We start from the raw sequence: 144,179 nt of genomic DNA, 5'->3' as shown, positions 1-144,179 counted from the left end.
TGGAGCACTCCAAACCCATTCTTTCCCCTCCCTCTTGACCGCTAGTTTGCTGGCCTTCATGGCTATCACAGTTGCAAGGTTGTTGGTTTCGAAGGCTACCTAAAGAGGTGGGGTGAGAGGGATGGGAACAGGGATGGGAACAAGTTAAAATGTCATGATCTCACTGTGCTTAACGAGATTTAGCCATTTTTCTTAGACAAATGCTCCTCGAATTGCTGCAAGTTTTGGCGATTTCTAGAGTCCTGAAAAAGTTGACTTTGTTTTTGCTTATCACTTTTCTAGAGGAGGGGGTTTTTCAGAGGTCCTTGCTCCACCATTTTGTAAGTGTGTCTCTCAAAGAAACATGTATAAATATCTTTTTGATTCAAGTCTACATTTTTTGTTTTCCTTCTACTCACACAATAGAATACATCTTTCCTCTTCTCTCCTTCAGTGAGTGAATTAAAATCAGAGAAGAGAGATGAAAAAACATATTTTCCGATTTTCTTCAGTAGTTTCCTTGTGTTATAGAGGAAAGTGTTAGGTAGGAGAAAGGTGTTTCTTTCCAAAGAAACAAATATAAATCCATAAGTACAGGCTTTCCAGTTCTGTGATAGTCACAAAATGAACTGGGACAGGAAGATGTGTTCGATTAAGGAGTATTGGAAAGGGTATGTAATATTCTATTAAAAAAAAAAAAAGTGCTTTAATGCCTGAGTTTCCTACACAGAGAAGAATGTAGTTTCTACACAGGCCAGGTAGGTTATGATTACTCAACTCCGAATCTCACTTTGCCAGTATTAACTCCTTCCCATAGCTTCCTTCACATATCAGAGGCTGAGGTGAATGAGATGCAAAATAAACCATGATCAGTACATTCCCCTTCTTGAGTGAAACTGGAACTGGTAAAGGGTCACAGAAACTGGGAGAGATTCGTTCCTGGTGATATCTTGGGCCAAATTCCAGAAGCCCAAGGGAGGAGTGGGCAGGACATTTGCATGTATGACATCGCCCGGAAGATCCAGCCCCAGAGCATATAAACAGGTGAGTTGTCGCTTTTACCCAGTTCCGGGCTCAGCAGTTTGCAAGCAGATTGAAACCATGGCAATCCTGAGGTCCCTGCTGCTGCCACTGGGGTTGCTTCTATGCCTCTGGCTTCTGTGTTCTCCGGCCAGCTGTACAAATTCCACTACCAATTGCAAGCCGTTCTTGTCGGTCACCACCAAGAAATCCTCACTAATCCACATCAGCCCAGATATCTATAAGAGCAACACACTCTACACAGGTAAGTAGAAGTCGTTCTCTCTGCTTTCCTTTGTTCTCTGAAGGGAGATCAAGCCAGAATTGCAGGACATACCCCTCCATCCCTGCTCTCAATGACACACACAAAGTGTGTGTCTTTGACCTGGCTGGGACATTGACTGCAGAAGGGAGAATGAGAATGTGGGAATGGGTGGATTGGGTGGGACGCTTCCTGCATGTCCCCTCTGTGAAGCTGAGCCACGAGAGTCAAGACGCCCCAACACTCAGGTTAAGCAAGTCGCGGCAAGAGCACAACTGTGGCAAGTTCTCTCACTTAAAGTGGACTTAAACTGTCTGTATTTGGGAGGGGGGAGGCATTTTTATTATTTTAAGAAGCAATAATTGCACCTCAGTTTGTGGTCTTTTCCCATCCACTTGATAAAACGATGCCACCATGGATGACTGTGTACTGTGCAACTCCAGGAAACACTGCTCACATTCAGTCTATGGGCAGAACATCCAGTGAGTGAGACATGGGCAGAACATCCAGTGAGTGAGACAGGGAAATCGTTACGCCCCACCCGGTAAATGAGGAGTGTGAAGCTGAGAGAAGTTAAATGACTTGCTCAGGGTCTCACAGCTAGTAAGTGGCAGAAGTGCCTCTTGAATCTTAGTCTTTTCATTCTGAATCCAGTGCTTTTCCTTGATGTGCCTAGAACTATTATATAAACATCCCTTTGGGGATCAGTCAGACCTGCAAGTCAAGGCAAGTGCTCTCTAATACAACGTTCATAATAACAATAAATTTAATATGGTTGTTTACATGTACCAATACATTTAGCCCTCACAGTGACCTGCTGGGTAGATGCTGTTGTCATCCCCTGTTTGTAAATGAGAAAACAGGCAGAGATGCCAGGGAATCGCTCAGGTCACAGATCCACTTAAATGATGGATCTGGGATCTGAACTTGAGCTTTCTAGCTTCAGAGACCCTTCTCTTAATCACAACACTGTACAGCTCTCAATTACAGGAGTGAGAGCTGAGACATCTTCCTGTGTTCTGAGTGCTGATCTAAGGGGAAACGCTAGTATCATCTGCATTTTACAGATGAGAACTGAGGCACCGGGGAGTTACAGTTTTGTCCAAGGTCACTAGTAGAGTGTACCGCTAATATTTGAACCTAAATCATAGCCACGAGTTGTCCAGCTTTGTCCAGTCAGGCCGTCCAGCTTCAGGGTCTGCCTCCTCATCTACCATGTTACCCTGCCTCTGTTAGAACTCTCACCAGATTTTGCAGAGAACACTGGAGTGGTCCCCACACCCACGGTCCACAGATTCCAGGCTTGAGCAGGAGAATGACTGTCGCCTGCCTCCACACACTCATTCTGGCTAGTCCTTTTTCCTGTTTTTTTCCCCCCTTGGGGACTGTCACTAGGTGCCTCGGCTGTGGCAAGGCTCCCTATGTCTGACTCCCTCAGGCAGCAGATCTTGTTCTAACCAAGGCAGGGAGGATGATCTTGTGATCCAAGATGAGGCCCAGGAGGTGTGGGCTTGTGTACAGGGAAGAGTGGGAGCTTGCATACAGGGAAGGATCTGGGTGGTCAGAGATCTCAGATGTGTGACTTAAGATAACAAACACATCATGAGGTGAGGAATTTTGCTGTTGAAATGGAAGAGAAAGAAACCTATCTTGTGAAGATGCAAAGGGTGTGGGTGGGGCAGTTAGAGGTGGTGGTGGCAGAGAAACCTTCTGAAAGTAGGAACACAGGAGAAAGAAGAATCAAAAGACGATCCGTAAGACGACCCATAAGGGAACGTGTCGGATGAGACGGACATGGCATTTACCGAGGCATCAGGTACCAGAAGCAGAAACTAAGACTCATGAACATCTGCTATGCATCATGCATGTCTCTAAACTTCATCTGATTTCCTCTCTGTCCAGAAATGTGCTAAAGCTTTGTGATAAACTGACTCACTGTAGGAATGATTTAAGTTGAGAGTCAAAATCCTATGCCCTTGGATATGTGATGTATCAGATTCCACACCTGGAATTACACAACAGGCTCCATGATTTCCTTGTGTCATTACAAGATCTCATGGGATTCCCAGGACTTCTGGGAAGACCAAGTGAATGTCCACACAGGCCAACTGCTTCTCCTTATTTTAATATTGATTTTTTTTTTAATTTCAGGGTTTGTGTTAAATGGTTTGGCAGGTTTCAAGGTACAGTTGCAGCTCATGCAACATCATAGAACAGGTTCCCTGGGTCTGCCTTAATATCAGTCAAAGAAATTCGTAAGGCAGTAGCATTTATAATACATTATAATGTGCGGGGTAAGCATCTGCCTCTGTTTTTACTTTGACAGGCAAGAGAAATTTAACTTGCTTGCCTTTTTTCCTGAACCTTCAGCTTTAAGGTACTGTGCAACTCTGGATGCATAACTTTTTAAAAAATCAGTGAGCAGCTACTTCGTGCTTTCCAGGTACCCAGCACTGGATTGCCCAGATCCACAGGAGAAACTACAGTTCTGGTACAAGTCAGAATGTAATTAAGTCCTCAACTCTATAGTTAAAAGCGTACATGATTCAGGAATGAGAGGAAAAGAGAGCAGGATCTTGGAGAGTAAGTGGGGGTAAGATGTGAGGCAAGAAGGAAAATTCCAGGCAGGCACCAGATATGAACAAGGGTGAGCGGCCGGCAAGCCAGGTGCGTCTGCAGAATAGAGGAAGCTTCGCTATCCTAGAGGAGGGGTACAATCCGCAGAGTGAGTGGGGTTACGACAGTCACGAGAGCTGTGTGCTGTGTGTTGGGAACAACAGAACAGAAGCAGAAATACAAAACCAAAAATGTTTAGAGGCTCTAGAAAGAAAAGCACTTTGAAGATTTTGGACAGGTGTGGGTCCTCAGGTGGCAGTCTGAAGGGAGGGGGCCATGGAGGTCAGGAATCTAAATAATACAGAAAACTAGGAGGGATGAAAGGAGGATGTAAGCCAGAGAGAGAGAGAAAGCAGAAGGGCAAAGGCAAGCTCAGAGCCCCCCTCCCTTCCCTCACCCTCCACAACAGGACCAAGACAGGCTTGATGATGACTGGATGACACTGTTGCTCATTAGCATCCACCACCATGCATAGGTATTAAGGACAAATATCAGGTTCTGGCTGAGCAAGTCAGAGCCAGGGGATCTGGCTCAGCAACCTTAACTGGCAAAAACAAACAGAACAGAGAACTGTTTCATGCTAAGAATAAAAATGACAACTTAGCCAACACCCACCAGTACTAAAGTTTTTACATTCCTCTCTTCACTATCCCAAGAACCTTTCAAGATAAAGTATCATGATCTCCACGCAATGAAAGATAATGTCATTGTCCTCATACCTAGAACCAAGCCTAATGCAAAGCATAAATATTTGTGGAGTGAATGATGGACAGAAAAGAAACCAAGGATCAGAGGTGAAGTGACTTGGTCCTAAATGCTAGGGCTAGGATTCAGATCCAGGACTGTCTGCTTTTATCATGCTACATGATCAGTTTTCTTTATTTTGTAAAGGAGAGGCTGTTGAAGGAATTTGGGGTGGTTGGGAGGGCCCTAGAGAATAATACCCTTAGGATTGAGAAACTTGTTCAGAAGGGATCTTCTAAGGGAGGAAATGGACAAACTGAAATATTCTCTTGAAATTCCCTCCCTAATACACTTTGGAATGCTGAAAATAGCATGTGGAATTCACAAGTATCAGTAGCCCACGCCACTGTGGGCACACGCTGGGCTAAGTCAATAGGTAAGATTCACTGAGTAGAGGGGAACAGGGAACCCTGAGTGGTTATTTGATATTAGGTGCTTGGATTAGGGCCTCTGGGTCTCAGAGCCCCACCTCCCTTCCCTCACCCTCCACAGCAGAGACCAAGAACATCAGCATTTCTGGAGCCAGCAAATAGATTTTGTTTGACTAGGCAGTAACAGACCCTTATTTCCTGAAGCACTTCCCAGGAGGCCCACTTGAGCTTTTCAGATACATCTACAGCTTCAATCCCCTCACTTCACTATCGTGCCACCCACCCACCCACAAAGGACAGAACTCTCATCTCGCAGATAGGAACAGGACTCAAGAGGTTAAAAGTCAGCCAGGATCTCATCCCTGGTATGTAGCAAAGCCAGGACCAGAGCACAGGTCTTCTTTTGTCCACCTTTTCCTGTAGAAAACTTGGAAAACACAAAAAAAAGAACTAGGAAGAAAATAAAAATCATCTATAATTGCACAATCAGGAAATCCTCATAGCTAATATTGATGTACTTCCTTCCAGATTTTTTTCAACTTATTTTATATTTGATAAAAATGGGACCATACTTTATTTACATACTAATTGTAACTTTCTTTTTTCATATTTAATTTTGATTTTATGACCCCATCTCTCGTCTCACTGCACAGACAGCTGACTGTTTCCTTAATTCCTTCTAGTGTCAACTCAAGTGAGTCATGGTATTATCTCTGTGGTCTTGGAAGCACGGGACCAGAACAAGTCAGTCATTGGCTCCTGGGAAAACCCCAGCGACCATTGTGAAGGCAGAGCTGAGTACTACTTGAAGGGTAATTTCAGCACGCTCTTCAAGGCAAAATGGATGTCTCCTAATTCCACGGACATAACTACAGTCAAGATAAAGTAAGAAATGATCCATAAATGATTTTCTCTGGGGCTTTTACAATTTCATACTGGGTTTGTACAGTTTTATACTGACCTTGGAGGATTCAAAATACAATCCAGATATGATGTGAAGAATTCAGTAGCTGCACGCCTTTTCTGCCTCACCGTTCTTTGTCCTACGTTTTATCTGCAAAAGTTTATACATCACACATACACACACACACACACACACAAACACACAAGGTATGCTCAACAAACAGAAAAAAATTGGTGTTAAAGACAAACCCAGAGCTGGAGAGTAGTTAAAGCAAAATGAATGAATGAATGAATGGATAAACACAGATTTTATTTGGGACTATTGCAATAAGAGAAAAGAGAACTCAGTATAGAACCAGTCTCCGTTCTGAATACAACATGGGCAAGTGTGAGTTTATAGCCAAGAAACAGGGTAGAGGGTGAGCGGATGGAAAATCTGTAAGAGGAAACATCAAAACCTGTCAGAGGGACCCTGGCTAAACTGACCTAAAAGGGTTCCTGCTGAAGGCAGGCCAAGGTGATCAGATATCACCTGGGGATAGTAGAGGATGAGGAATTCAATCAGATAATAAGGGTGATCAGATATCAAGGGTGGGAGGTTCTTGCTAAATTGACTTATGAGGAGTCTGGTTAAAGCTGGATTTTACAAGGAAGTGCACAGATGGGTAGGAGAAGGTTCTAGAACCTGACTTAAGTTTGGATTGAGAAAGAACTCATGTCATTGGCACCCAATTTGCTTCAAATTCTCTATATTCCCCTGCTACTTCCACCCAATGCACTCCTATTAGTCTGGGGCTGACAGAACTCCAGAGCCAGGCAGGGTTGGGGGCAGCAGTAGCAAACGGTTAAAAATAAAGACACTCATCCTGAAATCATCTGGCTACCTTAGCACTGCCCTCTCTGCCAAGCCCTGTGCAGTTGAAGGAGACTTGCTAAACTGAGGATGCAGAGAAGCTGCCTGTAGCCAAGAGCCTGCAGGACGGGTGCTCTTAGCCCCCACTGTTATTGAACCAAACCCTCCACTTGCCTGCTGCAAAATGCAGCCAATGTACTGACACTGGGTGGTGATGAAAGAAAGGATAGTGTTTACTGCAGGCACCGAGGGAGGAAAATGGGTGGCTCAGGCACGAAAGACCTGGTCTGATGGCCCTCAGGGAAGGTCCTTCAAAGGCCATATCTGGGGTGAAGTTTGCAAGGGGCATGACTTTCTTCTGATTCACCAGTGGTAGTGAGGTGACAGAGTGATGTTTCAGAAGTCCTAATCATCAGCCTTCTGATTCCAGACAGTCTGGGGTCTGTGTGCCTGTGGTCAGCATGTAGTTGGCATCCTCCACCTGGGCAGGCGGTGGTCTTAATTTCTGAAGAACAATGCAAAAATACGTGTGATATTGTTATGTATATCCCTTGAAGAGAACTAGGAGTCTGTTTTGTCACTGAAGTATGGTTTCTTGACTGTCTTTCCCTTGTTTCTACCTTTCTTCACTTCCCTAATTAGTAACTGATGGTTCTGCTCTCTGGAACTCAAGGAGGGTCTAGGAAACTAAAGCCTTATTCGACAAACAAGAAGTGGAGGAGTATGGAGGGGGTTTTGTACCAGAGTGGGCCTCCAGGTCCTGCTTGGTTTTAGTCCCCCCTTTTCTTTGATACTACTCAATCCTAAGGGGAATAGGAATAGGGAGAAGTGTCGGCATAAGAAAGAGAATAGAGTTTTGGATAGAGAGGTTAGTCATAAACTCAGCAGGGGATCTCAGGTTTAGCGGGACTCAGTTTCACCACTACACAGAGAATCATTTTTTAAAACATAGATGCATTTTGGAAATGGCTTGCTAGCAGAACGTGTGATGACTGTACAATAAAATTGGCTTCCTAGTGTCCTGCAAAATGAACACAGATTCTGAGGTGAGGCCACCGGGGACTCGCATTACAGTTTAAGAGAAAATTTCTCTCACTCCCAGTAAGGGATTTGTTTTCAGGTTCTCATCAAGGACCAAATGTTGTGAGGTCCCTATACTTTCAGACTGCCCTTTTGTACTGAAAGGGCAAGTCTGACCATCAGGCCATGTCCACTATGTCCAGGCCTTTGTAGACAGTGAGGATGGTCATGTTATCAGGCTTCTCTACCCTCTCCTGCCACACCCTGGGCCTGGTCAAACCTAGCTGTCTCTGGAGCTCTGGAGGGGGTACTGTTATGTCCACAGAGTGACTTGCAAGGGTAGAATCCAAAGGAAGCTGCTACCACCCAGCCTCACAATGACAGCAGCCTTTTAGAAGCCAGCCAGCACCAATGAGGGCAATGAATTTCCTTTCATCCCACCTCCTTAAGTCCTCCACACTTCCTGCAACAATAGATGGTTTGCGAAGTGCACATGCGACGTTGTCTGACAATGCCTTACTGTGCAGCGAGGCTGACGAGGGAAGGGAGGTAGCACCGGGGCTAGAGGAAGCCCACTGTGCTGGGTAGCGCACAAAGGGCAACAGGAGGGAGTTCCTGCGCAGAATGTTACAGTGAGGACTGGGGAGGCAGGGCCTATGCAACAGTAATGACTGAGCTTATACATCACTTCCTCAGAAAGCATTCCCCGAAGCCCCACATCAAGTCCTGCTCCCAGTTTACTTACTCTCATCACTGCCACTGCTTCATCCAAACACGTGTCACAACGGTGACCAATTTACTCGTCAGTCGATTATTTGTTTCAAGTCTTTCTCTCTGAAGGGACTCGAAGTGCCACCAGGGTAAGAACCAGGTTTGCACTGTTCACCACTGTCCCCATAGCATCAAGCATAGGGGTTGGCATGTAGTGCACTCTCTTTAACTGTTAATGCCTGGACAAGATTGTTGTTGTTCAGTCACCAAGTCGTGTCTCACTCTTTGTGACCCCATGCACTGCAGCACGCCAGGCTTCCCTGTCCTTCACTATCTCACCGAATTTGCTCAAACTCATGTCCATCGAGTGGGTGATGCTCTCCAACCATCTCATGGACAAGAGCCTGATATAATAACAGACCCACTGATACTAGAACAACAGACCAAGCTGTACAGATCATTTAACAAACTCTGAGCACCACCTATGATGCTAAGTGTCAGGCGTTGTCGATGACAGAACTGGCCCTTGAGGAGCTGGCCCTCCAGTGTGAGGAGAGGCACACAGCTAGGCTGTGCAGTCTCCCTGCTGCAGACCTATCTGGGTTCATGACAACAGGGAAAAGCAATGTCATAGAGGCTACCGTTGAGTCTGTGGGCAGATGTGCCTGGGACTAGTATTACAAGCAGAAAGACTGGCCTGAACAAAGACTGCACTGTACACCAGCCTGTGCGGAGTACAGGGCGGTGGAGTAGATGGGGGAGAGGAGTGGACATGAGCTCGTCTGGAGTAAGAGGTTCTTAGTCAAGCCAATATAGAGAAGATCACTACTGAATGATCTGCTAGATGTGCTGTAAACTTGTTGTTCAGTCACTAAGTCCTGTATGACTCTTTGCAACCCCATGGATTACAGCATGTCAGGCTTCCCTGTCCCTCACTATCTCCCTGAGTTTGCTCAAACTCATGTCCATTGAGTCAGTAATGCTATCCAACCATCCCATCCTGTCACCCCGTTCTCCTCTTGCCCTTAATCTTTCCCAGCATCAGGGTCTTTTCCAAGGAGTCAGTTCTTTACATCAGGTGGCCAGAGTATTGGAGTTTCAGCTTTAGCACCAGTCCCTCCAATGAATATTCAGGAATGATCTCCTATTTAGCATTGACTGGCTTGATCTCCTTGCTGTTCAAGGGACTCTCAACAGTCTTCTCCAACACCATGGTTCAAAAGCATCCATTTGTCAGTGCTCAGCTTTCTTTATGGCCCAACTCTCACATCCATATGTGACTACTGGAAAAACCATAGCTTTGACTAGACGGACCTTTGTTGGCAAAGTGATGTAAATAAAGTGGTATGCTTATAAAGTATGTAAGCACAAAAGGAACTAAGAGGTTGAGGTCCCCTAGGAAGGCAGCCATATGAGCTGAGCTTGTGAATTCCTCACCATTAACTCTCCTCGGTTTGCCCTCCACAGCATCTACACTGTCAATTCCCTGAGAAATGCTGAACTTGATTCCATAACACTGCCGGAAGTTGGTAAGTTCCTCTGCAGCCTATTTACATATCTGGCAGTGAAATCCATCAGCCTGGAAAACAATCTTGTGGGTGCCCTAGAAAAAAAAAAGAGTCTACTTGTGCATTACCCAGATACCAGCTGAGTCTTTCAGCACCTTGAGATCTCATAAGATAAACTCAACCCTGTGCCCTGTGGGAAACGACAGCCAGTTCCAGCGGGCCTTTTATTCTCATGGTCACTTGTGGCTCCAGACTCCAGCTTCCTCAGGAGCTCTTTCCATATCTGCAGGGATATGTTCCTTCCTCAATTTCCGTAATAATCGCCCCTCGCACAAAGCCTTCATAGGTATAGCAGACCCTACTGAAGAGTTTAAGGGAAGAGAAGAGGGATTTGTACAAAGAAGGGCTGATAACAATGAAAACCAATAATGCCACTAGTTCTCAAGGTGGCCTCTGGCCTCCAACACAACCAGGGATTTCCACTTACCTTTACCAGGCTGTCGTCCTCGACTTCAAACCATCGCGAGGCTCCTTGCCCTCTTTCTCTCCTTTCTCTGCCCCGTTCCTTCTCTCTTATCTCTCTCTGGGAAGCTAAAATGAATTCAAGAAACAGGTTCAGAAAAGATAGGTAGCTTGCCAAAGGCTGCACAGAAACTAACGACAAAACCAGGACTCAAATTCCACATCTTGTACTTCTCTCCACTTTTCTTGAACTTACATTAAAACTATAAATACAATCTTTTTTTTTAATTAAGTTTTAAAACACAAGCTTCAGCCAAGAACAGGAAACATTAGTCTTTCTCAATGCCCAGACAACAGGTCTTCCTCGTGAGCCCTCAAACACTGAAATACATCTAGTATGCTGCCCATTTTCCTGTCAGTCAAGCATTGCAAATGTGGTCAAAGACATATCTGTTTTCCACAACAGATGTTAAAGTGATCATGCCAAATCAAGCTATTTTACAAAAACATTAACTGTTTCTTTGGTGGCTTCCCTTTGTGAAAAGATTGGGATATTATTCTCTTTCCAGGACATTTTCAAAATGAACACTCATATACATACAAGGAAAAGAAAATAAAGTTTGTTTCTAGTCAGGACCCCTTGGTGCTCAGTTCCTCAGTCGTGTCCGACTCTTTGTGACCCTATGGGCTATAGCCCGCCAGGCTCGTCTGTGCATAGAGTTTTTCAGGCAAGAATACTGGAGTGGGTTGCCATTTCCTACTCCAGGGGATCTTCCTGACCCAGAGATTGAACCCATGTCTCATGCGTCTCCTGAACTGGCAGGCTGATTATCACTGAGCCACCTGGAAAGCCCCCCAGAACTCCTTAGCTCCACACTAATAAAATCAAGATTTTAAAAAAATAAGGAAAAGAAAGCATTTGTGTTCAGACTTTTGGCTCAGTGGTGTGCTAGAGAAACATTTGCCCTGAGGAAATGCTAAATGAGATAGACAATGCTACAAAGCTGGAAGGCACTTCCAGGTGAGCAGAATGCAGACAGGTCTGAGCAAATTACTGGGCATTTCCCTCCTCCTTCTTTATAGTCCCTTCCATGGTTCACTCAGACCATTGGAGGTGTCATTGCCAAGCTCCAGCTTTCCAGGAGCAGACAGCCTCCCAGGGATATAGGCCTAGCTTTCTCTGCTTCTTTGCAAGGCAACCTCAGAGAAGCAACATGTGGTCAGATCACCGTGAGAATGACCAGTGCCTCAGACACCACGAAAATGGATTCATGGGTTTGGACAGGACTTGTTTACACTTCCTTGAAAGCAGAGTTAGGCATCCTCAGGTCTGGATGGTGTCTAGCTCTTACAACCTTTGAAATTAGCAAAAATTAAATATTTGTACTGATTGATCAAATATAATACTAAGGACATGAGGACATTTGAGGGCAGACTACTTTCTCAATAGCAAATTCGGTAGTTATATAAGTTCAGTATAAATTCGGTAGTTATATAAGTTCAGTATAAAGTCCTTCTTCCATAGACCTTAAGGTCAGAGTGTTTATTTTTTGATCCTTGACATTCTGTACCCCCTGGCTTCCCTCTCCTCTACACACACTCAACCCTTGAGAAAGGGCCACTGAATTGTGCCTATGAACTCTGGTCCCAGCACTCTCTCACAGTAGCCTCCCTTCTGTAGTGCCCACTCACCACCAAAAAGAGGTTCTGATGCCAGTGTTGTTTTTTTTTCCCCCAGGGACTGTGACCGTCAAGCACGTCTCAACCAAGCAGGTCATAACGACCCCAACCCACAAACCAACCCCGGCCCCGCCAAAACCAACCACAAACCCACAGAAAACAACCACAAACCACTCCATACCAACCACTAGCCTCCCCAAGCCAACCACAAGCCTCTACACATCCCACCCCAAACTAACCACAACCCACAAAAGCTCAGCCAACAGAGCCTTCCTCTGCCCCGTGAGAGAGGCCATCCAGATCCTGTTCATCTTTCTCATCGGCACACTCCTCTTCTAGAAGGAAGCGGAGGGAATGACTGCTCCTGGCTCTGCTGCATCCTTCTGTGTTCAGTCCCAACCCAGGGCTCTGACCTGTGTGAATGACCTCTGTGAATGATTTGCGCTCTCAGACGTTAAACACTACTGCCACTGCTTCAGATCCAAATGGAGACCTGAGGGCCACCTAGACCCGATCTAGGTGTGACCTGGAATTCTGGCTCCTAACCGAACGTGCTGGCAGCCAGTTCCCTAGCCAATCTAAACTTCTATTTAGATGTGAAACCAGTAGCATCTAAAGGGCAAGAAAATAACAATGTACCGTGTCTGAGTAGCCAAGGATAGTAGAAAGGCATTATTTTCTGTCATACCAAATAGACTGTACCTCAAGCAAGAATAATGAATGTGTTAAATTCAAATATGTCTTTAACGAGTGATTAACTGAAAATACAGAAAATGTCATCTAATCTTATTCACTTATGTGAGCATTAAAAAGAAATCAATGGGTTTAAAATAGATAATTAATAAAGACCAATTGTATAGCACAGGTAGCTCGACTCAATATACCATAGTGACCTATAAGGGAAAAGAATCTTAAAAAGAGTGGATACATGTATATGTAAAACTGATTCACTTTGCTATACACCTGAAACTAACACATTTTAAATCAACTATATGCCAATAAAAATTTTTTTAAAAAAAACCAATGGAATGGTGAGAGTACGTGTTTTTAAGGCCAGATATAAGAGTAAAATTTTAATTTTTCTCAGGTGCAATTTGGTCATTTTTCCCCTCCTGGTAATTTCCACTAAACAAAAGGGCAGAATATTTATAATACTCATAATGTAATATAAAGCCAAAAGAAAGCATGGCATTTCCAATAAAAAGCAACCCCATTTTCTTTTAAAAGTCATGCTAAATTCCAGGATGCCAACATTCAGTGACTGGGTGCCAGCTTCCAGCTGGCCTTTCTCAGGGACCGCTTCTGTCAGTCTCTTCTTTTCCCTGTGAATAGGGCATACTTTCCCATTTTGTATGTCTTTAATTTTTGTCAAAAACAACATTTTGAATATTACAACGTGGTAACTCTGGAAACCAGATTCTGCCTTCCCATCAGGGAATGTTGTTAAGGGCTGCAATTATCCATTTGTCTAGTAACTTTTCTACACTGATTTTGCAAAGACCGTGTTCCTTGTTGAATGTGGTCCCTGAAGTCTCTTTTCTGTTATCTCAGTGGCCAGCCAATGACCTGACAGATTTTCATATATGTCAAAATCTAGCAGCCTCTTTCCTCATTAAGCATTCCCCTAACAACTGGAGTTCAGAACAAGTTGACCCTGACAGATTTTGCTAGCTTAAGGAAGGTCTCTCAGTGGAGGGACAAATTCTGTGAGGTCCTTACTCTACCATTTCCTGTGACATCACTTGGTAGCCACTATGAGTATTTGCCAGGCACTGTACTATGCGTTTTATGTGGCATCATCTCTCTTAACCCTCACAACAACCCAAAAGATAGAGCCATTTTACAGAGGAGGACACTCAGGCAGAGAGAGAAAGAAATAACTTTCCCAAAGTCACTCAGTGAACAGGTAGTGAAGCTGGGTTTTGAAGAGTGGGCTACACCACTTCAGAGCCTGCACCTTTACCTAGAACACCTTCAGGGCTCCCTGAGCAGCTCCTACATCACCTGGGATCCCCCAGAATAACTAGCTTCACAGGGTCAAATGACAGGGAGAGGGTGTGGGTGTGTCTCGCTATCATGACAAGCAGGCTGCATGGTCCAGCGATGCTCCTCCAGCCTCCACTTCTCTGCCACCATCTCCAAGATAAGTTGCAGTGAGTGAACCCTAACCCAACAAGCTAGGAATGAATTTCATATTTGTCATTCATCGCCCAACCTGATGCCTCAGCTCAGATTCATTGTGGAAGGTGACAAATACTGGAGCCTCGGCAAAGACACTATCTGAAACTGGAAAATGTTTAGACTCAAAGAAATCTGGTGTAGATGAATTCAGACAAGCAGTACACTGGATTAGGAGACAAGAAACCTATTAATTTCCACTTCTGCCACTAAGTAGAAATGTGACCTTAAAGAAATCACTTTACCTTCTTCTGCCTCAGATTTTTTATCTGTTAGATACAAGGCTGGCCCCCAGGTGATATCTCAGTCCTCCTCCAAGCGTCAATTTTGATTTCTTGGTCACACCCAGACTAGTTCTAAGGGTCTAGTCAGAGATGCCAAGTAGGTGTACCTTATGTCATACCTGACTGATTGGCAGGGGCTTCTGGGAACACTGTTGAGGATTCCAAAGCAAAACCTAGCATCAAAAATTCTTCATATTCAACTAGTGATATCTTCCTGGGGCTCAGGAGGCAGGAAGTGAAGCAGAACCTGCTCCTAGTATTTGCCATTCTTGGTCACTCCTTAAGTGAATCCAGTAAGTGGCAAGCACGTCGCGAGCAGCAGAAGAGTAAAGGAGTATGTACACTCACGGTCTCAGGAATAGCTACTCCTGATCCTCACTAATGGGAAAGTGATACACCAAAAAGAAAAAAAAAAAAAAAAACACAACACAGGCAATGACAAGGAAGCCCACAGTTTGCACTTAATGCACAGAAAGAGATGGACAGTTTATCGCTCCCACCCTCCCTTGCCCAACCTTGCTCTTCCATGTGTGTGCTTTGTTTGCAGCTTCATGGTTTGTAAATTCAATGCATTCTCATCCTGTGTCAGAAACAGTAACTGCCTCCCCATTTAAGGGAAGTGATTATTCATTCTGAGAAAGTAGTAGAAAGAAAATTGTGCTGTGCTGCGCTCAGTCGTGTCTGACTCTTTGCAGCCCTATGGACTTCAGCCTGCCAGGCTTCTCCATCCACGGAATTTTCCAGGCAAGAATACTGGTGTGGGTTGCCATTCCCTACTCCAGGGGATCTTTCTGGACTAGGGATTGAACCTGCATCTCCTGCGTCTCCTGCACTGGCAGTGGATTCTTTATCACTGAGCCACCTGGAAAGCCCAGGAAAGAAAATGAATGTCTTTCAAAGCCCATTACCTCTGAGACCTTCACATCTTCCTAGTTAACAGTCCAACTAGAATATCAACCATCAAGCAAGAAAAAGGTTACAACAGTGAGGACATTTAGACCAAATCTTACTATCAACCCCCACATTATTTTTTAAAGTAAATGTTGAAAATATTATTAAGTAAAATTATATTATTTCATAAGAGAGGTTGTTTTGGCAATTGTCTTAAAGGATAAATTCTGAAGCCAGACTGCATGGCTCAATTTCATTTTATCACTTATTAGTTGTGGGACTTCATATAAGTTACTTTTCTGTACCTTGGTTTCTTCATTTCTAAAATATAGAGAAAAATAGTAGCTGCCTACTGGTTGTTATGGAGATTAAATCAGTTAATATATATAAAGCAGCCAGAATAGCATCTGGCACAAAGCAAGTACTATATAATAATTTAATGCCACAAAGGGTATCACAAATAGTACACTGATGTACAAGAAAGCCAAGTATTATAACAATATGATATGTGAAAATGGTGCCCATAACAAGGACTAAAATTTCTAATTTGTAACTGTTAAAAGACATGGCTTATGTCTGACTTTTCACCATCTTTCTTCCTCCAGCCTCATCTTCACCTCCACCCCCCAGGCTTCTAAGTAGAATGTCTTCTAGCTTTCTGGATCAGCTCCTAGGCTCTCTCTTCTTGTAAAGAATCCAAATAATGGCTAAAAGAGTTAAATTATCCTAAATAATAGAAATCTGGATAAAGGGAGAGGGTGGGGGAAGAGAAAGCAAAGACAAAGTTTGGGTCAAGTATTGTAGGGCCTGAGACAGAAAGCTTTGGAGCCTCTATGGACTAAAAGTAGAGGCTAGGGGATATGCCCCTGGCATCACGCTCTTGGTTACAAAGTGGTTCTAGTAATGTCCTTCAAGAGATACAAGTGAAAATCAGAAATACTTTACTTCTGATTGCTGGACTGTTTGTTTAAATGTGGCACAGCACTGAAATCAGGACATAAGGACCACCGCCCACCCTGCTTTTATGTAAGTTACATCCATATATATAGATAAAGTTAAATGTATATACCTGATATAACTGGGAAGTAATTTAACATATGCAAAAATATCTGCATATTTATCGATGCATACATATATATAACCTATATGTAAAAATAACTTTAGATTCAGATGCTTGAGTCCAACAAACTCAAAAAGTCTTTGGCTAAAATAAAATGTGTAGATAAAGCACATGCAAAGAGTTTGGGATTCTTTTTGAAAGTTGTTGAATCAGTTTTTCCTTTTTTTTTTTTCAATCCAAACCAATCTAGGTTCAAATTCCAGCTCTTCTACTCACTAAGTCACTTTGAACAAGACTCGATCTATTTAAACCTCAGATTCCTCACGGTAAATTGGGGCTGACTCCTACCTTACAGGGCCTGATGAGTGAGACACTGGACACATTGTGGCTGACATAATGCTAATTCACAATAAATCAATCAACACAAAAAACCTGTTAGTTAACTACACAGACACCAACACAACCTCAACTGAACGGATGGACGATGTTATACCCCACAATCTGGTTAGGTTGCATTTTTCCTTTTCTAAACATAGTTTTCTCCTTCACGAGAGGAGCCTTGATGTTCCCCCAGTACTGCTTTTAGGGAATTACTGAAAGTTATTATGGCAACAAATTGAGCCTGTTTGCCAAAAAACACATATTGCCTCAGTGTTGCCATGGATCTGTTAGCTCTATACTCCACAAGGAACCCTGTTCCTAGGGGCTAAACAGATGAAATGATAAAAGGCATTCTTTGCAAAACCAGCTAAACCTCACTGCCTAGAGTAAACCCACTCCCCACTAGCCAGGACAATAACTACCCACCAATCTTCACTGTCTATCCTACCATAAAGGGAATACCCTAGTGATCCCGAGTGAGGGTGCTAAGCAATTTACTAAAAGACCCTTGATTCAGAATTCTAGCTTCTCTGTACTTAAATCAGTAGCTGAGGACTAAAACAAATGTTAAACCACAAATGGAAATGGAAAATCCCCAAGAAGACAAAGTTAGCCATATAAACAAGTTTGGAGGAAGAGAGGGGACTCTGAAGGAGAAATTAAAAATTCACTTTTGGAAATGTAAGTTTGAGATGTCCACAAGACATCCAACTACCCATATGTGGTTCTATCTGTGGAAATAAAAACTTTAATAAGTAAAAGCCCTCACTAGCTCTATTTCTTCAGGTTGTCCCCAGGACAGTGCTCACATTCATTAAGACATTTGTGAAAAGTGAAAAAGGGGTTTTTAATTTAATTCTTTTTTTTGGCCTGTACTGCACCGCTATGGAGAAGGCAATGGCACCCCACTCCAGTACTCTTGCCTGGAAAATCCCATGGATGGAGGAGCCTGGTAGGCTGCAGTCCATGGGGTCGCTGAGGATCAGACACAACTGAGTGACTTCACTTTCACTTTTCACTTTTATGCATTGGAGAAGGAAATGGCAACCCACTCCAGTGTTCTTGCCTGGAGAATCCCAGGGACGGGGGAGCCTGGTGGGCTGCTGTCTGTGGGGTTGTACAGAGTCGGACACGACTGAGGTGACTGAGCAGCAGCAGCAGCACAGCTATAGCACCTTAGTTCCCTGAACAGGGATCAAATCTGTGTCCCCTACAATGGACGTGTGGAGTCTAACCACTGGACCACCAGAGAAATCTCCATACTTATTATCGTACAAAATTGGGAATTTTCACTGACTAGTAAATAGTTGTATGAGGGTGAACTTGGGCTTCAGTACTGAGGACTTGTTTCTTGAGTATCTTTAAGAATACATGCCTGACTGATTCTTGTTGATATTTGACAGAAAACCACAAAACTCTGTAAAGCAATTATTCGTCAATTAAAAAAATAAAGTGGCAAAAAAAAAAAAATCACAATACATGCCTGAAGATGTCATTTCTTTAGCCAACAACCAGGAAAGGAAAAAGAAGGGGAAAGGAATTCTAATTCTCTTTTCCAATGATTAATACTTCTGTCTAGATGATGACAGAATATTGGGAGCAGCAAGTGGGTGGATTTTGAAGGAAGCAAAGCTAACTGATGAAAGCATAACTGCTGCTTTGAAAAATCTTCCAGTGAAAGAATCACTTTACCCTACTTTTGTGGTGAAAGCAGTTCTCTCCAGAGAGATAAGTGTTTATGTGGGGCATTTTCCAAAATGTCTGTCTTGCAACAGAATCTTGTTATATAGTTAAATTGTGTGAAAGTAACAAGGATTTTTCTATATGCAAGGGAGACTAGGAATATCCCAGACGTAACAAAAGCAAAATGAGCACAGTCTGCTTCCCATCTTTAAGACAATTCCATTTCCAGGAAGAATGTAAAAGGTTGCGGTTTAAAAAATAAAAAGGACACTTATCACAGATTTTTTTTCACTCTTGTGAAGTGAAATATACTTTATTCCCCTGGGATCAAACAGGGCATGATACGCACTCTGTGCCGACCTGCTCAGCCTCACCTCCTGCTAGTCTTGGTAACACTTACACACTAGACGTTGTTTAATACCCTCCTCCCCATGAGTGTGACGTGGATCTGGGGACTTGCTTCTAAGGAGCAAAAACACATAAAAGTGATTAGGTTACAAGACACTGGCGTCCATCCTGCTGGTGCTCACTCTCTCACTCACACTCCCCCACTTGGCTCCATCCCTGATTCGCTCCTCACCCTCGCTGGTACTCTCCCTTGCCTTCTCACTCACTCATCCTGATGAAGCAAGGTGCTCTATGAAGAGGCCTACAGGGCAAGAAAGGGAGGGAGGAATGGAGACCTGAGTCCAGAGGAACTGAATCCTGCCAACAACACTTGAGTGAGCAAGGAGGCTGATCGTTCCCAGTCAAGCTTTGAAATGCCTGCAGCCTTATGAGTGACTCTGAGCGAGGGGTCCTAGCTAAGCCACATCCAGGTTTCTGGCACGTGAACAATGTGAGATAATAAATGTGTGCTGGTAAGCTCCTATGTTTGGAGTAATGTGTTATGTGGCAGTTGATAACTAGTATGGTCACCCCACAGGGTGGTTATAAGGGGAAACAGAGGTAATGTAAGAAGTATTAGCAAAATGCCTGACACCACAGTAAGCACATACATCAGTTCCAAACTTCTCCAGCCACTCCATTTCCATGGCCACCATCACACTCATGACACTGTCACCTTATAACCAAAATAGCCTGTTTGTGGCTTCTCATATATATATTGTACATCTGCTTTAATTGTTAAAGAAAAGGGTGTAGTGATCACAAGAATATCCATATTAAAAATAAAGATTAAATACCTCTCTTCCTGGGACACCAATGCTGATCCTTCTTCAATGATAAGATCCCTTCCCGGGTGCCTAGGTCATACTGACTCGCTGTGTATGTGCTGATCTGGTTTTTTTGAAACCAGTAAGGAATGTACCCCTGACTTGTTTGGTGTTCTTTATTCTGACAAGACATAAAACTGTGCTGAAAACCGTGCTTCTCTGGAACAGTTCCTCAGAGTTATCTAGAGGCAGTCTTCTGGACTATGGTCCTCAGTTTGGCTCAAATGAAACTTTTTCATATTCCTATTATGGATTGTCTATTGACTATTTTCATCAATGCCCTTAAAGAATAAAAATCAAACTGATATTCAAGGATCCTCCAGTTGCCCCCATTCTGTATCTCCAAGCTGACTTCCCAATGACCCTCTCACACTGCATCACCATTCAATCAAGATTAACCTATTTGGAGACAAACTTAAGATATCAGAGGAGTAAGATGGGGAGAGCAACTTCCCCTCCACAGATACATCAAGAATTCCTCAGCATGTGGAACAGCTTCTACAGAATACCACCTGAACACGGACAGAAGATCCCAGACTTCCAAAAAGGCAAGCCAATCTCCTCAAAATGAAGTAGGGCAAAAGATAAAGATTAAAAAGAGAGAGAGAGAAAGGATTTCGGGATGGGGACCTGTGCCTCGGGGACAGAGACGTGAAGGAGGAAAAGTTTCTGCACACTCGGGAACTCCCTCACAGGCAGGGACAGGGGAGAGAGAGCTTCAGAACCTCAGAGGGGAATGCAACAACAGATGCTCAGAAAGCAGAACGGAGAGAATTCAGCCCTGAGATTGCTGCCGAGCAGCACATCCCAGCTGAGAAGCGGCTTACAGGGCCTCGCGGCAGAGAGAAAGGGCTGGGTACTCAGGCTCAGGCTTCAAGGGTCGGACCCCCGGGAGAGGACCAGGGTTGGCTGCTGTGAAGATCTTCTCAAAGGGCTGGTACAACACAGCTGGGGGAGTCCAGGAGAAAGCCCGGGCCTCCCAGAGAGGCATATGCATCACTGCTGTGGGAACGCTCTAGCTCTGCGCGGGTGCAGGACGCAGGACCCTTGCCCTCGGGAGAGCCATCGGGGGACAAGCCGGCTGCGGCCTGTAGCTCCAGAGGTAGAAAAGCCGCCGCCAGTGCCAGAGGTCAGGAGGACCCTGCAGTCTCCACCACCGAGCTGTGAGCTGGCACAGGGGTCACTGCCCACATCTTCCTGAGCAGCCTGGAGCTGCCCAGAGGCCCACAACCCGACACCACCGCCCTGGGGAAGTGCACATCTGCCCCTGCCTGGGACAACCTCCCAGGTCCAGGCCCCGCGACACTCCCTACACACCCTAGCTGTGTCCTGAGGGCCACCTACAGGCAGAGGCAGACCCCAAACCAAAACTGAACACCAGGAGCAGCGTGAGCCAGAGAGAAGGGAAAAGCGCCCCTGCAGCCACAGGTGCAGGGGATGATATCCCCACGATCAGCCTGAGACTGTGGGCTTCAGGGGCAACTGTGGACCTTAGGAGCAAGTACAAGCTGGAGTGGGGGCTTCCCTGGTGGCTCAGTGGTAAAGAATCTGCTGCTAATGCAGGAGACTCTGGGTTTCGGAAGATCCCTAGGTTGGGAAGATCCCCCAGAGGAGGAAATGGCAACCCACTCCACTATTCTTGCCTGGAAAATCCCAAGGACAGAGGAGCCTGGTGGGCTACAGTCCATGGGGTTGCAAAGAGTTAGACACAACTTAGAGACTAAAGATCACCACCACCATAAGCTGGAGTAAGGCAAGATCTGGAAAAGTTGGCTTAAAGCTCAACATTCAGAAAACGAAGATCATGGCATCTGGTCCCATCACTTCATGGGAAATAGATGGGGAAACAGTGGAAACAGTGTCAGACTTTATTTTTCTGGGCTCCAAAATCACTGCAGATGTTGACTGCAGCCATGAAATTCAAAGATGCTTACTCCTTGGAAGGAAAGTTATGACCAACCTAGATAGCATATTCAAAAGCAGAGACATTACTTTGCCAACAAAGCTTCATCTAGTCAAGGCTATGGTTTTTCCTGTGGTCATGTATGGATGTGACAGTTGGATTGTGAAGAAGGCTGAGCACCGAAGAATTGATGCTTTTGAACTGTGGTGTTGGAGAAGACTCTTGAGAGTCCCTTGGACTGCAAGGAGATCCAACCAGTCAATTCTGAAGGAGATCAGCCCTGGGATTTCTTTAGAAGGAATGATGCTAAAGCTGAAACTCCAGTACTTTGGCCACCTCATGTGAAGAGTTGACTCACTGGAAAAGACTCTGATGCTGGGAGGGATTGGGGGCAGGAGGAGAAGGGGACGACAGAGGATGAGATGGCTGGATGGCATCACTGACTCCATGGACATGAGTCTGAGTGAACTCCGGGAGTTGGTGACGGACAGGGAGGGCTGGCGTGCTGCGATTCATGGGGTCGCAAAGAGTCGGACACGACTGAGCAACTGATCTGATCTGATCTGATTTGAGTCTGAGCTGATTCCACACTGCCAACAACAGGACCAGAGACCTTCCTAGAAATATTGGAGGACTTTTTGAGTAGGCAGAGGGACTGCAGAAACCTGTGTGGAGAGGAAATGAAAGAATCACAAGGTCATTATTTCACTACCACTCTCTCTATATATATATTCCTATTTCTTCTTTTTTCTTTTTCATATTCTCATTTTATTCTCTCTATATTATTCCTTTATTTTTCATAACCTACTTTTCCCATTTTTAAAGCATCTTCTTTTTAAATTCATTTTTTCCTTCTTTTACAGTACCACTTAGTTATATTGCATTTTTAAATGTTTTTGATTTTGTATATTTGCTAGTCTAGTTTTTAAGTATTCATTTTCACTTAGGGATTTGTTTATTGACTTGATTCCTCTCTTTTTTTTTTTTTTGACTCCTGTTTTTATTCTTTTTTTTCCCTCTTTTTTCTTTATAAGTGTCTGAGTTTCTTTAGGTGTTCTTGGCTGTTGGGTGTTGCTCTCTCCATCAGTCTTGGAGTTTTTTCTTCTGTGCTGTGTGGCTTGTGAAGTCCTGTTGCTACAGTAAGGGGTCAGGCCTGAACCCCAAGGTAAGAGACCCAAGTCCAGAACTTTGGACCACCAGGGAAGTCCCAATTCCATTGGGAGAGAGCTCTCCCAAAGGCCTCCATTTCAAAACTAAGACCAAGCCCCACCCAAAGGCCAACAAGCTCCAGGGCCAGATGCCTCATGCCAAATCTTTAGCAAAACAGTAACCCAACCCTGCCCATTATCAGAAAAGCTGCCCAAAGCCACATCAAGTCCAGATAACCCAAAACATACTACTGGACACAGCACTGCCCTTCAGAGAGACACATCCGACTCCATTCATCAGATCACAGGTACAAGTCCCCCAAACAAGGAAACTTTCACAAGGCATTTGTCCAAGCCCACTCATGGGGGGCAGACTCCACATTTGAGAGGAACTAAAACCTTCCAGCCTGCAGAAGGGAGACACCAAATACAGTAAATTAAACAAAATGAAAAAACAGACAAACATGCAGCAGATGAAGGAACATAGTAAAAATCCATACGATAAAACAAATGAAGAGGAAATAAGCATTCTACCTGAAAAAGAATTCTAAGTAATGATAGTAAAGATGATCCAAAGTCTTGGAAATACAACAGAGGCACAGATAAATAGACTGGAGGCAGGGATCGAGGAGATACAAGAAATGTTTAACAAGAACCTAAATGAATTAAAGACTAAACAATCAGCAATGAACAACACAATAGCTGAGATTAAAAATACACTAGAGGGAACCAACAGCAGAATAACTGAGGCAGAAGAGTGGATAAATGAGCTGGAAAATTGAATGCTGGAAGTAACTGAAGCAGAGGAGAATAAAGAAAAAAGAATAAAAAGAAATGAGGACGGTCTCAGAGACCTCTGGAATAATACCAACATTCCAATTATAGGAGTCCCAGAAGGAGAAGAAAAAAAAGGTATGAGAAAATATTTGAGGCATTATAGTCTAAGACTTCCCTAACAAGGGAAAGGAATAGCCACCTAAATCCAAGAAACCCAGAGAATCCCATATAAGATAAACCCAAAGAGAAGCACACCAAGGCACATATTAAACAAACTAATGAAAATTAAACACAAAGAACAAATACTAAAAGCAGCAAGGGGAAAGCAACAAATAAGATACAAGGGGATGTCCATAAGGCTAACACCTAATCTTTCAAAAGAAACTCTTTAGGCCAGAAGGAAGTGACAGGATATAATTTATTTTTTAATATAAATTTATTTTTTAATTGGAGGCTAATTACTTTACAATATTGTATTGGTTTTGCCATACATTGACATGAATCCACCACAGGTGTACATATATTCCCCATCCTGAACCCCCCTCCCACCTCCCTCCCCATACCATCCCTCTGGGTCATCCCAGTGCACCAGCCCTGAGCACCCCATCTCATGCATCAAACCTGGACTGGCAATTCGTTTCACATATGATAATATACATGTTTCAATGCCATTCTCCCAAATCATCCCACCCTTGCCCTCTCCCACAGAGTCCAAAGGACTGTTCTATACATCTGGGTCTCTTTTGCTGTCTCACATATAGGGTTATCATTACCATCTTTCTAAATTCCATATATATGCGTTAGTATGCTGTATTGGTGTTATCCTTTCTGGCTTACTTCACTCTGTATAATAGGCTCCAGTTTCATCCACTGTCAGGGGATGTTCAACTTTAAGGAATCCAATATGTCTCACTTTTCTTCCTTTGTGTGCCATTTCTCAAGGATTCTCTGTTCCTTATCGGTTCCTATTCTGGGAACAAGTAGAGCTACATACAGTTCTCAGGACTGAGATCATGGGAAAGGGTACCTGCTTGGATTCCTTTCAGTAACTCCCTTCAGTGACTCTTTTCAGCGACAGCGACCTTGTATGTATTAGACTATCCATTTTGTTGCAACTGATGGAATTTCATTCTTTCTAATAGCTGAGGAATCATTTTACTAAAGATATATAAGCTCACATTTCTGCTAATAAAACACCCTTGCTCCACTAGAGACCTGGGTCCCCCGCATCCTTCTTTCTGTCTTCATTCTCTCTGGAGTGTGGAAGCCTGCTTAGCTCACTTTCTTGCCGGGGCTTTCAAGACCTCCTTGAGAGGACACCCTGTGCCTTCATGAGCGGTACGAGTCCTGTGCATGGGCTTTATTGGTTTTCCACGTAACCCGAGAGATACTGCTCTCTCTCTCTCCTTTTCCCTCTTTCTTTTCATCAACTCCGGTCCACCAGGCCCTGGTCTGTAAAGAAGACCACAAGTGGTGCCCAAACAAGGACCTGGAATTCACGGTATTCAGGAAAGAGTGACTGGGACCTATTGAGGTCAGGTAAGTGCAGGGTTATGGGACAAACGGCTGGAAAGCCCCACCATTTTTCTACTTTACTTCATCATATATTTAAAGTTCAAAGATTTTCAGTTTCACGTCAGCAAATAGAGGCTTATCTCCAAATGGTGGAAAACTATCTTGACTGTAATCATTGTAATCATCTTATTCTTGCTGTTTGCTTTTTATATCTGTAACTGTCTAATGAATTTTATATCTAAGAGGTTTGAGGCATTTAAGTTACAAATGATTATTCAAGCTCCTATGATTGCCACAGGCTCTTCCAACTATTACTTGGGGCCCCTAGATCAAAGATCCTCAATATGAGGATAAAGAAAATATATTGTCTCAACAAGTTAGGGTCTACACCCCTTTCCAACAGGAAAAAGTTACAGAATGATTTCTCCACCCCTTTCCCTAACAAGCATATTCTCCTAAAAGCAGGAGGAAATGAAAGAGTTAAAGCTTAAACAGACAGTCCAGGGCTCTATGAAGAGGAAGCAAACATTTTCACTCATGCTTTCCTTAAGCCTTGTGCAACAATGTATCTTGCCAGAAAACTGACCTTTCTTTAGGCCCAGAATTAATACACAGCACAATGTCTTACTCATGGAAATGCTTTATTTAGGCTCTATGTTAATAATTATAATTGTAACAAATCTTGCCTGGGAACTTGTATCTCATGACTTGTACCACGGATTACACAGCAACAGTATATCTTGCCCAGAGATGTTGTCTGGAACCTGTTCTCCCTGGCTAATCTTATGCCAAAGTTATCTCAAAATAGTGTCTTGAGAAAGGGCCTAATGAAGCCTATGCTGATTTTTTAGCTAGGCTAGAAACTGCTATTTCCCATAATGTTATCAAAAAAGAGGTCAAAATACAAAAAAAAAAAAAAACTACTTACTTATGAAAATACAAATCAGGAATATCAAAGAGCTATCACTTCAATTTATGAGACTGGGACTATTGTTGATTATTTGAAGGCTTATCACCATTTAGGATTAAAAAAAAAAACAAAAACAAAAGCTCAAAAAATACAGATGTTAACTAAAACAATGGCTACTACTTTAAAAAAAAATTGAAACTATTAAAAAACCTCCAAATTTCTGCCCTCATTGCCATAAAGAGATATATTGGGCCAAAAACTATCAATCTAAATATGATGTTTAAAAAATGCCTATTTCAAAAAACTGCAAGCTGGGGACTCCACCAGGTCCCCATCAACAAAAAACAGAGACAAACTCCATCTTTTCCTTCAAACCCTTAACATCCAGCAATGCTCCCATCGATACACCAGCCCTAAATGATTTTCTTCTTTTTCCTTAAACAGTCCCTTCTAAAATACCTACCAGACTTTTTAGACCCCTACCTCCACAAACCTTCGGCCTTTTACTTGGCCGATTTAGCTTGACTTCTAAAAAAATTACTGTTCACCCTGAAATAATTGATTCAGATTATAAAAAAAAATTCAAATTATGATGTCATCTCAGATACTATGACAATTCAAAAAAAGAGAGGCAAAATTTCCCAATTACTTCTTTTACCTTACCTTTCTATTAACTCCTCTAATGACATACAGACAAATGAATTAAAAAATACAGATCAAAAACAATCCTTATGGATATCATTGATATCTAAATATGCCTGACCAAATATAAATATCAAAATTAATGATAAAAGATTTTCTGGTCTCCTTGATACTAGATCCAATATCACTATTATTTCTAAACACTTATGGCTTAAATCTTAGCCTATACAGAAAATTTCTTACCAAATTACAGAAATTTCTCAAACCAAAATACAAGAGTCTATCGAAACATTCAAATTTATTCTGGTGAAGGACCAAAAGGCCAGCCTGCAACATTACAGCCTTATGTGATAAATGCACCCCTTAATCGAATAAAAAAAGATTTACTTATGCTATGACAAATTCAAATATACATTCCACATTTTTCCTAAGGGCCACTGCTCATTTAACAAACAATACAATTATTAAAATAACTTGGAAAAACGACAAACCTATTTGGACAGAGCAATGGCCACTTACAAAAGAGAAATTGGAAACTACAAAGAAACTCATAATAACACAATTGAAATTAAAACATATTGAGGAATCTTATTCCCCTTGGAACTCTCCCATTTTTGTTATAAAAAAGAAATCTAACAAATGACATCTCTTAACAGACCTTAAAAAAGTTAGTGCATCTATGAAACCTATAAATGCATTGCAACAAGGAATTCCATCACCTACCACTGTTCCTCCAAGCTGGCATATTATTATTATAAATTTATGGGATTGCATTTTTAATATACCTTTACACCCTCTAGACCAAGAGAAATTTGCTTTCTCTCTTCCTTATCCTTAATCACACCGGACCTCATAAATGATACCAATGAATTATACTACCTCAAGGAATGATGAATTCTCCTACCATATGTCAATATTATGTAGCCAAACCCTTAAACCTATAAGAAAACAATTTCATGACTTTCTTGTTATTCATTATATAGATGATGTATTGTTTTCAGCTTCATCTGTTTTAAAAACTCAACATATGTTTAATATAACTCAACAATGCTTGAAAGACTCTGGATTAATTATTGCACCTGAAAAAATCTAAACCTCTGTACCTTACCATTACTTAGGGTTTGTTATTAATAGACAACACACTACTCCTCAACTAACACAGATTCATACTGATAAATTATCAACCTTAAATAATTTTCAAAAACTTTTAGATTATATGAATTGGATTAGATCCACCTTGCTGCTGCTTCTAAGTCGCTTCTGTCGTGTCTGGCTCTGTGCAACCCCATAGACGGCAGCCCACCAGGCTCCCCAATCCCTGGAATTCTCCAGGCAAAAACACTAGAGTGGGTTGCCATTTCCTTCTCCAATGTATGAAAGTGAAAAGTGAAAGTGAAATTGCTCAGTCATGTCGGACTCTTCCCAACCCCATGGACTGCAGCCTACCAGGCTCCTCCGTCCATGGGATTTTCCAGGCAAGAGTACTGGAGTGGGGTGCCATCGCCTTCTCCGAGATTCTCCTTAGGCATTGCTAATTATCAACTGACTAACTCTATTTAATACTTTAAAAGGAGATCCCAGTTTAAATAGCCCTCGTTCACTTTCATGAGAGATACAAGTAGAACTCTATTTAATACAAAATAAATTTCAAAAGCAATTTCTTACACATATTAGACTTGATTTACCTCTAAAATTATTTATACTCCCCTCTCTTCATTCCCCCACAAGACTTCTTTCCCAACTAAAACACCCAGTAGAATGGATCTATACCCATTTTAGAGGAACAAAATCACTTACACCCTATCTTGATTTAATCACTTTAATCATTATCAATGAAAGAAATAAAACTAAGACATTAATTGGCTCCAACTGCATAAAATTGTTGTACCTATTAATAAATCTCAGTTCAAAAACACACTACAAACTTCTGCTGATTTCCAAATAGCTTTCTGGAATATTTTAGAAAAATTTCATTTCATTATCCTTCTAACAAGCTGTAGAATTTCTTCAAAAATACTGAATTTATTATCTCTTACATCGTCAGCTCACAGCCTCATGCTGATATTTTCTATATAGATGGGACTAAAACACCAAAGCCTCATTCTAGTCTTTTAAAGAAAGTAAAGTCTTTTATACTAAATTTCATTCTGCTCAACAAAATAAATTATATGCTCTTATTCACGTTATCCACCTACATCCTTACCCCATTAATATAATCTCTGATTCCTTATATTCAGTTTTTGTATTAAAAAATATAAAAACCTCCACTATAAACTCCAATCAACCTGTTATTCAACAACTTTTTTTCAAACTACAATCTACTATTACAAAACACACTTCTCCCATTTATATTACACATATTCAAAGACATTCTTGCCTCCCTGGCCCTATGACTCATGATAATGAACAAGCTGATAAATTTGTTTCTTTTGCTACTCCCAAAAAACAACATGCTTTTTACACAATAATGCTGGCTCCTTACACCATATATGAAAAATTCCATACCACCAAGTTAAAAAATCATTAATAATTGCTCTACTTGTAAACCCTTATACCTTCAACCCATTACACAAGATACCAATCCTCAAAGATTACAACGTAATGAATTATGACAAATGGATATGACTCATTGCCCTGAACTCTCTCCATCTTCTTTCTTACATTTCTATATCGACACAAACTTTTCTTTTACCTGGGCCACACCTCTTCAAGGTGAAACTACACAACACGTTATAATTCATTTATTAACCTGTTTTGCTATAATGAAAACTCCTAATTCTATAAAAACAGACAATGGCCCTGTCTATATTTCTAAACACTTCAAACGATTTTTACAGTCATTTTCTAGTAAACATATTACAGGTATTCCTTATAACCCACAAACATGAGATGTAGTCAAACGACCACATCATACACTAAAACTACAAAATATTTAAAAAGGGAGAATACACAGGAACACTACTATCTTCCTTATCTAAAACAGACTTTACTAGATTCCAACATAAGCTATTCTCTAAACCTATAACTGGTTCCAAATAGGAAAAGGAGTACATCAAGGCTGTATATTGTCACCCTGCTTATTTAACTTATATGCAGAATACATCATGAGAAACGCTGGACTGGAAGAAACACAAGCTGGAATCAAGATTGCCAGGAGAAATATCAATAACCTCAGATATGCAGATGACACCACCCTTATGGCAGAAAGTGAAGAGGAACTAAAAAGCCTCTTGATGAAAGTGAAAATGGAGAGTGGGAAAGTTGGCTTAAAGCTCAACATTCAGAAAACGAAGATCATGGCATCTGGTCCCATCACTTCATGGGAAATAGATGGGGAAACAGTGGAAACAGTATCAGACTTTATTTTTCTGGGCTCCAAAATCACTGCAGATGGTGATTGCAGCCATGAAATTAAATAGTTCCTTGGAAGGAGCCATTTAATTACTCCTTGGAAGGAAAGCTATGACCAACCTAGATAGCATATTCAAAAGCAGAGACATTACTTTGCCAGCAAAGGTCCGTCTAGTCAAGGCTATGGTTTTTCCAGTAGTCATGTATGGATGTGAGAGTTGGACTGTGAAGAAGCCTGAGCGCCAAAGAATTGATGCTTTTGAACTGTGGTGTTGGAGAAGACTCTTGAGAGTCCCTTGGACTGCAAGGAGATCCAACCAGTCCATTCTAAAGGAGTCCACTCCTGGGTGTTCTTTGGAAGGAATGATGCTGAAGCTGAAGCTCCAGTACTTTGGCCACCTCATGCGAAGAGTTGACTCGTTGGAAAAGACCCTGAGGCTGGGAGGGATTGGGGGCAGGAGGAAAGGGGGACGATAGAGGATGCGATGTCTGGATGGCATCGCCGACTTGATGGACGTGAGTTTGAGTGAACTCCGGGAGTTGGTGATGGACAGGGAGGCCTGGTGTGCTGTGATTCATGGGGTTGCAAAGAGTTGGACACGACTGAGCGACTGAACTGAACTGAACTGAAACCTATAACTGTTGTTAATACAGCTTTATTTGTTTTAATTTTTTTTTAATTTGCCACAAGGAAATATCTTAACAAGAGCAGAACATTTTGAGGGATCACAGGATGCCTCTCTTCCTCTGCCCATTTGGTATCAAAATGGGCTAACCAAACAATGGAAGTCTAGGAAACTAATCTTACAGGGAAAGGGGTATACTTGCATTTCTCCAGATGGATCCTACGGAGTCAGTTGGCTCCTTCTTTGGAAGATCCGTGCCCCCCGCCCGGGGAACCACTGGCATTCAAGATAGAGAGGAAAAGGTGAAATTCCTGGAAAGAGGAAGTTCCATTACAAGCCATGGCAGCTTTAGAGATTTCCAAATAGAGCCACGCTCGACGTCATCAACCTCATGATCTCCCTACTTGGGGACAGATTAAAAACTCTTATTAATCAAGCTGAAAATCTGGTTTCTCAACAGGAAATGCCTCGGAATCCAGAGAATATTTTTGTCGCTATGCTTGCTCTGCTTGCTTTTGCTTCCCCCTCTCAGGCTGACTTGATTAATTATACTTATTGGGCTTATATACCTAACCCCCCTTTTATTGCAGATTATAATACGGACAGACATAAGACCAGTCATATCCACTAATGACTCACTACATATGCCTCCTCCTTAGAGCCTGGAGGGCCCCTAATGCCCTGAGGAAGAAGGGAGACTAATTAATATTTCTCTGGGTTATGAAATCTTCCCTTTATGCATGGGCCCAGCAGAATTATGCATAAACATTAGCCAACAAACTTGGGCCTTCATCCTGTCTCCAAATAAGACTTTTGGACATTGCTTGGATTATTTACTGCCCTTTCTTTTTATGAGAACCATATCAACACTACTAAAACTCTAGGAAAAGGACAAGAAACATTATGCAAAGGGTTTATTTATAAGAATTTTAAATATATTCCTGTTCGTTGAGACAGATGTCAAGCCAAATCAGGAAAATTAATGTTTGTGGCCAATTATACCATTGTTGATTGGGGACCCCATGGTATATGGTTATCTGACTGTTCAGATGATATTAATAGTACTGTATGTGATTATACTACTCAAGTAACATGGAAGACTATCAATACTATGATGGAACATTACCATGACAAAGGACTTCTTGGCTGGCTTGATGATGGAATGTCACCTCCTCGCCCTCGAATTGTCCTCAATAAATGGATTGGACCTGAACAATGGGACATTTGGAAATTTGCCATGAACACCAAAGAACTTGTAACTTGGACTGGATATTTCACAGAGACCAGTCATGGTTCTAGTCATTATTCCTTTCATTATAATCATTCATATTACATACAAGCTTGTGTTCCCTTTCCTTTTGTTATAGCTATAGGGAACTTTGATTTAATAAGACTTTATGTTCTGAGACTTATATAGATTGCAAATTGTATACCTGTCTTAATTCCCCTTTTCTTTGAAAAACGAATCCCTTTTGATTCTTCGATATCGATATAGTCTATGACTGCCAATATATCTTCAACGACGCTGAGAAGAGAGTCCCCTGGCAGGACTTGCCTCCCGGTTACTTACTAAATTACTTCAGCGATCTAAACAATTCATTGGATGTCAAATTCTTGGGATTGTGGGATTAATCGCCATTTACACCACTGCTGCTGTTGCCAGCACTGCTCTACAAACCTCAATTCAAATACAAAATTTTACCCAAAATTGGACCAAAGATGCTCATACTATGTGGACCACTCAGGCTCAGATAAATGAGAAAGCTCTAGATAAAATACAGGAAATAAAAATAGCCATCCAATGGGTTGGAGATCAATTAATAGATTTTTAAAAACAGGCTTTGCTAAATGTGATTGGAATTCTACTCAATTTTATATTACCCCTGTTCAGTTCAACTATAGTGCCTATAATTGGGAACAAATCAAATTTCATTTACAACACTTACATTATAATGCTTCCTAAATGTACAATCAGCCTTCTCTAAGAGTTTACCTTCTTCCAACTATCTGAAAACCTTAGCTGAACAGCTAGCTGATAAATTATCTGGGATAGATCCTCAAAGATGGTTTCAAAACATTATCAGTTCAGTTCAGTTCAGTTCAGTCGCTCAGTCGTGTCCGACTCTTTGTGATCCCATGAATTGCAGTGCGCCAAGCCTCCCTGTCCATCACCAACTCCCGGAGTTCACCCAGACTCATGTCCATCGAGTCAGTGATGCCATCCAGCCATCTCATCCTCTGTCATCCCCTTCTCCTCCTGCCCCCAATCTTTGCCAGCATCAGAGTCTTTTCCAATGAGTCAACTCTTCACATGAGGTGGCCAAAGTACTGGAGTTTCAGCTTTAACATCATTCCTTCCAAAGAAATCCCAGGGCTGATCTCCTTCAGAATGGACTGGTTGGATCTCCTTGCAGTCCAAGGGACTCTCAAGAGTCTTCTCCAACACCACAGTTCAAAAGCATCAATTCTTTGGCGCTCAGCCTTCTTCACAGTCCAACTCTCACATCCATACATGACCACAGGAAAAACCATAGCCTTGACTAGATGGACCTTTGTTGGCAAAGTAATGTCTCTGCTTTTCAATATGCTATCTAGGTTGGACATAACTTTCCTTCCAAGGAGTAAGCGTCTTTTAATTTCATGACTGCAGTCACCATCTGCAGTGATTTTGAAGCCCCCCAAAAAATCAAGTCTGACACTGTGTCCACTGTTTCCCCATCTATTTCCCATGAAGTGATGGGGCCAGATGCCATGATCCTCGTTTTCTGAACGTTGAGCTTTAAGCCAACTTTTTCACTCTCCACTTTCACTTTCATCAAGAGGCTTTTTAGTTCCTCTTCACTTTCTGCCATAAGGGTGGTGTCATCTGCATATCTGAGGTGATTGATATTTCTCCCAGCAATCTTGATTCCAGCTTGTGTTCCTTCCAGTCCAGTGTTTCTCATGATGTACTCTGCATATAAGTTAAATAGGCAGGGTGACAATATACAGCCTTGACATATTCCTTTTCCTATTTGGAACCAGTCAGTTGTTCCATGTCCAGTTCTAACTGTTGCTTCCTGACCTGTATATAGGTTTCTCAAGAGGCAGGTCAGGTGGTCTGGTATTCCCATCTCTTTCAGAATTTTCCACAGTTTATTGTGATCCACACAGTCAAAGGCTTTGGCATAGTCAATAAAGCAGAAATAGATGTTTTTCTGGAACTCTCTTGCTTTTTTGATGATTCAGCAGATGTTGGCAATTTGATCTCTGGTTCCTCTACCCTTTCTAAAACCAGCTTGAACATCAGGAAGTTCACAGCTCACGTATTGCTGAAGCCTGGCTTGGAGAATTTTGAGCATACTTTACTAGCATGTGAGATGAGTGCAATTGTATGGTAGTTTGAGCATTCTTTGGCATTGCCTTTCTTTGGGATTGGGATGAAAACTGACCTTTTCCAGTCCTGTGGCCACTGCTGAGTTTCCCAAATTTGCTGGCATACATAATATTGGATCTGGAGCTGTAACACTGATAATTATCCTGGTGGTTATATTTTCAGTATACCATACCTTTCAACTAAAATTGTTCAAACTAAACAAACTCATTGGGTCAAGACCTTTTTCACTAAAGTATCTACAGTCACCCCCAATTATGAAAAAATTAAAAGGGGTAATTGTCAAGGAATGTTCAACACTAAGGAATCCAATTATGTTGCACTTTTCTTCCTTTGTCTGCCATTTCTCAAGGATTCTCTATTCCTTATCAGTTCCTATTCCAGGAACAAGTAGAGCTGCACGCAGTTCTCAGGACTGAGATCATGGGAAAGGGTACCTGCTTGGATTCCTTTCACTAACCTCCTTCAGTGACATTGCATGTATTAGACTATCCATTTTGTTGCAACTGATGGAATTTCATTCTTTGTAATAGCTGAGGAATCATTTTACTAAAGATATATAAGCCCACATTTCTGCTAATAAAATACCGTTGCACCACTAGAGACCTAGGTCCCCCACGTCCTTCTTTCTGTCTCATTCTCTTCAGAGCGTGGAAGCCTGCCGAACTCACTTTCTCACCCAGGCTTTCAAGACCTCCTTGAGAGGATGCCCTGTGTGTTCGTGAGCAGTAAAACTCCTGTGCATGGGCTTTATTGGTTTTCCACGTAACCCAAGAGATACTGCTCTCTCTCTCTCTCCTTTTCCCTCTTTCTTTTCGTCAATTATGGTCCACCAGGCCTCGGTCTGTAAAGAAGACCACAATCCATCTCACTAGAAGTAATTCAAATGTATTCTTTTTAATGGCTGAGTGATATTCCATTGTGTATATGTATCACAGCTTTCTTATCCATTCATCTGCTGATGGACATATAGGTTGCTTCCATGTCCTGGCTATTATAAACAGTGCTGAGATGAATACTGGGGTACATGTATCTCTTTTGATTCTGGTTTCCTCGGTGTGTATGCCCAGCAGCAGGACTACTGGTTCAAATGGCAGTTCTATTTCCAGTTTTTTAAGGAATCTCCACACTGTTCTCCATAGTAGCTGTACTAGTTTGCATTCCCACCAACAGTGTAAGAGGATTCCCTTTTCTCCACGCCCTCTCCAGCATTTATTGCTTGTAGACTTTTGGATCACAGCCATTCTGACTGGCACGAAATGGTACCTCATTGTGGTTTTGATTTGCATTTCTCTGATAATGAGTGATGTTGAGCATCTTTTCATGTGTTTGTTAGCCATCTGTATGTCTTCTTTGGAGAAATGTCTGTTTAGTTCTTTGGCCCACTTTTTGATCGGGTCATTTATTTTTCTGGAATTGAGCTGCAGGAGTTGCTTGTATATTTTTGAGATTATTTCTTTGTCCATTGCTTCATTTGCTATTATTTTCTCCCATTCTGAAGGCTGTCTTTTCACCTTACTTCTAGTTTCCTTTGTTGTGCAGAAGCTTTTAATTTTAATTAGGTCTCATTTGTTTATTTATGCTTTTATTTCCAATACTCTGGGAGGTGGGTCATAGAGGATCCTGCTGTGATTTATGTCGGAGAGTGTTTTGCCTATGTTTTCCTCTAGGAGTTTTATAGTTTCTGGTCTTACATTTAGATCTTTAATCCATTTTGAGTTTATTTTTGTGTATGGTGTTAGAAAGTGTTCTAGTTTCATTCTTTTACAAGTGGTTGACCAGTTTTCCCAGCACCACTTGTTAAAGAGATTGCCTTTTCTTCATTGTATACTCTTGCCTCCTTTGTCAAAGATAAGGTGTCCATAGGTGCGTGGGTTTATCTCTGGGCTTTCTATTTTGTTCCATTGATCTATATTTCTGTCTTTGTGCCAGTACCATACTGTCTTGATGACTGTGGCTTTGTAGTACAGCCTAAAGTCAGGCAGGTTGATTCCTCCAGTTCCATTCTTCTTTCTCAAGATTGCTTTGGCTATTTGAGGTTTTTTGTATTTCCATACAAATTGTGAAATTATTTGTTCTAGTTCTGGGAAAAATACCATTGCTAGCTTCATAGGGATTGCATTGAATCTATAGATGGCTTTGGGTAGTATACTCATTTTCACTATGTTGATTCTTCCAATCCATGAACACGGTATATTTCTCCATCTGTGTCCTCTTTGATTTCTTTCACCAGTGTTTTATAGTTTTCTATATACAGGTCTTTTGTTTCTTTAGGTAGATATATTCCTAAGTATTTAATTCTTTTCATTGCAGTGGTGAATGGAATTGTTTCCTTAATTTATCTTTCTGTTTTCTCATTGTTAGTGTATAGGAATGCAAGGGATTTCTGTGTGTTAATTTTATATCCTACAACTTTACTGTATTCATTGATTAGCTCTAGTAATTTTCTGGTGGAGTCTTCAGGGTTTTCTATATAGAGGATCATGTCATCTGCAAACGGTGAGAGTTTTATGTCTTCTTTTCCAATTTGGATTCCTTTTCTTTCTTTTTCTGCTCTGATTGCTGTGGCCAAAACTTCCAAAACTATGTTGAATAGTAGTGGTGAGAGTGGGCACCCTTGTCTTGTTCCTGACTTCAGGGGAAATGCTTTCAGTTTTTCACCATGGAGGATGATGTTTGCTGTGGGTTTGTCATATATAGCTTTTACTATGTTGAGTTATGTTCCTTCTATTCCTGCTTTCTGGAAGCTTTTTATCATAAATGGATGTTGAATTTTGTCAAAGGCTTTCTCTGCATCTATTGAGATAATCATATGGTTTATCTTTCAATTTGTTAATGTGGTGTATTACATTGATTGATTTGCGGATATTGAAGAATCCTTGCATGCCTGGGATAAAGCCCACTTGGTCATGATGTATGATCTTTTGAATATGTTGTTAGATTCTGTTTCCTAGAATTTTGTGAAGGATTTTTGCATCTATATTCATCAGTGATATTGGCCTGTAGTTTTCTTTTTTTGTGGCATCTTTGTCAGGTTTTGGTATTAGGGTGATGGTGGACTCATAGAATGAGTTTGGCAGTTTACCTTCCTCTGCAATTTTCTGGAGGAGTTTGAGTAGGATAGGTGTTAGCTCTTCTCTGAGTTTTTGATAGAATTCAGCTGTGAAGCCATCTGGTCCTGGGCTTTTGTTTGCTGGAAGATTTCTGATTACAGTTTCAATTTCCGTGCTTGTGATGGGTCTGTTAAGATTTTCTATTTCTTCCTGGTTCAGTTTTGGAAAGTTGTACTTTTCTAAGAATTTGTCCATGTCTTCCAAGTTGCCCATTTTATTGGCATATAGTTGCTGATAGTAGTCTCTTATGATCCTTTGTATTTCTGTGTTGTCTGTTGTGATTTCTCCATTTTCATTTCTAATTTTGTTGACTTGATTCTTCTCCCTTTGTTTCTTGATGAGTCTGGCTAATGGTTTGTCAATTTTATTTATCTTCTCAAAGACACAGCTTTAAGCTTTGTTGATTTTTGCTATGGTCTCTTTTGTTACTTTTGCATTGATTTCTGCCTTAATTTTTAAGATTTCTTTCCTTCTACTAACCCTGGGGTTCTTCATTTCTTCCTTTTCTAGTTGCTTTATGTGTAGAGTTAGGTTATTTATTTGGCTTTTTTTAGGGTGGCAGCTGGGAGGAACTACCCACACCCGAGGCCAGGAGTAGCGGCTGGGAGGAGCAACCCCATGTCTAAGGAGAGGTGGCTGCGTTGGTGCAGGAGGGCCGAGAGGAGCTACTCCACGTTCAAGGTCAGGAGGGGCGGCACTGAGGAGATACCCCTCGTCCAAGGTAAAGAAAGAGCAACAGCTGCACTTTGCTGGAGCAGCCATGAAGAGATACCCCATGTCTAAGGTAAGAGAAACCCAAGTAAGACAGTAGGTGTTGCGAGAGGCATCAGAAGGCAGACACACTGAAACCATAATCACAGAAAACTAGTCAATCTAATCACATGGACCACAGCCTTGTCTAACTCAATGAAAGTAAGCCATGCCCTGTGGGGCCACGCAAGACGGGCGGGTCATGGTGGAGAGGTCTGACAGAATGTGGTCCACTGGAGAAGGGAATGGCAAACCACTTCAGTATTCTTGCCTTGAGAACCCCATGAACAGTATGAAAAGGCAAAATGATAGGATACTGAAAGAGGAACTCCCCAGGTCGGTAGATGCCCAATAGGCTACTGGAGATCAGTGGAGAAATAACTCCAGAAAGAATGAAGGGATGGAGCCAAAGCAAAAACAATACCCAGCTGTGAATGTGACTGGTGATAGAAGTAAGGTCCGATGCTGTAAAAAGCAATATTGCATAGGAACCTGGAATGTGAGGTCCATGAATCAAGGCAAATTGGAAGTGGTCAAACAGGAGACAGCAAGAGTGAACATCGACATTCTAGGAATCAGCGAACTAAAATGGACTGGAATGGGTGAATTTAACTCAGATGACCATTATATCTACTATTGTGGGCAAGAATCCCTTAGAAGAAATGGAGTAGCCATGATGGTCAACAAAAGACTCCAAAATTCAGTACTTGGATGCAATCTCAAAAACGACAGAATGATCTCTGTTCGTTTCCAAGGCAAACCATTCAATATCACAGTAATCCAAGTCTTTGCCCCAACCAGTAACACTGAAGAAGCTGAAGTTGAATGCTTATAAGAAGACCTACAAGACCTTTTAGAACTAACACCCAAAAAAGATGTCCTTTTCATTATAGGGGACTGGAATGCAAAAGTAGGAAGTCAAGAAACACCTGGAGTAACACGCAAATTTGGCCTTGGTATATGAAATAAAGCAGGGAAAAGGCTAATAGAATTTTGCCAAGAGAATGCACTGATCATAGCAAACACCCTCTTCCAACAACACAAGAGAAGACTACACATGGACATCACCAGATGGTCAACACCGAAATCAGACTGATTATATTCTTTGCAGCCAAAGATGGAGAAGCTCTATACAGTCAGCAAAAACAAGACCAGGAGCTGACTGTGGCTCTGGTCATGAACTCCTTATTGCCAAATTCAGACTGAAATTGAAGAAAGTAGGGAAAACCACTAGACCATTCAGGTATGACCTAAATCAAATCCCTTATGATTATACAGTGGAAGTGAGAAATAGATTTAAGGGCCTAGATCTGATAGATAGAGTGCCTGATGAACTATGGACAGAGGTTCATGACATTGTACAGGAGACAGGGATCAAGACCATCTCCGTGGAAAAGAAATGCAAAAAAGCAAAATGGTTGTCTGGGGAGGCCTTACAAATATAGCTGTGAAAAGAAGAGAAGCGAAAAGCAAAGGAGAAAAGGAAAGATATAAGCATCTGAATGCAGAGTTCCAAAGAATAGCAAGGAGAGATAAGAAAGCCTTCCTCAGTGATCAATGCAAAGAAATAGAGGAAAACAACAGAATGGGAAAGACTAGCGATCTCTTCAAGAAAATTAGAGATACCAAGGGAACATTTCATGCAAAGATGGGCTCGATAAAGGACAGAAATGGTACGGACCTAAAAGAAGCAGAAGATATTAAGAAAAGGTGGCAAGAACACACAGAAGAACTGTACAAAAGAGATCTTCATGACCCAGATAACCACCATGGTGTGATCACTGACCTAGAGCCAGACATCCTGGAATGTAAAGTCAAGTGGGCCTTAGAAAGCATCACTACAAACAAAGCTAGTGGAGGTGATGGAATTCCAGTTGGGGTATTTCAAATCCTGGAAGATGATGCTGTGAAAGTGCTGCACTCTATATGCTAGCAAATTTGGAAAACTTAGCAGTGGCCACAGGACTGGAAAAGGTCAGTTTTCATTCCAATCCCAAAGAAAGGCAATCTAAAAGAAGGCTCAAACTACCATACAATTGCACTCATCTCACATGCTAGTAAAGTAATGCTCAAAATTCTCCAAGCCAGGCTTCAGCAATACATGAACTGTGAACTTCCAGATGTCAGGCTGGCTTTAGGAAAGGCAGAGGAACCAGAGATCAAATTGCCAACATCTGCTGCATCATCAAAAAAGCAAGAGAGTTCCAGAAAAACATCTATTTCTGCTTTATTAACTATGCCAAAGCCTTTGACTGTGTGGATCACAATAAACTGTGGAAAATTCTGAAAGAGATGGGAATACCAGACCACCTTACTGGCTCTTGAGAAACCTATATGCAGGTCAGAAAGCAACAGTTAGAACTGGACATGGAGCAACAGACTGGTTCCAAATTGGGAAAGGAGTACGTCAAGGCTGTATATTGTCACCCTGCTTATTTAACTTATATGCAGAATACATCATGAGAAACGCTGGGCTGGGAGAAGCACAAGCTGGAATCAAGATTGCTGGGAGAAGAAATATCAATAACCTCAGATATGCAGATGACACCACCCTTATGGCAGAAAGTGAAGAGGAACTAAAAAACCTCTTGGTGAAAGTGAAAGAGGAGAGTGAAAAAGTTGGCTTAAAGCTCAACATTCAGAAAATGAAGATCATGGCATCTGGTTCCATCACTTCCTGGGAAATAGATGGGGAAACCGTGGAAACAGTTTATTTTTTTGAGCTCCAAAATCATTGCAGATGGTGATTGCACCCATGAAATTAAAAGACGCTTACTCCTTGGAAGGGAAGTTTGACCAACCTAGATAGCATATTCAAAAGCAGAGACATTACTTTGCCAACAAAGGTCCGTCTAGTCAAGGCTATGGTTTTCCCAGTGGTCATGTATGGATGTGAGAGTTGGACTGTGAAGAAAGCTGAGCACCGAAGAATTGATGCTTTTGAACTGTGGTGTTGGAGAAGACTCTTGAGAGTCCCTTGGACTGCAAGATCCAATCAGTCCATTCTGAAGCAGATCAGTCCTGGGATTTCTTTGGAAGGAATGATGCTAAAGCTGAAACTCCAGTACTTTGGCGCCTCATGTGAAGAGTTCACTCATTGGAAATGACTCTGATGTTGCGAGGGATTGGGGGCAGGAGGAGAAGGGGACGACAGAGGATGAGATGGCTGGATGGCATCACCGACTCGATGGACGTGAGTTTGAGTGAATTCCGGGAGTTGGTGATGGACAGGGAGGCCTGGCGTGCTGCAATTCATGGGGTCACAGTCGGACATGACTGAGTGACTGAACTGAACTTGTTTCTTGAAGTAAGCCTGTATTGCTATGAACCTTCCCCTTAGCACTGCTTTTACAGTGTGCCATAGGTTTGGAGTTGTTGTGTTTTCATGTTCATTCCTCCATCCATAGTTCATCAGGCACTCTATCAGATCTAGTCCCTTAAATTATTTCTCACTTCCACTGTATAATCATAAGGAATTTGAACCTCATTCCAGAAGTTTTCCTCTTATCAATCACTAACTACCCATTGGGGAGTTTTAAAACACTGATACCCAATTCTGATATAAGTGATCTGGGGTTGGCCTTGGCCGTTGAGATTTTTTAAAGTTCTCCAGATGATTCATTATCCAGCCTAGCTTGAGAATAACTGCTCTGTGTTTTCCCTAGTTTAGTGACTAGGGTCTAGCCACCTTCTGAGGCAGTGGCTCTCAAACTCGAATGTACATAAGAATCACCTGTGAATATTGTTCAGTGTGGGATTCTGATTCAGGTGGTCTGGGGTTCTGTATTTCTAACAGTCTTCCAGGAGATGCTGCTGGCCCTGAAACCACTTTGAATAGCAAGGGAATCTGACCAGCATTCCTCCCACGTGGTGCTGAGTGTCCTTCGACCCAGGTTCCCTCACTGTGCTCAGGCAGCCAGGCAGACTCGCTGCCCACCCCACCCCTCCAACCAAGCTGGTGTGTGACTCCATCAGCTTGTGTGATACCTGAGAACCTGAACCTGAGTGACTTAGACCTGGGAAGTGCATACAACCCAGGGCCCACCTCGGACAGTTCCCAGCAGAGCAACCTAGAGCCTGAGAAATGTAGACCATGAAAGCACACACACCGTGAGTGGGGGCAAACCCAGTGCAGCTGAAACACTGCAACCCTCCCGGTGGATGTCAACCATCAAGAATCCCAAGAAGTCTTGGTTAGCAACGAAGCCTGCTTGCAGTTTGGTAGAGGATGCCTCTCTGGGACCACGATTGCCCTCTTCCGGCTCTGGCTGCCCCTGCCTGCCTGTCTCCAGCGAGGGATGGGCCTGTCCACAGTCAGCTAGCTCTGCTCAGTCCTTTGTTCTGTGAGCGGGCCTGGCAGTGTCTTAGGTTAGGGATTTTCACGGGATAGTTCTCTCTTTTTCTCTGTCTCTCTGGCTATCCCACAGTCTGGGTTGCTATTTCAGGTTAGTTCCCTCAGACTGCCCTCAAGGCATTCAGGCCCAGTCGTCCTAAGCAACAAAGCCTGCGCCTCCCCATCCAGCCCCTACTTGCTAGTGGCGGATGCGAGCATCTAGGCTGCTTCTCCGCTTTGAGAAGGCACATAATCTGTGAGATTTATTTATTTATTTATTTACTTTTCCTCCTGGTTATGTTGCCCTCTGAGATTCCAAGACTTGCCACAGACCTGCTGGTGAGATTGATTCCTGGTGTTTGGAAACCTTTTTTAAGACTCCCTTTGCAGGACGGATATCCATCCCTACCTCCTTTGTCTCTCTTTTTATCTTTTATATTTTGTCCTACCTCCTTTCGAAAACAATGGGCTGCCTTTCTGGGTGCCTGATGTCCTCTGCCAGCATTCAGAAGTTGTTTCGTGGAATTTGCTCAGCATTCAAATGTTCTTTTGATGAATTTTTAGGAAAGAAAGTGGTCTCCTTATTCTATTCCTCTGCCATCCTAGGACCACCCTTCACAGGATATAATTTAAAGGACAAAGGAAAAAACCCACAACCAAGATTACTCCATCCAGCAACATTCTCATTCAGATTGAAAGGAAAAATTAAAAGCTTTACAGGCAAGCAAAGCTAAAAAGAATCCAGCACTACTAAACCAGCTTTACAAAAAATACTAAAGGAAATTCTCTAGACAAGAAATGCAAGAGAACAAAAAGGCCTACAAAAACAAGTTGAAAACAATAAAGTAAATGAACAAACCAATCACAAGCACAGTAATCAAAACTGCGGTAAAAAATCTCCCAACAAACAAAAGCCCAGGGCCAGATGGCTTCACAGGCAAATTTTACCAAAAGTTTAGAGGAGAGCTAACACCTACCTTACTCAAACTCTTTCAGAAAAGTGCAGGGGAAGGAAAACTCCCAAATGCATTCTATGTGGCTACCATCACCCTGATACCAAATCCAGACAAAGATGCCACAAAAAAATAAAATTACACACCAATATCACTGATGGAGAAGGAAATGGCAACCTACTCCAGTATTCTTGCCTGGAGAATCCTGTGGACAGAGGAGCCTGGTGGGCTGCTGTCCATGGGGTTGCACAGAGTCAAACACGACTGAAGCAACTTCGCATGCATGCATGCATTGGAGAAGGAAATGGCAACCTACTCCAGTATTCTTGCCTGGAGAATTCCGGGGACAGAGGAGCCTGGTGGGCTGCCGTCTATGGGGTCACACAGAGTCAAACACGACTGAAGCGACTTAGCAGCAGCATCACTGATGAATACAGATGCAAAAATCTTCAAAAAAATTCTAGAAAACAGAATCCAACTACACATTAAAAGGATCATACAGAGGCAGTCCTAAGATGGCTGAGGACTAGGATGGGGAGACCACTTTCTCCCCCACAAATTCATCAAAAGAACATTTGAACACCAAGCAAATTCCACAAAACAACTTCTGAATGCTGGCAGAGGACATCAGGCACCCAGAAAGGCAGCCCATTGTCTTCGAAAGGAGGTAGGACAAAATATAAAAGATAAAAAGAGAGACAAAAGAGCTAGGAACAGAGATCCGCCCCGGGAAGGGAGTCTTAAAAAAGAGAGAAATTTCCAAACACCAGGAAACACTCTCTCCAGCGGGTCTGTGGCAAGCTTTGGAATCTCAGAGGGCAAAATAACCGGGAGGAAAAAATAAATAATTAAAACCCACAGATTACGTGCCTAACAGCAACTCCCAGCAGAGCAGCAGCCCAGACGCTCACATCCCCCACTAGCAAGCAGGGGCAGGACAGGGAGGCGTGGGCTGCATTGCTTAGGGTAAGGACTGGGCCTGAATGCCCCGAGGGCAATCTGAGGGAACTAGCTTGAGATAGCAACACAGACTGTGGGATAGCTATCCCGGGAGAAGCCCTAACCTAAGACACCACCAGGCCTGCTCACAGAACAAAGGGCTGAGCAGAGCTACCCGGCTGCAGACCAGCCCATCCCCTGCTGGAGACAGGCAGGCGAGGGAAGCCAGAGCCAGAAGGGGGCAATCACGGCCCCAGAGAGGCATCCTACACCAAACTGCAAGCAGACTTTGTTGCTAACCAAGACTTCTTGGGATTCTGGATGGTCAACATCCACCGGAAGGGTCGCAGCCAGAGATCAGCTCCCCAGAAGAGACACAGGCACACCTGAGAAGGCGTGTCTGTTGTACACCCAGAAAACCGAGCAGCTTGGATGGGGGAGGCAATCAGTCGCAGACTTCAACTGTGGGCAACTGTGCTCCGACCTGGGACAGGCACAAAATGCAGGCCCAACCGAGTCTGTGCCTTTGTGGAGTACCTGAGAACCTGAACCTGAGCAACTTAGACCTGGGAAGTGCATACAACCCAGGGCCCGCCTCAAACAATTCCCAGCAGAGCAACCTAGAGCCTGGGAAGTATAGACCATGAAAGCACACACACCGCGGGGGCAAACCCATTGTGGCTGAAACACTGCGAGCACTCCTCACACACGCCAGTGATATTTGTTTGCAGTCCCTCCCCACAGCACGACTGAACAAGTGAGCCTTAAAAAGTGACGACCATTGCCCCCTTGTGTCAGGGCAGAAGTTAGACACTGAAGAGACCAGCAAACAGAAGGAGCTAAGATAAACAAGAGGGAACCGCTTTGGAAGTGACAGGTGCAACAGATGAAAACCCTGTAGTTAGTACCGACTACATAGGAAGGGGCCTATAGATCTTGAGATGTACAAGCCAGATCAAGAACTATCTATAAATGAACTGACCTCACACTGTCTGCAACAGATCCAGAGAAAGTCCTAGATATATTTTTACTATTATCATTTTTTAAATTAAAAAAAAAAAATTAAGTCCTCTATTACTCCTTTAATTTTCATTTTTATAACCTACTATTAACTTGCAAAAAAAAAAGACCCTATTTTTAAAGCAAACTTCATATATATATATATATATATATATTAAAATTTGTGAGACTTAGTTTTTTTTTTTTTAATATTGTATTTTTGAGAATCTAACATCTACTCTAGATTTTTAATCTTTGCTTTTTGGTATTTGTTATCAACTTTGTACCTTTAAGAACCCAATCTTCAGTACCCATTTTTACTTGGGAGTGAGATCACTGGCCTGATTGGTCTCTCCCCCTTTTGACTCTTCTTTTTCTCTACCAGGTGGCCTCTATCTCCCCCTACCCCCTTTTCTTCTCTACCCAAATCTATGAATCTCTTTGTGTGTTCCAGACTGTGGAGAACACTTAGGGAACTGATTACTGGCTGGATCTGTCTCTCTCCTTTTGATTCCCCCCTTAATCCTCCTGGCCACCTCTGTCTCCTTCCTCCTCTTCTCTTCTCTGTGTAACTCTGTGAACATCTCTGAGGGATGCAAAGTGTGGAGAGCACATAGGGAAGTGATTACTAGCTAGCTTGCTCTCTCCCCTTTTGATCCCCCCTCTTCTCCTCCTGGTCACCTCTATTTCCCTCCTCCCTCTACTCTTCTCCATGTAACTCTGTGAACCTCTCTGGGTGTCCCTCGCTGTGGAGAAACTTTCCGTCATTAACCTAGATGTTTTATCATCAGTGCTGTATAGATGGAGAAGTCTTGAGGCTACTGTAAGAATAAGACTGAAAACCAGAAGCAGGAGGATTAAGTCTAAATCCTGAGAACACCAGAGAACTCCTGACTCCAGGGAACATTAATCGATAAGAGCTCATGAAAAGCCTCCATACCTACACTGAAACCAAGTACCACCCAAGAGCCAACAAGTTCTGGAACAAGACATACCATGCAAATTCTCCAGCAACACAGGAACACAGCCCTGAGCTTCAATATACAGTCTGCCCAAAGTCACACCAAACCCACTGACATTTCAAAACTCACTACTGAACACTTCATTGCACTTCAGAGAGAAGAAATCGAGCTCCACCCACGAGAACACAGACACAAGCTTCCCTAACCAGGAAACCTTGACAAATCGCCTGTCCAGCCCCACCCACAGCAAGGAACCTCCACAATAAAGAGGAACCACAAACTGCCAGAATATGGAAAGGCTACCTCAAACACAGCAATATAAACAAGATGAAAAGGCAGAGAAATACTCAGCAGGTAAAGAAACAGGATAAATGCCCACCAAACCAAACAAAAGAGGAAGAGATAGGGAATCTACCTGATAAAGAATTCTGAATAATGATAGTGAAATGATCCAAAATCTTAAAAACAAATTGGAGTTACAGATAAATAGCCTGGAGACAAGGATTGAGATGATGCAAGAAAGGTTTAACAAGGACTTGGAAGAAATAAAAAAGAGTCAATATATAATGAATAATTCAATAAATGAGATTGAAAACACTCTGGAGGGAACCAACAGTAGACTAATGGAAGCACAAGATAGGATAAGTGAGGTAGAAGATTAAATGGTAGATAAATGAAACAGAGAGGAAAAAAGAAAAAAAGAATGAGGACAACATCAGAGACCCCTAGGACACTGTTAAACACCCCAGCATTCGAATAATAGAGGAGTCCCAGAAGAAGAAGACAAAAAGAAAGACCATGAGAAAATACTTGAGGAGATAATAGTTGAAAATTTACCTAAAATGGGGAAGGAAATAATCACCAAGTCCAAGAAACCCAGAGAGTCCCAAACAGGATAAACCCAAGGCAAAACACCCCAAGACACATATTAATCAAATTAACAAAGATCAAACACAAAGAACAAATTAAAAGCAGCAAGGGAAAAACAACAAATAACACACAAAGGGATTCCCATAAAGATAACAGCTGATCTTTCAATAGAAACTCTTCAGGCCAGAAGGGAATGGCAGGACATACTTAAAGTGATGAATGAGAAAAACCTACAGCCCAGATTACTGTACCCAGCAAGGATCTCATTCAAATATGAAGGAGAAATCAAAAGCTTTACAGACAAGCAAAAGCTGAGAGAATTCAGCACCACCAAACCATCTCTCCAACAAATACTAAAGGATATTCTTTAGACAGGAAATACAGAAAGGGTGTATAAACTCAAACCCAAAACAATAAAGTAAATGGCAATGGGATCATACTTATCAATAATTACCTTAAATGTAAATGGGTTGAATGCCCCAACCAAAAGACAAAGACTGGCTGAATGGATACAAAAACAAGATCCCTATATATGTTGTCTACAAGAGATCCACCTCAAAACAAGGGACACATACAGACTGAAAATGAAGGGCTGGAAAAAGATATTCCATGCAAATAGAGACCAAAAGAAAGCAGGAGTAGCAATACTCATATCAGATAAAATAGACTTTAAAACAAAGGCTGTGAAAAGAGACAAAGAAGGTCACTACATAATGATCAAAGGATCAATCCAAGAAGAAGGTGCAACAATTATAAATATATACACACACAACATAGGAGCACTGCAATATGTAAGGCAAATGCTAACAACTTATATGCAGAGTACATCATGAGAAACACTGGAATGGAAGAAACACAAGCTGGAATCAAGATTGCCGGGAGAAATATCAATAACCTCAGATATGCAGATGACACCACCCTAATGGCAGAAAGTGAAGAGGAACTAAAAATCATCTTGATGAAAGTGAAAGTGGAGAGTGGAAAAGTTGGCTTAAAGCTCAACATTCAGAAAATGAAGATCATGGCATCCGGTCCCATCACTTCCTGGGAAATAGATGGGGAAACAGTGGAAACAGTGTCAGACTTTATTTTTGGGGGGCTCCCAAATCACTGCAGATGGTGACTGCAGCCATGAAATTAAAAGACGCTTACTCTTTGGAAGGAAAGTTATGACCAACCTAGATAGCATATTCAAAAGCAGAGACATTACTTTGCCAACGAAGGTCCGTCTAGTCAAGGCTATGGTTTTTCCAGTGGTCACGTATGGATGTGAGAGTTGGACTGTGAACAAGGCTGAGTGCCAAAGGATGGATGCTTTTGAAGTGTGGTGTTGGAGAAGACTCTTGAGAGTCCCTTGGACTGCAAGGAGATCCAACCAGTCCATTCTGAAGGAGATCAGCCCTGGGATTTCTTTGGAGGGAATGCTGCTGAAGCTGAATCTCCAGTACTTTGGCCACCTCATGCGAAGAGCTGACTCATTGGAAAAGACTCTGATGCTGGGAGGGATTGGGGGCAGGAGGTAAGGGGGACGATACAGAATGAGATGGCTGGATGGCATCACTGACTTGATGGACATGAGTCTGAGTGAACTCTGGGAGTTTGTGATGGACAGGGAGGCCTGGCGTGCTGCAGTTCATGGGGTCGCAAAGAGTCGGACACGACTGAGCGACTGAACTGAACTGAACTGAACAAGTATGAAAGGGGAAATTAACAATAACACAGTAATAGTGGGAGACTTTACTACCCTATTCACACCTATGGATAGATCAACTAAACAGAAAATTAACAAGGAAACACAAACTTTAAATGATACAGTTAGACCTAATTGATATCTATAGGACACTTCACCCCAAAACAGTGAATTTCACCTTCTTCTCAAGCGCACACGAAACCTTCTCCAGGATAGATCACAGCCTCGGCCATAAATCTAGCCTTCGTAAATTCAAAAAAACTGAAATTATTCCAAGAATCTTTTCTGACCACAATGCAGTAAGATTAGATGTGAATTACAGGAGAAAAACTATTAAAAATTCCAACATATGGAGGCTGAACAACACGCTGCTGAATAACCAACAAACCACAGAAGAAATCTAAAAAGAAATCAAAATATGCACAGAAACAAATGAACATGAAAACACAACAATCCCAAACCTATGGCACACTGTAAAAGCAGTGCTGAGGGGAAGGTTCATAGCAATACAGGCTTACCTCAAGAAACAAGAAAAAAGGCCAAATAAATAACCTAACTCTATACCTAAAGCAACTAAAAAAGGAAGAAATGAAAAACCCCAGGGTTAGTAGAAGGAAAGAAATCTTAAAAATTAAGGCAGAAATCAATGCAAAAGTAACAAAAGAGACCATAGCAAAAATCAACAAAGCCAAAAGCTGGTTCTTTGAGAAGATAAATAAAATTGACAAACCATTAGCCAGACTCATCAAGAAACAAAGGGAGAAGAATCAAGTCAACAAAATTAGAAATGAAAATGGAGAAATCACAACAGACAACACAGAAATACAAAGGATCATAAGAGACTACTATCAGCAACTATATGCCAATAAAACGGGCAACTTGGAAGACATGGACAAATTCTTAGAAAAGTACAACTTTCCAAAACTGAACCAGGAAGAAATAGAAAATCTTAACAGACCCATCACAAGCACGGAAATTGAAACTGTAATCAGAAATCTTCCAGCAAACAAAAGCCCAGGACCAGATGGCTTCACAGCTGAATTCTACCAAAAACTCAGAGAAGAGCTAACACCTATTCTACTCAAACTCTTCCAGAAAATTTCAGAAGAATGTAAACTTCCAAACGCATTCTATGAGGCCACTATCACCCTAATACCCAAACCTGACAAAGATGCCACAAAAAAAGAAAACTACAGGCCAATATCACTGACCAATATAGATGCAAAAATCCTTCACAAAATTCTAGCAAACAGAATCCAATAACATATTCAAAAGATCATACATCATGACCAAGTGGGCTTTATCCGAGGCATGCAAGGATTCTTCAATGTCCGCAGAAAGATAAAAACCATATGATTATCTCAATAGATGCAGAGAAAGCCTTTGACAAAATTCAACATTCAATATGATAAAAACCCTCCAGAAAGCAGGAATAGAAGGAACATACCTCAACATAATAAAAGCTATATATGACAAACCCACAGCAAACATCATCCTCCATGGTGAAAAACTGAAAGCATTTCCCCTGAAGTCAGGAACAAGACAAGGGTGCCCACTCTCACCACTACTATTCAACATAGTTTTGGAAGTTTTGGCCACAGCAATCAGAGCAGAAAAAGAAAGAAAAGGAATCCAGATTGGAAAAGAAGAAGTAAAACTGTCACTGTTTGCAGATGACATGATTCTCTACATAGAAAACCCTAAAGACTCCACCAGAAAATTACTAGAGCTAATCAATGAATATAGTAAAGTTGCAGGATATAAAATCAACACACAGAAATCCCTTGCATTCCTATACACAAACAATGAGAAAACAAAGAGAAAGTAAGGAAACAATTCCATTCACCATTGCAATGGAAGGAATAAAATACTTAGGAATATATCTACCTAAAGAAACAAAAGACCTGTATATAGAAAACTATAAAACACTGGTGAAAGAAATCAAAGAGGACATAAATAGATGGAGAAATATACCATGTTCATAGATTGGAAGAATCAATATAATGAAAATGAGTATCCTACTCAAAGCAATCTATAGATTCAATGCAATACCTATCAAGCTACCAGCAATATTTTTCAGAGATCTAGAACAAATAATTTCACAATTTGTATGGAAATACAAAAAACCTTGAATAGCTAAAGCAATCTTGAGAAAGAAGAATGGAACTGGAGGAATCAACCTGCCTGACTTCAGGCACTACTACAAAGCCATAGTCATCAAGACAGTATGGTACTGGCACAAAGACAGAAATATAGATCAATGGAACAAAATAGAAAGCCCAGAGATAAACCCACGCACCTATGGACACCTTATCTTTGACAAAGGAGGCAAGAATATACAATGAAGAAAAGGCAATCTCTTTAACAAGTGGTGCTGGGAAAACTGGTCAACCACTTGTAAAAGAATGAAACTAGAACACTTTCTAACACCATACACAAAAGTAAACTCAAAATGGATTAAAGATCTAAATGTAAGACCAGAAACTATAAAACTCCTAGAGGAAAACATAGGCAAAACACTCTCCGATATAAATCACAGCAGGATCCTCTATGACCCATCTCCCAGAGTATTGGAAATAAAAGCATAAATAAACAAATGAGACCTAATTAAAATTAAAAGCTTCTGCACAACAAAGGAAACTACAAGCAAGGTGAAAAGACAACCTTCAGAATGGGAGAAAATAATAGCAAATGAAGCAATGGACAAAGAAATAATCTCAAAAATATACAAGCAACTCCTGCAGCTCAATTCCAGAAAAATAAATGACCCGATCAAAAAGTGGGCCAAAGAACTAAACAGACATTTCTCCAAAGAAGACATACAGATGGCTAACAAACACATGAAAAGATGTTCACCGTCACTCATTATCAGAGAAATGCAAATCAAAACCACAATGAGGTACCATTTCACATCAGTCAGAAGGGCTGCTATCCAAAAGTCTACAAGCAATAAATGCTGGAGAGGGTGTGGAAAAAAGGGAATCCTCTTACACTGTTGGTGGGAATGCAAACTAGTACAGCTACTATGGAGAACAGTGTGGAGATTCCTTTAAAAACTGGAAATAGAACTGCTTTATGACCCAGCAATCCCACTGCTGGGCATACACACTGAGGAAACCAGAATTGAAAGAGACACGTGTACCCCAATATTCATCTCAGCACTGTTTATAATAGCCAGGACATGGAAGCCAACTAGATGTCCATCAGCAGACGAATGGATAAGAAAGCTGTGGTACATATACACAATGGAGTATTACTCAGCCATTAAAAAGAATACATTTGAATCAGTTCTAATGAGGTGAATGAAACTGGAGCCTATTATACAGAGTGAAGTAAGTCAGAAAGAAAAACATCAATACAGTATACTAATGCATATATATGGAATTTATATATATTCCATATATATATGAATGGTAATGATAACCCTGTATGCAAGACAGCAAAAGAGACACAGATGTATAGAACAGTCTTTTGGACTCTGTAGGAGAGGGAGAGGGTGGGATGATTTGGGAGAATGGCATTGAAACATGTATAATATCATACATGAAACAAATCACCAGTCCAGGTTCAATGCATGATACTGGATGCTTGGGGCTGGTGCACTGGGATGACCCAGAGGGATGGTATGGGGAGGGAGGTGGGAGGGGGGTTCAGGATGGGGAACACGTGTACACCCGTGGCAGATTCATGTTGATGTATGGCAAAACCAATACAATATTGTAAAGTAATTAGCCTCCAATTAAAATAAATAAATTTATATTAAAAAAAAAACAACTGGAACTAGAACTGCCATATGACCCAACAATCCCACTGCTGGGCATACACACTGAGGAAACCAGAATTGAAAGAGACACGTGTACCCCAATGTTCATCACAGCACTGTTTATAATAGCCAGGACATGGAAGTAACCTAAATGTCCATCAGCAGACAAATGGATAAGAAAGCTGTGGTATATATACACAATGGAATATTACTAGCCATTAAAAAGAATACATTTGAATCAGTTCTAATGAGGTGGATGAAACTGGAGCGTATTATACAGAGTGAAGTAAGCCAGAAAGAAAAACACCAATATAGTATACTAATGCATATATATGGAATTTAGAAAGATGGTAACGATAACCCTGTATGTGAGACAGCAAGAGACACAGATGTATAGAACAGTCTTTTGGACTCTGTAGGAGAGGGCGTGGGCAGGATGATATGGGAGAATGGCATTGAAACATGTAAATTATCATATATGAAACATATCGCCAGCCCAGGTTTGATGCATGATACAGGGTGCTCAGGGCTGGTGCACTGGGATGACCCAGAGGGATGGGATGAGGAGGGAGGTGGGAAGGGGGTTCAGGATGGGGAACACACGTACACCTGTGGCAGATTCATGTTGATGTATGGCAAAACCAATACAATATTGTAAAGTAAAAATAAATAAATAAAACTGAAAAAAATAAATAAAAGGATCATACATCATGATCAAGTGGGCTTAATCCCAGGCATGCAAGGATTCTTCAATATATGCAAATCAATCAACGTGATATACCATATTAACATATTGAAAGATAAAAATCATATGATCTTCTCAATAGAAGTAGAGAAAGTTTTTGAAAAAAAATGCAACATCCATAAAAACTCTCCAGAAAGTACGCATAAGGCCATATGTGACAAGCGCACAGCAAACACTATTCTCAACTTCGAAAAACTGAAAGCATTTCTCTAAGATCAAGAACAAGGCAAGGATGCCCACTCTTACCACGATTATTTAACGCAGTTTTGGAAGTCCTAGCCACAGCAGCCAAAGAAAAAGAAATAAAAGGAATCCAGATAGGAAAAGAAGTAAAACTCTGTTTGCTGATGATATACGATACATAGAAAACCCTAGAAATGCCATCAGAAAATTACTAGAGCTAATCAATGAATATAGTAAAGTCACAGGATATAAAATTGATACACAGAAATCCATTGTACTTTTATACACTAACAATGAAAAACCAGAAAGAGATATTAAGGAATCAATCCCATTCACCATTGTAACAAAAATAAAATATTTAGGAATAATCCTACCTAAGGAGACATATGGATGTGAGAGTTGGACTGTGAAGAAAGCTGAGCACCAAAGAATTGATGCTTTTGAACTGTGGTGTTGGAGAAGACTCTTGAGAGTCCCTTGGACTGCAAGGAGATCCAACCAGTCCATTCTAAAAGAGATCAGTCCTGGGTGTTCATTGGAAGGACTGATGCTAAAACTGAAACTCCAATACTTTGGCCACCTCATGAGAAGAGTTGATTCACTGGAAAAGACCCTGATGCTGGGAGGGATTGGGGGCAGGAGGAGAAGGGGATGACAGAGGATGAGATGGCTGGATGGCATCACTGACTCGATGGACATGAGTTTGAGTGAACTCTGGGAGTTGGCGATGGACAGGGAGGCCTGGCGTGCTGTGATTCATGGGGTCGCAAAGAGTCGGACATGACTGAGTGACTGAACCGAAGTGAACGGAACTGAAGGAGACAAAAGAGCTGTATATAAAAAACTATAAGACACTAATGAAAGAATTTGAAGATGACATAAACAGATGGAGAGATATATCATGTTCTTGGATAGGAAGAATCAATAATATGCAAGTGACTATACTACCCAAAACAATCTACAGATTCAATGCAATCCCTATCAAATTACCAATGATATTTTTCACAGAACTAGAACAACAACAACAAAATATTCACAATCTGTATGGAAACACAAAAGACACAAAATAGCCAAACTAATCTTGAGAAGGAAGAATGGAGCTGGAGGAATCAACCTTCCTGACTTCAGACTATGATACAAAGCTACAGTCATGAAGACAGCATGGTACTGACACAAAAACAGAAATACAGACCAGTGGAACAAGATAGAAAGCCCAGAGATAAATCCACACACCTATGGGCACCTTATATTTGACACAGGAGGCAAGAATATACAATAGAGAAAAGATAGTCTCTTCAATAAGTAGTGCTGGGAAAACTTTGCAGATATGAGTAAAATAATGAGATTAGAACATTTCCTAACACCATACACAAAAATAAACTCAACTGATTAAAGACCTAAATTGAAGGTCAGAAACTATAATGATCTTAGAGGAAAACATAGAACACTCTTTGACATAAATCACAGGATTCTCTATGACCCAACCCCTAGAGTAACGGAAATAAAAACAAAAATAAACAGATTGGACCTAATGAAACTTAAAAGCTTTTGCACAGCAAAGGAAACTATAAACAAGGTGAAAAGACACCCTCAGAATGGGAGAAAATAATAGAAAATGAAACAACTGTCAAAGGGTTAATCTCCAAAATATACAAACAAGCAGCTCATGCAGCTCAATACCAGAAAAACAAACAATCCAACCAAAGGGTAGGCAGAAGACCTAAACAGACATCTCTCAAGAAAAGACATACAGATGGCTAACAAACACATGAAAAGATGCTCATATCACTTATTAGAGAAATGCAAACCAAAACTTCAATGAGGTATCACCTTATACTGATCAGAATGGCCATTATCAAAAAACTCACAAACAATAAATATTGAAGAGGACATAGAGAAAAGGGAACCCTCCTACACTGTTGGTGGGAATGCAAATTGATAAAGCCACTATGGAGAATAGTATGGAGATTCCTTAAAAAACTAGGAATAAGACTACCATATGACCCAACAATCCCATTACTGGGCATATACCCTGAGGAAACCATAACTGAAAAAGACACATGTACCCCAATGTTCATTGCAGTACTATTTACAATAGCTAGGACATGGAAGCTGTTGGGGATTTTCTCCCCGGGACTTGGAAGCAACGAACCTGAAAGAAGGACACTCGGACAGTCTCTTGCAAGGACTGACAAGTTTATTTCTGCAGTCAAGCCTTTTTATAGAAGTAGGAACAAAGAGCTTATACAGCCAGCAGAGCACGTACGGGGTTAACACCTAATCAGTAAAAATATTTCAAGGACAGCGCGCTCTAAGTGACCCATGTGCTTATCCCATAACCCATTTTCTCAAGCAACATCCTTAATATTTATTATTAAATCTTGGCGCCAGGCATAACCAAAGGCAGGAGATGTTTTTCTGCCCGAGCACACCAAGCCAGGGTATTTCTGGCCCTTTGCCATTTTCCCAAGGACTTCCTCCAACTGGCTATTTTGTACTGGGCTTCCCAACAGAAGCAACCTAGATGTCCATTGACAGATGAATGGATAAAGTTGTGGTACCTATATACAATGGAATATTACTTCACCATAAAAAGGAATGCTTTGGTCATCTGATGCAAAGAACCAACTCACTGGAAAAGACCCTGATGCTAGGAGCTAGAGAGCAGGAAGAGAAGGGGGCAACAGAGGGTGAGATGGTGGATGGCATCACAAACTCAATGGACATGAGTTTGAGCAAACTTTAGGAGATACTGAAGGAAAAGGAAGCCTGGTGGGCTGCAGTCCATGGGGTCACAAAGAGTCAGACATGACTTACTGAACTGAACAATATAAAAAGAAACAAATCTGAGTCAGTTCTAATGAGGTGGATGAACCTAGAGACTATTATACAGAGTGAAATAAGTCAGAAAGAGAAAAACAAACATTGCATATTAAAACATATATATGGAATCTAGAAAGATGGTACTAATGAATCTATTTACAGGGCAGAAATGGAGAAGCATACATACAGAACAGACTTGTGGACACAGTGCGGGAAGGAGAAGGTGTGACAAATTGAGAGTAGCATTGAAATGTACACATTACTATATGTAAAATTAGATAGCCAGTGGGAATTTGCTGAATGACACAGGGAGCTCAAATTCTGTGTTCTGTGACAACATAGAGAGGTGGGATGTGGGAGGGAGGTTTAAGAGGGAGGGGATATACGTATACCTATGGCTGATTCATGTTGACGTATGGCAGAAGCCAACGCAATATCGTAAAACAATTTTCCTCCAATTAAAAATAAAAATTTTTAATTTTATTTAAAATTTGTAAAAATATTTATTAATCTATTCACTATATACCAAATACACTTAGCACATGACCACATTGGTAACCTCACTTACAAAATTTTACCCTTTCAGTGTTTTTCCCCTTTTCTCTTCAAGTCTAAACCATTCCCCCTCCCTGTCTCATCACTTTAAGCACCATTCAGGACTAACCTCCTCCACTAAGCTTTTCCAAACCTCACCACCCCACAATAATCTTTCCCCATCTCTAAATTAATACCCATTTGGTATTTTGAATCATTGAGATATAAAATCTAAGATCAGGCAGGAGAAACTTCAGAAAACATCTGTCTAACATTCATTTTGGAAAACTAAGGCTCTGAGGTGAAAGGGACAAAGCTGTATGGTAACAGCACTCAGACTAGGACTCAAGGCTCAACATTTTCATGTTACTCAATTCTGAAAATATTTACCGTGTGTCCACTATGTATAAGATATTGTAAAATTTCAGCAGTTTCTACCAAACACCATTCGTTTAATCAATGAAAATTATTGTGTACTATTTATGATATTCTGCTTAATTTTGCCAACAAGTTATCAGGGTAGTGAAAAAACAAAACAGTAAAGCTTCCCAGAACACACCTGCAGTGCAGGAGATGGAGACACAGGCTTGAGCCCTAGATTGGGAAGACCCCCTGGAGAAGGAAGTGGCAACCCACTCCAGTATCTTTGCCTGGGAAATACCACGGACAGAGGAGCCTGGAGAGCTACAGGTATGGGGTCACAAAGAGTCGGACATGACTTAGCAACTAGACAACAAAGCAATAATTACAATATACTTTGATAAGGTCTCTGATAGCAGTTCTAGGGAGACAAAAAAAATCTATATCCTATCTTTGAACATTCACTCATCTACTCACTCATTTACTAGACTGATAAACAGTAGGTAAATAGAATTCTCACTTTCCTAAGAAAAGCAAGTAGGAGAAAAATGTTCTCTAGAAGCAACTCATGAACACAATAAACTGGAGTGACACTGCTACCACAAAAAAAAAAAAAAAGTTTTTTTTAACATGATATCAAATCTGCATAATGTGGTATCAAAAAAGTATTAAAATGTATACACTATCTTTTGTTTTAAAGTCTGTGCTTAGGAGTCAGACTGAGCATCAAAGAGTTTACTAATTATTTTGCTGAGTTAGTTTAGGCAAGTAGCTTAAAACTCAACTCAGTCTCAATTTTCTCATCTGTAAAATGGGAATAATGTTCACCTTGAATGGACTTTTTAAAAATTAAAATATAAATTGCCTTACCAAATTATTGTTATCCTGCCTGTCAAGTAATCTAAATGAAACATATGTAAGTAACATAAAAATTGTGCTAACTAAAAGACATTCAAATCTGATCAAGTGGGCATCATATTACTGTCAAAATTTATTGTAAAACTCATGCAGTTAAACTCTCCAAAATAAAAGTATACTCCTTTGAAAATCCTTTTAGTGTACTAATCATGGCACAAGTCCTTTTACTCTTTTTAGGCAGCAACATTCTAAGAATCCATTGTGTACTAGTTGCTATGTGGAGAGAAAAATGAACACTATATTTAAGGAACTTAGTTTTAAAATACAAATGAGAACACAAGTGAGAACTGTTCTTTGTGGGAAGAAAACAAATATATTCTTGCAGATTTTGGCATGAAGAAAGATACCAGAGATGAATGCCACAAAAGCAGCTCAACTTGAAGCAGGTAAATTTAGTGATCAGAACAAAACAAGCTAGGAAAAACTTCCGTAAAGAGATGCTGTACAGAGTAACATATCCTTTTCACACTAATTATCTTAACAAGGTTTAATACATGTGATTATTTTTCAGTCTTCTGAGTTTAAATTGTTCAGGTAGCCATAAGGTCTGAAAACAGACAAATATACATAAGCAGTTTATTTACCTTCTATGATATGTTCACTAGCAGTTCATGGTTCAATAAGCAAATCTGCAATGAACACCATGCACTACCAAAAGGCACTGGCACCAGTCCCTGTACATTCATTTACAATGCATTGTCCCAGATGATTCAGGGCTAATTCTCACTGAAAAAGCTTGCACCTTTTCTCCTTTGCCTTTTGCTTTTCTTCTTTTCTCAGCTATTTGTAAGGCCTCCTCACACAACCATTTTGCCTTCTTCATTCCTTTTCCTTGGGGATGGTTTTGATTATCATCTCCTGTACAACGTCATGAACCTCTGTCCATAGTTCTTCAGGCACTCTATCAGATCTAATCCATCAAATTTATTTGTCACTGCCACTGTATAATCATAAGGGATTTGATTTAGGTCATACCTGAATGGCCTAGTGGTTTTCCCTACTTTCTTTAAGTCTGAATTTTGCAATAAGGAGTTCATGATCTGAGCCACAGTCAGCTCCTAGTCTTGTTTTTGCTGACTGTATAGAGCTTCTCCACCTTCACCTGCAAAAAATATAATCAATCTAATTTCAGTATTGACCATCTGGCCCTATCCATCTGTAGGTTCATCTCTTGTGCTGTTGGAAAAGGGTGTTCACTATAACTGGTGCATTCTCTTGGCAAAACTCTGTTAGCCTTTGCCCTGCTTCATTTTGTATTCCAAAGCCTAACTTGTCTATTACTCCAGGTATCTTGTAACCTCCTACTTTTGCATTCCAGTCCCCTATAATGAAAAGGACATCTTTTTTTGGTGTTAGTTTTGGAAGGTCTTATAGGTCTTCATAGAACCATTCAACTTCAGCTTCTTCAGCATTAGTGATTGGGGCGTATACTTGGATTACTGATATTGTAATGAATTTTGATATGAATGGTTTGCCTTGGAAACAAACAGAGATCATTTTGTCATTTTTGAGATTGCACCCAAGTACTGTATTTCAGGCTCTCTTGTTGACTATAAGAGCTACTTCATTTTTTCTAAGGGATCCTTGTCCACAGAAGTAGATATAATGGTCATCTGAATTAAATTAGCCCACTACAGTCCATTTTACTTCACTGATTCCTAAAATGCGATGTTCATTCTTGTCATCTCCTGTTTGACCACTTCTAATTTACCTTGATTCATGGACCTAACATTCCAGGTTCCTATGCAATACTGTTCTTTACAGCATCAGACTTTACTTTCACCACCAGACACATCCACAGCTGGGTCTTGTTTCTGTTTTGGCTCAGCCTCTTCATTCCTTCTGGAGTTATTTCTCTGCTCTTCTCCAGTAGCATATTGGGCACCTACCGACCTGGGGATTTCATCTTTCTGTGTCATATCTTTTTGCCTTTTCATACTGTTCATAGGGTTCTCAAGGCAAGAATGCTGAAGTGGTTTGCCATTCCCTTTTCCAGTGGAACACGTTTAGCATATCCTAAAAGAAGTAATCAAGGGAGCGCAATCTACTAGAAATACTATGTAGTCTGTTTTCAGACTTTGTGGTCACTGGTATTTTTTATAATTTTCACCTGTCAGTCTTATAAACATTTTTTCCATTTATATTATACCAAGAAAAAAATGAATACTAAAAATGAGATAATGAAAAAAAAAACACACAGATTTCTTTTGCTTCCAAATGATTCTACACCAGAATATTTTGCTGAAGTGATTTTAATCTACAGATGAAAGACTCTTTAAATGATACTCAGAATACATTACAAACTTGGTTTTAAATTAGATTTGAGTCTAGAACAGGACTCATTCACAATGACTCCAGAACACAATGTGGAAGTGCAACAGTAAGGTGATGACTTCTTAATTGTTCAAGGGGATAAAGATCTTCTTCAAATATGGATGGAAATTAATTTCTAAGAGTTATTCTCCTTTATAGACTACAATATTATTGTCAGTTTCATATACTTTTACTTTATAAAGAACTCCCACAGGAAGAAATTTCTGGAGGTTTTCCCAGATATATACGGCTACATTTTCTGTTGTGCTGGAGAAGAAAAGGAAAGAAGGTCAAAAGACAAATAAGCAAAACTTCATGTTTAACATTTACAGAGAATAAAAATTCTAGTTTTAAAAGATATCATTACACTAAAAAAAAGTCACACAATAATTAAGTAAAATGTTAAATTCTTCTATATAAAGTAAAACAGTCACTCACCTTACAATGTCTGCAAAATATGGCACATCTAGATCCAGATTCTTATGATCAAGGGGCTTCATAATTGCCTCCTACAGACAAAACAAAGGAAAATATCACTGATTCCATTTATGAATCATATTTCAAAGTGTCCTACCTTTGCCTCTAAATCTTATCATCTCGTCACTAATTCAGTACTTGCAAGAACTTTGTGTCTTACAAAACAATCTCAGAAAGTTTAAAGTTATAAAATAAAAAAAGGCCTAGCTCTCTATAATGGCTGGATATCCTCATTACTGAATGTAGAGAGGCAAGAAACCAACAGATAGAGAATTCACTGGTTCTTTCTCATAACAAGCCTCTGTGATTCAGAATTTAGTTTAACACTTCTTGAATTCTGTCCAAAATGTTACCACAAATACTTTTCTCTAACAGTCTCACCTTCAGCACAATGCCACAATATAGTTAGGACACACTTTCAATGATTACTATGTTTTATAAAGCAGATTAAGACTGAAATTATGTAAGGTGTTCTGAGTTTCTGCCATAAGGAGTACTTTAACAATGATCCTGGGCTCTTAGAAAGAAAACTAAAAACATGCAAAGACTGGCTTCTTAATACTTATATATATTATACACAGCATTTTTGTCATTGGCAAGAATTGTAATTGCCTTATTCTTTGTAAACTTTCCCTGGTGGCTCAGATGGTAAAAGTGTCTGCTTGCAATGCGGGAGGACCTAGGTTCAATCCCTGAGTCGGGAAGATCTCCTGGAGAAGCAAATGGCAACCCACTCCAGTACTCTTGCCTGGAAAATTCCATGGATGGAGGAGCCTAGTAGGCTACAGTCCATGGGGTCGCAAAGAGTTGGACACGACTGAGTGACTTCTTTCACTTCACTTTTTGTATTACTTTTAGCTATTGTAAAAAACCTAAGCAATCTTAAAAAATTAATAAACTAGTGAATATAACAAAAAAGAAATAGACTCACTAGATGAAGAAAACTAGTGGTTACCAGTGGAGAGAGAGAAGGGAGGAAGGGTATAAAAGGATAGAGGATTAAGAGGTATGAACTATTACATATAAAATAAGCTAAAAGGACATACTGTACAACATGAGGAATACAGCCAATATTTTATAACAACTATAAATGGAGTATAACCTTTAAAAATCGTCAATCACTATACTGTACACCCATAACATATAATATTATACATCAACTATACTTCAATTAAAAAGAAAGAATTTGTGGAACAATCTAAGTTTCCATATGGTATGGTTCTAAGAAGGTACATTAATAATAACAATAACAATCATTTTCTGAGAAAAATCAGAATCATATAAAAAGAGTAAGTCCTAAACCAAACAGACTTTAAAATAAATGATATCCACATGGATATCAAGAAAATAAATCCTTGTTTAATCTTTGTTTTAACTGAAAACTCCTGTTCAGATCCCAACTTTTCCATTGAGACCTCTTCTACGGGGCTCTTTCTAATTTGTCTCTGTATGTCATAAGCCACTTTTAAAGTATGTGGTATGCAGCATCCTTCAAGTACACAAAGATGGGGAAAAAGTGCAGAGAATTTCTCCTCTGGTATTTCGCTGTATGCCTGCCTAGGGTGTTTCTTATAAACCTTCATGTATATATATTTATGTCACTAGTGTTTGCAAGAACTTTGTCTTTATAGCTTTCCTAAAGTACTTTGAGCACAGCACTGTTTGCTCACTCACTCATTCTCCTTTTCATTTATTCAACCAACACTCACTTAACACTGAGTGTTCTTTACCTGCTATAAAGTCATGTGAGCACGCTGTGGCTACGAGTTATGTCTCATTCATCACTGGATTCCTAGTGCTCAGCTCAAAGACTGATGCAAAGCAGGCAAACTTGTTACATATATGTAAGATAAGCAACATGAAAGAAGTAACGATTATTCATAACAACAGTTTTAATTAAACAAATGTCAAATTTTAAAACAAAAGTAAGGAGCAAAGTTGAAGCAAAACAAACAGGTGAAATGATGGCATAATAAAAACAAAGCTGGATGGAAGGAAATCTAATTCCCAACTTTGCAAAGGATTAATTACATGACTGAGGGCAAGTAGGGGAGGTTAACTAGTCAGTATCTCTCAATCTCAGTCAAAGGAAGGAAGAAGCTGGCATGGATGACCTCTACAGTCTCTTACAATCCAAGAATTCTGTAATGATATAAGCAGTAAGTCTTTTACTGAAAACCTTCTTTTTTGTTATCCCTATCATCAACTGCCCCAGTGAGTTTATCGTAAAGCTGGAGTGAATAAAACAGGATAGTATTAAAATCTGTGATTAAAGATGTAAGGAAAATTCACCGATTTCAGGAATAGAAAGCTTCAAGGATAAAGCTGTGTCCTGAAAGAAGGGAAGAATTTGTTAAACAGAGGAAATCAGGATATGTCAACAAAGAAGACAAGATGAGCACACTACATTCATTCCTATCACTGTAATACAACCATGACTAATTTCCATTCAGTCATCCCAACACCTTTAGAGAACACTGAGAGAAGCTCCTCCAACTATTAATACTACCTCATTCCCACACCCAATTCCACTTGCCAGGTCACAGGACCTCTGATGATACCTGGCTGGGAAAGTGAAAAGGGGGCCATCAAATATTATATTCTGAAGACAGCACAAAATAGTATCCAGCATGCCATTACCTCCATATACTTTTTGAGGTCAGTCAAATTCATGACCATTCCTGTAACAGGATCAACCTAAAGAATAAACAAAGGTGAGTTATTACTATAGTATGCTCTTCATATTTTAACCTCTGGTAAATTACTAAAGACTGCAACATGTGCAGAAACTGGTCCCACAATGCCTTCATCCCCAAGACAATCCATCTCAGCATGGAAACACCAAGTACTCGAGGCTCCCTTTCCACTGCACTGCCCTTCTACCTGTCCACATACAGCACATGACAGATGATGCTTTGGGAGAGGAAAGGCCTGAAATGGCAGCAGCTCACCATCCACAAAGACCAACAATGAAGCAACACGAATCTGAACAGAACTTTTCAACACAGAATCCATTACTGTGGCTGAAAGAGGGCCCAGCAATCTGCACAAACCACAGACATGTTCAGCACGTACCTCTCCATGTACTGTCACCACAACTATGGGGAAGAAAACAAAATAACCAAAAAACCAACATGACTTTCTTTTTTTTTTTTTCCAACATGACTTTCAACAGATTAACATCCAAACACAAGTTAGCAACATAAATTAGGTGTTAGATCTCTGTTCTACAAAGCTGCATTCCCCCCACCCCCCAACAATGTCTGTTCTTTCACTTAAGATCTTTTTATCAACTAATGCAGTTCGACCATGGCAGAGGAACGTAAGAGTGCTTAGCCAAGGCCAAAAAGGGTATAAATTCTGCTTATGATGTACTTGGAAGGAATCTCTACTTCAAGATGCTGCTTAATCACTGCCTATAAAAGTAGAAAATGTACAGGAAGAACTCCAGCTACACACTGAGCTGCTCCTACCTTCCTGAACAAGCAAACTATTACCGGGCCTAAAATTCTTGTCCCTTTACTCATAAAAATGTAAACACAGCATATAGCAATGATTTGTAGATTAACAAGTAATTTTGAAGAAATGTATACCTGTGGCCAATTTATATTGATGCAGAGCCAAAACCATCATAACGTTGTAAAACAATTCTTCTCCCATTAAAATTAATTAATTTTTAAAAAGTGAAACTTCTGAAAGATCTTGATGATCAGAGTGCTTTGCAAATTAATGACTTTTACATATTTCTTTCAGCTTCACAGAAACACCATTAGGTATAAGTGAGCAAACAGAATTAGAGATACAGATCAAGTAAGAGACAGTAACTACACGTGAAAGCCCAATATTCTGACATCTTTTCTGGTCTTTTTACTCCATCATATCATTTGCTGTGATACTCTACGGCTTACACACCTATTTTTTTTATATCATCTGTATCTCAATAAACAAGTCTCTTGTCCTTGCATAAAATAATTACCTCCTTAGAATACTGCTGTCAAAGTTTTAGACCCAACTTATTTTCCTGTCATACAGGACATCTTGAGCCAATACTCTCTTTTTGTCAGTCATTACTTACACAGTGAATACAATCTAATTTTAACATTGACCTTAGCAATACCTAATTAGAAGAAAACACAGTGCCAAAGGAATGTCATGTACTCGAAGGTCAAGGAAAAAATTATTTAAACCATTCTGTTTTCAACTATAACTTAAGATACATCCAACTAAGGCAACAGATCTTTTCATTTTGAACTTTCATTTACTTTCTCATTCAAGACTCAAAGCTTTCATGCTCTGTCCATAAAGTTTCTTACTCATTAGGACCCCAGTTGCTCAACAGTCATTCATCATTATTGAAAGGGCTAAAATTTCACCAGTTTTTCTCTCACCTTTGTAATTGTGCCCATGGCCATTTGGGTTGTTGCACTTCCCAAATAATTTCAAGTTTTCTTCATTACTAAGAGATTTGCTGACCAAAAAAAAAAAAAAAAAATCAACATGACACAAGTTCTGATACCTTCTCTGTTCCCTACACTTACTGTTTTCTCTAGCCTTTGAAAAACTTCACAACTTATTAATCTTTAGCTCATCAAATAGAGGCATAAATCCATTTGATTTCATTACTTAATTTTATGTCAGGAACCACAATGTGTCTCCTAATTAGACAAACATACCATACAAATTAGCATAAATAAATTCAACATCCTTGTTCCACAGCAAGATTTCAAAAGCTGATCTGCTGAAGACCCTTCCATTTTTCAACTCAACATTTACTGAATACAGTAAGTCCCCTACATATGAAGAGTACCATTCTGAGAATGTGTTCGTAAGCCCAAAGTTTGCTAAGGTACCCAACTAACATAAATCAGCTATATAGTTCTGTACTCTAATAGGTTTAGAAGACTTTTCATACAAATAATACATAAAAAACAAACACAAAAAATAAAACATTTGTAATCTTACAGTACAATACCTTGAAAAGTACAGTAGTATAGTACAACAGCTGGCATATAGGGCCTAGCATCAAGTGAACAGGCAAAAAGAGCTAGTGACTGGAGGAGGGAGTTCACTTCAGTTGCTCAGTCGTGTCTGACTCTTTGTGACCCCATGGACTGCAGCACACTAGGCCTCCCTGTCCCTCACCAACTCTCAGAGTTTACTCAAACTCATGCCCATTGAGTTGGTGATGCCATCCAAAAACCATCTCATCCTCTGTTGTCCCCTTTTCCTCCCACCTTCAATCTTTCCCAGCATCAGGGTCTTTTCAAATGAGTTAGTTCCTCGCATCAGGTGGCCAAAGTATTGGAGTTTCAGCTTCAGCATCAGTCCTTCCAATGAATATTCAGGACTGATTTCCTTAGAGGAGGTGGAAAATGGTAGAGCTGAAGGATCGTCAACAACAGGAGACAAAGAGCAAGCTGCAACTTCACTCATGCCTGACATTGATGGCACATGTTCTGGTTCCTTGCTGGAACGAGATGTGTGTTCGCATCTTTGAAAAGTACACAACTTGAAGGTTTGTATAATGGGGACTTACTGCACCTACTACATACTAGGCATAGGCTGAATGAAGCAATGGTACACAGTAACTTAAAAAAGAAGATGGTTATCCTCAAGTAGCTTGAAATCTTATTCCTCCTGGTTTGGGGGCGAATGGATACACATGTATGTATGGCTGAATCCCTTCACTGTTCACCTGAAACTACAACATTGTTAATCGACTATAACCCAACAGAAAATAAGTTTTTCAAAAATCTGAATAAAAAACTCATTCCTCTAGAAAATAATTACATGACCTAGTACATCTCTTTAAAATCTTGCTTTATTTCTCCTCAACTATTGCCTACTGATAACCCCACCAATCCATTGAGGGGTATTCAAACCCCGGTAAACTTTAAAATTACAATACTCAGCTATTGTTCCAGGCAGGGAACCATTTTCTTAATAGATTTTTGTGCCTATACCTGTCCAGTCAACCGTGCACGTTCAATGAGGCCTTACCTCTCTCATACGTTGGAGCTTCCTAATAAATAACCCCTTTCTTTTTGAGATTCTATTACTTTCCTTTCTCCTGCTCACCTACCTCTTACATTTAGAGTGCTACTGTTCACAAAGTTTTTGCACAAAATTACCTCACTGTACCTGCCACAAAACTGACCAGTTTGTACATTCCAGACAGAAAACTGTGACAGGTCTTGATCACTGCTGCATCCCTGTTGCCTAGCACCAAGATCCAATAACAAATAGCGGTCCAGTGAATGAATGGATGGGTGAATCCTGTTAGGTAGAAATTATTATCTTCATCCTGCTGCTGCTAAGTCGCTTCAGTCGTGTCCGACTCTGTGCGACCCCATAGACGGCAGCCCACCAGGCTCCCCCGTCCCTGGGATTCTCCAGGCAAGAACACTGGAGTGGGTTGCTATTTCCTTCTCCAACGCATGAAAAGTGAAAAGTGAAAGTGAAGTCGCTCAGTCGTGTCCGACTCTTAGCGACCCCATGGTATAGACCAAGAAACACATGCGCAGACAGCCGAGCTTGCTAATGAGTGGCAACACCCTCCTCAAAATCAACTCTTCAGTGCAATCAAGCAGTCTGAGTACTCTGCGTTCAAAACCCCAACTGTGCTTCTTACTCTCGGGCAAGTGAACATCAAGGTTCATTTTCTGTTCAGTAATAAGTGGACAAAACTCGCCCTGCTGTAGCGATATTAGCGAGGAAAGATGACGCTTTTGATACATTATAGTAGCTAACACGTATTGAGTGTTTCGGGCTTCCCAGGTGGTGCTAGTGGTAAAGAATCTCCTGCCAATGCAGCAGACCCAGGTTCGAGCCCTGGGTCGGGAAGATCCCCTGGAGCCGGGCACCGCAACCCACTCCAGTACTCTTGCCTGGAGAATCCCCATGGACAGAGGAGCCTGGAGGGCTATATAGTCCATAGGGTCGCAGAGTCGGACACGACGGAAGCGACTTAGCACGCTCTGCCTGTTTACTATGTGCCTGGCACTGAGTAACCTGGGCGAATTCAACTGCTTTGAACATCAGGGACCCCAGGTACCGGGTCAACTCCAGTCGCCACTGCTGTGACGCCAACAACAAAGCACAGGGGCCAAAAGAGGCCGCGGCGCGCACCCAGCCTTTCATCCGCCGCAGCCCCGCTCCTCCCACACCCGGGCCCTCACCCCGGGGCTCCACGGCCCTGTCCCCACCACCTGTGGAGGGCGCACCCCACCTGTGGAGGCGGTGGGTCGCGCTGAAGGAGACGAGGCGGGACACTCGCGCCCGCCGGCGAGGGCCCGACCCTGCCCCGTTCATGGCTCTACAAGCCCGCGCCCGCCCGATGTCCTCAACCCTCGGCCAGCCGCCAGCCCGGGATGGGCGGAGCCTCGCTCCGCGGCGGCGCTACGCGGCGGGCGCCCGGCAGACGCTCTCTCTGCCTCTCGCTGAGGCTGGGCTCCCTCTGCCGGCCGGAGGCCGTTAATAGACGTCCCTTGTGCGTGCCAAGTCCCTTCAGGCTGGTCCGACTCTCTGCGACACTGTGGACCTTAGCTTGCCAGGCTCCTCTGTCCATGGGATTCTCCAGGCAAAGATACTGGAGTGGGTTGCCATGCCCTCCTCCAGGGGATCTTCCCCACTCAGGGATCAAACCGGCCTCTTTTATGTCTCCTGCATTGACAAGTGGGTTCTTTACCATTTTACCACTAGCGCCACCTGGGAAGCCCTAACCGAGGTCCCTTACCATCCTCATCTCTTGGAATAGCAAGCACTCAGAGAGGTGGGCGTGCCTCGGAGCGTTAGAATAAGGTGGTTGGGGGCTTAGTGTCTTTCATTGTTACCTCTGCTCAATGAAGTCCTTCCCACTCTCTTCTAGACAGCCCTGGGTTACAGTAGAAACCGCCAGTTGCTGCTTATTCTGAGATGAGTCCCAGGGACAGCCTATATAGTTTAAAGGGAGCAAAATTTGAGGGCACGTGGGGTATCACGCGGCTTTCAGAAATACTACCTTTGGACTATTTGTAATGAGTCATATTAAGGAGACCGCTCAAGCTGTCTTTATCATCCACATGCATGCATGGAGCCATTTATCACTCTGCTGCTACTAAGTCGCTTCAGTCGTGTCCGACTCTGTGCGACCCCATGGACGGCAGTCCACGAGGCTCCCCCGTCCCTGGGATTCTCCAGGCAAGAACACTGGAGTGGGTTGCCATTTCCTTCTCCAATGCATGAAAGTGAAAAGTGAAAGTGAAGTCGCTCAGTCGTGCCCAACTCTTAGCTACCGCATGGACTGCAGCCTACCAGGCTCCTCCGTCCATGGGATTTTCCAGGCAAGAGTACTGGAGTGGGTTGCCAGTGCCTTCTCCGATTTATCACTCTAGGTTGCCACAATGCAAGCACATTCACTTGAGAAACATACACATATTAGCAATTCTCTGTCCATTGTAGACATCTCCAGAGTGAAAAGACCTTGTTTTCTTGCATCTTCTCAAACTACTTACAGTTCCCAGTATGCACCTGGTCATGTCTTTCCTCAATTCATTCTTTCGTTAAATAGTTACCTATTAAATAGTTATCTACTGTGACTGGCACTGTCTCCGGCACTGGAAAGGATGGATAAAATCATGGGCATGGCAGAAATTAAAGCCCCAGTGATGGTTTCTCTCAAATGCCTCCTGACTCCAGCTATATATGCTCTTTGTTCTGCATTGAATTATTAATATGCAGCAAATATTCCTCACGTTTTCAAATATTTTTCTCCTTTCCCCCATTGGGTTGGAAATAAAATAACTTTAAATAATTATAAACCAGAGATTTTTGAGATAGAGATTCACATTCTAGTTCAGTCCTCTCACTTTACAGATAAGAAAACACAGACCCAGATAAGTGAATTATTTATCCAAGATCACTTATAATATAAATGTTTCCCAGGCATTGACTACATGGGAGATAAACACTCTAACCTCTAACACTTCACTTGTTCTGAATACAGTTTAAGGAATCAAAACAAAAGGTAAAATGATAGAAAGAATTTCTGAGAAGCTGCTTTACTTATTTGCTTTAGTAAAATATGTCACGGTATTTGCAGAGTTCTTGCTCTATTTTATTAAAGCTAATTCTATATGAAGACACTCACCAGATTCACCCTCAAATTCACTGGGGCACAAGCCCCTGTGGTGAATTTCTATTGTATTCAAATACAATAATGAATTTGTATTAATCTTGTTACAAATCGAATTGTTTCCTCAAAGTTAAATGTGTTGATGTCTCAACCGTCAGTACCTCAGAATATAGCTTTATTTGAAAATAGTCTGCAGAAGCAGTAAGGTCACTAGGGTCACTAATCCCTTTTCCCTTCACTTGTATACCACATACTTCTTTCCCTGAGTCTTTGGACACTGGCTAGTTACGAGTTGAACTTATGGAAAGGAAGAGGCCCTGCCTAGGCTTTGAGCCTCAGTCATGCTCTGCTGTGCTTAGTCACTGTGGCCCACCAGGCTCCTCTGTCCATGGAATTTTCCAGGCAAGAATACTGGAGTGGGTTGTCATGCCCTCCTCCAGAGGATCTTCCCAACCCAGGGTTAAACCCAGGTCTCCCACACTGCAGGCCAATTCTTTATCATCTGAGACACCAGGGAAGCCCAAGAATACTGGAGTGGGTAGCCTATCCCTTCTCCAGGGGATCTTCCTGACCAAGGAATCAAACCAGGGTCTCCTGCCTTGCAAGTGGATGCTTCACCAGCTGAGCTACCAGGAAAGCCCCAAGACTAAGTCATATGCTCATTCAATTTCCAAAACTTTGTGCACTGGTTTACCAGCCATACACACTTAGATTATAAAATGTGGTTGATCCTGTTTTGTCTTCTCCTTTGAGAACTGTGTTGATGGCAGGGCCAAGGCAGAATCCAGGCATCTTTGGATCAAAATCTTATTTTTATACTGCTAATCTTCCTATGTTTGAGATTCACTCTTTGTGGAGTAGGACAGAGTAAAGGTTTATAAACAGAAGAAAGGCATGATCAGATATATCTATGTACCTCCCAGATGTCACCTGTGGTCTTCTTCACCCTTCAGATCCAAATAAGATCTGGATAAAACTTCCATGTTTTGTCTGGGGGGATACAATGCCTTTTCAAAGACTCCTGTGAATATCAACGGGTTTATGTTCTTACGGTTATCTCGGCCTCTAAGCTCCCACATCTGTTGTATTAAGTTCTGTTTGGGCATCTTCTTGCCATTCTGTACCTACTGCTGCTGTTCTATATCTCACCAACCCAGACACGAAACCCCAACACGTGGCATTTGTATGTATGCAACTCTCTGCTGAAATGAATAGGGTTTGTGATGTTTATAATAACCCTCAAGGAAAACTGAGAAGAAACTATGTTGGTCCAGGACTGTACAGTGAGCCTAATGAGCTCAGATTGCCCCAGACTACATGTTTGCGGGGGAGCAGGGTTTCCTCCAGCAACATTCAGTATGCACAAGGAGCATGCACAGGTTAAGTGGCCTGGGCTTGGCGTATAACTGAAGGGAAAGAGAAGAAGGCATTTGGGCATATGGTTTAAGTGACAGATCTAGACTGATCTGGGCTGTTGGTAAAAACTGATGGGGTTTAGAAATGCAAAGATTATATGGTCTCTAGTGCCACCTGTTGCCCAACTACATGAAGAACTATTCAGTTCAGTTCAGTCGCTCAATCGTGTCCGACTCTTTGCGACCCCATGAATCGCAGCACGCCAGGCCTCCCTGTCCATCACCAACTCCCGGAGTTCACTCAGACTCATGTCCATCGAGTCAGTGATGCCATCTAGCCATCTCATCCTCTGTCGTCCCCTTCTCCTCCTGCCCCCAATCCCTCCCAGCATCAGAGTCTTTTCCAGTGAGTCAACTCTTCACATGAGGTGGCCAAAGTACTGGAGTTTCAGCTTTAGCATCATTCCTTCCAAAGAAATCCCAGGGCTGATCTCTTTCAGAATGGACTGGCTGGATCTCCTTGCAGTCCAAGGGACTCTCAAGAGTCTTCTCCAACACCACAGTTCAAAAGCATCAATTCTTCGGCGCCCAGCTTTCTTCACAGTCCAACTCTCACATCCCTACATGACCACAGGAAAAACCATAGCTGTGACTAGATGGACCGTTGTTGGCAAAGTAATGTCTCTGCTTTTCAATATGCTATCTAGGTTGGTCATAACTTTCCTTCCAAGGAGGAAATCTTTTAATTTCATGGCTGCAGTCACCATCTGCAGTGATTTTGGAGCCCAAAAAAATAAAGTCTGACACTGTTTCCACTGTTTCTCCATCTATTTCCAATGAAGTGATGGGACCAGATGCCATGATCTTCGTTTTCTGAATGTTGAGCTTTAAACCAAATTTTTCACTCTCCACTTTCACTTTCATCAAGAGGCTTTTTAGTTCCTCTTCACTTTCTGCCATAAGGGTGGTGTCATCTGCGTATCTGAGGTTATTGATATTTCTCCCAGCAATCTTGATTCCAGAAGAACTATTAAGTTGGTACAAAAGTAATTGTGGTTTTGCACTGGCTGAACTTTGCCTTTTGATATTGGAATACATTCTTGAATAAATGTGGTCTATGTTATATATCATTTTAACACAATTTCTTGCTTTATTATTTTTGCTAATGACTTATTACTTGTTTACTTTATATTTATTTTAGACTAGGGAAATGATGTTAGAGAAAAAGTAAATTCAAATGAATTTTTTATTCAACTTCAAAATGGGCAGTAAAGCAGCAGAGATAACTTGCAACACCAACAACACATTTGGCCCTGGAACTGCTAACGAACATACAGTGCAGTGGCAGTTCAAGAGGTTTTGCAAAGGAGACAAGAGACTCAAAGATGAGGAGCATAGTAGCTGGCCATCAGAAGTTGACAAGAACAAATTGAGAGCAATCAACAAAGCTGATCCTCTTAAAACTACACGAGAAGTTGCTGAAAACCTCAGTGTCGACCATTCTACAGTTGTTTGGCATTTGAAGCAAATTGGAAAGGTGAAAAAGCTCAATGAGTGGGTGCCTCATGAGCTGACCAGAAATTTTAAAAAATTTCATTTTGAAGTATAGTCTTCTCTGTGTAACAACAAACCATTTCTCAATCAGATCATGACTTGCAACGAAAAGTGGATTTTATATAACAACCCGCGGTGACCAGCTCAGTGGCTGGACCAAGAAGAAACTCCAAAGCACTTCCCAAAGCCAAGTTCAGTCAGTTCAGTTCAGTCACTCAGTCGTGTCCAACTCTTTGCAACCCCATGAACCGCGGCACACCAGGTCTCCCTGTCCGTCACCAACTCCCAGAGTCCACCCAAATCCATGTCCATCTAACTCAAAGCCAAACGTGCACCAAAAGAAGGTCATGATGATCTGCTGCATGTCTGATCCACTACAGTTTTCTGAATCCCAGTGAAACCATTACATCTGAGAGTATGCTCAGCAAATCAATGAGATGCATTGAAAACCGCACGGTCTGAAGCCAGTATTGGTCAACAGAAAGGGCCGAATTCTTCTCCATGACAACGCCAGACCGCAGGTCACACAACCAGTGCTTCAAAAGTTGAATGAATTGGGCTTTGAAGTCTTGCCTCATCCACCATATTCATCCGACCTCTTGCCAATTGACTACCACTTCTTCAAGCATTTCGACAACTTTTTCCAGGGAAAACGCTTCTACAACCAGCAGGAGGCAGAAAATGCTTTCCAAGAATTCATCGAATCCTGAAGCATGGATTTTAACACTTATTTCTCACTGGCAAAAATGTGTTGATTGTAATGGTTCCTATTTTGATTAATAAAGATGTGTTGAGCCTAGTTATAGTGATTTAAAATTTATGGTCTGAAACTGCAATGACTTTTGTACCAATGTAATACCAACTTTTCATGAATCTCTGAATAACCAGACACCTGAAGATTAGGGAAAATGCCTGATTTTAACAACATCTCTCAAAACAACAGCTTCCCAAGCCTGAGCTGGGGGCAGGATAGGAGGTAGTAGTGGGTGGTTCAGCTGCAGTGGCATGTGCTGTGGACAGCAGAAAAGTAGGCATTTTAGAAGGAGCATGCAAGCATGATATCCTCTGTGAGTACTTAGAAGCGACAGGTAGGCTGTGATGGGAAAAAAAAGGGGGGGAGCTTTTTCAGACCTATATTCACATTCTACTAGCTATATTTATTTTTATTTCTTCTTCCAAGTATGAGAACCTCTGTTACCCATCTATCTGGTGGTGACAATTTTTAGTTTTTGACCCAGGTCTAGTTTTTCTTTCGTGTATCTTTATTACCCATAAGATATTTCCAGTAAATATAAATTTAAAACTCTCTTCAAAGTTGTATCAATGCTTAAGGTTTTCAAAGAAGATCCCTTGTTGGGGTCCTTTAATGGACCAGGACCTGGTGGTCCAGAGGCAACCATAAGAAAGTGAAAAAGAGAAAAAGGCTGAAACACCCTGGTTTACGCAGAAAACCAATAAAGTCCTTGACACAGGACTTGCGTCTCTCACGAAGGCACCGGGCACCCTCTCGAGGAGGGGTGAAGGCACAGGGTTCCTTCTCAAGAGAGTCTTAGAAGCCCGGGCAGGAGAGTGAGCAAGATGGGTTTCTGCGCTCCAAGGAGTCAGCCGGAGAGAGAGAGACAGAAAGAAAGACACAGGGACCCAATCTCTGATGGAGCAAAGGTGCTTTAATGATTTTTCTGTGAGTATATATAGTCTGTATATATATTCTTTTGTCAATGATAAATATCAGAAAATCAAACGTACAGTAACCGTTACCAAGAGAACAAGGGATGATGATGGTCACAAGGTCAGGAGACAATCCATATCTCAAGAAAGGGGATCGAGACTAAGCAGTTTTGTCGTAAAGAGAATCTTTACTAAAGATGTAAGCCTGTCTCACACAATGACCCCAATTCCTGGGAGCAGTGTGCTGTTCCGCTTAAAAAGAAACAAAGGACTTGTGAGAAACAGCACTTAGGAATCCTCCTGCTAAACATTCCCTGACAATCCCTAAGAAAATATAACACCATGATTATTTCATGAATTCAATTTTTAACAGAAATTTTAAAAGCAGATGTCTACTGTTTGGAAGGTAAGGTACACTTTTGCTCTCTCTTATGTAGCGAGCACATTCATTCAAACCTAGTTCCCAGAGCTTGTGGCTGTTCCATCAGATGGTCACGAAGGTGCCATGGAACCCATATGGCATTTGCACAGGCACTTCGGCTCGGCCCAGTTCTTCAAAGTTCTTGGCATCCAAGACAAGAAGAAAATTTTTTTTGTTCTAGAAAAAGAAAGACAATACTGAAAATTCTCTTTGTTTCTATCAGAAATCTGTTTCCTCTAGTGGGCTGTAAAATTCCTAAGGGAGAGACCATCTTTCTCATCTTCATATCCATTCTCATCACTGGGCACAGTGGCTTGCTGATTCATTCACTAAGTGCAGAATGATGAACTAAACAAAAAAAAGGAAATTATAGCTGAAGAAGTCCATACCTAGAGCAAAGAAATTACATTTATATCTATCACCTTCATAGAATCTCTTCGGGTTTAAGGATCTTCCTACCTGCTCCTTTTCCATCTCCTACGAGATATAAAAATTCTTTCTCCCAAAATAAAATGCCTCCATTTTGTGTTATTCTGGAGCTGTTCAAAAGGTAGCATTGCAAGGCAGGTTGAGATTTGCCCTGGTCTAATTACAGGGGTAGCAAATATACTGCATGAGGACTAAGTCCTAAGCCCATGGCAGACATTACTGATTACACTTTTCTCACCAAAACTTTAAAAAGTGTCACAGTCCTATACCTAGGCAGCTACTTATAAATGATCAAAGTTGGAACTCAAAGTGCATCTATCAGCCACAAGGCTTCTCTAGACAAGAAATTAGATATCAAGATTATTGAGACACTAGGTCGGAGGCTATCACACTAGATTTTTGGGTCTCTCAATTAAAACTGGCAGCACAGAGGGTGGTATAAAATATTGGACTAGAAGTCAGAAGATTGGGATTTCAATACTGGCTTTACAACTACGAGATCTGATGCAAGTCTCTTTCAACTTCCTTAAGTTACAAATTCAACATGTGTAAAATGATACCCACAAAGCTGTTTTGATGACTAACTAAGATAATATGTATGAAAGTAGTTTGTAAATAAATTCCTATCCAAATGTAAATTATTATGATTCTACAAGTAGAATTTTAAAACTGTAATAAAGTACTAATTATGATAAAAGGGTATCTAAATAATACAGAGAGAAACAAAAGGGAGAAGGTATCAAACTGGAATCAAAATAAACGATCAATAGCATCACTAAATATAACCCTCAAAATGCCCAGTGCTAGTTTTCTTTCTGACTAGTGGTGGAAAAACATTTACCTGGTTAGGGGTGATCACCACAGAAAGAATGACCCCATCATCTTCTTTACTGGCTCCTGGTACCGGAACAAAAACAGGTTCTGAGGGATAAAAGCCATCTTCTCTCCAAACCTGTAAGTCCCCAAAAAAGTATTTGATAGAAGACTGGTTATAAGCTGGAAGTGTTCTATAGCTTTTGTCAGCCCCAGCATGAATTTGGCTGCCAGTACAACAGTCCAACAGTGGAAGAATCAGGCTTACTGAACTGAATATAGGAGAGGGAGCCTTTGCAGTGGTAAATTCCATCATCATCAAACACAAGTTGTAGAGTTATAATTTCCCATCAACCGGAAATAGAGGTGTCCCATGATTCCTCTCAAAATACCATCAAGCATAGAATTATTTTTCTGGGCTTGTGGTTCATTTAGATTCCCTAGAGGGAACATACCCCTAATTCCATGGTTCTCAGATTTAATAGAAGTAAGTGGCTGCCCATTTGAGCAACAGGGATGGACCTAGAGATTGTCATACTGAGCGAAGTAAGTCAGACAGAGGAGAACTATCATTTGACATTCCTTGTATGTGGAATCTAAACAGAAATTATACAAATGAACTTATTTATGAAGCAGAAACAGACTCACAGACTTAGAGAACAAACATGATTGCTAGGAAAGGAATATGGGGAAGGGATAGTTAGGGTGTTTGGGATTGACATGTGCACACTGCTATCATTAAAATGGACAACCAACAAGGTCCTAATGTTACTACAAGAAACTCTGCTCAATGTTAGGTGGCAGGCTGGATGGGAGGGGAACTTGAGAGAGAATGGATACAAGTACATGTATGGCTGAGTCCCCTTGCTGTCCTCCTGAAACTATCACAACATTGTTAATGGGCTATATTCCAATATAAAATAAAAAGTCTTTTTTTTAAAAAAGTAAGTAGCTGCTTATCTATTTTAAAATCTCAAGATCTACCGTAAACAAAACAGTAATTAATTCAAAGGGCAGAACAGGTCTTAAAAGAGTTCAGAAAAGGAAACGGAATTTCATTACCCTCCGTGTCTTGTTCACCACGTCAACCTTGATCAGAGAATCACCCACCAAATGCCGGAAGCCACAGCCATAGAAGAACTGATACTTTTTTCCATTGAATTGGCCATAGTTGATCTGCGGAAATTCAATACTTCCTTCCTCTTTTAGGTCCTCAGGATATAGATTTTCATAAGAGCACCAAATCTAAAAGAGGGCACAAAAGAACTGATTGCTTAATTCTTACTTTCTTCAGGTCAGTGTGGGGGCTAATACCATATAAAAGTTTGTGACAGGGCTTGAGAACTGAGGTTCTACATCATTTTTAAAAATATTGTTTCTCTTTTCATCATACGTAAGAACACATAAAAGATTATTGGGTTTTGTGACTAAGTTGTCTAATGGCATAGGAGGTGGACATGGGCTTTTATTTTACTAGAGCTGAGACGCTGATAGCTATACAGTGATACGTAAGCACAAACCACCTAAAATGTGGGGATGGTCAGCGCCAACCTTAAATACTTAGACAGGGCACGACAGTTTGAAAGCTGTATAAACCTCTTTCAAAACACAAAAGGGATAGATAAACACAGTGCTCACTCCCACCTAGAATTCTGCAACTCTTTTGCAAGCCATGCTCCATGATCCTACCCTGCTCAGCTGAATGTTATAAAACTTACTAGGCACCAAACATTGTGGAGAACAGCCACACTACATAGCCACACTACTTTTCTAGTGAATAAAGAAGCACTGCTGAGGGTCAAAGTCTTAGGCTAATATCCATTCATAGCATACCTTTCCATCAGCCTGTTTCACAGCACTGGCTGAAGAATAGGTCAACGGGCTGAGGTTCTCTCCCTCAGGGGCATTCAAATTGCCAAGTAAGGGCAAAACAAACCTTCGAGGGGAATTTCTGGCTATTAAATTATAGACCTGTTTAGGAGAAAGAAGTAAACAGATGAGACAACTGTCATGCATAGAATAACAGCACATCCCAATAATTGAGATCCAGTCAACATTATTGGCATTTCTAAGTAACTGCATAAACAATCATTTTCATTCATTCATTTACTCATCAAACATCAGTTGAGTACCTTCTCTAGACCAAGCATTGTTTTAGACACTGGGAATACAAAACAGTTTCTGGCCTTATATTCTAGTGGAGGAAGAATGGTAATAGATAAGAAATAAAATATATGCTACTTAAGTAGTACCAAATAAATAATGATTATACAGCTCAAGTCAGATAGTGATAAGTGCCATTAAGAAACACACTTAAAGGTGAGGGACTAGAGAGTAAAATGGGTGCTTCCTTCCTCAGGTTTGGTCTTTCTCTATGGGGCTCTGGAACTTCCGTGATTGAAATTACTCATGTAGAGGCTATATGCTTATGTGCTGATCCCCAACAAACACTCTGGGCAACGAGCTTAGGTGGTCTTCCCTGGCAGGCAGCATTTCACACATGTCACAATCAGTTGCTGGAGCAATTAAGCAAGTCCTAGGAGAGGGCTCTTGGAAGCACACCCCTGGTTTCCTCTAAATTTCATCCCATATATCTTTCCTTTCTGTTGATTTTTCTGAGACCTATGAGCCCTGCTAGTGAATCATCAAAACAAAGAACAGTTTTGGGGGCCCCTCAACACAGCCGCTCTGCAGAGATGATGTTTAAGCAGGAGACCCTAATAAAATAAGTGTCTTTTCTGACAGTAAGAATGGTTTAAGCACATCTTCCTCTCTGGAAATACTCTAAGATGGGGAATAAACTGTATCATTTTGTCTTATATACCTAGTCCATATTATCTCCATAACATGCAGAAATGTTTTCAATACTCCTACCAAGTAAAGATTTAGTGTTGTTTTTAAGCTTCATAAAGAATTAGCTTTGGGAACTCCCCTGGTGGTCCAGTGGCTAATAATCCACGCTCCCAAAGCAAGAGTTCCAGGTTTGATCCCTGGTCAGGGAACTACAGCCCACATGCCACACTAAGCGTTCACATGCCACAACGAAAGATCACGCATGCTACAACGAAGATCAAAGATCCCACGTGCCACAACTAAGACCTAGTGTGGCCAAAAAATAAATAATTTTTAAAAGAATTAGCCTTTAAAAATTTACTTTTAAATTTATTTAAACATGTTTGGTCTTTTGCAAAATCAAAGGTGAACAAAAAGAGAGTTCCAATAGTGGTGAGTTAGGCAGCATGGATCAACCATTTCATTGATAACAGATAGAAAAGCTGGACAAAATGTTTAAAACAGCTGTTTGAAGGCGCTGGTGAGCTAAAAAGCCAACAAAGAACGATAGAGCATAGATTTGGAAAGAAAAGGAAACCCACAGATAGAAACTACATATTGGGGGCAAATTTCCACTAAGGACATCAGCTACTTTTAAGAAGAGGCAGTTGAAAGGCTAAGAAGATAGAAATATTTTATTAAACTTTTTCATTTTGAGATTATTGCAGACCCATATGCAGCTGTAAGAAACAATACAGAAAAACAATTGATCTTAAAATGGGCAAAGGGCATTTCACCTAGACATTTCACCAAGATATACAAAGTGAATAAATATAGGAAAAGATGCTGAACATTATTAGTCATTGGGAAATGCAAATCAAAATGACAATGAGATAATACTTCACACTTATTAGGATGGTTATTATCAAGGCAAAAAAAAAAAAAAAACCAGAAACCACAAGTGTTTGTGGTTTGAGAATGTAAAGAAAGTGGAACCTTTGTACATTGCTGGTGGGAATGGAAAATGGTGCATTTGCTGTTAAAAACAATTTGGCAGTTCCTCAAACAGTTAGATAGAGAATTATCATATGATCCAGCAATTCCCTTCTAGGAATATGCCAAAAAGAATTGAAAACAAGGACTCACACAGATACTTGTACACCAATATTCATAACAGCATTATTCATAATAGCCAAAAGCTGAAAACAACCCACATGTCCCTGAACAGATGAATAAACAAAATGAGTATATACATACAAGGAATATTATTAAACCTTTTAAAGGAATGAGATTCTGATACATGCTACAGCATGAGTGACCCATGAAAAGATTTTGATAAATTAAGTAAGCCAGACACAAAAGAAGAAATATTGTATGATTCCATTTATATGAGGTACATAAAATAGACAAATTTATAGAAACAGAAAGTAGGATAAAGGCTACCACAACCTTGGGAGATGGAGGCTATAGGAAGCTGTTATTTAAAGGGTACAGAGCCTCTTTGTAGGATCAAGAACAAGTTCTGAAAATGAACCGCAGTGCTGGTTGCACAACATTGTCACTATATTTAATGTCACTGAATTATACACATAAAATTGTCTAATGGTAAATTTTGTGTTATGTATATTTTACCACACAAAAAAGAAACAATGAAGAGAGCTCTCATGAGCCTTCATGAAGTCTCAACAACGATCTCTTACATAACTACACTACAATATCACAACCAGGAAACTTACATGGATATAATCCACCAACATTATTCAGATTTTATCCATTTAACACGCATTCATTTATGTGTGTTTTGTGTGTGTGTGTAAATTTTATCATATGTAAACTTATATGATCACCACCACACTCAAGATACAGAACAGTTCTATCACTACCAAGATCCTTCATGTCACACTTTTATAAGGATATTTATAAGGATATTTATAAGGATATTGCCACATCAACTCCCTCATCACTTGATCCTAATGAGAAGAGATTTTGATAGTTTTGAAAAGCTAGAGGGACAAAAGTTGTAGTTCAAAGTCTTCAAGAAGGGAATGTCTTGATAAACCTCTAGCTCTTTTGGTCACTACCCTTTAAGATGTACCCTAGGAGTAAGAATAAACAAAAACAGTCCAGCTCTTGCAGCAACTGTGTCATGTTTCAAATTATCTCAATCTTTATAACTAGATTAAGAATATCTGCAATTGATAATGTACCTTAGCCATCTGCCAGAAACAAATGAAAATCTTCTCTGAAGGAAGACAACAGAGTCTCCAAATATTCCTCCTAAAATTTTTCAAACACAATATTCTGTGTAGAATAAAACTTAGTCAGCACTTAAGAAGACAGCAAAGTATAATTCAAAGGAAAAAAAAAAAAGATAAGCAACAGATGATAGAAACTGAACCACCGGGGATCCATATAATAGAGGTATCAAACTTTAACTATTCTGAATACATCGGAGGAAATTATTTTAAATTGGGGTTATAGCAGAGAATCACAAATTATAAAAGAGAAGGTATTCAAAATTCCAGAACTGAAAAAAGCAATGAGTTTAAGACCATAGTGCCTAGATTTAAGAGCAGGATACATACAGCTGAAGAAAGAAAGTTTGAATGGTAAGATAAGAAGAAAAGAGCCAAAGCAAGATACTTAGAGCAAAGGATGGAAGATACTAAAAAAGAACATAAGCAACAGAGAGCTAGAGTGGAAAAGGGTATCATATGTGTACTCTAGCCCCAGAAAGAAAAGAGAGAAAAGATTTATTAGATGCAATATTTGAAAAAATAATGGGTGAAATTTTTCAAAGCTAATGAAAGACATCAAACCGTAGATTCAAAAATCCTTAAAAAAATAAATCAAAAGGAAATCATACTGAAAAATATCACAGTACTAACTTCAGAAAATCAGAGAAAATCTTTGGGGGGTAATGGATCAACTTCAAAGCAGCAAAGCTTTTAACTGACAACTGATTTCTCAACAGAAATCAGAAGACAATAAAATGATATCTTTACAGTGTTGAAAGAAAATAAAAACTTAGATTCTTTATCCAATGAAAACATCTTTCAAGAAAGAAGGTATAATAAAGACATTTTTCTGACAAACAGAAATAGAGATTTCATCACCATATCAGCATATCTAAACTAAAGAAGACAGTAAAAGATGTTCTTCAGTCAGAAAGACAATAATACCACATGGACACCCAGAGAGGCAAGAAGGAATTAAGAGCAAGAGAAGGTACTGATGTAGGTAAATGGGTAGTATGGGTAATTATGTTTACATAAAACAATATTGATAATAATGCTTTACAGGGGTTAATATAAAGAGAGAATTCAAATATATAATGAACAGTAGCATATAAATTGGGAATATAATAAATGGAGTTAAAGTGTTCCAGACTCCCTCCATTGTCTGGAAAGAATTAAAAGAACTAATTTATCAATATAATATATTGTGCTAAGTCAGTAATGAAAACTATACACAACGTCAAAAGACAACCCTCAGAATGGGAAAAAATAATACCAAATGAAACAACTAACAAAGGGTTAATCTCCAAAACATACAAGCAGTTCATGCAACTCAATACCAAAAAAACAAATAACTCAATCAAAAAAATAGGCAAAAGACCTAAACAGGCATTTCTCAAAAGCAAACAGACGGTGATTAAACACATGAAAAGATGCTCAACATCGCTTATTATTAGAGAAATGCAAATCAAAACTACAATGATATATCACCTCACACCAGAGGGCAGAGAGAAGAAGCAAGAAGAACCAAAATCCCACAGCAGCTAGAATGAAAACCACATTACAGAAAGTTAATCAAAATGAAAAGGCAGAGGGTTATGTCCCAGATGAATGGACAAGATAAAATCCCAGAGAAACAACTAAATGAATGGCGATGGGCAAACTTTCAGAAAAAGAATTCAGAATAATGCTAGTGAAAAAAGAACAGAGAAGATGCAAGGAATGTTTACCAAAGACCTAGAAGAACTAAAGATCAAACAAACAGATTTGAACAATACACTAGAAGAAATCAATAGCAGAATAACTGAAACAGAAGAACAGATAAGTGACCTGGAAGACAGAATGGTGGACATCACTGCCACAAAACAGAATATAGAGAAAAGAATGAAAAAAAAAAAGAAGAAGACAGCCTAAGAGACCTCTAGGACAACATTAAATGCACCAACATTTGAGTTAGAGGGGTACCAGAAAGAGAAGAGAGAGAAAGGACTCAGGAAAATATTTGAAGAAATAAAAGTTGAAAACTTCCCTTACATGGGAAAGGAAATAGTCAGCCAAGTCCAGAAAGTACAGAGAGTTCCAGGCAGGATAACCCCCAGGAGGAATACACTGAGACACACAGTAATTGAACTGACAAAACTTAAAGACAAAGATAAAATGTTAAAAGCAACAAGGGAAGAACGACAAATAACACAAGGGCACTCCCATCAGGTTATCAACTGACTTCTCAAATCTGGCTTGTAGAAAGAAACTCTACAAGCCAGAAGGAGACGGCATGGTATATCTAGAGTGATGAAAGCGAAGAACCTACAACCAAGGGTACTCTACCCAACAAGACTCTCGTTCAGATTTGATGTAGAAATGAAAAGTTTCCAGACAAGCCAAAGTTAAGAGAATTTAGCACCACCAAACCAACTTCACAAGAAATGCTATAGGAACTTTCTCAGCAGGAAACATAAGAGAAGGAAAAGACCTACAAAAAATAAATTCAGAACAATTTAGAAATTGGTAATAGGAGCATATATATCAATAATTACCTTAAATGTAAATGGATTACAGGCACCAACCGGCTGGGCAGATGAAAATGTGTGCATGTATGCGCTTCCACTTACCACGTCACTCTAGTTAACCCCTCAAATTCTATGTAATTATTTTATATTGTTCAGTTCAGTTCAGTCGCTCAGTCATGTCCGACTCTTTGCGACCCCATGAACCGCAGCATGCCAGGCCTCCCTGTGCATCCCCAGTTCCCAGAGTCCACCCAAACCCATGTCCATTACGTCGGTGATGCCATCCAACCATCTCATCCTCTGTCGTCCCCTTCTCCTCCTGCCCTCAATCTTTCCCAGCATCAGGGTCTTTTCCAATGAGTCAGCTCTTCACATCAGGTGGCCAAAGTATTGGAGTTTCAGCTTCAACATCAGTCCTTCCAATGAATACCCAGGACTAATCTCCTTTAGGATGGACTGGTTGGATCTCCTTGTAGTCCAAGGGACTCTCAAGAGTCTTCTCCAACACCACAGTTCAAAAGCATCATTCTTCAGCGCTCAGCTTTCTTTATAGTCCAACTCTCACATCCATACATCACTACTGGAAAAACAATAGCCTTGACTAGATGGATCTTTGTTGGCAAAGTAATGTCTCCGATTTTAATATGCTGTCTAGGTTGGTCATAACTTTCCTTCCAAGGAGCAAGCGTCCTTTAATTTCATGGCTGCATTCCCCATCCACAGTGATTTTGGAGCCCAGGAAAATAAATTCTGACACTGTTTCCACTGTTTCCCCATCTATTTCCCATGAAGTGATGGGACCAGATGCCATGATCTTAGTTTTCTGAATATTGAGCTTTAAGCCAACTTTTTCACTCTCCTCTTTCACTTTCATCAAGAGGCTCTTGAGTTCTTCACTTTCTGCCATAAGGGTGGTGTCATCTGCATATCTGAGGTGATTGATATTTCTCCTGGCAATCTTGATTCCAGCTTGTGCTTCTCCAGCCCAGCCTTTCTCATGATGTACTCTGCATATAAGTTAAATAAGCAGGGTGACAATATACAGCCTTGACATACTCCTTTTCCTATTTGGAATAAGTTTGTTGTTCCATGTCCAGTTCTAACTGTTGCTTCCTGACCTGCATACAGGTTTCTCAAGAGGCAGGTCAGGTGGTCTGATATTCCCATCTCTTTCAGAAGTTTCCACAGTTTATTGTGATCCACACAGTCAAAGGCTTTGGCATAGTCAATAAAGCATAAATAGATGTTTTTCTGGAACTCTCTTGCTTTTTCCATGATCCAGCAGATGTTGGCAATTTGATCTCTGGTTCCTCTGCCTTTTCTAAAACCAGCTTGAACAACTGGAAGTTCATGGTTCACATATTGCTGAAGCCTGGCTTGGAGAATTTTGAGCATTACTTTACTAGCGTGTGAGATGAGTACAATTGTGTGGTAGTTTGAGCATTCTTTGGCATTGCCTTTCTTTGGGATTGGAATGAAAACTGTCCTTTTCCAGTCCTGTGGTCACTGCTGAGTTTTCCAAATTTGCTGACATATTGAGTGCAGCACTTTCAGAGTATCATCTTTTAGGATTTCAAATAGCTCAACTGGAATTCCATCACCTCCACTAGTTTTGTTTGTAGTGATGCTTCCTAAGGCCCACCTGACTTCACATTCCAGGATGTCCAGCTCTAGATGAGTGTGAATGATCACACCTTCATGATTATTTGGGTCGTGAAGGTCTTTTTTGTACAGTTCTTCTGTGTATTTTACCACCTCTTCTTAATATCTTCTGCTTCTGTTAGGTCCATACCATTTCTGTCCTTTATTGAGCCCCTCTTTGCATGAAATGTTCCTTTGGTATCTCTAATTTTCTTGAAGAGGTCTCTAGTCTTTCCCATTCTGTTGTTTTCCTCTATTTCTTTGCATTGATCACTAAGAAAGGCTTTCTTATCTCTCCTTGCTATTCTTTGGAACTCTGCATTCAAATGGGCATATCTTTCCTTTTCTCCTTTGCTTTTCACTTCTCTTCTTTTCACAGTTATTTCTAAGGCCTCCTCAGACAGCCATTTTGCTTTTTTGCATTTCTTTTCCACAGGGATGGTCTTGCTCCCTGTCTCCTGTACAATGTCACAAACCTCCGTCCATAGTTCATCAGGCACTCTATTTATCAGATCTGGGCCCTTAAATCTATTTCTCACTTCCACTGTATAATCATAAGGGATTTGATTTAGGTCATACCTGAATGGTCTAGTGGTTTTTCCCACTTTCTTCAGTTCAAGTCTGAATTTGGCAATAAGGAGTTCATGATCTGAGCCACAGTCAGCTCCCTGTCTTGTTTTTGCTGACTGTATAGAGCTTCTCCATCTTTGGCTGCAAAGAATATAATTAATCTGATTTCAGTGTTGACCATCTGGTGATGTCCATGTGTAGAGTCTTCTCTTGTGTTGTTGGAAGAGGGTGTTTGCTATGACCAGTGCATTCTCTTGGCAAAACTCTATTAGCTTTTGCCCTGCTTCATTCTGTACTCCAAGGCCAAATTTGCCTGTTACTCCAGGTGTTTCTTGACTTCCTACTTTTCCATTCCAGTCCCCTCTAATGAAAAGGACATCTTTTTGGGATGTTAGTTCTAGCAGGTTTATATTGTTTGGTTAATCATATTTCCATATGGCTTGCAATTATAATTATCTTTTTTTTTTTTTGGTCTGGCTATTGTTTGTGAAATCTGATAACATCTTTTCCATTATGTAACTATTATTCATTTAATACCGTTGTATCATGATTGGTCAACAGAAAATAATAGGATTCTGTAATACTGAAACTACCATTTAATAGAAAAACTTGTAATCACTTTTTAAAATCCAGATGCAAAATCTTGGAAGTTTTTGAAAAATACAAATACCCAGGTGTTTTTTATCTCTCTGAAGCTCCAGCTATGATTCTAATGAGCAGCCATGTTTAAAACCAACTGGACTATATGATGATCTTTTATGTTTATCTAGTTTGTTTCATTTTTTTCTATTTCATATTCAGTGTTCCCATTTCATTTAGTTTATGTTTTCCCACTTCTCCAACTCTCTCCTTTTGTTGTTCTTTTTCAAACCTTTATTGAGTGTAGTATAAAAGCTTTTGTATACATATTAAAAAAAAGCTTTTGTATACATATATATACACATATATTTATAAAGGTTTTGTGTATATATATACACATATATATATGTATAAGATAATATATATATATTAGAAAACATGAATTTTTGTCTAGCTAAAAAAATTTATGACATCTTGATTCCACCTGTTTGACTAAGTATGAATAGAATGCTAGATTTATCATTTATATTTGTTTAATACTTTGATATAGTTCTATTCATTCTGGCATCTGGTATTACTGCTGAAAGTCTAGAAAACTTATTATCTTTGTGATTTAAAACCTTTTGAATAAGGTTTGAAGCTTCAAATGCAATTCTGAGAAAATAAAGAAATACTATGCTGTAAAAAAAAAACAACAACAGGAGATTAACATATGATAGACAGCAAATTGCCAATGTTTGTTGGATCATAAAGAAAGCAAGGGAATTCCAGAAAACATCTACTTCTGCTTCATCAACTATGCAGAAGCCTTTGACTGTATGGATCACAACAAAGTGTGGAAAATTCTTAAGAGATGCGAATACCAGATCACCTTACCTGTCTCCTGAGAAATATGTATGTGGGTCAAGAAGTAACAGCTAAAATTGGACATGGGAGAATGGACTGGTTCAAAATTGGGAAAGGAGTATGCCAGGGCTATATATTGTCACCCTGTTCATTTAACTTTATTCAGAGCACATCATGCAAAACATCAGACTGAATGAATTAAAAGCTGGAATCAAGATTGCCAGGAGAAATATCAACAACCTCAGTTATGCAGATGATACCACTCTAACAGCAGAAAGTAAAGAGGAACTAAAGAGCTTCTTGATGAGGGTGAAAGAGGAGAGTGAAAAAGCTGGCTTAGGACTCAACTTTCAAATAACTAAGATCATTGCATTACTTCAAGGCACATTGAAGGGGAAAAAGTGCAAACAGTGACAGCTGTTATTTTCTTGGGATCCAAAATCATTGCTGATGTGATTGTAGTCTGAAATTTTAAAAAGCTTGCTCCTTGGAAGGAAAGCTAGGACAAATCTAGACAGTGTATTAAAAAAGCAAAGATATCACTTTGCTGACAAAGGTCCATATAGTTAAAGCTATGATTTTTCCAGTAGTCATGTAAATGTGAGAGTTGGACCATAAAGAAGGCTGAGCACAGAACTGATGTTTCTGAATTGTGATACTGGAGAAGACTCTTGAGAGTCCTTTGGACTGCAAGGAGATCAAACCAGTCAATCCTAAAGGAAATCAACCCTAAATATTCATTGGAAGGACTGATGCTGAGCTCCAATAATTTGACCACCTGATGAGAAAAGCCAACTCATTGGAAAAGACCTCGATACTAGGAAATATTGAAAGCAAAAGGAGAGGGGAGCAGGGGATGAGATGGTTAGATAGCAACACCGACTCAATCAACATGGATTTGAGCAAACTCCAGGAGATAGTGAAGGACAAGGGAAGCCTGGCATGCCACAGTCCATGGGATCACAAAGAGTTGGACACAACTTAGCAACTGAACAACAACAACAGTTAATAACTAAAGTACAAATTTTGTTCAAATTTCACAAAATTTTATGCTAGTGTCTATCGTTTGTTTTTATACCTTACTCAAGACTCCACACTGTATTTAATTGCACTGAGCAGCTTCAGCTGCATGCAACAAATTCTGATAAATTCTCTTTTCATTTTTATGCTGTTACAAATATTTTCTAATTTTTCTTGTTATGACTTCTTAGATACACCCATCATTTAAAAGTATACATTTAATTTCCAAATACATGGCATTTTAAAAGTATCTTTGATATTGATTTCTCATTTTGATATTAATTCCTCATTTAAATACTTCTCTGCAATCACCCTCTGTGTTTTTTCAGTCTTTTAATTTTATTGAGGCTTTCAATAACTAAGTCAAAGCTCTCTCTTGGGAAATGTCACATTGCACTTGAAAATATGCGAGTTATCTTCAAATATCTTTTGATATTGATTTCCAGTATAACAGTGATAAGAGAACAGATTCTATGTGATTTCAGTAACTTTAGATGACAAAATTTTTGCACCTTGTTTTATGTCCCTGGATATGCTCTGGTGTCCCCTGGTTTATAGTCTATGGGTACTTGAATAGAATAGAATTGAATAGAATTTGTCGCCTACTGTTGTGTGAAAATCTTAATTATGTTGAACTGGTTCATATTGCTTTTCAGGTCTACTATATCATCCCACTTTTCTCTCTAGTCATTATATTAGTTTTTGAGAGTTTGATATTGAAACTCCAACTAAAAATCTTAATTTATCTACTTAAAAAGATAATTGTAATATATAGTGGGAGTATATTGTAACTTTGTTCGGTATTTTCCAAGTCTCTTGTAAATGTGTTGTCATACTTTTATAACTGAAAAAATAAAAAAAGAAAGAAGATATACAGATAGCCAAGAGACACATGAAACGATGCTCAACATCATTAATTATTAGAGAAATACAAATTAAAACTACAATGAGATATCACCTCATACCACTCTAAATGGCCATCATCAAAAAGACTATAAACAAGAAATTCTGGACAAGGTGTGGAGAAAAGGGAGCCCTCCTACACCACTGGTGGGAATGTAAATTGGTATAGCCACTATGAAGAATGGTACGGAAGTTCCTTAAAAAACCAAAAATAGAGCTACCATATGATCTTGCAATCCCTGGGAATATATCCAGAAGAAGAAAAAAAAAAAGGACACAGTCCAAAAGGATACATGCATTCCAATGTTCATTACAGCACTGTTTACAATACAAATTAAAGCCAAGACATGAAGTGTGAAAGCATTAGTCACTCAGTTGTGTCTGACTCTTTGCAATCCTATGGACTGTAGCCTGCCAGGCTCCTCTGTAAAGGAATTCTCCAGGCAAGAATACTGGAGTGGGTAGCCATTCCCTTCTCCAGGGGATATTGCCAACCCAGAGATCAAACCTGGGTCTCCTGCACTGCAGGCAGATTCTTTACCATCTGAGCCACCAGAGAAGCCTCAGCCAAGACATTGAAGCAACCTAAAAGTCCATCAACAGAAGAATGGATAAAGAAGATGTGTAACATATATGCAATGGAATATTACTCAGCCATTAAAAAGACAGAAATAATACCATTTGCAGCAACATGGATAGAGATGATCATAGTGAAGTAAATCAGATAAAGCAAATATCACAAGACACTACTTATATATGGAATCTAAAAAATATGATACAAATGAACTTATTTACAAAACAAAAACAGACTCACAGACATAGAAAACAAATTTATAGTTTACAAGGGGCTTGCCAAGTGGCACTAGTGGTAAAGAACCTGCCAGTCAATGCAGGAGACATAAGAGACGAGGTTTGATCCCTGGGTCCAGAAGATCCTCTGGAGGAGGGCATGGCAACCTACTCCAGTATTCATGGACAGAGGAGCCTGGCAGTCTATAGTCCATGGGTTTGCAGAGTCAGACGTGACTGAAGCAATTAGCATACATGGTTTACAAAGGGGAAAGATGGTAGAGGGGATAAACTGGGAGTGTGAGGTTGACATATACAGACTATAATATTTAAAATAGATAACCAACAAGGACCTACTAAATAGCATAGGGAACTCTGCTCAATATTGTTTAATAACCTAAATGGGAAAAGATTTGAAAAAGGATAGATATATGTAAAAGAAACTGATTTTGCCCACTGAGCCCAGGCTGGTAATAGCTTATCATGCCTTTCAACCAAAAGAAGGTGGAAAGGAGAGAGAGAAATAAAATGGAATAAATAACTAATTATGATATGCTAAAAAATGAAGTCCAGAAACAGAATATAAATATATATAGATACTTAATTTTAGAATTAAAAATTCTTCTATAAGATAACATAAAATATTTTTATGACCTTGGCATAGGAAGATGTCCAAAACAGGATTCACAATGTATTACTCATAAAGGAAACTATTGATATACTGGATCACGTCTGTTTATCAAAAGGTACCATTAAGATAATCTGATAAAGGTATCTATAAAAATACCTGCAGCAATTTCATACTTAGTGGTGATTTATTAAACATTTTCCAAATGAGGTGGGAAAATAATTACTGCTATCAGCACTTCTTTTCAAGTTGAAGTCTTAGCTAGTACAGTAAAAAAAAAGAAGAATAAAATAAGATGCATAAGAATTGTAAAGAAAGAAATAAAACTCTCATCGTTTTCAGATAATATGAGTGTATACATAGAAAATCCAAAGTAATTTACAGATCAAACTAATAAGTGAATTTAGCAAGCTCTCTAAATATGAGATCAATATACAAAATCAACTTCATTTCTACATATCGTCAAAAACAGAATGAAAGTTTTAAAGATAAAATTTACAACAGTTTCAAAACATTCTAACTCCCTAATGATGACTTGAACTAAAGATATGTAATATCCTCACACTGAAAACTATAAACATTCCTTCAAGAAATTTTAAAAGATTCAGGACTTTCCTGGTGGTACCATGGGCAAGAATCTGCCTGCCACTGCAGGGGATACAGTTTCAATCCCTGATCCAGGAAGATTCCACATGCTGAGGCACAACTAAAGTCAGTGCACCACAACTTCTGAGCCTGTGCACCACAGCTACTAAAGCCTGCACTCTCTAGGGCCTATGGGCTGTAATTACTGAGCCCATGAGCCACAGCTACCAAAGCCTATGCGCCCAGAACCCATGCCCTGCAACAAGAGAAGCCGCTGCAATGAGAAGCCAGTGCCCTGCAATGAAGAGTAGCCCCTGCTCACTGCAACTAGAGAAAGCCCAGAAGGCCCAGCACAGCCAAATAAATAAAAAGAATAAATTTTGTTAATGTAAATGTAACTTTTTAAAAAGATATTTTAAAAGATTAAAATAAATGGAGAGAGATTCCCTGTTCATGAGTTGGAAGACTCAATATTTCTCATTATTGTAAAGATGTCAGTTATGTCCAAATTAATCTAGACAGATCATACAATATGATCCCAACCATGGTTTTTTTTGTTTGTTTGCTTGTTTGCTTTTACAAAAACTAATAAGTTGATTCTAAAACTTATGGAAATGCAAAAGGCCAACAAAAACTGAGGCAATCTTTAAATAGAAAGGAGCTAAAGTACTTATACTGTAAATATCAAGATATCAAGACCTACCATACAGGTATAATAACATAAGTAAGCTAAGTAAATGTAAGTAAACCTTAAAAGCAATGTTTTTTAAAAATTTAAAAATAAAACTACAGCAGAAAACAATTTTCATTACATAATCCAAGGAAAATTTCTGCCTTAGATTGATTATCAGGAAAAAATGAATCCCTTCAAGCTGAGGAACTAAGACATTTTCTTTTATCGAAGGATTAATATTATAGTTTTGCTTTGCTTACCATTTTACTATCCCTTCTAAGAAATGTAAATATGTTTAGTGCTCAAGTGTAATAAGGAACTAATCACAAGTGTTTCAAAACATATTTCTTGGTTTTCTTTAATATAATTTTTACTAAGCATTAAGTACATATTTCGAATTATTCTGAAGTATTAAATAAATAAATTACAAACTTATGTCTTCAATGATTTAAAACCATTCTCCCTCTTTATTTGCCAGAGAGGCAAGAGAAACTGCAAATTCCAAGCCCAAAGCCAAAACTTGGCTAGATCAAAATTATTTTGACCACTCTTGACAAATCAGAGAATTCTACCTGATCAAGCTCTTTCCCAGTTTTCCTAAGATTCTGTAGTTGGTAGACTTCTAAAATTCCTCCATCATCCTGACAGCACAAATCAATGACAACACAGCCCTGGTCCTCAAAGGCATTGATTTGGTGAAAAGTAACAAAAGGTTTACTGAAGTACATCCCTGGAAGAAGCTGCAGGAACACAATGAGAAAGAGATATTTTATTTCCTTTAGGGTACAGATCCACAAAGTGCAAATTAAGATTTCTCCCCGTTTAAGTAATAGGCCTGGTAGGTATGAAAACCAGAATATGGAATGTAGAAGCCAATCTGTTTAGATTTAAAATCATCTCATCTCATATGAATCAATAAACTGAGGCTATTTGATATAGACCAATCAACTGATTTAACTAACTTCAAAGTTCTCATGAAATATGGCCCAATATTTTGAAGAATAAATAAATCCTAAACTCTTTAGTACATGGTTAAATAGAAAATACTTCTATTAAAAAGTTTATAATAAATTAAGTGACTAATCCTCTGGAAAATGCTGTCATTACTAAAATGGGATTTTTTTGGTAATGAAATTATATGCGGGACTACAGTAAATTTGGGATACTATTTCTTTAAGGGGTTAAAAAGTAGAGAAATATAATAATGCTATTCATCAGGCATCTATAGAAAGATATTTAACCAATACGCTTTGGACTTTGGTGATATTATCATACTTGTATATCAAAATGTCATAAAAGCAACTAATAAAAATATAATTGCAAAAGTTACAGAAGACCTCTGCATGAACAGTATTCTCTTTGGCAAATATTATTATCAGAAAAATCCATGCTAACATGCCAAGAGGATTTCTTAGATGTCATTTTTATTGTCATTTTGTAATTGAATCAGATAATTTACAGGATAAAACCATTTCTTATAATTTTCTGATATGCAAAATTCACTGTATTAATTAATAAATAGCTAGCCCTCCTTATGGAAGAAGGCAATATCCTTTAATTAAGAGTGGCTTATGTAAGAAATACCCAACAAGGGAAAAATCAGTGATATGGAAATTTGCCTTTATGTCCAATCATTCATAGTCAAAATTCTCTACCTGACCAGTATGCTTATCCACCACATGAAACCGTGTATTATACTGGGGTTCCCAGCTTATTCCATCTGAAAAGGCCTTTCCTCGAATTTTAGAAGAGATGATTCTCCACAAATTGATCTTTAGAGGCTGTTCAATGAAGATGATGTAGTTCCTTGTCATTCCTAAAATGGTTCAAGTAAACAATAAAATGTTATTTGGCAAAATAGAGATGTCTGAAATGCAACAGTTATGGGGACTTGTCAGAATAGTTGGACATATTACTGTGACCTAAACAAACGCCAATCAGAAATAATTCTTCATCGTTTCTCAGCTTTGCTGTATATATTTTCTGTTCCTACATAAAAACAGGAACTTCCATACACAATGGAGTAGTACTCAGCCATTAAAAAGAATACATTTGAATCAGTTCTAATGAGGTGGATGAAACTGGAGCCTATTATACAGAGTGAAGTAAGCCAGAAAGAAAAACACCAATACAGTATACTAACGCATATATATGGAATTTAGAAAGATGGTAACAATAACCCTGTATGCGAGACAGCAAAAGAGACACAGATGTATAGAACAGTCTTTTGGACTCTGTGGGAGAGGGAGAGGGAGAGGGTGGGTTGATTTGGGAGAATGGCATTGAAACATGTATAATATCATATATGAAATGAATCGCCAGTCCAGGTTCGATGCAGGATACAGGATGCTTGGGGCTGGTGCACTGGGATGACCCAGAGGGACGGTATGGGGAGGGAGGTGGGAGGGGGGTTCAGGATGGGGAACACGTGTATACCTGTGGCGGATTCATGTTGATGTATGGCAAAACCAATACAATATTGTAAAGTAATTAGCCTCCAATTAAAATAAATAAATTTTTTAAAAAAAGAAAAAATAAATAGTCATAGGTCCCAGGGGAAAAAAAAACAAAAAACAAAAAACAGGAACTTCTTAGAATAGCTTGGGTTGAATGCCCTCAACTTGCATTTTTTAAATCTTTTTTTTCCCTTCCTTTTCAAATTGTTTTGGTTTACGAAGCATTATATTAAAAGTGTCATTTATGATCTGGAGCTTCATTTCTTAATCCTTTTGCTATTTACACTGGAGGTAAGGATCCAGGAGCAGATTGGCTATAAAAGTTTATGATGCAGAAAATAAACATTCTGAAAAAAACTGAAGCAATCTATGTGGAATATGAATTTCCCTCCCAAAAAATATTAACATGATTATTATTTGTGGTCTTTAAAATCACCTAAAATACTAAATTCTATCCATTTTTTATGGTCAAATTCTTTTTTTTTTTAATTAAGACTTTATTTTTTGGAGCAATTTTAGGCTCAAAACAAAACCAAGGGGAAAGTACAGAGATTTGCCATATACCGCCATCCCCATACATTCTCAGCTCCCACTTTATCAATTTCCTCCACCAGAGTGGTCCATTTATTATAGCTGATACATCTACATTGACACTTCATAATCACCCAAAGCCCATAGCTTCTATTGTGGAAACACGCATAAATGTATATTTTTCCTTTGTATTTATTCAATGACAGACAACACAATACAAAACAAACCAAAGAGACTGATTTCTATGACTAGGAGTTATTCATTGTTTCATCCTGGAGCATCCTGGAGGGAGAGGCTGTTCTTCATAGAGAACTTAAGTGGAATTATGGCTGGGTGACTAAATCTCAGCCTATTTCTCCCTGACTCAATGTGCTGGGAAGGAACTGATAATTTCCTAAACTGACAGCTGTTTCTTAGAGCAGTCAATTAATGAAAAACTTGTTAACACTTTTTTCGTAACTGCTTGTATTAAAATATCTCTTCCATCAGTCAGTTGGCTAGGGTAAGCAACACATGACTAAACAGAATGAACTTAATTCACATCAAAACACAACCTTGGTCTCTTATCACATACTCTGATAAACCATATTAACATATTATTTTCCAAAACTAGTTCCCCTTCAACAGTGACATTAAGGCAGGTCCTGTTAAATTTTGTCTTATTTCTGGGCTCACCAAAGCTGTGGTAGTAAGAAGGTCTCATCCCCTCCTCAGAAGCAATAGAACATATCACCTGGGCTCCATGGATTGTCTCCCCAGGGTCAGATTTTTCTGGAGGAACCCGAATAACATTATAGCAGGAACCTGGAAAATGGAAAGTCCTGTCTTAAATGTTTTACATACATTTGAAGAATAAAAGATAGTCCTTGTATTTGCGGACTAGGCAAAAGCAATTAAAAGACTTATGCAATATGCATGACACATATATTTCATAAGGGGTTATTTCAAAGACAAGGATACAAAAATATATTAACTTTATAAACAGTATTAGCTAAGGTTTTGAAACATCATACACAAAGTAACTAACCAACAGCTATTGTATTTTAATATTCACAAATGGTTCCCTTCTAGCTCTCTGAAGATGAACTCAATCCCAGCTTCAAGGAAAAGATAGGATAGCAGCCAGGAATATCTTCAAATTCTATCTGTCCTTCTCCCCACTCCCCAGTTCCAAACACTACAGTCTCCATTTGTATTTATGTCCAACTTCTTCCATTCAGTCTTCTATATCCTTGGGGTCACTTTGGGTCTCCTCTCCTCCTATCCTATCAACATTCACTCATGCAATTATTCATCTGACTATTATTACTTCCTCAATAATCAACTCAGGTACCCAGTCCTTATGCAGATTTTCCCATCCAAAGATATTTGTTGCCCCTCCTTTATGCTCTGATTATATTCTACACTGTCAGAGTATTTATTTCATTTACTATAATTTTCTGTGTATTTATCTGTTTCCTAGCAGACTAGGCTCTTCTGGAGCAGGAATTATGTCTGACACATCTTTGCATCCTCAGTACCAAACACTGACCTGTAGGTAAACCATAAAAAACTATTGTTGGATTGACTAAGAACATATGTTTGTTAAATAACTCAATGAATGAACAAATACTGAGATCATATTGAATTATCTTTCTGGTGTTAGAAGTGCCAACGTAGGTCCTGAGGAACCTGTAACTTGTAGAATCTCACAATCTCTTCACCTCTTTTGGAACAGGATAACCATCTGGTTCCCTACTCATTTATCAGCAGCTCCTTGAGAGCTAAGTCACTTCAGTCACATCTGACTCTTTGCAACCCTGTGAACCATAGCCCACCAGGTTACTCTGTCCATGGGATTTTCTAGGCAAGAATACTAGGGTGGGTTGCCATTTCCTCCTCCAGGCGATCTTCCTGATCCAGGGATCCAATCTGCATCTCTTAAGTCTCCAACATTGGCAGGAGGGCTCTTTACTGCTAGCACCACCTGGGAAGCCCTTACTGAGTGTCAGTTATATCCCAGGCACTCTTCTAGGAGTCCTAAGCAGCATATTCTAGACACTTGTGTACAGCAAAATAGTGTACAAAATAGACAAAAGGCTCTTCTTCTATAAAACTCAAATTTTTAAAAAATCATACAATAAGTAAAAATATAATGCATCAGATGAGAACTATAATGAGGAATAAACAAGGGAATGGGAATTAGAAGTGAGTGTATAAGGATGTGGACTGCTACTATTTGCAACTTAAATTATGGTGGTCTGAGAAGGCTTTACTAAGAAGGTGGCATTTGAGTCAAGACCTGAAGGGAGTGAGGAAGAGAGCCTTGAGGATATCTGGGAGAAATGCATTTCAGGTGATGAAAGTGAAAGTCGCTCAGTTGTGTCCAACTCTTTGCAATCCCATGGACTATACAGTCCATGGAATTCTCAGGCCAGAATACTGGAGTGGGTAGCCTTTCCCTTCTCCAGGTGATCTTTCCAACCCAGGGATCAAACCCAGGTCTCCTGCATTGCAGGCAGATTCTTTACCAGCTGAGCCACAAGGGAAGCCCAAGAATACTGGAGTGGGTAGCCTATCCCTTCTCCAGAGGATCTTCTTGACCCAGGAATCAAACTGGGGTCTCCTTCATTGCAGGTGGATTCTTTACCAACTGAGCTATGAGGTGAGAAGAGCAAATGCAAAGATTCTCAGCCAAGAATAAGTTTGGAGTGTTTAAATAACTGCAGTGAGGACAGTGCTGCCCTGCCCATAGCAAGCAGAGAGAAAATTCTAGATGAGGTGGGGTAGGTTAAAGGGATAACTGGCTGATATACTGAGAATAAACTGAAGTAGGGTAAAGGGAGAAGCAAGGAGACTGGTTAAAAAGCTATTACAATAATTCAAATGAGAAAGAATGGTGGCCCAAACCAGAGTGGGGGCAGTGGAGGTGATATGACATAGCTGGATTTTTGATATATTTTGAAGGCATTGCTGAAATTACTTTTTGACCCATTAGACGTGGATGTGAGAGAGGTATAAAACATGATTCCAAGGTCATCATCTTAAGCAAGTAGAATGACAGAGTTACCCTCGACTGAGATGGGGAAGATTTTAAGCAGAGAAATTTAGGGAGAAAGATTAAAAGTTTGGTTTTAAAAAATTAATTTTGTAACCTCTATTAGATATCCTAGTAAAAACACTTGAGTAAGCAATTAGTGGGGAGGTCTAGGTTAAGATACTATATGTTTTGAGAAACAATTATATATAAAACATCATGCTTTATACAGTGATGAGTTATGAAAGATAAACTCTACAGTTCCAATATTACCATCTCCATCTCCATCTACTGTAAGTGTCTATCTAAGAGATTACATTATTTTAAATTAGTACTTAAAACTAGCTAGATTAAATGTTTAGAGGATTTCTGTTAATTTTAAAAGGGCTTTTTAAAAATATCCGGAAAAGTGAAAACAATTAAAAGCTTTTTATTTTGTAAAGGTAGAAATTACTAGCAAGCACTTTATTTACCAAAAAAAAATCACTAAATGTCCCCCAAACACATATTGTTTAGTTGAGCTCTCTGCAGCTACACATATATTTGTGTTCTAGTTCAAAAATTCCTCACTGAACCAAATAATCAAGTAAGAAAAAAGAAGTAAAGCCAGTTTTACTTGAGATTAGAGTATCAAGAGAAGAATTTCCTATCTCAGCAATTGGATTAAATGACGATTACTCAATTTACTAAATTTGAACACTACTAGTTGATGAACTGTCCTAACTGTAAGTCTTGCAGGAAGTACAAGGCAGACAGACTCCCAGGAAACACACAGCAGAGGACTGAACGCCCAGAGAAACGATTTGCTCAATACTTTGTGCCTAACTCTGGGAGACGCCTCAGGACTTTGCATAAACATCAAATTGAGGCAAAATAACAAGTACAACTCATAATGACTGGTGCAAGGTTTCTCAGAGATTCATAGGCCACTTTCCCCAAAACCACCTGGAGATCTTGTTAAAATGCATCAAGATAAGGAGTGAAGGGTTGGTTACAATGCAGATTCTTAGCCCCTTTTCAAGTATACTGAACCAGAATATCTGAAGATGAAGCCCACTGATCTTACATTGCTGGAAAGCATTCCAGATGGCTTTGGGGTGTTCTAAAGGCTGAGAATCACTGATCTAATGAGGATTTATTTTAGAAAAATAAATAAAAATGGTTAAACAGTATTTCTTATATTATGGACTATATACAAAGTTATCTATAACTCTTTGCAACTCCATAGACTATAGCCCACCAGGCGCCTCTCTGTACATGAAATTCTTCAGGTAAGAACACTGGAATGGGCTGTTGCTGTTGTTCAGTCACTAAGTCATGTCCAGCTCTTTCTACATGGACTACAGCACACCAGGCTTCCTTGTCCTTCACTATCTCCTGGAGTTTACTCAAACTCATGTCCATTGAGTCGGTGATGCCATCCAATCATTTCACCCTCTGTTTCCCCCTTCTCCTCCTGCCCTCAATCTTTCCCAGGATCAGGGTCTTTTCCAATGAGTCAGCTCTTTGCATCAGGTGGCCAAAGTTTTGGAGCTTCATCTTCAGCATCAGTCATTCAAATGGAAAGGATTTATTTCCTTTAGGAGTGACTGGTTTGATCTCCTGCTGCCCAAGACTCTCAAGAATCTTCTCCAGTACCAAAATTCGAAAGCATCAATTCTTTGGCACTCAGCCTTCTTTATGGTCCAACTTTCACATCTGTACCTGATGAATGGAATGGGTAGCCATTTTCTCCATGGGATCTTCCCAACCCAGGGACTGAACCTGGGTCTCCTGCATTCCAGGCAGATTCTTTACTGTCTGAGCCACCAGGGAAGCCTCGCTTGGTTATTAGAGTTAATTTATTAAGAAATGAGTTTTTAATGATCAAAAAAAAAAAAATGGACCAAAAAAAAACAAAAAAAGCTGAGTCAGTGTACCCATTTGCTTAAAGATTTTACCTAAAAAGATGTTTGATGCTTCCTATAACAGATTTGAAGAATACATCCCTACCTGAGGTCAGGTAACAAAGAGCAGAGACGTCTGGGTGATGAAGTTCCCAGGGTACCCTATCTCTTCTTGAGCCAGTAAAAAAAAACAAACCTGAAGTCTTCACGTTCATATATACTTATATGTGTAAATATGGAGAGGTAGAGATGAACAACCCAAAAAGCCAATTCCTTACATTAACCTATTCAAAAGTTAATCTATACAAAGGATTCATAGTTATAAATGATAGATTGACAGCTAAGATAGACAGTCAGAAACTTTTAATACTTGTACTTACACATTCCTTTCCAGAGGGAGATGTATATTTGGGTATATGATAAAGAATTTGCATGCCCTGAGAGAATCCTCTGTACTCAGTGATAAATAATTATTAAGATGGTCTAACAAAATGACTAATAGCAAGCTTTTTCTGTGTTATTCAGGCTTGGTGCCAAGCCTGGTATTAGACACTTGAGGCTTCCTTAAGCAAGCATCTTAAATCTTCTCAAGGTTCACTGCCCTCATCTATAAAATGGGAGTAATAATACCTTTCTTAATGCCATGGATGGACCTAGATATTATCAAACTAAGCAAAGTAAGACAGAGAAAGGCAAATATCATATGATATCATTTATATGGGAATCTAAAATATGATACAAATGAACTTATTTACAAAACAGAAATAGACTCAGACATTGAAAATAAACTTATGGTTACCAAAGGGGAAATGGGTGGGGAATAAATTAGGAGTATGGGATTAGCAAATACAAACTACTGTATACAAAATAGATAAACAACAAGGTCCTGCTGTATAGCACAGGGAACTATATTCAATATCTTGCAGTAAACCATAATGGAAAAGAATATGGGAAACTAACACAACATTGTCAATCAACTATACCTCAATTAAAAAATAAAAATAACTGTACCTTTCTCAGAGATTAAATGAGAAACTATATGGGAAAAAGTGGTTAACACGAGCACATACTAGTTACTCTATAAATGTTAACTATCATTATTAGCCATTAGAACCTTCTGGAACAGATTAACAGACAGCTAGGAAAGTATACAGATGAACAGGAAGGGGATGTGATACAAGTAGCTGCAAATGCAACCAAACTTTAACCTTAACTTACTTTGTAGTGTATTACTCCCATGGTAAAAATAAATTCCTCTGTATGTAACATACAGTGTGCCTTCTCTTTATCTCTTTGCTGTGCCATTTAAAATTTCTGATAGTATGGTACCTCTTAAAAATTCAAGTTTGAGAAATATATACTGAAAATCTCTACAATGCATGTGAGCCAAAAAGCATAATGGAACATAAAAATGTGAGTCATGATGAAAAGATCAAATAGAAAATCAGCTTCTAAGTATATACACAAAAAGACCACAGAACATAACAATAAATTACATATTTGAAGTTCAGAAATGCAATTTCAGAGATTTCTTTCTGAAATTTTCAAATGAGTTTCATATAAGTTAACATCTTAGCCGTAATGGAACTCTGGGAAGACAGTTAACTCCCAGTTATTTTTTCAAAGACTCCCGCCGCAATGTTACCATGTTTCCCATAGGAGTTCCCCATGTTGTACGTTGTTCCATCTGGATCGTAATGAGGATGTGCAGTTGCTCCGTTCACAGCGATAAATTTTGTCCAGTTAACCTGAAAATTTAAGACCATTCAGAGACTTAAATTACATGGGTAGGTCTCTATTTAGATGCATAGACAGTAGGGATGTATCACATACTTTTAAAATAAGATATAAAAACTATAGTTTAAGCCCTGATGTCTCACCTCTGTGAAATCAAAATTATTTTTCCTACTAAAGAAAAAGAAACTAAGAACAAACAACAAGAAAACCAAACAAAATCCCTCCTACCACCACCACCAAGAAATGCACAAAAATGATTATCCAGATCACAAGAAAGTTCAAAAGAATAAGCATTAAAATTCTGGCCCCAAATTTTATTTTGCTTTAAATTAATGTATAACATGAAGGCAGTATGTGTTAGTCGCTCAGTCATGTCTGACTTTTTACGACCCCATGGACTGTAGCCCACCAGGCTCCTCCGTTCATGAAATTTTCCAGGCAAGAATACTGGATTGGGTTGCCATTTCCTTCTCCAGGGCAGAATGGATCTAGGTAATCTCCAGTCCAATTCTACCTAGAGCTAAGCAGAAAATGAAATGACAGAAATAAGTCTGTACTATGCTGTGTCTCCTTTGCCCTAGCCTTCAGACAGTTGGACTAAGGAAGAAATCTAGAATTATCTTTAAGGATAACCAATACCACAGGCCATTCTAATGAAGACAGAGGGTACCTAATGACCTGAATCAGTGGGTAATTTTGATTTTGTTTAAGAATACAATTTTTTCTTCTGATAATAACTACTCTAAAAAGTATTTGAATGGAGAGAAATTTTAGGGTCTATTATATTTTAACCCATATTTTACCTTTTCTGTTTTTTCCAGGGTTTCAATGTCCACTTTATTCATAAAGTTGGTTTCCGTACTAAGGTAGTAATCACCCTTGTACAGCACATAGTTGACATTGGTGTTATCAGTAATTGCTGAAATCAAACCCCAAAGTTATTTAAACACCACAACTTACTATAGGAGATCCTAAGCACACAATCAAGGGAGAAAGCAGTTGAAACATCCTCTCATATCAAAATAAATAAATATCAAGATCCATATTTATAAAAAAAGATTGACATATGTCATAATAATTTAAAGAATCATCACTATTACCTGAAAATTCTGGGCATAATAAAGGGTGCTTACCAGGCTTTTCAAATTTTGACATGAAACGTTCAAAAACATTCTTGCATGGGTCAGGGAGAGCCAATGTACCAAATTCTGAGATCACAATTCGATCACGATCACTGTTGGCCTTATATGTATCACTCTGTAGAAACTTGCTCCTATATGTCACTGTGCCCTTCTCCACCTTGAACTGGTGAAGTAAAGCCATTCCATCAAACCAGTGATTGTACCTTGGTAGGAGCAAAAATAGAAAAATAAGTATTAGGAAGGAAAACATGGGGTCAAAAGGAGAGATTGCAAATATAGAGATAAGGAAGTGGGATGGGTTCCTAGCACAACCTGATTAGTCAAAGAACTTGAAATTGAGGGATGACAGATTTTGAGTATATCCTGGAGTACAACAATGAAAGACCAACTTACATTCTCTTGATCCTAACCCCTTATCACAAACCTCATACATCAGAGGGCTAAAGGAAAACCCTAAGCTGTTGACTTCTAAGATAATTGTATCTTTACCCTATAGCCAAGATAATAGCATATGGAATGCTTGATATTTCTCAAATTAAAATGGATTCCAAAACTTTTAGACATAGTTATCTTCATATCTTTTATGTATTATATTTTCTGTTTATTTAAATTTTTTGTCAAATTTATCAAAACTATGCTAAAGTAAGCAAATAAGATGAATGTCCTTAGTGGATAATCATTTTTGTCCATATTATCACACTAGAAATGATGTATCTAAATGATGGAACATTAAAACACTGTAAGGAAAATTTTTCACTTTACTTTTTGAAGGGTTTAACATTTGTCTTTTCTCTCGTATGCTTGATAGATTGAATGTTCAATGTCTTCAGCATGGAAAAGGAAGCAAAAATGCTTGGTCTTATCTCAAAGCCTTGTCTTAAAAGGTTACTGTCTTGAAAGCAGGGATTCAAATGGATATATGTACACCCATCTTATAGCAGCATTATTTACAATAACCAAAAGGTAGGAACAACCTAAGCATCCATCAGCTGAAGAATGGGATAAACAAAATTTAACATATAATGGAATATTACTCAGCCTTAAAAAGGAGAGAAATTCTGTCACATGCTATAACATGGTGAAATAAGCCAGTCACAAAAAGACAAATACTATACAATAGCACTTACATGAGGTATCTAAAGCCATCAAACTCATGGAAACATGAAGTAGAATGGTGATTCTCAGGGGCTCAGCAGAGGGGGAAATAGGGAGCTATTGTTTAATGAGTATAGAGTTTCAGTTTTTCAAGATGAAAAAGTTCTGAAGATCTGTTTCACAACACTAACCTGTACATTTAAATATGGCTGAGATGGTAAATTTTATTTTTCATCACAATTGTGTTAAACTGCAAGAAATAAGAAAGTTTTTATAAAAGGCCCTCTTTACATATTGATTTAAGATGCCATCTTTATCATAAATCAATTTCTGTAAGTTCTTGGGTCCATTTCTGGGTTTTCTATTCTATATAACTTGCCCATTTGTCCATTAATATATTGATATCATAATATTTTAATTACATGTTCATATTTAATTAAAATAATATAAAATTATATATTAATATCTGATAAGGCTAGTTTCAGAGAAGGCAATGGCACCCCACTCCAGTACTCTTGCCTGGAAAATCCCATGGATGGAGGAGCCTGGTGGGCTGCAGTCCATGGGGTCGCTAAGAGTCGGACACGACTGAGTGACTTCACTTTCACTTTTCACTTTCATGCATTGGAGAAGGAAATGGCAACCCACTCCAGTGTTCTTGCCTGGAGAATCCCAGGGACGGGGGAGCCTGGTGGGCTGCCATCTATGGGGTCGCACAGAGTCAGACACGACTGAAGCAACTTAGAAGCAGCTTAGCAGCAAGGCTAGTCTCCAGTCCATGGGCTTGCAAAGTGTCAGACACGACTGAGCAACTGGACAACAACAACAGGGCTAGTCTCCACCCCTCAGACAATTTTCTTTTTTAGTGTTTTCTTGACTACTCTTGTATATTTATTTTTCCACATGAACCTTGGTATTCATTCATCTAATTTCCTTTAAAAACTAGAATTTTTATTAAGGTTGTATTAAATTTAAAAATTGACTTACGGAGAACCGACATCTTTGTGATATTGAATCATCCATCCTACTCAAAGAAGATAGGATCCAAGAGAACAAAATGGTGGAGGAGTAGGTGGATATGGAGTACATCTCTCCATGGAACATCAGGAATATACCTTCAGACACAGAAGTGCATACAGAATGCAGAACACCAGCTGAGAGCAGACAGGAATACCTGACCAGAGGTAAAGAATATATAGAATCACGCAAAACTCAGCAGGACAAGGAACTAGTGGGGGAAACAGGAGTGTTAGTAGGACTGGATCTGCCCTCAGTGGGTGGGGGAACTGAAGCTGGGGTCCAATCCCCACATCAAAGTGATTGTCTGAGTCAGAGGAGAAACATTTAAGGCTGAGAGCGAAACAGCTGATCTGTGGCAGCCTAAATAGAATGAGAACCAGACAGTCCTTGCTGCAGCCATACATACCCTGGACAGGGACACAGGTCCCCTGGAAGGCACAGTGGTTGGGAGCTGGTGTTTGGGGACTGTGGAGCAATCCCAGGGCAAGGGCTGCTGTTGATTGTAGAAAGATGGATTGAGGGAATGTAGGAAGGAGGTTATGGTGGGAAATGCCTGTGGAGGAAAGCCAGGCAGCCATGGAAGCAAGGCGATACTGCTGACTCACGCATAGGGGGTGGAGCCATCACCATAGCCTCTCTCTCCCCACACACCAGCATGAGAACAGTAGAGAGGCTGCCCCATAAAACGCCTGAGGCACTGAACTACAGAGCAGGACTCCACCCAGGATGTTCCTTTAAGTGACTGATGTGCAGATCTACAGAGTAGGACCCCACCCAAGGTGCCCCTTTAAGTGCCTGACATGCTGATCTACAGAGTAGGATCCCAGCCAGGAGGCCCCTCCCGATGCGCTGAACAACAGAGAAGGACTCCAGGCAAGGGAGCCGTCAAAGTGCCTGAACAGGCAGAGCTATGAAGAAAGACTAGCCAAAGAGGCCTTCGATTGCCAGCTACAAGAGGCTGGAAAAAAGACTCTGAGAAGACCATAACTCCTGCAGCAGAGGCAGTCTGTCCCTGCATACTTGTCACTGCCAGGGTCCCCGCAAGCCAAGCAGTTGCGCCACCTTCACACTCAACTCACTGGGGCAGAGCTGCCACAAGCAAAACATGTCTTGCATCTATGGGCACAGGGTCACTTCAGTAGTGTCTGACTCTTTGCAACCCTGTAGGCTGTGGCCTGCCAGGCTTCTCTGTCAGGGACGGAGGGTCTCCAGGCAAGCATACTGGAGCATATTGGCCAATACTTGTTGCCATACCCTTCTAGAGCACTATGTTTCCTGCTGCCCTAGCCACCAACTCCCCTGAGAATCTGGTGCTGCCAGAAACCCTGTGACCCAAGCAACTGCACCATCTCCACTTCTGGCCCTCACAGGGGCAAACCCAGTCCTTCAGGGCAAACCCCAGTGGACAACCCACATGCAGAGGTGGAAATAAAACCACAGCTGAAACCTAGGGGCAGTGTTGCTAAGGAAGAAAATCCAAAACCTTCCCACCAGCTGTACAAGCTGCAGATTAAATCCACACAATCAACTAGCCAGACTCTGTGTCTATGGAATATATAAAAGGTCATTGAGAGTTCCCACAAAAGAAAATGCACTAGTTCTGATAGCTGTGGACACTGGAGGCAAGAACACACAGAAGAAGGACCAGATTAGAATCTGAGCTGCCCCCACAGCAGGTCTGGATATCAGCACAGTGTTGGAGAGCATCCTTGGGAGGTGAGGTGAACTGTGACTCCCAGCGAGGGAAAGGACTCTGACAGCAGTGACTCAGAAAAACATTTATTATTCTTATGTTTTGACTTTTCTGTAGATTCTTTGGATTTTTTTCTTTTTTCTTTTCCTTTTTCCCCCCTCTGTTGTAGCTGTCAATTTTATTGGCACTATGAAATCTAATTAAGCTTTTGAGCTTTTTATTTTCCCCCTCAGTCACATTTTTTATTGTTGTTATGAACCTCTGCCTCTATGTTGGGCTTTTGCAGTTCTGTGGAGTTTCCCTTTTTTTTTCTCTTTCTTTAATTTTACTATTTTAAACCTATTATTATTTTTTTTACATTTATTCCTTTGTTTGTTTTTCCTACTGTTCTTTTCCCCATGCAGTTAATCCTTAATGTATATAAATCTTCTTTATCTACCTCTATTTAACTTTGCCTATCTATTCTTTCTTTCTTTCCTTTCCTCTCAACATACTTGTTAGTTTTTTTTCATTGCTTTATTCCCCAGTTGGCACCTTCTTTAGTTTTGCTTTCCAGTTTGTGCTTTAGTTTTGTTTTGGCAGATGTAATATTTGGTTTCCTTTGTTCACTGAGTCAATCTATTGTACTTTACTTTTGTAGGACTGCTTGGTTTTGCTTATGGGTGTATATTAATATGGGTATATTCAGTCACACTTTTTACTGTTGTTATAAACCTCTGGCTCTATGTTGGGCTTTTGCAGTTCTGTGGAGTTTTCCATTTTTCTTTCCTTTTTTCTTTCTTCTCCCATTTTTTTTTCTTTTCTCTTTTTTATAATTTTAATTTTTAATTTTTTAAAATATATTTTATTTTTTCTACATTTATTCCTTTGTCTGCCTTTCCTACTGTTCTTTTCCCCTTGCAGTTAAATTTTAACATGTATAAATCTTCATCTATCTCTATTTAACTTTGCATATCTATTCTTTCTTTCTTCCCTTTCCTCTCAACATGTTTCTTAGTTTTGTTTTCATTGCTTTATTCCCCATTTGGTACCTTGCTTTAGTTCTGTTTTTCAGTTTGTGCTTTAGTTAGTTTTGTTCTTAACTGGTAAATAAAATTTTTAATTTCCTTTGTTTGCCAGGTCAATCTACTATACTTTATTTTTCTTGGACTGTTTTGACTTTGCTCATAGGTATATATGTATATGTGTATACTCCATTATTTAATTATTTATTTGCCTGATTTTGTAACTGCCATTTGTCTGGGGTTCATCTTTGGCTTCTCATTTTTGGATATTTGTTTTACTCTCACTTAATGCCATAACAAACCACTTGTGGAATCTTCATTCATGACCAGAGATTAAGCCCTGAGCCTTTGGAGTGGGAGCACTAACTCCAAGACCCTAGACTACCAGAGAACTAACCCTAGGAGTATCAAATAGTGAGAAATCTCATAAAGGAATCCAACTGAATACATGACCAGGCATCACACAACTCCCAGTAGCACCCTGTGCAGGATTCTTCATCTAAACAACAAACAAAACAAAAATACAAACCCAACATCAGCAGACAGGATTATCACCTCACTCAGCCTTGCCCATCAGAGGAAAAACAAACAAACAAAAACTCAGCACAAAAAACAAACAAAAACTCACCCCACAGGAAGCTTACACAAACCACTGGACCAACCTTAGGAGGGCAGAAACTAAAAGGAAGAAAGAATTCAATCTTGAATCCTGGGAAAAGGAGACCTCAAACACAATAAGTTAAAATATAATAATGAAAAGGCAGAAAAATACTACACAAATGAAGGAACAAACTAGAAACACAGAAGTCCAAATAAATGAAGAGGAAATAGAAAAACTACCTGAAAAAGAATTCAGAATAATGATAGTAAAGATGATCAAAAACCTTGAAAACAAAATGGAGAAAATGTAAGAATCAATTAACAAAGACCTAGAAGAATTAAAGAATAAACATACAGAGACAAACAACACAATTACTGAAATTAAAAATACTCTGGAAAGAATCAATAGCAGAACATCTGAAGCAGAAGAATGAATCAGTGAGCTGGAAGATAAAATGGTAGAAATAACTTCTGAAGAGCAGAAAAAAGTAGAAAGAATGAAAAGAACTGAGAATAGTCTCAGAGACCTCTGGGACAATATCAAATGCACCAACAGTTGAATTATAGGGGTCCCAGAAGAAGAAGAAGAAGAGAAAAAGAAAGGATAGGAGAAAATTTTTGAAGAGATTATAGTTGAAAATTTCCCCAACATGGAAAGGGAAATAGTCAGTCAAGTCCAAGAGACACAAAGAGTCCCATATAGGATAAACCCAAGGAGAAACACACCAAGACACACACTAATCAAACTACCAAAGACTAAACACAAAGAAAGAATATTAAAAGAAGCAAGGGAGAAGTAACATACAGGGAAACCCCATATGCTTAACAGCTGATCTTTCAGCAGAAACTCTGCAGGCCAGAAGGGAGTGGCAGGATATATTTAAAGTACTGAAAGGGAAAAATCTACAACCAAGATTACTGTACCCGGCAAGGATCTCATTCAAAATTGATGGAGAAATAAAAGCTTCTCAGACAAGCAAAAGTTAAGAGAATTCAGTACCACCAAACCAGCTTTACAACAAATGTTAAAGGGACTTACACAGTCCAAAAATACCAGAGAAGAAAAAAAAATCTACAAAATCAACCCCAATTAAGAAAATGGCAATAGGAACATATATATCAATAGTTACCTTAAATATAAACAGATTAAATGCTCTAACCAAAAGACACAGACTGGCTGAATGGATACAAAAACAAGACCCATATATATGCTGTCTACAAGAAACCCACTTCAGACCTCAAGACACATACAGACAGAAAGTGAGAGGATGGAAAAATATTCCATGCAAATGGGAAGCAAAAGAAAGCTGGAGTAGCAATCCTCATATCAGACTAAATAGACCTTAAAATAAAGAAGATTACAAGAGATAAGGCAGGACACTATGTAATGATCAAGGGATCAATCCACAAGGAAGACATAACAACTGTAAATATCTATGCACCCAACATAGGAGCACCTCAATGCATAAGACAAACATTAACAGACATAAAAGGAGAAATTCACAGTAACACAGTAATAGTAGGAGACTTTAAAACCCCACTCGCACCAATGGACAGATCATCAAAACAGAAAATTAATAAGGAAATACAAGTCCCAAATGATACATTAGATGAGATGGATCTCATTGATATCTTCAGGACAGTCTCCATCCAAATGCAGAAGAATACACCTTCTTCTAAAGTGCATATGGAACACTCTCCAGGATACACCACATCTTGGGTCACATATCAAACCTCAGTAAATTTAAGAAAACTGAAATCATATCTAGTATCTTCTTCGACCACAGCACTATAAGACTAGATATCAATTACAAGAAAAAAACTAAGAAACACAAACACATGGAGATTAAACAACATGTTTCTAAACAACCAACAGGTTACTGAAGAAATCAAAAGGGAAATCAAAAACTTTGTAGAAACAAATGACAATGAAAACACAACAACTCAAAATCTATGGAATGCAGCAAAAGGAGTTCTAAGAGGGAAGCTAATAGCAATACAATCCTACCTCAAGAAATAAGAAAAACATTGAAACTTTATAAGAAAAACATCTAAACTTTGTTTAGAAAAAACAACCTAACTTTACACCAAAAACAACTGGAAAAAAAAAGAACAAAAAGACCTCAAAATTAGTAGAAGGAAAGAAATCACAAAGATTGGAGCAGAAATAAGTGAAAAAGAAATGAAAGAAACAATAGTAAAAATTAATAAAACTAAAAGCTGGTTCTTTGAGAAGATAAACAAAATTGACAAACCTTTAGCCAGACTCATCAAGAAAAAAATAGAGAAGAATCAAATCAACAAAATTAGAAATGAAAAAGGAGAGGTTACAACAGACAATGTAGAAATACAAAGGATTATAGGAGACTATTATGAACAACTATATGGCATAAAATGGCTAACTTGGAAGAAATGGACAGATTCTTAGAAAAGTTTAATCTTACAAGACTGAACCAGGAAGAAACAGAAATTATAAGCAACCCAATTACAAGCACTGAAATTGAAGCTGTGATCTAAAATCTCCCCAAAAACAAAAGCCCAGGCTTCACAGGAGAATTCCATCAAACATTTAGAAAAGAGCTAATGCCTATCCTTCTAAAACTCTTTCAAAAAACTGCAGAGGAAGGAACACTTCCAACTCATTCTACAAGGCCACCATCATCCTGATACCAAAACCAGACAAAGACAACACAAAAAAAGAAACTACAGGCCAATATCACTGATGAAGATAGATACAAAAATCCTCAACAAAATTTTAGCAAACAGAATTCAGCAACACATCAAAAAGCTCACCATGATCAAGTTGGGTTTACTCCAGGAATGCAAGGATTCTTCAATATATGCAAAACAATCAATGTGATACACCATGTTAACAAATTTAAAGATAAAAACCATATGATCATCTCAATAGATGCAGAAAAAGCTTTTGACAAAATTCAGCACCCATTTATGATTAAAACACTTCAAAAAATGGGCATGGAAGGAACCTACCTCAACATAGTAAAGGCCATATATGATAAGCCTACAGCAAACATTATTCTCAATGGTGGAAAAACCGAAAGCATTCCCCCTAAGATCAGGAACAAAACAAGGATGTCCACTTTCACCACTATTATTCAACGTAGTTCTGGAAGTCCTAGCTACAGCAATCAGAGAAGAAAAAGAAATAAAGGAATCCAGATCAGAAAAGAAGAAGTAAAGCTCTCATTGTTTGCAGATCACATGATACTGTACATAGAAAACCCTAAAGATAATATCAAAAAATTACTAGAGCCAATCAGTGAATTTAGCAAAGTTGCAGGATACAAAATCAATACACAGAAATCACTTGCATTTCTATATACTAAGAATGAAAAATCAGAAAGAGAAATTAAGGAATCAATCCCATTCACCAGTGCAACAAAAAGAATTAAATATCTAGGAATAAACTTACCTAAGCAGACAAAAGGAAGAATCAATATTGTGAAAATGACTATATTACCAAATGCAATCTACAGATTCAGTGCAATCCCTATCAAATTACCAATGGCATTTTTCATAGAACTAGAACAAAAAATTTCACAATTCATATGGAAACACAGAAGATCCCAAATAACCAAAGCACTCTTGAGAAAGAAGAATGGAGCTAGAAGAATCAACTTTCCTGACTTCAGATTATACTGAAAAGCTACAGTCATCAAGAGAATATGGTACTGGAAGAAAAACAGAAAAATAGGCCAATGGAACAAGATAGAAAATCCAGAAATAAACCCATGCACCTATGGGTACCTTATTTTTGACAAAGGAGGCAAGAATATACAATGGGGCAAAGACAGCCTCTTCAATAAACGGTGCTGGGAAAACAAGACAGCTACATGTAAAAGAATGAAATTAGAATACTTCCTAACACCATACACAAAGATAAACTCAAAATGAATTAAAGACCTAAATGTAAAACCAGAAACTATAAAACTCTTAGAGGAAAACATAGGCAGAACATTCGATGACACAGATCAATGAAAGATCCTCTATGACCCACCTCCCAGAGTAATGGAAATAAAAACAAAAGTAAACAAGTGTGACCTGATTAAACTTAAAAGCTTTTGCATAGCAAAGGAAACTATAAGCAAGGTGAAAAGACAATCCTCAGAATGGCAAAAATAATAGCAAGTGAAACAACTGACAAAGGATTAATTTCCAAAATATACAAGCAGCTCATACAACTCAATGCCAGAAAAACAAACAACTCAATCACAAAGTGGGAAAAAGACCTAAACAGACATTTCTCCAAAGAAGACATACAGATGGCTAACAAACACATGAAAAGATGCTCAACATCACTCATTATTAGAGAAATGTAAATCAAAACTACAATGCAATATCACCTCATACTGGTCAGAATGGCCATCATCAAAAAGTCTACAAACAATAAATGTTGGAGAGGGTGTGGAGAAAAGGGAATGCTCTTGCACTGTTGGTGGGAATGTAAATTGACGCAGCCACTATGGAAGTTGGTATGGAGAGTCCTTAAAAAACTAGGAATAAAACCACCATATGACCCAGCAATCCCACTCCCAGGCATATACCTTGAGGAAACCAAAACTGAAAAAGACACATGTATCCCATTGTTCACTGCAGCACTATTTACGATAGCTAGAACATGGAAGCAACCTAGATGTCCATCGACAGATGATTGGATAAAGAAGTTGTGGTACATATACACAGTGAAATATTACTCAGCCATAAAAAAGGAACACATATGAGTCAGTTCTGATGAGGTAGATGAACCTAGTACCTATATACAGAGTGAAATGAGTCAAAAAGAGAAACATAAATATCATATTCTAACATATATATACAGAATCTAGAAAAATGGTACTGAAGAATTTCTTTGCAGGGCAGCAATGGAGAAATAGACATAGAGAATAGACTTATGGACATGGAGAGAGTGGAGGAGAGGGTGAAATGTGTGGAAAGAGTAACATGGAAACTTACATTACCATATGTAAAATAGATAGCCAATGGGAATTTGCTGTATGGCTCAGGAAACTCAAACATGCCCTCTGTATCAATCTAGAGGGGTGGGATGCAGTGAAGGATGGGAGGGAGTTTCAAAAGGGAGGGGATATATGTGTACCTATGGCTGATTCATGTTGAGGTTTGACAGAAAACAACAAAATTCTGTAAAGCAATTATCCTTCAATAAAAAATAAATTAATAAAAAAAAAAAAAAAACACTTGTAGTGTTTCCCAATTAGTAGTACTGGCTTTAGGACTAAGATGAAATATATCAATTTATATGTGTGTATGTATATACATATGTGTATATAATATATGTGTGCGTGGCTTGCCAGGTTGCACGGTGGTAAAGAATCTGCCTGCCAATGCAGGAGATGCAGGAGATGTGGGTTCAATCCCTGGGTCAAGAAGATCCTCTGGAGTAGGAAATGGCACCTTACTCCAATAGTCTTGCCTGTAGAATCCCATGGACAGAAGAGCGTGGTGGGCTACAGTCCTTGGGGTCACAAAGAGTCAGATATGACTGAGCATGCACACACATGATTATTTTTCCACGAATCTATTAATATGGTGAATGACAAAATGGATTTCTGAATTATGAACCTACCATGCATTCTTGGTAGGATTACCTACCTGATCATAGTGAATTGTGCTTTTAATGTAGTGTTGGATTCTGTTTCTTAAGAAAATATTTATTAGCCTTCTATTAGTACTATATATTTTGTACTTTTTCATGGATATCATAAATAATAGGAATAATTGTTTTCTTTTATGTATCAACTTTGTCATGTGTAGATACCAATATTAGACTTGCTTCATAAAAAGAAGTGGGAAACTTCCCTGCATTTTCAAGCCTCTAAATTAATCTCACATCTGCTGTAAGTAAGATGGCAGAGTAGAGGGATGTACACTCATCTTCTCCTGTGAGAACACCAAAATCACAACTGGCTGCTGAACAACCATCGATGGGAGAATCAACAAAAAAAAGATACCCCGAATCCAAGGGCAAAGGAGAAGCCCCAGTAATACAGTAGGAGAGGCACAGTCACATTTAAAAAAATCTCAGATCCGCCAGAGAAAATCAGAGAAGACAAACAAAACTTTGTGCACACCAGGATGAAGGGAAAGGAGCAGTGATCCCCACAAGAGACTGAGCCAGACCTGTATTTGAGGGTCTGAGTGTCTCTTGTGAAGGCACAGGTCAGCAGTGACCTGCCGCAGGGACAGCGGCTCCGGCTGCAGCAGCCCTGGGAGGCGTGGCGTGTGGTATCAGTCCTCTCGGAGGAGGTCGCCGTTAGCCCCACCATACAGCCACTGAGCAGATGACACACAAACTGGAGAAGAGTTATACCAAAGAAGTACTCGCACTGTAGCAAAAGTCCTAGGGCCCGAAACAGATTTCCCAACCTGGGGATCCAGCAAAAGGACTGAGAACCCCCAGCGAATTCGACTGTGAGGGCCAGTGGGATTTGATTACAGAACTTCCACAGGACTGGAGAAACAGACTCTTGGAGGACACAACAAAACCTTGGGCACACAAGGATCCAGGAGAAAGGAGAAGTGACCCCACAAGAGACTGAGCCAGAATTTCTGGTGAGCGTCTGGGAGTCTCCAACCGAGGCATGGCAACAGTGGCCTGCCACATGGTCAGGGGCACTGAATACAAGAGTCCTGGGAGCAACTGCATGCTGGCCTAAGTCCATTTGAAGGAGGTCCCCATTACTGCCACTACCCTTATCACAGTTTGACCTCAGGCCAAACTACAGGGAGGGAACACAGCCCCAGCCATCAGCAGAAAACTGGATTAAAGATTTACTGAACATGGCCCTGCCCACCAGAGCAAGAACAAGTTTTAACCACAGCCAGTCACTCCCAAGAGGAAGCCTCCACAAGCCTCTTATCCTCATCCATCAGAGGGCAGATAGAATGAAAACCAAAATTACAGAAAACTAACCAAACTGTTCACATGGAGCACAACTTTGTCTAACTCAGTGAAACTATGAGCCATGCCATGTAGGGCCACTCAAGAGGGACGGGTATTGATGGAGAGTTCTGACAAAACATGGTCCACTGGAGTAGGGAATGGCAAATAACTTCAGCATTCTTACCTTGAGAACCCTTTGAACAGTATGCAAAAAGATATGAAATGGAAAGATGAACCCCCCAGGTCAGTAGGTGTCCAACATGCTACTGGACAAGAGCAGAGAGATAGCTCCAAAAGGAATGAAGAAGCTGAGCGAAAGCAGACACAACGCCCAGCTGTGGAAGTGTCTGGTGGTGAAAGTAAAGTCCAATGCTGTAAAGAACAATATTGCATAGGAACCTGGAATGTTAGGTCCATGAATCAAGGTAAATTGGAAGTGGTCAAACAGGAGATGGCAAGAGTGAACATTGACATTTTAGGAAATCAGTGAACTACCATGGACCAGAATGGGCAAATTTAATTCAGATGACCATTATATTTGCTACTGTGGGCAAGAATCTCTTAGAAGGAATGGAGCAGCCCTCATAGTCAACAATAGAGTCCAAAATGCAGTACTTGGGTACAATCTCAAAAACAACAGCATGGTCTCTGTTCTTTTCCAAGGCAAACCACTCAATATCACAGTAATCCAAGTCTATGCCCCAAGCACTAATGCTGAAGAAGCTGAAGTTGAAAGGTTCTATGAAGACCTACAAGACCTTCTAGAACAAATACCAAAAAAAGATGTCCTTTCCATCACAGGGGACTGGAATGCAAAAGTAAGAAGTCAAGAGATACCTGGAGTGACAGGCAAATTTGGCCTTGGAGTACAAAATGAAGCAGGGCCAAACTAACAGACTTTTGCCAAGAGAATGCACTGGTCATAGCAAACTCTTTCTCCAACAACACAAGAGATGACTCTACACATGGACATCACCAGATTGTCAATACCGAAATCAGACTGACAATATTCTTTCAGTTGAAGACGAAGAAGCTCTATACAGTCAGCAAAAACAAGACTGGGAGCTGACCATGGCTCAGATCATGAACTCCTTATTGCAAAATTCAGACTTAAATTGAAGAAAGTAGAGAAAACTACTAGGCCATTCAGATATGACCTAAATCAAATCCCTTATGATTATACAGTGGAAGTGACAAATAGATTCAAGGGATTAGATTTGATGGAGTGCCTGAAGAACCATGGACACAGGTTTGTAACATTGTACAGGAGGTGGTGATCAAAACCATTTCACATGCTAGCAAAGCAATGCTCAAAATTCTCCAACAGTACATTAACTGAGAACTTCCAGATGTTCAAGCTGGATTTAGAAAAGGCAGAGGAAACAGATCAAATTGCCAACATCTGTTGGATCATAGAAAAGGCAAGAGAATTCCAGAAAAACATCTACTTCTGCTTCATTGAATATTCTAAACCTTTGGACTGTGTGGACCACAACAAACTGAAAAATTCTTGAAGAGATGGGAATACTAGACCATCCTCTCTGTCTCCTGGGAAACCTGTGCATCCCAAGAAGCAAAAGTTAGAAACAGACATGGAACAACAGATTGGTTCAAAACTGGGAAAAGAGTACTTCAAGGCTATATATTGTCACCCTGCTTATTTAACTTCTATGCAGAGTACATCATGCAAAATGCCAGGCTGGATAAAGCACAAGCTGGAATCAAGATTGCCAGGAAAAATATCAATAACCTCAGACATGCAGATGACACCACCTTTATGACAGAAAGCGAAGAGGAACTAAGCCTCTTGATGAAAGTGAAAGAGGAGAATGAAAAATCTGGCTTAAAACTCAGCATTCAAAAAACTAGGATCATGGCATCTGGTCCCATCCCTTCATGTCAAATAGACAGGGAAAAAATGGAAACAGTGAGAGGCTTTATTTTGGGGGGCTCCAAAATCACTGCAAATGGTGACTGCAGCCATGAAATTAAAGGCACTTGCTCCTTGGAAGAAAAGCTATGACAAACCTAGACAACATATTAAAAAGCAGACATATTACTTTACTGACAAAGGTCTGTATAATCAAAGCTATGATTTTTCCAGTAGTCATGTATGGATATGAGAGTTGGATCAAAAAGAAAGCTGAGCAGCGAAGAATTGATGCTTTTGAATTGTGGTGTTGGAGAAAACTCTTGGGAGTCCCATGGACTGCAAGGAGATCAAACCAGTCAATCGTAAAGAAATCAATCCTGAATATTAACTGGAAGGACTAATGCTGAAGCTGAAACTCCAATAATTCAGCCATCTTATGCAAAAAGCTGACTCATTAGAAAAGACCCTGCTGGAAAAGATTGAAGGCAGGAGGAGAAGATGATGACAGAGGATGAGATGGTTGGATTGTATCACTGACTCAATGGACATGAGTTTGAGTAGGCTCTGGGTGATGGTGAAGGACAAGGAAGCCTGGCATGCTGCAGTCCATGGGGTTGCAAAGAGCTGGACATGACTGAGCAACTGAACAAAAATAATCTATAAAGCACTGAAACTATCTGATATTCAAAAGTTTGGTAGAATTTCTCTGTGAAATAATCGAGGCCTAGTACTTTTTTAAAGAGGCAGTTAGTTACTCAATAAGTTTCTTGTTTACTTCCACAAAAACTGGTGTCTATACTTTCTACCTCTGTCAGTTTTGGTAATCTGTATTTCCCCAGGAAATTATTCATTTCCTTGAGGTTTTCAAGCATATTTGCATAGAGGCCCACAAAGTCTTTTATAATTTTTTATCTATTCAATGACTTCTTTTTCATTGTCATTTCTTTTTTTTTTTTTTTGCCTGCAACGTACAACTTGTGGGATCCTAGTTCCCCGACCAGGGATCACACTGGTGCCTCCTGCCATGGATGCATGGAGTCTAACCACTGGACTGCCAGAGAATTCCTTCATTGTCATTTCTTATTTGTACATTTGGGCTTTCTCCTTTTTTTCCTTGATAACATTAGCTAGCAGTTTCTCACTGTGTTTTGGTAATTTTTTTCAAAAAACATTAAAAACAAAACAGTTTCAATAATTATTGTTATTCCAGTCTAAATCCCAATAAAATCATGATACACAGAGCCAAACCTATACTCGGGTGTAAATTCAGACACTCAGCTTCCTCATTTATTCATATTTTTTTCTTTCCTTCTTATTTTTCTTTGTTACCACCTCATATTGTTGACTCACACTGAGCTGTCAAGCAAACCCCTAATTTTTGGCACGTTCTGCTATTAAGCCAATCTCTTCCATGCTCATTTTGTAATAACTGATTTTCTTGACCCAAATTACTTTTAGATAATTAACTTGTTAGATTCCATCTCAGAAGATCCTTCTTGACTCTGTCATTCTAGGTATTTATTTAGTCAAATCAAACAACGTTTCTTGAGTCCCTGCTATCTGAGAGGCATTGTCCAAGCCCAGAAATTATAGGCGTATAAATAACTATCATGATGTGTGTGTGTATTCAATCACATCTGATTCTTTGCAACTCCATGGGCTGTAGCCCTCCAGGCTCTTCTGTTCTTGGGATTTCCCAGGCAAGAATACTGGAGTAGGTTGCCATTTCCTACTTCAGGGGATCTTCCCACCCCAGGGGTGGACTCACGTCTTGTGTCTCCTGGACTGGCAGCCAGATTCTTCACCACTAACACCACCTGGGAAGTATATAATGATTACTGCAACAATGGAAAAGTGTTTTTTTTTTTTTTTTAAAAAAACTGTCTATGCAAAGGAGGAACAACAGAATGGAAGGATGTGGACATCAGACAAAAGTCAAGAGGGAAGAACATGATTCTTTAAGGGTGTTTGCCAGGTGGAAAAGAGTAAAAAGGTATCTTAGGATTAGGTGATTAAAAGAAAGAAAAAAAAAAAAACAGAAGAACCTGAAGGTATATGGTATCTTGAAGAAGCAGCCAGTTAACAAATTAGTATTAGCCATTAGTGGCAGGCAATGATGATGGAGAAAGGGGTGAGCTTCAACAGGAAAGCATGGAGTTTAGGAACAGAAAAGTGAAACAGTGAAACCTGTATCTTAGAAAGGTGTCACTCTGAACACACTAGCGTATGGGACAGAAAGATGAACAACCAGGTAATAATTCAAGTGAGAGAAGATGAAAGCTTAAAATGAAACAGTACAATGAGAAAAGGACAAACTGCAGAAATAAGTCAGAGATGCCTGTCATGAGGTAGGCAGTAACAGAGAGAGGGAGTCCAAAAAATCACACCGGAATGGATGGTGACTCTTTAACTGAGATGGAGAATACAGGAAGAGCAAATGTTGGGAGAAAAGCAAGCAGTTCAGTTTTGAACAAGAGTCTGAGCCATTCGCAAATCATCAGAGTAGAGATGTGTCACAGCCAGCTGGCAAAATACAGGTTTAAGATAGAAGAGATGGATGTAGTGTGGAAGAGAGATCTTTGAGAGTACCTGTGTGTGACACGAATAGGGATGGCTCTGGAATAACACCACCACCTGCTGAGAACTTACTGTGTGTTGGGTGCTGTGCTGGGCATGTCACCAGGACATAAAAATATATATTTATGAAAAGATACGTATGTACATAATGTGTATATACAGTTGATCCTTGAACAACATAATTTTATATAAAATATATATATTTTTATGAAATATATACTTGCGAAATCAAATATCAGACCCAACAGAGACAATCAGAGGGTACAAATAAAACCTTGTGTGCACCAGGATAAAGGGAAAGGAACAGTGACCCCCACAAGAGACTGAGCCGGACCTGCCTTTGAGTGTTTCAGTGTCTCCTGTGGAGGCATGGATCAGCAGTGACCTGCGGCGGGGACAGCGGCTCCAGTGGCAGCATCCCTGGGAGGCACAGCAAGTGGCGTAAGTCCTCATGGAGGAAGTCACCATTAGCCCCACTTAGAGCTACTGAGCAGATGACACACAACCTGGAGAACAATTATACCAAAGAAGTTCTCGCACTGTTGCAAAAGTTCTAGGACCCAAAACAGATTTCCCGGGATCCAACAAAAGGACTGAAAACCCCCAGGAAAATAGACTCTTGGAGGGCACAGCAAAACCTTGTGTGCACCAGGACCCAGGAGAAAGGAGCAGTGACCCAACAAGGGACTGAGCCGGAATTGCTGGTGAGTGTCTGTGAGTCTCTGGGGAGGTGTGGGTTAACAGCGACTGGCTGCGGGGTCAGGGGCACTGAATACAACAGTCCTGGCAGCAACTGCATGCCAACATACGTCCTTTTGAAGGAGGTCCCCGTTACTGCCATTACCTGTTGGGGGCCAGAGTGAGGTACTCCGCCCATGGCAAAGGTCATGAGGAAGGAGGCTCGACATACGCAAAGGCGAGATCGAGCCTCAGGAGTCCCCCTGGAAATCCTCGAGCGTCTACCCCCATAACCAGAGCCTGCCTACTTTACTACTTTGTGCTCTTACCTACACCTCTGACTTTACAGGGGGCTGTCCCCCACCACCTCTTTCGGAGAAGGAGTTAACCTAGAGCTCCAGTCAATAAAAACTCTTGGGTGTGACAAGAGTGTTTTAACCTACAAACTCCTCTGAAGGTTCTCTAGCCTGCCTGACAGGCTCGTCCGGCCACATGTGATTGCTCACAGCCTCCCAACTGTAAGAGGCACGAGATGCTTTAAACCCTCTAAAAACAGGTTCTTTAGAGAAGTTAGAAAACTATAAGTATAGTGGGCTAATTAGAAATTGTGTTGGTGAAGGGTTTTTCATTTGTTGAGCCAATGTTTGTTGCTAAGTCTCCATATCCCCTGCCCTTACACACATTAATGAATATATAGAATTAACCTTTGATATTAATCACGTTACTCAGCCCCATCTGAGTCCTTACTGCTGCCAGGAAATCTTTAGCTCTTTCCAGCTTCCCACGGGGTCCCTTTCCCAAAACTTCCTTCACTCTGCCTGTCCCTTTGACTGTCAACAGACAGACCTGCCCACTTCATTATGGATAGAGGGGCAATGGGATTTGAGCTCCTTGAACTGCCTTCTTCCTTACCTCCCTAATTCCCCAGAGAGTTACTCCTGCCTTTCATCATCAGAGCAGAAAGAGGCCTCTTCCCCTCCTCTGAAACCTCGCCGCATCATTCCTGCCCTCCCTTTTTATCTGTTTCTCCTTCACTAATCCCTCATGTCAGCCTGCAAGTGTCCTCTCATCCTGAAATCCCCTCGTTCCTTCGCACCTTCTTCTCCAACTAATACCCTCTCTCCCCGCTCATTGTTTCTGTTTTCCTGCTTCCTGAGGTCTTTTCAGTTCACTTCCATCTGACTTTTCACCCCACCATGCTACATGTGTGCATGTGTACTAAGTTGCTTCAGTCGTGTCTGACTCTCTGTGACCCTATGGACTGTAGCCCGCCAGGCTCCTCTGTCCATGGGATTCTCCAGGTAAGATTACTGGAGTGTTTTTTCATGCCCTCCTCCAAGGGATCTTCCTGACCCATGGATCAAACGTGCGTGTCCTGAGGTTCCTACCTTGCAGATGGATTCTTTTACTGCTGAGCCACCAGGGAAGTGGTATCAGTTCTCAAAAAGGTCACCAAAGCCTATTAAGTGTTAAATGAAATGGGTTTTCCAGTCCTCAGTCTACTTTTCTACATTTGACCTTCTTGTCAATGTCCTAACATTCTCTGGTCCTATACTCCCACATAACACTTTGCTGATTCTTCTCCTGTCCCTCTGGTTGTGTGTTCTAAAATAATTTTCTGCTGCTCAATTTACTTCACTTGTCCCTTCAAGTGTTGGTGTACCCCAGCCTCTGACCTGAGTATTCCTTCCTTTTCTTTCATTGTGTGCTTTATTTGCTATAGTAGAAATAGTATATTCCTTAGAATAAGATGGAGTGGGTTCAGATTCCATGTTCACCACTTACCAGCACTATAATCTTGAGCAAGTTTTCCCATGTGAAAAATGGGATTAATAATACTGATTTTAATGACTGAGTATGAGGATTAAAGAGATAATGCGTATAAAGGGCTTCACTTAGTGGCTGACAGGAATGAACACTTAGTGCATTTTCTTTCTCTTCTTTCCCTTCAATGCCCTCTTTCCCCATTCCCCTTCCGGATAAGTAACTTCTAGTTCACCTTACTTTTGTAGATTCCAGGATGTGGAGTCAGCGCTGGACTGAGATCCTTGTTCTGCCACTTGCCTGTCCTGTGACCTTGATTTGTTGTTGCTGTGAACCTTGGTTTCCACATGTATGCTATGGTGATAGTAGTTCCACGTCTACAATCAATGTTGGGTCAGGGGAATAAATATTTATATATTTGACCCTTGAACAGCACAGGGGTTAGGCGTGCCAAACCTCTGCATAGTGGGAAACTGTCTACAACTTACGGTCAGCCTTTTGTACCTATGGTTCCTTCACATCTGTGGGTTTTTAACAACCAACTGCAGATTGTATAGTTTACTACAGTATTTCAGTCCAGTTCAGTTTAGTCACTCAGTCGTGTCTGACTCTTTGTGACCTCATGAACTGCAGCTTGCCAGGCTTCCCTGTTCATCACCAACTCCCAGGGCTTCCTCAAACTCATGTCAATCAAATCGGTGATACCACCCAACCATCTCATCCTCTGTCGTCCCCTTCTCCTCCTGCCTTCAATCTTTCCCAGCATCAGAGTCAGTGAGTCAGCTCTTCACATCAGGTGGCCAAAGTATTGGAGCTTCAGCTTCAGCATCAGTCCTTCTAATGAATATTCAGGGTTCATTTCCTTTAGAATGGACTGGTTTGGTTTCCTTGCAGTCCAAGGGATTCTCAAGAGTCTTCTCCAGCACCACAGTTCAAAAGCATCAATTCTTCAGTGCTCAGTTTTCCTTATGGTCCAACTCTCACATGCATGCACGGCTACTGGAAAAAGTTATAGCTATGACTAGAAGAACCTTTGTTGGCAAAGCAATTCTCTGCTTTTCAATATGCTGTCTAGGTTGGTCATAGCTTTTCTTCCAAGGATCAAGCATCTTTTAATTTCATGGCTATAGTCACCATCTGCTGTGATTTTGGAGCCCAAGAAAATGAAGTCTGTCCCTGTTTCCATTGTTTCCCCATCTATTTGCCATGAAGTGATGGGACTGGATGCCATGATATTTGTTTTTTGAATATTGAGTTTTAAGCCAGGTTTTTCACTCTCCTCTTTCATCTTCATCAAGAGGCTTTTAGTTCCTCTTCACTTTCTGCCATAAGGTGGTATCATCTGCATATACGAGGTTATTGATATTTCTCGCAGCAATCTTTATTCCAGCTTGTGCTTTATCCAGGCCAGAATTTCACATGATATACTCTGTATATAAGTTAAATAAGCAGGGTGACAATATACAGCCTTGATGTACTCCTTTGCCAATTTTGAACCAGTCCGTTGTTCTATGTCCAGTTCTAACTGTTGCTTCTTGACCTGTATACAGGTTTCTCAGGAGGCAAGTAAGGTGGTCTGGTATTCCCATTGCTTCAAGAATTTTCCACAGTTTGTTGTGAACCACACAGTCAAAGGATTTAGAATAGTCAATGAAGCAGAAGTAGGTGTTTTCTTGGAATTCTCTTCCTTTTCCTATGATTCAACGGATGTTGGCAATTTGATCTCTGTTTCCTCTGCCTCTTCTAAATCCAGCTTGAACATCTGGAAGTTCTTGATTCATGTACTATTGAAGCTTAGCTTGGAAAATTTTGAGCATTACTTTGCTAGCATGTGAAATGAGTACAATTTTGCAATATTTGAACATTCTTTGGCATTGCCTTTCTTTGGGATTGGAATGAAAACTGACCTTTTCCCGTCCTGTAGCCACTGCTGAGTTTTCCAGATTTGCTGGCATATCGAGTGCAGCACTTTCTTTTAGGATTTGAAATAGCTCAGCTGGAATTCCATCACCTCCACTAGCTTTGTTCATAGTGATGCCTCCTAAGGCCCAGTTGACTTCACTCTCCAAATGTTTGGTTCTAGGTGAGTGATCACACCATTGTGGTTATCTGGGTCATTAAGATCTTTTTTGTACAGTTCTTCTATATATCTTTGCCACTTCTTCTTAATGTATTCTGTTTCTGTTAGGTCCATACCACTTCTGTCTTTTATTGTGCCCATCTTTATATGAAATATTCCCTTGAAGTGAACTGAAGTGAAATGAAAGTCACTCAGTCGTATCCAACTCTTTGGGACCCCATGGACTATAGAGTCCATGAAATTCTCCAGGCCAGAATACTGGAGTGGGCATCCTTTCCCTTCTCCAGGGGATCTTCCCAACCCAGGGATCAAACTCAGATCTCCCACATTGCAGGCAGATTCTTTACCATCTGAGCCACAAGGGAAGCTCATATTCCTTTGGTATCTCTAATTTTCCTGAAGAGATCTCTAGTCTTTAACACTTTGTTGTTTTCCTCTATTTCTTTGCATTGATCACTGAGGAAGGCTTTCTTCTCTCTCCTTCCTATTCTTTGGAACTCTGCATTCAGATGGATATATTTTTCCTTTTCTCCTTTACCTTTTGCTTCTCTTCTTTTCTCAGCTATTTGTAAAGCCTTCTCAGATGACCATTTTGCCTTTTTGCATTTCTTTTTTTTGAGGATGGTTTTGATCCTTGCCTCTTGTACAACGTCACAAACCTCCATCCATATTTCTTCAGGCACTCTATCAGATCTAATCCCGTGAATCCATTTGTTACTACCACTGTATAATAAGGGATTTGATTTAGGTTATACCTTAGGGACTAGTGGTTTTCCCTCCTTTCTTCAATTTAAGTCTGAATTTTGCAATAAGGAGTTCATGATCTGAGCCACATTCAGCTCCAGGTCTTGTTTTTTCTGACTGTAAGAGCTTCTCCATCTTTGACTGCAAAGAATGTAATCAATCTGATTTCGGTATTGACCATCTGGTGATGTCCATGTGTAGAGTTGTCTCTTTTGTTGTTGGAGGAGGGTGTTTGCTATGATCAGTGTGTTCTCTTGGCAAAAGTCTGTTAGTTTTTGCCATGCTTCATGTTGTACTCCACGGCCAACTTTGCCTGTCACTCCAGGTTTCTCTTGACTTTTTACTTTTGCATTCCAGTCTCCTGTGATGGAAAGGACACCTTTTTGTGTGTGTGTGTGTGTTAGTTCTGGAAGGTCTTGTAGATCCTCATAGAACCATTTGGTTTCCACTTCTTCAGCATTAGTGGTTGGGGCATAGACTTGGATAACTGTGATATGAATGGTTTGCTTTGGAAATGAACCAAGATCATTCTGTTGTTTTTGAGATTGCACCCAAGTACTGCATTTCGGACTCTTTGTTGCCCCTGAGGGCTATTCCATCTCTTCTAAGGGATTCTTGCCCATAGTAGCAGATACAATGGTCATCTGAATTAAATTTGCCCATTCTGGTCCATTTTAGTTCACGTATTCCTAAAATGTTGATGTTCACTCTTGGCATCTCCTGTTTGACCACTTCCAATTTACCTTGATTCATGAACCTAACATTCCAGGTTTCTATGCAATATTGTTCTTTACAGCATCAGACTTTACTTTCACCACCAGACACATCCACAGCTGGGCATTGTTTCTGCTTTCGCTCAGCTTCTTCATTCCTTTTGGAGCTATGTCTCTGCTCTTCTCCAGTAACATATTGGGCACCTACCAACCTGGGGAGTTCATCTTTCTGTGTCATATCTTTTTGCCTTGCATACTGTATATGGGGTTCTCAAGGTAAGAATGCTGAAGTGGTTTGCCATTCCCTTCTACTGTGTACATATTTTGCAGAACTCTCCATCAAGACAGTCTGTCTTGGGTGGCCCTACATTCAGTTCAGTTCAGTAGCTCAGTCATGTTCGACTCTTTGTGACTCCATGGACTGCAGCACGCCAGGCTTCCCTGTCCATCACCAACTCCCGAAGTCCACCCAAACCTGTGTCCATCGAGTCGGTGATGCCATCCAACCATCTTATCCTCTGTTGTACCCTTCTCCTCCTGCCCTCAATCTTTCGCAGCATCAGGGTCTTTTCCAGTGAATCAGCTCTTTGCATCAGGTGGCCAAACTACTGGAGTTTCAGCTTCAGCATCAGTCCTTCCAATGAATATTCAGGATTGAATATTTCCGTTAAGATGGACTGGTTGGATCTCCTTGCTGTCCAAGGGACTCTCAAGAGTCTTCTCCCAATACCACAGGTCAAAAGCATCAATTCTTTGGCACTTAAAGAAGGCTTTCTTTATAGTCCTACTCTCACATCCATACATGACTACAGGAAAAACCACAGCTTTGACTAGATGGACCTTTGTTGGCAAAGTAATGTCTCTGCTTTTTTAATATGTTGTCTAGTTTGGTCATAGCTTTTCTTCCAAGGAGCAAGCATCTTTTAATTTCATTCAGTTTCATTCAGTCACCATCTGCAGTGATTTTGGAGTCCAAGAAAACAAAGTCTGTCAGTTTCCATTGTTTCCCCATCTATTTGCCATGAAATGATGGGTCCAGATGCCATGATCTTAGTTCTCTGAATGTTGAGTTTTAAACCAACTTTTTCACTCTCCTCTTTCACTTTTATCAAGAGGCTCTTTAGTTCTTCTTCGCTTTCTGCCATAAGGGTGGTGTCATCTACATATCTGGGGTTATTGATATTTCTCACAGCAGTCTTGATTTCAGCTTGTGCTTCATCCAGCCCGGTGTTTCACATGATGTACTCTGCATATAAGTTAAATAAGCAGGGGACAAAAATACAGCCTTGACATATATGACATGGCTCATAGTTTCATGAATTAGACAAGGTTGTGATCCATGTGAACAGCTTGGTTAGTTTTCTGTAATTTTGACTTTCATTCTGTCTGCCCTCTGATGGATGAGGATAAGAGGCTTGTGGAATCTTCCTGATGGGAGGGACTAGATGTGGTTCTTGCTCTGGTAGGCAGGCCATGCTCAGTAAATTTTTGATCCAATTTTCTGCTGATGGGTAGGGATGTGTTCCCTCCCTGTAGTTTGGCCTGAGGCCAAACTGTGGTGAGGGTAATTGCCGGGGTCCAGCCCCAGCTGATCCAGGGTATTCGAAGGAGAGACTGCGTAGGCGAAGATCAGGAAACAATTGCTTAATTAAATGTTAATTAAGAATATAAAGAGTAATAGAATGAGGATAGCTCAGTAGGAAAATTCAGTGGAGAAAAGAGGCTGAGTAGCTTGGTTTACGCGGGAGACCAATAAAACTTCAAGACAAGAAGTTTGCACCACTTACGTAGGCCGCAGGCGTCCTTCCGTTCTCCCGAAGGAGAGGAGACACTGAGGCCTCCCCGGTCGGATCTTAGAAGCCCAGGCATAATTAGTAAGCATGGTGGGGTCCACGCTCCAGGTGGAGACTCAACCAGAGTGAGAGAGAGCGCGACATGGGGAGACCAGTATTTCGAGGAACTGATCCCAATTCTTTATTTTCCAGAGTCTGTTTTTATACACTGAGATGTTATACAAAAGTCACGTGGGGACAGCAGTCCTGGACTTTTATTAAAGTCAGGTGCTTCAGACAAATGTATACAGAGGTCTTAGGGGTGTTACATCATCTTCTGGCCGGGGGGGCCTGCTGACAATTTACGACCCTCTCCTTGTGACAGCGGTCAGTCAATCAGGACACTTATTTCTCCAGGGCTGATTTTTCTCAAAACAGACGCCACCCAAATAAAGTTACATTCCTACAGGGTGAGGGTGTAGTGGGTTTTAGTTAAGGAAAGAATTTACTTAGCCTAAGGTCTAACGTGATTAATATCAGACGAGATCGGGCTCGTTCAGGGTGGTATGGGCTGAGTTCTTCTCCAACTAATACCCACTGGCCTTCAAAGATATATTAAGAAATATATCTTAAACACGCCCTAATTCTTGATCTAACAACAGGTGGAGAAGCACAGTATGGCCATGACCAGATTCCCACCAGGCCCACAGGAATATGACTAAACTTGGGGGAAGGGAGAATGAGGAGTTACTGTTTAATGGATACAGGGCTTCAGTTTCACAAGATGAAAAGTAGATGGATGGTGGTGATAACAGCACATCAGTATGCATGTCCTTAATGCTACTGAACTGTACAATCAAAAATAGTTGGCAAATTTTAGATGGCAAATGTTATGTATATTTTATCACATTTTTAAAAAAAGTTTTCTGGAATATCATCCAGCCATTAAAAGTAAGTCATCCACATCCATCATTTAAAAGTGGACATGTAATTTCCAAATAAATGGCATTTTTAAAGTGTCTTTGATTTTAATTTCTCATTTTTATATTAATTTCTCATTTAAATGCTTTCTTCGCTTCAGTCACCCTCTGTGTTTTTTCAGTCTTTTAGCTTTATTAAGGCTTTCAATGACTGAGTCAAAGATTCATGAAATGTCACATTGCACTTGAAAATGTGTGGGTTATTTTCAAATATCTTTTGATATTGATTTCCAACATAATTCCACAGTGATAAGATAACAGACTCTATATGATTTCAGGACCTTTAGATCATGAAATGTTTGTGTCTTGTTTTATGTCCCTGGGTATGTTCCAGTGTCTCCTGGTTCATAGTCCATGGAAACTTGAATAGAATTTGTATCCTGCCACTGTGTGAAAATTGTATAAATCTTAATTATGCTGAACTTGTTCATAGTGCTTTTCAGGTCTACTATATCTTCCACTTTTCTGTCTATTCATTCTATTAATTTTTGAGAGCTTGATATGAAACTCCAACTAAAAATCTTAATTTATCTATTTAAAAAAATAATTGTAATATATAGTAGAACTATATGTAACTTTGTTCTGTATTTTCCAAGTCTCCTATAAATGTGTTATCATATGTTCATAATTTTAAAAATAAAAAATTAAACATAAATAAATTAAATACAAGAAAGTTTTTAAATAAAGGTTAAATTTAGATAGTCACTAAAAAAGTAAATCATTCAGATTTGTAGCAACACAGATAAAAAGCCTTAAGACAGTATGAAATTTTTAAAATAAGGACAAAAAATTCCGTTAATATCTAAAATATATTTTTTTAAAAACTCATACAACTCAATAGCAAAAAAAACCATAAACCTATTTTTTAAATGGGCCAAAGATCTGAATAGACATTTTACAAAAAAGACATACAGATGGTCAACAGGTATACAAACAGATGCTCAACATCACTAATCAGCAGGGAAATGAAAATCAAAACTACAGTGACATACCACATCACACCTGTTAAAATGGTTATTATCAAAAAGACAAGAAATAACAAGTGTTGGGGAGGACGTGGAAAAAAAGAGAACACTCACGTATTGTTGGTGAAAACATAAATTAGTATAGCCACTATCAAAGCCACAAAAAATAGAGAATCCTCATAAAATTGCCCAGGGCTTAAAGAAGACACACCTGGTCTTCCTATGTGATACTGCATGGCCACGGTATCCATTGGAGGACGGCAAACGGTGGCCAGTTGGAGGGTCTCTTAAGTATAATACTGTTCTACAATTAGACAGGTTCTGTAAGGAACAAGGGAAATGGGTAGAAGTAGCATATGTGTTGCCCTTTTTCTCTCTGCGAAATATGCCAGACTTATGTCCTAAGGGTATAGATTTGGGTGTGAAACCTTCAGCTCCCCCCTATCCTCTTACTTTGCCCCCATACCTGGGACTCCAAACTGGGATTCAAACTGCCCACATGGAGATCCAAACAACTCCTGTCTCAGTACGACCTCAGACTACTCTGGTTTCAGTAGAAACTCAGACCATCGAAGTAAGCGATGAGATGGAGGACAGGAGACAAAGAGAAGAGGAAAAACAGGTTTCTCCAATCTATCCCTGGGATCATATGCGCAGAGCAGCCAGAGAGACTGAGGAACAGCCACACAAGCTGTTGTCTCTTTATGAAACACCCACCGGGAGAAATAATCAGTCTGTGAGAGTTAATAAGCCTTTTTCTTATCAAGAAATACAAAGAATCAAGGAGGATCTGGGAGACTATTTGGAGGACCCAGAAAAATATATCAGAGCTTTTAAAGGTGTTACTCTGCTTTATGACCTCACTTGGAAGGATGTGATGTATATCTTGGGACAAACGCTGACTGCTGAGTCAAAGACTCGAGTTTTGGGAAAAGCGGTTGCTTATGGAGATGAGTGGCTTGGTAATGAATCAGTAGGGAAGAGGGAGAATGAGATAGCGGCCCTCCCCACTGGGCATCAGGCGGTCCCAACTATAGAACCAGACTGGGACTACAACACAGCTAAAGGAAGATGGGATCAGAGTCATTTTGTTAGATGTATTCTTGAGGGACTTAGGCAGGCGCGTTCTAAGCCTTTAAACTATGGCAAATTGGCAGATATAGAACAGGAAGAGAAAGAAGCTCCTGGTAAATTCCTAGATAGACTGACAGAAGGCCTTCGCAGATTCACTGAGATTGATCCCGAAAGTGAAGAGGGAAAAGTGATCTTAAAGGATAGATTTCTCACTCAGTCGGCTCCAGATAGCCGCCGTAAGCTATTAAAGCAGGCGTATGGACCAAATCAGTCTTTAGACACTCTGTTACAACTGGCTCAGACAGTCTATTATGGTAGGGAATATGAGGAAAAGAAAGAAAGGCAAAAAAAGACAAAGGAAAAGGTGGAAGCCTTCGCCATGGCTATAAAAAAGCGTTCTTAAACAGCCTGAGAAAAATGCCCAGAGGGGCCCAGGTGAAAAGGGATGGGCTTGCTACGGCTGTGGAAAGGAGGGGCACCTCAAGCGGGATTGCCCTCAGGCATCTAAGCCGCCCCCGGCTGCATGTCCGGTCTGCAAAGGACCACACTGGAAGAGAGACTGCCCCCAGAGGTGTAGGTCTCCGGGGTCGGACTCTCAAGACAATCAGGACTGAAGGTGCCCGGGGGTCCCCACACAAGCTCCCGTCCTAATTACACCTGAGGAACCCCGGGTATTAATAGTTGTGGGGGGCCAATCCGTCGATTTCCTTTTAGATACTGGGGCAACTTATTCTGTGCTTACTGAAGCCCCTGGCCCACTTTCTTCCCGATCCGCTTCCGTAATGGGACTGTCTGGACGAGCCAAAAGGTATTATTTCAGTTATTCTTTATCTTGCAACTGGGATTCTGTGCTGTTTTCACACGAGTTTCTGATTGTGCCAGAATCTCCCTCACCCCTTTTGGGAAGGGATATACTGAGCAAGGTCCATGCCTCTGTTTTCATGAATATGGAGCCCTCCCTTTCACTCCCTTTAGTTGAACAAAATGTAAATCCTAGAGTATGGGCTGATGGAAAATCTGTGGGTCGAGCACAAAATGCTATTCCTGTAGTTGTTAAGCTCAAAGACCCACACGTATTTCCACATAAGAAGCAGTATCCACTGAAACCTGAAGTTAAGAAAGGATTAAAACCCATCATCGAAAATTTAAAGGAACAGGGACTATTAATTCCCTGTAACAGTCCTTGCAACACTATTTTGGGTATAAAGAAATCAAATGGTAAATGGAGACTAGTTCAAGACTTACGAATAATAAATGAGGCTGTAATTCCTTTATACCCCGTGGTGCCTAATCCTTACACTCTATTGTCTGAAATTCCTGAACGGGCCAAATATTTCTCAGTAATTGATTTAAAGGATGCCTTCTATTCAGTGCCTTTGGCGGAAGAAAGTCAATTCCTATTTGCCTTTGAAGACCCTACGCAGCCAGCTTCTCAGTTAACCTGGACAGTTTTGCCCCAGGGATTTCGTGACAGTCCTCACTTATTCGGACAAAGTTTGTCACGAGATTTACAAAACTTTAACAGCTCTGAAGCAGTGGTGTTACAATATGTAGATGATATTTTGCTCTGTGCTGAGACAGAGGAAGCTTGTTCGCGAGCCTCAGAAGATTTCTTAAACTTTCTGGCAGGCTGTGGTTACAAGGCATCAAGAGAAAAGGCTCAGCTTTGTCAACAATCGGTTAGATATCTGGGCCTAATCATATCAGAAGGGACTAGGGCCATAGGCCCTGAGAGAATTAAACCTATACTAAATCACCCCCTACCTATGACTTTAAGACAATTGAGAGGATTTTTGGGAATCACAGGTTACTGTCGCATTTGGATTCCGGGTTATGGGGAACTTGCCCCGGCCTTTATATAAACTTATAGCTGAAACTCAGCAGGCTCAAACCGACAAACTGGTTTGGCCTCCAGAAACTCAAAAGGCTTTTAAGGTTCTTCAGACTGCTCTCCTGCAAGCTCCAGCTCTGAGCTTGCCCACAGGGTCAGAATTTAATTTGTTTGTCACTGAAAGAAAAGGTGTGGCATTGGGAGTTTTGACACAACCCCGAGGGCCTCACCAACAACCTATTGCTTATCTAAGCAGAGAATTAGATGTAGTTGCATGTGGGTGGCCCCACTGCCTAAGAGTAATTGGGGCAGCGGCTTTATTAGCACCTGAAGCTTTAAAAATAATTAATGGACGAAACCTTACTGTACTGACTTCTCATGATGTGAGTGGAATCTTAAATTCTAAGGTTAATATTTGGATGACAGACAGTAGGCTTCTTAAGTATCAGTCATTGTTGTTAGAAGGACCAGTAACTAAGCTTAAAGTTTGTGGAAATTTAAATCCTGCCACTCTCCTTCCTGAGAAGGAAAATGAAACACCTGATCACGATTGTTCTCAATTCCTAACTTTAAACTATGCAGCTTGGGAGGATCTAAAGGATACCCCATTAGACAATCCTGACATGGAAATATTTACAGATGGCAGTTCTTTTGTTCAGGATGGAAAGCGTAAAGCAGGTTACGCCGTGGTGACTGCTGAACAGGTTTTGAAAGCAAAATCTCTCCCCTAGGGAACCAGTGCTCTGTTAGCGGAGCTTGTGGCTCTGACCCAAGCTCTAGAGTTAAGCAAAGGGCAGCGGGTAAATATCTATACAGATTCTAAGTATGCTTATTTGACTTTACATGCTCATGCTGCAATATGGAAAGAGAGACACTTTAAAACAGCAACAGGAGAACCTATTAAGCATTTCAGAGAGATCGAGAGACTTTTAACTGCTATATATTGTCCTAAAGAAGTAGCTGTTATGCACTGCAAAGGGCACAGCAGGGATGGGAGTAAAATAGCCGAAGGTAATCATCTGGCTGACTGTCAAGCCAGAAAAGCGGCACTTTACGAAACCCCTTCACTACAGACGCCTTTGATCTGGACAGGTCCTGTGGAACAGGAAAGACCACAATATACTGAGGAAGAATTAGAAAGATATGAGAAACGAGGAGCAAAGATTACTGATAAAGGATGGTTACAGTCCGAGGATGGACGATTAATAATTCCTGAAAATGCTCAGTGGAAAATTCTTAAGGGTTTACATCAGAGTTTTCATTTGGGTGCTGAGAGTACTTACCAAATGGTTTCTCGTTTGTTTGAAGGTAAAAATGTAATGAAAACTTTAAAGAATATTATCAAAAGGTGTGAGATTTGTCAAAAAAATAACCCAAAGACTGAAAAGCTAGCAAAATCTGGATTACAACGAAGTGGGAAGTATCCTGGAGAGGATTGGGAAATTGATTTTACTCATATGCCAAAAGCTAATGGATATTCTTGCTTACAAGTTTGGGTAGATACCTTTACTGGATGGATTGAGGCTTTTCCCTGTCGTAGTGAACAGGCTAAGGAGGTTATAAAGATTTTAATTCATGAAATTATCCCCAGGTTTGGGCTGCCACGGAGCCTTCAGAGTGACAACGGCTCCGCCTTTAAAGCTGCTGTAACCCAGGGGGTATCTAAAGCTCTAGGAATAGAATATCACTTACACTGTTCCTGGAGACCCCAATCCTCCGGGAAAGTTGAAAAAGCTAATGACATTATCAAAAGGCATCTGCGCAAATTAACTCAAGAGACGCAGGACAAATGGATTAAAGTCCTACCCATAGCTTTAATGAGGGCTCGAACTACTCCAAAAAAAGAGGGACTGTCCCCCTTTGAATGTATTTATGGAAGGCCTTTCTTACGCACAGACATTGTTATAGACCCTGAAGCCTTGGAATTAACTAATTATGTAACTCAGCTCTCAGCTTTTCAACAGACATTAACAGAACTCCGGGAGAAGACTCCTGACCCAGCCTCCGAGTCAAGCAGGCCTCTATTTGAGCCAGGAACCGAGGTCCTCATAAAAACAGTGGGATCTGGGGGGCCATCCCTCGAGCCTCTCTGGGAAGGTCCTTACCAGGTTATTCTTTCCTCTCCCACAGCTGTCAAAGTGCCAGGAATTGATTCGTGGGTACATCATACTCGAGTTAAGAGGTGGCACCCTGACCAAAATTAAGTGACTTCATTTTATGTCTTTCCTTTCTATGCTCTGACTTTGTACCTTTTAGATGGGCCTGATAACCTATGTGAGCTTACTTCTGCTGACTCCAAATATCCTGAGTCTGCCGTTGGATCCTCAAGACAATGTCTTCCTGTCCTGGGCTCACTCCTATGCTGCATTCCACAATCGGTCTAACTGCTGGGTCTGCGGAGCGCTCCCCTCTTCGTCAGTGGAAGGCTTCCCGTGGTGGACATCCCCACTTCAAGGAAAAGACTTTCTCCAAGTCTGTGAATACCTTCGACAACAATCACATGCGATGCCTCTTCGTCATCTGATGACATCTACCAACCCTAAAATGGACTGGTGCAACACTTTGTACTCTAACTATGGACATAATGTGACTTTTAATTTTGATTATACATTGTCTCGGTTCAATGACTATTTTGCTACATATAAGGTAAATAGGTCTAGATCTAATGGCTTTTTACCTGACGTTTATCAAATATGGGATGAGGTTACATGGCTAACTCCTGAAAAAGGACGTTTAATATCTACTGCCTCTATATGCTGGGAACAAACAGAGCCGTCCCCAAAAGTTAGCCAACAACTTAATTACAATGATTGGAAACAAATGGGATATTTGTCTCAGGAAACATGCAATGTAATCATTCCCGTGTTTTCCAATCCCAGTTCCGGTTCTCCCTTTGTCTGGCCAGGCACGAATTGGGACTGGATATCTCAGTCGCGCTGGCTTGCTCCAAACGGGACTTATTGGATATGTGGCTCTTACCTATGGGCATGGCTCCCCCCTGGTTGGATAGGGAGATGCACCCTGGGTCTAGCCTTTACTCATGGCTTTATATTTTCAGAGCTTCCAGAAAAGCCTGCTAATTTACCCCACCTTAGAACTCGGTGGGCAAGGTCTGTATTTTATTGGTATGATTATTTGGCTGCAGCGTTTGTTCCCTCTTTGGGAACTACAGATGTTATGTTACGAGTGGATGCTTTGACTAATTTTACTCAACAGGCATTACAGGATTCTCAAAAGGCTATTTCAGCTCTTAATGCTGAACAAGCACAAATTAGAAAGGTGGTTTTACAAAACAGATTGGCTCTAGATATTCTGACAGCTGCACAAGGAGGAACTTGTGCCATTATTCATACCCAATGCTGTACATATATACCTGATATGAGCACGAATGTTACTCATGTTACTAACCACATGAACAAGATGATTAGGGCCATGGACACTCCTGAAGCCTCAATTGCTTCACTTTGGAAAACGTTAACTAATTCCCCATGGTGGACAACTATCTTAATTACAATAATTCTGGTTGTTTTGTTCTTGCTGTTTGCTCCCTGCATCTGTAATTGTATAACTGGATTTGTTTCTAGCCGCATGAAAGCTTTTAAGTTACAAATGGTTGCTCAAACTCCTGCTACTGCTGTAGCTTCCTCCAGCTACTATTTGGGGCCCCTGGATCAGATATCCTCAATATGAGGATTAGGAGAATATGTTGCCCCACCAATTTAGGGACAGCGCCCCTTATCAGCTTGGAAGCAGTTATGGAACGAGAACGACGCCCCTTTTCCCTAGGCAACATAATTCTCCTAAAAGAAAAGGGGGGAATGAGAGAGTCATTTCCTAGGCAGGTTGATAGGGAGTCTAGGGGTCCCCAAAGAGAGAGGGGTCTGGAATTCTCAAGGAGGAAAAAAGGACAAACTTTTTTTCTTTCTCCACATTCCTTAGGATTATATACCAATAATGTATCCTGCCTAAGGACAGTCTTTGGATTCAACCTTCTGTTATTTTAAAAAGTTAATTATGGGAGTATACCTGGTCTTTACAAGGATGTATCTTGCCTGAGGACAGTGTTATCTTAAAATGTAAATTATGGGAGTAGGTCGGAGGAGGTCTTTACAACCTCCAGACATTCTTTGGATTATATAACCTCATTATTAACACTAGCAAGCGGGTACTCTTTCTGCCCCCTTCTGATGCCTATGTCAGAAGCTTTCTCTATCTCCTTTATACTTTAATAAAACTTTACTACACAAAAGCTCTGAGCGATCAAGCCTCGTCTCTGGCCCCGGATTGAATTCTTCTCCTCCGGGGGCCAAGAATCCCGGTGTATTCGCGTGATTCAACAACAACCTTTCAATATGATCCACTGGATATTAATCCAAAGAAATAAAAAACACTACCTTATAAAAGATGCATGCACCCTCATGTTTACTGCAGCACTATTTATAATAGCTGAGATATGGAAACAACCTAAGTGCCCATGGATGGATGAATGGATAAAGAAGATGTGATATATATAAATTTTACACACACACACATCATAGAATATTAATCCACCATAAAAAAGAAGGAAATGTTGCCATTTTTAACGTGAGTAGAGTTTGAGGGCATTATCCTAAGTGAAATAAGTCAGACAGAGAAAGACAAGTACCATATGATTTCACTTATATGTAGAATCTTAAAGATTAAATCATAAAGAGTAAAAAGAAAGAAAGAAAAACAAGCTCACAGACACAGAGAATAAGTTGGTGGTTGAAAGAGATTGGTTATTGCAAGAGGTAAATGGGATGAAAATTCATTTCCAGTTATAAAATAAATAAGGGATGTAAAATACAGAGTCAGATTATAGTTAATAAAACTGTATTGCATATTTGAAAGTTGCTAACAGTAAATCTTTGGCTTCCCAGGTGGCTCTAGTGGTAAAGAACCTGCCTGCCAATAGAGGAGACATAAGAGAAGCAGGTTTGATCCCTGGGTCAGGAAGATCCCCTGGAGGAGGGCATGGCAACCCACTCCAGTATCTTGCCTGGAAAATCCCATGGACAGAGGAGCCTGGTAGGCTGCACTCCATAGGGCCGCAAAAAGTCAGACACAAGTGAAGCAACTTAGCACACAGCATGTACAACAGTAAATCTTAAAACTTCTCATCATAAGAAAAACAAATTTTTGTTAAAATGTATGGTTAGGAATCGGAGAAGGCAATGGCAACCCACTCCAGTACTCTTGCCTGGAAAATCCCATGGATGGAGGAGCCTGGTAGGCTGCAGTCCATGCGGTCGTGAAGACTCGGACACGACTGAGCGACTTCACTTTCACTTTTCACTTTCATGCATTGGAGAAGGAAATGGCAACCCACTCCAGTGTTCTTGCCTGGAGAATCCCAGGGACGGGGGAGCCTGGTGGGCTGCCATCTAAGGGGTCACACAGAGTCGGACACGACTGAAGCGACTTAGCAGTAGCAGTAGCAGCATGGTTAGGAATGTTAACTAGACTTGTGATGATAATTTCACAATATATACAAATATTGAATCATTATGTTGTACACCTGAAACTAACATGTCAATTATACATCACTAAAAATTTTTTTCATATGATTGTAATTATTTAAAACAAATCTATAGAGATGGGGGAAAGATCAGCAGGAAATATTTCAAAGTGCTAACAGAGCATGTGGTACACACTTTTCCCTCACTTGGTTTTATATTTCAAAAAGTTTAATACAGGTAAAAACTTTCACAATGAAAACAAAAAATTCTAAAATTTTTTAATGTTTAAAGCAAAGTAGATTTCTTCCTGACCACAATGATTTCTTCACATCACTTCATGTCCCTAGTAGTCACACAGAGAAATGATACATCAATGAGTTGCTGGGTTTCTCTTTTACTTACATATATATATTGAGTGCTATTTAACTACAGAGCACTATCCTAGATACTGGGGATACAGGGTAATCAAGAAAAGGTCCCTGCCATCATGAAACTGCCATCTACTGAGAAACACAGCTCATAAGTAAACAAGCAAAAATATACTAGCTATTGATAATGCAGAGAATTAAAATAAATAATATAAAAAACAGCACCTTTAGATTGGGAGATCAGGGAAAGCTCAAAGGATGTGAAATTTCAGCTGATATCTGAATGACAAGAATCAGACTTGGGAAGAGAGATAAGCCAGCCAATGCCAAGACCCTGAGCAAAAATAAACATTCCTGGTTTGAGGAACTGAAAGAGCCACCATGTCTGGGGAGTACTGGGTAAGAGAGAGGTATGAAGTGAAGACATCGCCCCTTCCTCCAGGAACTTGTGATGAAACAGAGCTCAGTAGTCATAAAGATAGTTTCTGACACTTCTCTTTTAGCATAAACTTTCAGACGACTTGAAATTTATACTAGTCTGCAAAGCAGAAGTCAGGACTTTTAAAGAAGAATTAAAATCTCCATTTTTTTTTTTCCTGTAGGCTACAGTTTCCTTAGCTGTGATCAAAGGGATTGTGTAGCAATGTTAGCTTCTGAGAGGAAGCAGATATTATGCACATTACATAGAAAGAGCCCATGCTAAGAAAACTAAACTGTTCTCCAAAATCAAGGCTTACTTATCCTTCCCGAACTCGAATTTCCCAGGTCCCACACGAAGTAGATAGCCACTGAGCCACTCAGGAAAATGTCCCTGGACTCCAGCTGAGATGACCTGCGGAGTCTCTTCCACCGTGGTTAGAAGTGGTGCAATGCATGGAAGAGTCTTCTCCTGACCAAAGATCACTGTTTTCTGATGAGTCTTTTCCATGTACTTCTTCAAAACTGTGAAGAGGAAATCAAAAGCACAAAAATTTTATCAGTCTTCTATAAACATGCCTGTTTCTCTATAGACAGTCTCATCTACTGGTAAGGAAAATGTAAACCTATCACCAAACACAGTCTCCAAATTCGTCTCCTTCCTTATTCTCAGACCATCAACTCTTCTCCATTTGTGAACTCCAACAGTTCTCCATTTGTGAACCACAATCCTTTTTGTGTTCCTGCAGTACAAATCTGCTTAATTAACTCAGGACTTTAATTACCATTGCTACCATTTCTCTTAGTTGAACAATGCAGGCCTTTTCACAAGACTGAATCTACATGTTAACCACAGATGTGCTAATAGCTATACCTCATTGTTTAATAAAAAATGCCCAGGACTTCCCTAGCAGTCTAGCGGTTAATGAAGACTTTGAGCTTTCACTCCAGGGGTATGGGTTTGATCCCTGGTGGGGAACTAAGATCCCCACATGCCACACAGCTTAAAAAATTAAATAAAGAAATATAAATAACCACCATTCGATATTATCACAATTACATTAATCTCAGTACTTTTGACAGACTAGAATGTGATTCTAAAGATTTCACAGCATTTATGTGAATTTAATAGGATCTGCAATTTAATTTCTTCTGTTTTAATGGTATACACATGAATGTACACGGCATTTCCTAGGAAAGAACTGTTATAAATTAAATAATGCACTGATACCTGTTCTGAAATTACCTCAAATTCAAAAGCCACAAAAAAATTATTTTAAAATAGAGAGCTGAAAATTGTCCCTATTATTTCATATGTATTCAGTGTTCGCAGGCAGTATTGCCTAACACAGAGGGGTGGTCAACTACATAACTAATTAGATACTATAAGATAATCTTTCATTTTAACTCATAAAACTAATAGTGATATAGAAGTCTAAACTAGAAAATCAAACTAAAATATAGGGATACTAGTCTTTTAGCAAAATATTTTACAACATTGTATCTATTATCCCACTTCTTTAAAATCTTTCAAAAATTCAGTTTAGAGCACTTGAGACCTTCTCAGAGATGTAGGCTCAAAGCACGTGTGTACTAAGTCGTGTCTGACTCTTTGCAACCCTATGGACTATAGCCTGCCAGGTTCCTTTGTCCACGGGATTCTCCAGGCAAGAACACTTGAGTGGCTTGCCATTTCCTTCTCCAGGGGACCTTCCCAACCCAGGGATAGAACCCCACATCTCTTACATCTGGTTCTTTGCCATTAGCGCCATCTGGGAAGCCCCGTAAATAACCAATTCTGTCAAACCTGTTGGGGGCCAGAGTGAGGTACTCCGCCCATGGCAAAGGTCATGAGGAAGGAGGCTCGACATACGCAAAGGCGGGATCGAGCCTCAGGAGTCCCCCTGGAAATCCTCGAGCGTCTACCCCCATAACCAGAGCCTGCCTACTTTACTACTTTGTGCTCTTACCTACATCTCTGACTTTACGGGGGGCTGTCCCCCACCACCTCTTTCGGAGAAGGAGTTAATCTAGAGCTCCAGTTAATAATAATTCCTGGGCGTGATAAGAGTGTTTTAACCTACAAACTCCTCTGAAGGTTCTCTAGCCTGCCTGACAGGCTCGTCCGGCCACATGTGATTGCTCACAGCCTCCCAACCGTGAGAGGCACGAGATGCTTTAAACCCTCTAAAAACAGGTTCTTTAGAGAAGTTAGAAAACTATAAGTATAGTGGGCTAATTAGAAATTGTGTTGGTGAAGGGTTTTTCATTTGTTGAGCCAATGTTTGTTGCTAAGTCTCCATATCCCCTGCCCTTACACACATTAATGAATATATAGAATTAACCTTTGATATTAATCACGTTACGTCTAGGCCATACCACCCTGAACGAGCCCGATCTCGTCTGATATTAATCACGTTAGACCTTAGGCTAAGTAAATTCTTTCCTTAACTAAAACCCACTACACCCTCACCCTGTAGGAATGTAACTTTATTTGGGTGGCGTCTGTTTTGAGAATAATCAGCCCTGGAGAAATAAGCGTCCTGATTGACTGACCGCTGTCACAAGGAGAGGGTCGTAAATTGTCAGCAGGCCCCCCTGGCCAGAAGATGATGTAACACCCCTAAGACCTCTGTATACATTTGTATGAAGCACCTGACTTTGATAAAAGTCAGGACTGCTGACCCCGCGTGACTTTTGCATAACATCTCAGTGTATAAAAGTAGACCATGGAAAATAAAGAATTGGGATCAGTTTCTCGGAATACTGGTCTCCCCATGTCGCTCTCTCTCTCACTCTGGTTGAGTCTCCATCTGGAGCGCGGAACCCACCATGCTTACTAATTATGCCTGGGCTTCTAAGATCCGACCGGGGAGGCCTCAGTGTCTCCTCTCCTTCGGGAGAACGGAAGGATGCCTGCGGCCTACGTAAGTGGTGCAAACTTCTTGTCTTGAAGTTTTATTGGTCTCCCGCGTAAACCAAGCTACTCAGCCTCTTTTCTCCACTGAATTTTCCTACTGAGCTATCCTCATCCTATTACTCTTTATATCTTTGATAAAATATTTAAATAAATAGGTCGCCGACGCCGTCCCTGCTTTGAATACCCTGGATCAGCCGGGGCAGGACCCCGGCACAAATCCAACTATTTCTTTATTTCCCAAAGAAAATTCACTTTCACCCTAAATGTCCTTCCCACTAGTCTATCCCTAAGGAAGTTTTATCTGTTGTTCAAAGTCTATCTCAAATGCTACTCTCTTTAAGAGGCTGCACGGTGTAATACTTAGAAGTGTTAAATAGAGTTTTTAAAGAAGTCCACCAGAATGCAAATAGAAGAACAAAATGTTTACATTAGAACATGTAGCAGTACTATTTTTAGTTGAGAAAGTCCTAAATAGTGAATATTTTTCCTATTGCAGATCCAAGAGAACTTCTAAACCCTGAATCCTGCCCCTGTATGTTGCATAAAATCTATAAACAGAAAGGCTGTTTGTCTTACAGGTTAACAAATCCTGACTCACTCTCCTTTAACACCACCTCTACAGTGTTGCTGCCTGAATCTTTTCCACACAGACTGGGAAACTTCAGAAGCCCCTGGTATTCTTCAAGAAAGAGGCACAGAGTCCTAAGTTCAGGAAAAGGAGAGAGAGGAGAAGGAAGGGGCAAATCGCCTACCTGGGATCCGGCGTAATATCATAGAAAGGAAATCAACTGCAATAGTAGAAAAGTCGCTGACAGAACGTAGAAAGATCTGAGAAAACATTTTTGTGTTGAGTTCTGCAGCAGCAGATCCCGGGATTCCCAAATCCTCACGCTGACTGCCAGACAAAAACTCACTTCCTGGGCTGTCCCTGGCTCACTGACAGAATAGGAAGGGGTGGGGTTGGGGATTGAGGGGTGGGGCTTCAAAACACGTACACTCTCTCTTAGTCTCATTTTCAGGACTAGTATCCCTACAACCTGTTTATGATAAGTTGCTGCTTGAAATACTGAAATTGGACCACCAATCGTGGTTTCCCTCTCTAAACTTTGCTCTTTCAAATCTGTCCACTGATTAAATCAGTTGACCCAGGGTATCAATTTCATTGTGCCACTCCTTCCCTCTGAATGTTTCAGATTTCCTTTACAGAATAAAGTCCAAATTTAGTCTGTCAACAAGACTCTATAATCTGGTCACAATCTACCTTTCATCCTTTGTCCTTCTGCCCTTCTAGCATTTCATCTTTCGTTTCCTATTCACTTAATTTACAGAACATCCTCAACAATCTAATATGAATAAAGCCCTGTGAAGGTATATCCTTAAAAACAAATAACCATACATCATTTTATTAATATAACAAATATTTCTGAGCTCCAATCTATCTAATGCTGTGCTACAAATTGAAAACAGATTCTATCCTGCTCTCTAGCAGTGTAGATGATACACTATTCCCTTTTGTGAATTCTCAGTCCAGTAAAATGATTTGCCAAGTGTTTTTATTCTTCTGTGCCTTTAAACAAACTTTTCCCTGCCTGAAATATTCTCCCTCTTTCCTTTTCAAAAACCCATTTCAAAATCTATCTCTGTGATCCCCTTGCCAAAGCCCTCCAATAACTCCCACTTAAAAGGAGTTAATAGCAGTGCCACAGAATTTATTTATGACTGCACTGGGTCTTCGTGGTTGCACACGGGCTTTCTCTAGTTGCAGTGCATGGGCTTCTCATTGCGGTGACTTCCCTTCTTGTGGAACATAAGCTCTAGGCACATGGGCTTCAGTAGTTACGGCCTGTATGTAGACTCAGTAGTGGTGGCACATGGGCTTAACTGCTCCGTAACATGTGGAATCTTCCTGGACCAGCGACTGAACCCGTGTCTCCTGCATTGGCAGGTGGATTCTTATCCACTGGAACACCAGGGGATTCCTGGTGTTCCAGGAAATACTTTTAACACTGACATATCACGTCCTCCTAGCAAAGACATGTAAGTGTATTTTAAGAAAGGAGTGGTTACAGCCATTAAATAGAATGCCTTTGAATCAGTTCTAATAAGGTGGATAAAACTGGAGACTATTAAGCAGTGAAGTAAATCAGAAAAAAACACCAATACAGTATATTAAAGCATATATATGGAATTTAGAAAGATAGTAACAATGACCCTATATACGAGACAGCAAAAGAGACACAGATGTAAACAACAGTCTTCTGGACTCTGTGGGAAAAGGCGACGGTGGGATGATTTGAGAGAATAGCATTGAAACATGTATATTATCATATATGAAACAGATCGCCAGCCCAGTTGAGGCGGGGGGGGCGTGGTTCAAAACATGTACAATCTCTCTTAGTCTCATTTTCAGGACAAGTATCCCTACAACCTGTTTATGATAAGTTGCTGTTTGAAATACTGAAATTTGACCACCAATAGTGGTCTCCCTCTCTAAACTTTCCTCTTTCAGATCTGTCCACTGATTAAGTCAGCTGACCCAGGGTATCAATTTCATTGTGCCACTCCTTCCCTCAATGCAAGAGACAAGGTGCTCTGGGCTGGTGCACTGGGATGACCCTGAGGGATGGGATGGGGAGGGAGGTGGGAGGGGGGTTCAGGATGGGGAACACATGTACACCCGTGGTGGATTCATGTCAATGTATGGCAAAAACCACTACAATATTGTAAAGTAATTAGCCTCCAATTAAAATAAATAAATTTAAAATTTAAAAAAAGGAGTGGTTAAACTTGTCAGAAGGGAGAACAAAGAGTTCTGTACTTCCTACAGTGTCTAGCTGATCATGATATAAAGAAATTCAATATATATTTTGATTCGTAATTATTGAAAAATAACATATAAACTTACATTTTACTGAAATGAGTGATAAGTGTAAATTAAAGGGCAAA

General features: G+C 40.2%; 4 protein-coding genes across 6 annotated transcripts; 2 read left to right on the top strand and 2 right to left on the bottom strand.

Moving 5' to 3' along the window:
* The first annotated feature begins 1,043 nt into the window (after positions 1-1,043).
* PLET1 (placenta expressed transcript 1) lies at positions 1,044-13,153 on the top strand. Its single transcript, NM_001113538.1, is given in 4 exon segments — positions 1,044-1,264; positions 5,676-5,877; positions 9,947-10,008; positions 12,188-13,153. Coding segments are annotated over 4 exon segments (729 nt in total). The 5' UTR covers positions 1,044-1,080; the 3' UTR covers positions 12,469-13,153.
* Positions 13,154-59,992: 46,839 nt separating this feature from the next.
* Positions 59,993-68,162, bottom strand: PTS (6-pyruvoyltetrahydropterin synthase). Of its 2 annotated transcripts, NM_001113537.1 has the most exons (6): positions 68,019-68,143; positions 65,179-65,258; positions 63,866-63,888; positions 63,431-63,487; positions 60,752-60,822; positions 59,993-60,580 (listed from the first exon to the last, which is right to left on the bottom strand). In NM_001113537.1, the coding sequence occupies exons 1-6, from the start codon at positions 68,099-68,101 to the stop codon at positions 60,457-60,459; spliced, it is 438 nt and encodes a 145-aa protein (NP_001107009.1). In that variant the 5' UTR covers positions 68,102-68,143; the 3' UTR covers positions 59,993-60,456. The 2 variants fall into 2 exon arrangements, with proteins under 2 accessions (NP_001107009.1, XP_059730596.1); XM_059874613.1 differs by lacking the exons at positions 59,993-60,580; positions 60,752-60,822; positions 63,431-63,487 and having other exon boundaries at positions 63,494-63,888; positions 68,019-68,162.
* A 6,298-nt stretch (positions 68,163-74,460) lies between these two features.
* On the bottom strand, positions 74,461-142,161 carry BCO2 (beta-carotene oxygenase 2). Of its 2 annotated transcripts, none has more exons than XM_024975217.2 (12): positions 141,986-142,161; positions 138,634-138,838; positions 102,655-102,866; positions 102,325-102,440; positions 101,430-101,532; positions 95,558-95,686; positions 93,551-93,711; positions 92,468-92,635; positions 77,976-78,113; positions 77,205-77,387; positions 76,171-76,281; positions 74,461-75,248 (listed from the first exon to the last, which is right to left on the bottom strand). In XM_024975217.2, the coding sequence occupies exons 1-12, from the start codon at positions 142,071-142,073 to the stop codon at positions 75,198-75,200; spliced, it is 1,665 nt and encodes a 554-aa protein (XP_024830985.1). In that variant the 5' UTR covers positions 142,074-142,161; the 3' UTR covers positions 74,461-75,197. The 2 variants fall into 2 exon arrangements, with proteins under 2 accessions (XP_024830985.1, NP_001095457.2); NM_001101987.2 differs by having other exon boundaries at positions 74,461-75,077; positions 141,986-142,137.
* Positions 129,145-135,955, top strand: LOC132342310 (endogenous retrovirus group PABLB member 1 Env polyprotein-like). Its single transcript, XM_059875088.1, has 2 exons — positions 129,145-130,105; positions 134,305-135,955. Exons 1-2 carry the CDS (start codon positions 130,088-130,090, stop codon positions 135,736-135,738), a joined length of 1,452 nt encoding a protein of 483 aa, XP_059731071.1. The 5' UTR covers positions 129,145-130,087; the 3' UTR covers positions 135,739-135,955.
* Positions 142,162-144,179: the final 2,018 nt, after the last annotated feature.

The sequence above is a fragment of the Bos taurus genome, chromosome 15, assembly GCF_002263795.3.
Source record: "Bos taurus isolate L1 Dominette 01449 registration number 42190680 breed Hereford chromosome 15, ARS-UCD2.0, whole genome shotgun sequence".
In the NCBI taxonomy this organism is placed as follows: Eukaryota; Metazoa; Chordata; class Mammalia; order Artiodactyla; family Bovidae; genus Bos; species Bos taurus.
Note: the sequence above shows the minus strand (reverse complement) of the source record. Positions and strands in the feature narration are given on the sequence as shown.

Excerpts from the sequence above, each read along its gene's own strand:
- PTS (XM_059874613.1), bottom strand. The coding sequence starts at position 68,101 with ATGAACGGGGCAGGGTCGGGCCCTCGCCGGCGGGCGCGAGTGTCCCGC. Across the intron at positions 65,259-68,018 it reads GCGACCCACCGCCTCCACAG|CAAATCTCTTAGTAATGAAG; the intron begins GTGGGGTGCGCC and ends TTTTTTGGTCAG. Across the intron at positions 63,889-65,178 it reads CCATGGGCACAATTACAAAG|TTGTGGTGACAGTACATGGA; the intron begins GTGAGAGAAAAA and ends TCTTCCCCATAG.
- BCO2 (NM_001101987.2), bottom strand. The coding sequence starts at position 142,073 with ATGTTTTCTCAGATCTTTCTACGTTCTGTCAGCGACTTTTCTACTATT. Across the intron at positions 95,687-101,429 it reads GAACTCCTATGGGAAACATG|GTTCCTGCTATAATGTTATT; the intron begins GTAACATTGCGG and ends TCCATTTTCCAG. Across the intron at positions 92,636-93,550 it reads TGGATAAGCATACTGGTCAG|CTTCTTCCAGGGATGTACTT; the intron begins GTAGAGAATTTT and ends GTGTTCCTGCAG.